This window comes from Scleropages formosus, chromosome 4 (assembly GCF_900964775.1).
Source record: "Scleropages formosus chromosome 4, fSclFor1.1, whole genome shotgun sequence".
Classification (NCBI taxonomy): domain Eukaryota; kingdom Metazoa; phylum Chordata; class Actinopteri; order Osteoglossiformes; family Osteoglossidae; genus Scleropages; species Scleropages formosus.
Window position 1 is genome coordinate 26,045,174 of NC_041809.1, and position 130,164 is coordinate 26,175,337.

The 130,164-nt window shown below is 42.5% G+C and overlaps 9 protein-coding genes and 1 non-coding gene across 28 annotated transcripts in view; 4 read left to right on the top strand and 6 right to left on the bottom strand.

Moving 5' to 3' along the window:
* Positions 1 to 737: 737 nt before the first annotated feature.
* On the bottom strand, positions 738 to 19,156 carry LOC108921166 (calpain-5-like). Of its 6 annotated transcripts, none has more exons than XM_029251215.1 (15): positions 18,983 to 19,156; positions 18,341 to 18,475; positions 17,481 to 17,644; positions 15,585 to 15,761; positions 12,778 to 12,909; positions 12,489 to 12,697; positions 12,061 to 12,253; positions 10,912 to 11,105; positions 8,892 to 8,969; positions 7,911 to 8,106; positions 7,679 to 7,801; positions 7,210 to 7,406; positions 6,418 to 6,539; positions 3,647 to 3,783; positions 738 to 3,216 (listed from the first exon to the last, which is right to left on the bottom strand). In XM_029251215.1, the coding sequence occupies exons 3-15, from the start codon at positions 17,502 to 17,504 to the stop codon at positions 3,034 to 3,036; spliced, it is 1,965 nt and encodes a 654-aa protein (XP_029107048.1). In that variant the 5' UTR covers positions 17,505 to 17,644; positions 18,341 to 18,475; positions 18,983 to 19,156; the 3' UTR covers positions 738 to 3,033. The 6 variants fall into 6 exon arrangements, with proteins under 6 accessions (XP_029107048.1, XP_029107047.1, XP_018586019.1 ...); XM_029251214.1 differs by having other exon boundaries at positions 17,481 to 17,666; XM_018730503.2 differs by lacking the exon at positions 18,341 to 18,475.
* Positions 19,157 to 21,043: 1,887 nt separating this feature from the next.
* On the bottom strand, positions 21,044 to 27,515 carry LOC108921168 (DCN1-like protein 5). 2 transcript variants are annotated; one of them, XM_018730510.1, is made up of 11 exons: positions 27,408 to 27,515; positions 26,251 to 26,304; positions 24,927 to 24,972; positions 24,512 to 24,620; positions 24,167 to 24,258; positions 23,587 to 23,657; positions 23,061 to 23,152; positions 22,726 to 22,834; positions 22,080 to 22,184; positions 21,753 to 21,855; positions 21,044 to 21,568 (listed from the first exon to the last, which is right to left on the bottom strand). In XM_018730510.1, the coding sequence occupies exons 4-11, from the start codon at positions 24,580 to 24,582 to the stop codon at positions 21,513 to 21,515; spliced, it is 699 nt and encodes a 232-aa protein (XP_018586026.1). In that variant the 5' UTR covers positions 24,583 to 24,620; positions 24,927 to 24,972; positions 26,251 to 26,304; positions 27,408 to 27,515; the 3' UTR covers positions 21,044 to 21,512. The 2 variants fall into 2 exon arrangements, with proteins under 2 accessions (XP_018586026.1, XP_018586025.1); XM_018730509.1 differs by having other exon boundaries at positions 24,512 to 24,623.
* A 744-nt stretch (positions 27,516 to 28,259) lies between these two features.
* LOC108921284 (cullin-5-like) lies at positions 28,260 to 45,239 on the bottom strand. Of its 5 annotated transcripts, none has more exons than XR_001965041.2 (20): positions 45,192 to 45,237; positions 43,136 to 43,245; positions 41,729 to 41,828; positions 41,432 to 41,608; positions 39,187 to 39,328; positions 38,884 to 39,029; positions 36,996 to 37,076; positions 35,864 to 35,957; positions 35,476 to 35,606; positions 34,925 to 35,032; positions 32,712 to 32,776; positions 32,344 to 32,476; positions 32,127 to 32,258; positions 31,759 to 31,882; positions 31,427 to 31,602; positions 31,153 to 31,314; positions 30,898 to 31,016; positions 30,638 to 30,761; positions 29,910 to 30,531; positions 28,260 to 29,352 (listed from the first exon to the last, which is right to left on the bottom strand). XR_001965041.2 is itself a non-coding variant. In XM_018730702.2 (20 exons), exons 3-20 carry the CDS (start codon positions 43,204 to 43,206, stop codon positions 30,337 to 30,339), a joined length of 2,280 nt encoding a protein of 759 aa, XP_018586218.1. In that variant the 5' UTR covers positions 43,207 to 43,245; positions 43,350 to 43,497; positions 45,192 to 45,239; the 3' UTR covers positions 28,260 to 30,336. The 5 variants fall into 5 exon arrangements, 4 of the variants coding, with proteins under 4 accessions (XP_018586218.1, XP_018586220.1, XP_018586217.1 ...); XM_018730702.2 differs by adding an exon at positions 43,350 to 43,497 and having other exon boundaries at positions 28,260 to 30,531; positions 45,192 to 45,239; XM_018730704.2 differs by lacking the exon at positions 45,192 to 45,237 and adding exons at positions 43,350 to 43,497; positions 45,047 to 45,083 and having other exon boundaries at positions 28,260 to 30,531.
* A 2,326-nt stretch (positions 45,240 to 47,565) lies between these two features.
* Positions 47,566 to 49,429, bottom strand: LOC108921275 (ras-related protein Rab-39B-like). The gene is made up of 3 exons (XM_018730688.2): positions 49,007 to 49,429; positions 48,661 to 48,893; positions 47,566 to 48,375 (listed from the first exon to the last, which is right to left on the bottom strand). The coding sequence occupies exons 2-3, from the start codon at positions 48,873 to 48,875 to the stop codon at positions 47,949 to 47,951; spliced, it is 642 nt and encodes a 213-aa protein (XP_018586204.1). The 5' UTR covers positions 48,876 to 48,893; positions 49,007 to 49,429; the 3' UTR covers positions 47,566 to 47,948.
* Positions 48,785 to 56,413, top strand: LOC108921273 (solute carrier family 35 member F2-like). 3 transcript variants are annotated; one of them, XM_018730679.2, is made up of 10 exons: positions 48,785 to 48,854; positions 50,345 to 50,431; positions 51,246 to 51,360; positions 51,748 to 51,920; positions 52,454 to 52,581; positions 52,695 to 52,854; positions 53,664 to 53,820; positions 53,931 to 53,983; positions 55,574 to 55,728; positions 55,899 to 56,413. In XM_018730679.2, exons 2-10 carry the CDS (start codon positions 50,353 to 50,355, stop codon positions 56,130 to 56,132), a joined length of 1,254 nt encoding a protein of 417 aa, XP_018586195.1. In that variant the 5' UTR covers positions 48,785 to 48,854; positions 50,345 to 50,352; the 3' UTR covers positions 56,133 to 56,413. The 3 variants fall into 3 exon arrangements, with proteins under 3 accessions (XP_018586195.1, XP_018586193.1, XP_018586194.1); XM_018730677.2 differs by lacking the exon at positions 48,785 to 48,854 and adding an exon at positions 49,604 to 49,744; XM_018730678.2 differs by lacking the exon at positions 48,785 to 48,854 and adding an exon at positions 49,702 to 49,892.
* Positions 56,414 to 58,785: 2,372 nt separating this feature from the next.
* Positions 58,786 to 67,923, top strand: elmod1 (ELMO/CED-12 domain containing 1). 7 transcript variants are annotated; one of them, XM_018730682.2, is made up of 13 exons: positions 59,099 to 59,221; positions 59,370 to 59,582; positions 59,978 to 60,059; positions 62,410 to 62,555; positions 62,916 to 62,944; positions 63,163 to 63,260; positions 63,492 to 63,621; positions 63,758 to 63,891; positions 64,009 to 64,077; positions 64,389 to 64,412; positions 64,681 to 64,731; positions 66,965 to 67,098; positions 67,504 to 67,923. In XM_018730682.2, the coding sequence occupies exons 3-13, from the start codon at positions 60,043 to 60,045 to the stop codon at positions 67,677 to 67,679; spliced, it is 1,008 nt and encodes a 335-aa protein (XP_018586198.2). In that variant the 5' UTR covers positions 59,099 to 59,221; positions 59,370 to 59,582; positions 59,978 to 60,042; the 3' UTR covers positions 67,680 to 67,923. The 7 variants fall into 7 exon arrangements, with proteins under 7 accessions (XP_018586201.2, XP_018586198.2, XP_018586202.2 ...); XM_018730685.2 differs by lacking the exons at positions 59,099 to 59,221; positions 59,370 to 59,582 and adding an exon at positions 58,786 to 58,841; XM_018730686.2 differs by lacking the exon at positions 59,370 to 59,582.
* trnak-uuu (transfer RNA lysine (anticodon UUU)) lies at positions 66,568 to 66,640 on the bottom strand. Its single transcript has one exon. It is a non-coding gene; the product is annotated as a tRNA-Lys (tRNA).
* A 4,336-nt stretch (positions 67,924 to 72,259) lies between the features above and the next one.
* LOC108921210 (interleukin-27 subunit alpha-like) lies at positions 72,260 to 74,105 on the bottom strand. The gene is made up of 4 exons (XM_018730560.1): positions 73,953 to 74,105; positions 73,496 to 73,597; positions 73,038 to 73,247; positions 72,260 to 72,499 (listed from the first exon to the last, which is right to left on the bottom strand). The coding sequence occupies exons 1-4, from the start codon at positions 74,103 to 74,105 to the stop codon at positions 72,260 to 72,262; spliced, it is 705 nt and encodes a 234-aa protein (XP_018586076.1).
* An 18,879-nt stretch (positions 74,106 to 92,984) lies between these two features.
* Positions 92,985 to 107,183, top strand: LOC108921233 (large neutral amino acids transporter small subunit 4-like). The gene is made up of 14 exons (XM_029251363.1): positions 92,985 to 93,056; positions 95,107 to 95,336; positions 98,495 to 98,759; positions 99,400 to 99,455; positions 99,717 to 99,793; positions 102,589 to 102,681; positions 102,773 to 102,906; positions 103,095 to 103,297; positions 103,420 to 103,563; positions 104,695 to 104,824; positions 105,473 to 105,605; positions 105,953 to 106,026; positions 106,331 to 106,454; positions 106,669 to 107,183. Exons 2-14 carry the CDS (start codon positions 95,177 to 95,179, stop codon positions 106,828 to 106,830), a joined length of 1,755 nt encoding a protein of 584 aa, XP_029107196.1. The 5' UTR covers positions 92,985 to 93,056; positions 95,107 to 95,176; the 3' UTR covers positions 106,831 to 107,183.
* A 3,450-nt stretch (positions 107,184 to 110,633) lies between these two features.
* Positions 110,634 to 130,164, top strand: part of pitpnab (phosphatidylinositol transfer protein, alpha b) — a 24,255-nt gene continuing 4,724 nt past the window's right edge. Inside the window, exons 1-4 of the mRNA XM_018730719.2 lie at positions 110,634 to 110,856; positions 122,212 to 122,242; positions 128,339 to 128,484; positions 129,657 to 129,748. Coding sequence (XP_018586235.1) covers positions 110,840 to 110,856; positions 122,212 to 122,242; positions 128,339 to 128,484; positions 129,657 to 129,748 — 286 coding nt within the window. The 5' untranslated portion in view covers positions 110,634 to 110,839. The remainder of the gene's footprint in view (positions 110,857 to 122,211; positions 122,243 to 128,338; positions 128,485 to 129,656; positions 129,749 to 130,164) is intronic.

The following is a 130,164-nucleotide window of genomic DNA, read 5'->3' on the forward strand; positions in this document are numbered from 1 at the left end:
GACCCCTCCTCAAAATAAATCAAAGCTGCTACACATCTACAACTTTTTATTCTCACCAAATAAGGGAGACAGAGTGAGATGCTGGCTCACTCTCCTTCCTCATCTCTATAGAAAGCTGATGCAAAACTTCATTTTACCCTTAGAGCCTTGACAAGAGCTACTTGATATATTACTTCATTTAACTAATGCTTTTTCCAAGGCATCTTATAATATTGTTTGCATGCTATGCTACTTACAATTATTTATCCAGCTGGCTAATTTCTTTTGGATTAATTCAGTGTAAATACCTTAATGATCAAGGGGAACTGCAGTGGGAGTAGGAAGTTGAACCCATTATTTTCCAATTGGAAAGCAACAGTTCTAGTCACTATACCACCTGCTGCATCTTCTTACATAGATCAAATGCATAGTCACCAAAATGTGAGTATGTAATGGACTGCAAAATGATGAATTAAATATTCCTGTTAAAGAGATTAAGTTTATTTCAAATTCATGCCACAAACTGACATAAAATAGAAAATAAACACCTAAATCAATTAGTTATAAAACCACAGTGGCCCAAAGTGCTATTTGTTAATAAGCAAATACACAGAATAAATACAGTATTTAAACACAGAAACAGCCATTAGATATGTTAGTAACACTTAACATAATCAATTTTAACCCAAGATTCAAAGGACAGATATTTCAAAAAAAAAAAAAAAAAAACAACAGAAAAAGTAGAAAATGCTGACAAAAGGTACTTGGCTAAAAAGGCCTTTGTGTCCTCTAAATAGAGTGTTAACATGCATTGCGATTTGCATGTGTTTTACCATGCAACTTGGGTCAGACAGAAGTGCATTCTAACTTTCCAGACATCATCAGCGTTGCTAGCGGAAGCTGAACAACAGAGACGTACAATTAATTTCTGAGAGCTGATTCTACTCTATCCATTGTTTTTCTTACTTCCGTCATGGTGGCAGCATATACAGCTAACTGATTAAAGATACATTTCCTCCACCTCAGTAAACAAAATATAGGCTGCAGATAGTATTTTGCCACTGTAAACTTGCATATAATATCCTAAATTGCTGCAGTCAAATATCTGTTTGTGGTAGTGGAGAAAAGTGTAAAATTTCATTGGCCTGTTTTAAACATTCAGCACAGTCAAGGAATGTGGGGCATACTTCTAATTTAGCTCCATGACTGGATTTCAGTGTGTCAGTACTGTTTTCTGTGCCATGGCACCCTTTGCAATCCTGAAATGACTGGTTTTATTTCTGGAAGTGTTCTGGTTGAAATGAGGCATTCTACCTGAATAGCACCATTTCAGTCCAAACAGAAAGATGGACTGCGATGGACTGTCACTCTCAGCCACACGCAGTGACTGGATGGTCAAAGACAAAACCTTAGTGTTTGGCCCCAGGCAGTGGTGTTCTTACAAATCTTAGTTATATAAAATCTTCAATCTACTCTCTTGAAGGCCAATGAAATCAGAAAGTTCTGGAAATATACTTGTTTCTCCTTTCTAGTGTGGAGTTCAATACGTACTCTGCGGAATCATTTACAAATACTGAAGATTATCATCTCCATACATATTAAAATCACTGAAATCTGATATTTGCAGTATATTTTGATATTTGTTAGAAATACATTCTCCTGGTTTCATATTCCGTACTGCAGAGGTTCATGTTAGCCACACTAATACTTTGTCTATCATTGTACATTCAGTGGTTCCTCTGTAAGACATGAGGCTGCCACTGACCAAACCTTCTGAAGCACCAGAGTAAATGTAGGGAGGGATTTACCAATGAAAAAACATGGTGGCATAAAAACAAATGGCATCAATTTTAACAATGATCCACCCATTAAAGGACTCTAATGGTCAGAAAATAAATGTAAATGAAATTTAAAGGCATTTCTGTACACCAGAAAAAAATGGACCACTCATCACATCAAGTAGATGCCAATCATTCACACCGAACAGTTTCTTACATGTACAACCTATAATTAAGTAAACATGCTAATAATTATGATTGTCTAATAGAAAAGGGTTCAAATCCTTCCTACTGAGCAATCTTGACTTTGTGAACATGTCTATGAAAGCTACCTGGGTAACTCCTGTAACCTCATTTTGTGAATTACCACCTTGAAGAAAAGTTGAAAAAATGCATTTAACATCCTTGAAGGCTATGGGTTTAAAAAAGACACAGATCAGCAATGGTCAAATAGTGACATTATGTGGAAAGTTCAGTGCATTTTGGTATTTTTACACCAGAACCAGTGGAGCGTGGGACCCTGGTCACATTACTCCAGTTATGGCACATTATGTTTCCCTACAGATTGTGATGTTACTAGCTTCTACTAACAGGCATGTGTGTCAAGCATGCCTAAGGCTAAGTCTACTCCTGCCTGCATCAAATCTCTCTCTTCTGTCCCACGATGCACTGAAATGGTGGCACTAGTTCAGCACAATGCAAAAAAGAAAAAAGTAAAAAAGTAACATATAGATATGTACATATGTTGCTAAGCTACAAACTACAGTATCTAAAAAACCTAAGAACAACTTCTAGCACACGGGATCCATGGGCATTCTGAAAAGGTGTCAGAGGGGGGGAACTGAAGAATCTCTCCTCCAAAGGAACAAATACCCCTGGGGCTTCAGAGGCACTCTTCCTTCTAGGGAGAAAAAAAAACACCAAGCCACTTCTGAGGTGCTCCATGGTGTTAATGGGATCCCTTCATACTGACAGCAGGGAATAAACCTGAATTTAGGGAGTCTATGAAAAAGGGGTGGGCTCAGGCCACATGACGGATACACTGCTTGGAGGCTTAGCCACTCTCTTAATTGGTCAGAAACACAGCAGTTGATGCTCTCCTTGAGGTCATGCGTAGCCCTTGTAAACAAACTGGCACACGTGCAGAATACATACAAGTAAGTGTTTAAAGAGAGCTAGAAAGGCTGTTGCAATCTGGTAAATCATGTTCCTGGGCAAGGGGGCGTGGCAAAGGTGTGCCAAAAGGAGGGAGCGGCGGTGGGAAAGGGGGTGTGACTCAGATACTGGTCAGTTCATTGCATGTAATCAGCCTAACAGTGAGCGTTCCAGGCAGGTCGTTGCCCTGGCGACTGCCCCTATCCCGCAAGTGGACTGTATGATGCTCCTGGCGGCCACTGGGGTCACTGGTTAATGTCATCTGACCCAGGAAGGAATCTACAATCACATTCTTGCTGAAGATCTGGGCATGGTTGGTGGAGTAAAAAGAAGACAAAGAGAAAAACAGGAAAGCAAAGAGAAATTGCTTGTCATTCCATTACGTCGAAAGGCTCAGTGTTTTGGATTTTGGCAACAGAAATGGATACTGCACATAACTGAGAAATAAAGCCCACTGACATCTAACCTAATACAGAGAAAGCCTGGAAAAGTGGGACCAGCTTAAAGAGAGAGAAGAAACTGACAGACTGGGGAAAAGAGAAGAAGCACAGCTAGTGAAAGGAGGCAGAGGCAGTAACCTGAACATTCAGAGCCCCTTTTTAGATATAATTAAAATACATGTAAAATTATCATTAGGGATAATTAGGGAACTCAAACAGAAATGCAAAAGGTTTTATAAATGTATGAATGTCTATCAGTAAAGGTGTGACAACCAAGGCTACAAACTCACTCACTTCTATATGGATCCCGTCCTTCGGCTTCTTCCTGTAGAAGAGTCCTTTCACATCGAAGTCAGGACAGCGTGTGTCCTTGTGCACCGGTGAACGCACCTTTTCCCCTTCACACGTGATCACCACATATGGGTTCAGGGCTGGAGAGAGACAGGCGCCCTGTCAATGAATCATAGCTACGGTATCTGCCACACACAACTGTAACACCTGTCAAGAACACTCAAGAGCCATTTACAAGAAAGACACTTCCCAAGGACGAAGCACACGCCACTTAAGAGTACAGACTCTTCTTGTCATTCTCATCAACAATACTGTACTCCCTGGTCCCTAGGACTGGGAAGAAACAAAATGGCACATAGCTACAGCTACTGGCCACTAGACGATGCTAAAGTACCTCTTGTCGGTACGCCGTTTCCCTTCTTGTGTAGAAAGCTGAAGAGCTCTGTCTGTGTCTTTGACCAGCAGAGGTGCCAAAAATAATACTGAAGTAAAATTACTGTTACCTTAAAAAGTAAAGTAAAAGAACTTGTCCAAAAAATTTGCATGACTAAAGGTAAAAAAAAAAAAGTATCTTACCAAACACTACTCAAATAATATGATTAAATTATTTCATTTTTATATTTTGGAAAAAAAAAAATATTATATATATTAATTTTCATAAAGCAAATACTCTTCCCCCGCCTTACGAAGCGAAGGCAATGCGTTCCTGAGAAACTCTCCGTAAGGCGAGCTCTCGTAACTCGAAGACGTACCATTAGTCTTAATGATAAAAGTTCTTGAGCGCCCATAGTGACACCTATTTATGCTAAAATATTCCATTAAAATGTACAGTTATTTAAATGGATGATATTAGTTATCATAAAACTAAATAACATGGTATCTTCCCTTTTCGTTGTTACTCGGTAATACTTCAGGGCTTTTGATACGGTGTTTGTCTACCTGAGATCGTTTAGCTCTTTCCGAGTTAGTACAATAACGAACGCTTAAACGCTCACAGACGTAACATACATACACGCATACGTATGATATCAAATGTTTGTGTATTAATTCAACCTTTAATGCCAACAACAGAAACTAAAGAGAAAAAAAAACAATGCAAACGAATTCGCACTCACTCAGTGAACAAACTGACAGACATGGCGTCTCAGCGCTCGGGCTCTGAGTTCAATCCCCTGTCAGTCTCTGGGCAATTTTCCTCTCTTCCCTGTTTTCACGTAAGTGTGGTTTTAATTTGTATTTACTTCACTTTATTTCTTAACATTTCCGTTTAGTGTGGATTTCAGCACCCATCTGTTTAGCAGTAAAACGCACTAGTAGCAATGCGAGAACAGATGAACTCAAAGGGTTTCCACAGAGCTCACAGCTCGTGTCTGGTGTTTGTCACTGCTGGTGATGAATAACAGCACCATGGATGCAGCATCTTAGTGGAATAAAGAAGCCAAAATCGGCATAACAAATGAATATATGAAGATGCCATAGTTTTATGTAAAGCCAGTCCTTTTGAATTACTTTCAATTTTGCTTGAAGTTAAAATTATAACTCATTGTATTTTTTATTTATTATAGTTATATCTGAGACTTTCACAGATAATACCCAGCAAAAAAAAAAAAAAAAAATCAAGCTATATCTCTACTATGAATAGTTTTATTGATGGTATAGATAATGAAGAAGTTGAATTAATGAATGAGGGAAGTTACTGACTAATGTGGCATATGTTATTTATAAATAAATAATAAATAATAAAATTAACATTCTGACAAGCTGGCATCCCATCCGTAGTATTCCCTGCTGCAAACCAAATGTTTCCAGGACAGATCATGGATCACAGTCACTGTACAAAAGATAAGCAAGCAGTTGATAAAAAAAAAAAAAAAAAAAAAAAACTGAATAAATATATTTCTTACACTGCATTTTTAACTCATTATAGCTTTATCTGAGATTATTAAAGTACATAGTCTGTGAGTAAATGATGACAAATCTGTATTATTAAATTTTTATTTATTGTGACACAGTAGTTAGAGTGTATGATCAGGACCCAAATTATTTGCATAATCTGTTGTAGCAGTTTCGTTTTGTGCCAGACCCTGTTATATGGGGAAAGGATATATTTAGATAATACGAGTGCTATGCCATTTCTGTTCTGCATAAAATAGGGGTAAAATAAAATGATAATAAAAATTAAACTAAGTAAATTCAGATTAAAAATATGGGAAAAAATACACACACACACACACACACACACACACACACACACACACTTTCCGAACCGCTTGTCCCATACGGGGTCGCGGGGAACCGGAGCCTAACCCGGCAACTCAGGGCGCAAGGCTGGAGGGGGAGGGGACACACCCAGGACGGGACGCCAGTCCGTCGCAAGGCACCCCAAGCGGGACTCAAACCCCAGACACACCCAAGAGCAGGACCCGGCCCAACCCACTGCGCCACCGCGCCCTCCTTGGGAAAAAATATTAAAATGAAAAGTACCAATGCCAAAAATGACTCTGAAAAGTGCATTTTCTCCAGAGATTTACTTAAGTACAAGTAACACACTAAATGTAACTCATTACTCTCCTCCTCAGACATGACTTATCTTAAATACCCCCTAAGACCAGTACCCAGGCCTTGAGTAAATGGACCAAATCAGCAAATACAACTCTTTGTAGCTGGAGGCTGTGCTAAGGAAAGGTACTTTTCAAACACAATCATTTGTCAGCTTTGTCTGACGCACTGCTTCCTCCATTTGCTGTACCCTGTATATGGGTGGTTGTGCGCACCTCCATTGGAATCTGGGCCCTGAAGACCCTCGGCCCCTAGCACGTGCACCTGGGTCACAACTTGGGGGTAGCCGCACATGCCAGTCCAGCAGGTCTGTGGTGGTTCATCCAGGGTGAGCTCTCTGAACCCCAGTCAGAAACAGACGAACATAGATAAATACGTGTATAAATAGAAAGAGAAAGTAGAACTTTTAAAACTTGACTTTGTCACAAAAATGCCATCCCTAATAATGCTCTATCAGAAGAAGCTGTGTTCAAAACATGATGTTCTCATATTTTGTTTAGTATGGTAGAGTAAGCTAAGTGCCAGTGAGTCTAAGTTGACTCATGATGACCACTGTTGTGGTTTTCATGGTAAGAGAGGGTTCAGAAATAACTTACCTTGTTTCATTTATGTCTTTGGACTATGGAAGGAAACCCATGGGGAAACGGGGGAGAACAGACTCCACACGGTCTAAGTGGGTATCGATCCCCAAATCCAAAACTACAACCCAGGGTCTCTAAGGCACCAGAATTACCCATTTCACCACCTTGCTGAATGACTTTGTTTTGTTAAGTAATTGGCAATAATTTTATAGACTTTTCCTCCTATCATCCCTACTGTGACTTGCTGTTGTCCCTAGTGAGGAGGACACAGAAAAAAAATACTATATATAAACTCTTATCATTCACTAACCCTGAGTTAGTTAAAACATTCTCATTGCCTTTGGGGCTAGAAATTTAGCTGGTTTAGTAATCCAGCCTGAAACCATGGCACGGAACTTAGCTGGGAATAAGAGACAGCTGGTTTACTTGCAATCTGAAGGCACATCTGTGAAGACCCGGAGAAGGAATTCGCCCTGTTGGCCAGGGTCGAAGGTTGTAGGGATGATAATGTAGCGTCCCTCCTTCAGCTCCTTTCGCAGAAAGACACACCGGGAGTTGATGTAGATTGATCCGCCAACTTTATTCTGGGTCGAATGCATGCGGTATTTCCTATTAAGTTCTACCTGAAGGAGTAGAAAGTGCGTTGTGTCAGCACCACCTCTTCAGACCAGTTTCTGACTGTCAGCATCCAAGGCTCTTCCTCACACACTGTTTGTCCCCACCCATCGCAAACAAATCTATACTTCCCCCACTCACTCTGCTGGGCACCATTCTGTTGAGCTGCTTTCACAATTTTTCACTCCCCAAATCATCCCACACCTACCTCTGACTACAATAACACCCGCCCCCGTGTGCAGCCCAGCCCCTCCCACTGTGGTCCCAAGCCTCTGGTCACCCGGTGGATGTCGAAGCCGATGGCCAGGTTCTCTCCCTTGCCCTCTTTGTTTCGGCCACAACGTTCCTTCTGCTGCAGGCAGATTAGAACTTCATCCTCCACTTTCTTCACATCGAAGACATACTGCGCACACACATATACACACAAACACACGCAAAATGCCATTGCTTCCAACTGTAAAATCCCACAGGATTGCTGCAATCCCACAGGGTTAGCTTGTGCCGGTCTTCACCTGGGGATTCTGCAGGAAGGTGACTTTATGGTTAATGCAGCCTCCGGCACGGTTCCTTAGTGCATCATCCCTTTTCACCCAAGAGCCCCGCATCACCTCCTCCTCCCAAGTCTTGTGGATACTCAAGTAGGACGTGTTGATAAGACGACATAGGACTAGGTCAGTGAAGTACTGACAGAAGTCATCAAAGTTCATCCTGGGTAGACAAAAGAGGAGGGTATGAGTTAGGGGTAAAACAAGAATGTATAACAGATATGTTGAGTTGATCCCCTATATCCACAGAGAGTACGCAGGGAAGTGGGATGTTGGAACTACTGGACAGTTGATTCATTACAGTTACACAGGAAAACTGTGACAGGGAAGAACAGCCAAGGCTTTGTGTATTTTTGTGTGTGTGTGTTCTGACTATGGATGTGATGAAGTTCAAATTCAAATTCAAACATTGTCAAACTTCAGATGTTTTTGGCAGATCTAAGATCCATCAAATTTTATCAACACTTTTTCGGCAGCTACAAATTTGATGTGGGAGAAAAGTAGTCAAAGCAACACAGCTCATAATAAGGTTTATTTTATATGTATATGTATTGCTGTTCAGAAGTCTTGGCACACTTTAGAGAGACTGTGATAATTAATGATTGTACAGTACTACATGCGCACCGGTAAACCCCTTTATATGTGAATCACTACTCAATGATTTGCACGTATTTTGGCATATCGATTACACAACGAAATGCATTGGGCCTACTTTGTTACTCCAGTATGTAAAGTTGAAACCAAATCAATATTTATTTTTATTATTTAATTGATAAGTACCTGCGGATTAGTAAAAACTATACTTTCCATTTTAATTTTCATTAAAAATCGCATTCGCATCCATACGGATTTCTAAGTTTAAATCCACATTCAACGGATACGGAGTTTAATCAGCTCCGTCACATCCCTAGCTTCTGACAGAGGGCAAGGTGGAAGCTACACACTCACCAGAACTCTCCGTCATCTTCGACAGTGACGCCCAGCTTCTCCCGCTCGCTCTTGCTCACCTTGTTCCATTCTTCTGAGCTGTAACAGAAGTGACATGCAATCACAATGCCACTCGGTCCTTTTTACTTCCAGCTCAGGACAAAGCAATTAAGTTTTCACCCAAACAAAAACCTGATCTGTATACATATCCAATTGCATTCCCTAAACCCAGTGAAACAGTGCAGAAATAATTTTCATCAGACCTACTGGGTAAACAAGATATTACCCCCAAGGATTTTGCTGTGGTCAGTTTGTCGAGCTGGTGTATGTATGTGAACTGCCCATGTAAAATTTAATACAGGTTTAGAGTAGGTAGCAGCCTGGCTAAGGAACTAGTCTGTTCCAAACTCTAATTCCAGAAGGGGAAAAAAAGTGCTGCTTCATCCTTGCACAAAATACTGATTATGATAAGGAAAATGGTTTAAATTGAACTTTCAGATATGCACATCACTTTGGATCAAATTTCATAGATTAGTGATGTCGCATGATGGTAGACGTCAAGCAACCAACTGTGAATCTCAATTAAATGTATAATCTGTGTTTAGGTATCTGTGGGATATCAGCACCATACTAATGAAAATTGAATATGTGGACAAAAGAGCAAATTCAAATATCATCTTAATTCTTAATCAGCTCTGGCACTTTGCAACTTGGGAGTTTAAGCTGTAAAGCCTACAGTATAAGAATTATATATATGTCATTGTCATGTAAGTGTCAACTAGCGCTTGTCCCGATGGAGGCTGCGGTGAGCCAGAGCCTACCTGGCAACACAGGACGCAAAGCCAAAGGGGGTGGGGACACACTCAGGATGGGATGCCAGTCTGCTGCAAGTTACCCCAAGCAGGGCTTGAACCCAGACCCACCACACAGCAGGGACTGGCCAAAACTGCCATGCCACCACACCCCCCTGAATTTTATATATATATTCTCATGCCCCCTGAAATATGTTATTGTTTTCTCAACATTTCAGTCAGTCTACATATTTGTAAGTAGTTAACGTAGTCAGCTACTGTTCATGCAACTACTTTCACATTACTTAACGTTATTACTTCACTTCATGTATCGCTTTATATATATATATTGAGTAATCAATTGTTTTGTTAGCTAACACTTTTACCCAAAGTGCCTTACAGAACTGCCTGATTTATACAATTGGACACTTTCACCAGAGCAGTGCAGGGTTAGTATCTTGCTCAAGAATACTAGACCAGCAATGAGGAGCAGGGTTTAAATTGCCAATCTGTACGGTACATGAACATGTCAGCTACACTACCTACTGATGCATATGTTTAATACAAAATTCTCTGAAGCTGTATTTGTTATTATTGATTAATCAATATACTGTATACTTATAATACAGATTCATCTTGTTAAATTATTCAAAGTCAATAAAGGCAACCCAAGAGAGTGATCTGTTTGCACTGAGAGGCACTGTGGGCTGATTGGATTATCTCATTATGGCCTCACACATTTGCCTTCCATGTACGTAGTACATCAGCTGTGCCAGGCCGATTGATCTGAAGACAATAAATGAGAAAAAGTCACTGTTCCTCTACAGTGTGTGTCTTCTGTTCCCATTAAGTTCCTTCAGAAGGCTCCTGACTCTTAACAACAGTCCTATGTGTCCCTAAGTCTTTGCAACGGTATTCTGTCAATATGTCTTATACCTAATGTTTTGCCTTCCAGTCAAAATCTATTATGAAATTTTCATCTGCCCAGCTTTTTCTCATGCCCCCGAAATATGCTATTGTTTTCTCGACATTTGAGTCAGTCTACATATTTGTAACTAGTTAACATAGCCAGCAACTGTTCATGCAACTACTTTCACATCACTTAACGTTATTACTTAACTTCACGTACCGCTTTATAAATTACATGTTTACTGAAGCAATTTGGAAGTAAATTCTGTGGTCGAGTGAATTTGTCTCTACTAAGTTAATGACATGTTGGTTCTCCATGCCTGAAGAGGGCAGCATGTTACCTGTCACTCCAGGGCCCACTCCACTCCTTCTCCCCCCAGGGGTTCCTCATCCGGATCATGTTGAGCTTTTCAGACTTGAAGAAGGCCAGCAGGCCATGTCCCAGACGTGCCTTGCGCACATCTGTCACAGCATAGGCATGGCCCTTTACCAGGCCACAGTCCAGGCGTGCCTCCATGTCCTCCACCGTGGTGGCCTGGGAACCAGCAGAGCAGTCACTTCCTCAGGTAATTTTAAGCATATGCCCCTAGACAGTGTGAAGGCAAAATAAATGGCCTTTGCTACTGAGGAAAACACCTGTAGTTGCTGAGCTCACACACTCCTGGATTTGCTTTTTGTGTCAGAAGAAAACAGTAATTACAGCATGACTCTAGGGAACTGCCTGAGCGCTGGTTCTAAAAAGCTTCATCATTCGCATTTTTTTCAATGAAATCACCTCCATCCAATAGAGAGACCAGCCTGACAGTATCTGTTGATCACAGAGCAGCAGTTTGGCAGGAACTTGTGAGTCCAAGTGGGGCATAATAGTGAAAGATTTTTACGTATACCTTTTTTTGGTTGATTCATTATGTTTGTCACTGTGCTGTTTGCCTGCTTTAATGTATTCCTGAAAAAACCATGAATATGAACAGTTTTTCGATACTCACTATCACTCATTTCACGCACACGCACCAGGGTGTATAAAAAAGGGTCCCTTAAACATTTGCTGAACCATTGTAAGCGATCTGTCTGCATTACCCATTTTTACCAAACTTCAGTGTAATTACCCAACTTCAGCTTCAGCAAGAACCATTCCTAACATCTGAACCTGCAACTTTTTTCTGCCACTGTCTACTCCTTACTGGTGGATTTATGCTGTGAATGTCAATCACCCTTAGTTCATGGTCAATTGACATAGAAACAGTTTGGCTTGTATCAATGTGAAATGCGTTATTACCATAAATGCCACCTGAGAAAAAACAAATTAATTTTCTCTTGCTACCTACCTGCCTACAGACTTTGCAGTCTGTGCTGTGAGCCATGCACTGCAAGTTATAATTTCAAGCTACTTGGGTATGTATAGATTACAAGACCACTGTAAGACATAACAGTGAAGATGAAACTTGTGCTGCGAGTAGAAAACCTGAGGTGCGACTAGCTGTGCCCCTCACCCTGATGGAACAGCTGATGAGTCCATCTCGGTTGTGAACCTTCAGGACCCTCTCAAAGAGCTGGTTGCGGGCCACCTCATCCTGGGCAAACTGACCCTCCACCAAGTCCACGGGCTCTGACACACCTCCCGTGAAGTCCACCAGGGCGTCAGCTGTGTTTCCACCATCCAATGCTTCATAGCAACCGTACACCCTACATGGCATGAAACAGAGACATCTCTAGTGTCAGAGCTTTGAACATTAACAGAAAAAGAATAATCACAACAATAACCAAATTTTTTTAAATAATGTTACTAACATGATTTCCCAGAGACATTCAAATGGGGCTTAATGGGGATTCCAGTACTCTGACTGGTTCACCTACTGACCCTCTAATGTAAATTAGTTGCTTTAAATCTTTAAACAAGATTATTATAGGCTGTACTTGCTTGGCATAAGCCTTCTCCACTAGGGCACTCCAGAACTCATTGCTGTCATTTGAGTGGCAGTAGACAAGCTGGTTGTCCACAGTGGGCAGTCGATCATCAATCACCACATCTACCCATTCTCCAAAACGCCAGAAGCGAAAATGGAAGATCCCAGCGTAAGTCTCAGGCTTCTCAGGGTCCCACTCCTGTTCTTTCCAGTCAGGAATGACCTGTAAATAAGCAAAAAAACTCATATATCTATGATTGTAAACATACTTGCAGGCATACACACAGAAACACACAAACTCACTTTCTGCCATAGTGACTCCCTGGAGGCCAAGCTGGAGCAGGCAGCCACGAACCAGCAGTTTCCTAGCTGTCCCTGGTGCAGGTCATGGGCACTGATGCCATCTACAAATAGGTGGGGGTCATCGCACAGCTCCTGGGTATGTGGTAGAGAGGGGGAGGGTGAATGGGTGGTACAGACAGAGAAGGCATGAGTGAATACAAAGAGGGAATAGAGTTTTTGCACTGCGGACAAAATACTGGCCACATGCCCATGTGGCATTTAGCTTGGATCTTAACAAGAGCAAGAGGCTGAGAGAAACAGAGAGGTGGGATACCACAATGGAGAGGAGAGGCCAGAGTGCTCTGCCACTGAGCCTGCAGTCACCATGAATTTACAGCAGAGGTCACAGTGTGTGGCTGTACAATAAATCACTGCCCACGCAGCCACTGACAGCTCTAGGTACGCCGTCAAGCTGTATACTTTATGGACCTTGCTATCTGAAACTGGCCATCATTCTGTGACAAACGAACAGAGAAGGTGAGGGAAAGACAGAGATACACAAAGGAGCTCAGTGAGAGAAGCGAGAGTGAGACTATCCACATAGCCTTAAAAGGAAGGACACAAGATGAGGTGCTCTGCATGTGCACCCCACTGGATGCTCTCATACTGGCTTCTCTTGGAGACCTCTTGTCACAGATTAGAATGTACCCAAACACCTATGAGACCTGATCACTTCCTACACTCCATCAAAAACAGTACAGTTCACCACTCCTGGCTGCTTGCTGGTCGCACTCATACAACGTCCAATAGGGAAAGCCGACTTTTGACCTATTGTGGTCAGATGAGATCTCCCTCTCCCTCCCTCTCCATAAATTTGCATCACACCAACTACTATTACTCAGTTCTATAGAGAATATTTCCAGGAGAACCCAAGTTTGGCTGTTTTACCTCCAAGTGCCACAGCATTTGGAGCAGAGATTTTATGACCAGATGTCCTTCTTGATATCAACTCTCATTATTTTACCCAGGCTTGGGACCAACACTGACTAACCCTGTGGATGGGACTGCAAGCAATTTAGCATCGCCAATTCACCAGAACTACATGGCTTTTGACTGTGGGAGGAAACCAGAGCGCTCAGAAAAATCTCTCATGGAAACACAGGGTGAACATGCAAACTCCACAGAGACCGAGTAGGGATCAAAAGCACATTCTCATGCACCACCCAGGCACTGTGAGGCAGCTAAGCTACTAGCTGTACTGCTGTGCCACCCATAAATTTGCTTCATACCATCTATTACAATCTACTTTCTATTTAATGTTAAACTCAATTCCGTATGCAATTACTCGCATAATGTGCACCAGTAAAAAGAAACTGTGCTTCAAGAACTGCATGTCTGCACCTAATGCTCTTCACCCGTTGATAAAATGCCCTGTTTACTCTGAGTTGTACGTTACTTTGAAGGAGAGTGTCTGCTAATTGAATAAATGTAATGTACTGTAATTCGGTGTAAGTGCAGTGAAGACATCACTCAGAGTGTGAATGGTCTGTTACATGAGGTCTTAAATTCCTCACACAGATTACAGGAGGAAAACACAAAACAACGAAGTCACTTGAAATACGTGTTTTTACGATAAACACTGCAATTGCCTTGGATTTTTAAAAAAAAAAAAAAAAAAAAAACGTTGCTAGTTTTGTTGATCATTTCATGTTGAAATCACTGGATCGAGGCTGTACTCTATACTGGGGGCAGAGCCAAGATGTTTATTACCGTGACAGCAAGGACATAATGTATTCCCAGTCAGTGTACTCTGACAAGTGTTATTTGACAAACAATGCCAAACTGTGGTCTGACTCAGCAGAAATATTCTATTCCAACCCAAAATGGCAGAAATGCAGTGGTCCCTTTGACTCCCTCTCAGTCAATAATAATGCAAAAACTATTTGCTAACAACGACCCGTGCGTGAGCCGATGTGACCGATATTCTAGCGGCCTTCTCACAAACTGCGGGTATTGCCAAATCAGTCAGCACACTGGCACGGCTGTGTCTGAATCAACAAGGGACTAATATGTTCAAACTCTGTGAAATACACAACCTGTTGAACTGAGAATGCAAACCTGCATTCACACTCTATTCACACCCTGTCAAAGAGAGAGTACAAAGCAGCATGCCAGGGTGCACAAGAGAATTCTTATGCTATCACTCTTTACACATATCCAATATCTTTATACATAATGAAAGTTTTTTACTGAGGGCGGCACAGTGGCGCAGCAGGTGGCCTTGGTGCTTCACAGCTCCTGTGCTGCAGGTTTGAATGTGTGCAATTTTTGGGTTCCTCTGGGTTCTCTGGTTTCCCCTCACAGCCAAAGACAAGTGTTTTAGGTGAGCTGATGACATTAAATTGCCCCTAGTGTGTGGATGGACATGTGTTGTATGTATATGTGTTTGTCCTGCAATGAACTGGCGTCCTATCCAGGGTGTACCCTGTCTTGTGCCATATACTTCAGGGATACATTCCAATGCACTGCATTGGATGACAGGTAATAATGGGGAAAAAGAGTTTTGACTGGACCCGCCAAGGCCACAACATGTTGACAGATAGCCCTAACCAGTCTAGTCTCAAAATTACAGCTATAGCCATCAACACAGTCTCTCTTGGTTTACTTTTTAATAGAAAATCATAGACATGCCTTTGTGTCCTTTAAGCATGAGTGAGGAAGTAATAGAAGCCTTGGTCTTACTGATACCAAGATGAACTGCATGCTTCACTGAATGATTGACTAACACTTTCAGTGAATGACTGACAGATTGATAGCACATAGCTCACCTGAGGCCTCTTCCAGTGCACCCGTCCGATACGGTTGCCGTGGTAGAACAAGGATTCGTCAATAGCAGGGAAGCAGGGGTCTTCAAATAGCATCCCCCTCTGCAGGCATCGCTTCTTCAGCGAGGAGTAGTGCTGGCCCTCAAAGGCCTTCACCGAGGAGAACATGCCGTCTCGTGCCTGCAATAACAGCAATGGCTTCACAGGGGTCACTGTATGGCAGGGAGAAGTATTTGACCGAGAAGAAAGAGGCATTGGGCCTGGGTCAGAGTTTCCTTACTGGCTCATCTCCTTACCTTTCCAAGCCTGTGACCTTTGATTCCAAAGCTTTATGGCCCTATACTGCTCTTCTCCAACAAACCTTGCCATATGCTGTAATCACTGCTTCCTCTAAAAACTAAAGACCAGCTTTACTTTCAGGACACTGAAAAGCATGCATTATTTCATGGCATATTTAATACCATCTAGTTATGACTGATGGTGTTTAGATTTTACTCTTAGCCAGAGCCTCTAATTTAGATAGGGAGAATACACACACACACACACACATTTTCAGAACCGCTTGTCCCATACGGGGTTGCGGGGAACCGGAGCCTACCCGGTAACACAGGGCGTAAGGCCAGAGGAGGAGGAGGGGACACACCCAGGACGGGATAGGGAGAATAGCAAACACTAATGACAAAACAGTGGTGTAACAATAACAGATCCAGGATCCTTTGCTAATCCCTATAAGCACATTACTGCATTATTACATGGGCAAGGAGCCAAGGTCCAGACACATGTACTAACCAGTGGGGTAAATGGTTCCCGATCAGAGAGATTTGAACAATTCTTTACACACAAACACAAAATAACATTTCTATATCATGCAAAATGTAGAGTTAAAAAACAAGCATATAATGAATAGCATGAATATGAAAGTAAATAATTGCTTGCAGTCTTACACTGCGGGCCTGCCAGAACCACACCCACACACACTGGTACTCCACTTCATCACATTGCCATCATCTTGCTGGGTGTGACTGCCAGACCAGCAGTAACCCTGGAAACGGACTCCGGTGAGTAGAAGACAGGAGAGCCCGTGGTGGTGGGGGAGAACAACACCATGCAGAAAAATTTGAGTTTGCCTCTGTATCTGTGTCCTCTGGTGGTCCCATGCTCCACATTAGCCAGGACCAGCTTAGCTGTTCCAGCTCCAGGTAGTTACCCTGACACTGAAAACAACAATGAGTTGTTTGTGCAGAAGATTTTGGGTCCACGGGATGTTGATGGAAAGCCAGCCTTATGTTAATTTTTGCAGTAAGAATTTTTTTCCCTGGGGTTTTTTGTTTTGTGTCCGTATCGATCTGATTGGCAGTACCTGTCGCAAGGAGGACAGGAGAAAGGGTTCTGCTGCCGGTAGCCCGTGGTAACAGATCCCTGTTGCCAGGGTGATTCTTTGGCTGGATAAGGCAAGAGGGCCCACTAATCTTGTTAGTGCTCGGAGCACAGCCACACTGACTGACAGAATGCTGTAGTCTTCCTCCACAGACAAACTCAGTCGGCACCAAGCAGCGTTCCCGAGTGCTGCCATCGCAGGAGCCCATCCATATGGCCCAATGCCGTGCAAATGAGGGGACGGTCACCACACGCCAATATTTGTCAGTGAAGTTGGCTAAGTTCTAAAATTTTTGCAGGACTGGGAAAGGCCTACATAAAACTCCTATTTTAAAATAAAATTTAAGAAGAAACACATTTGCATTAACCCACCCAACACCCCCCTCCCTCCCTCCCTCCCTCCCTCCCATCAGCACACTTCTGAAAAAGCACTGCTTCTGTCACATGGAGAACAGACCACATTTTCTGCTACTATTATTAGCACAACTATTATACATTATTACTATTAAGCAACATACATACCCAGTTTCCATTTCCACTGTTCATTAGGCAGGATACTGAAGTGATGCAGTTAAAGTCTTGCAGTTAGCTTACGGGTTATTTTTCTGTCTTTATTTTGCAACTTTTCAGGTAGACCTGTGCTGTACGCTGCCACGGGATGCCTGGTATCAACAACAGCGGCGGGACTGCGGTGAGAAAAGGGACTCCCTGGAGAAACGGAGCCAATCACAGCCCGGAACATCTTCATCGTTCATACCTACTATTGCCCTCTAACACCACCCATCACAAACACATGTACAGGTGTTTACCACGCTTGGGTATGGCCTGTGCGCCATGGCTGGGCAGGGAGACAGCACACACAGTTCACACCAGAGCTGGCAGACTCCATGCCACGTGTCAACCAGAGTTCTCACTGTGTCTGCCTTATTATAACCCAGTGCCCACCAGTGCCTCCCCCCCCCCTCAAAGAAACCCCAGCGCCATGAATTTGATGAGCTTCTCTTCAGTCTCATGCACTCATCACACATACATGCACTCACCCAGGTACAAAATGCAAACGCACTCAGTTTATCGAGTGTCGAGGACTGAATCTATAACCGCAAACATTTTCATAATTCCATAACTGTGATTGAAAATCTTGAAGTATGAGAAATATAAGTGTGGGAAATGAGTATACCCTAGGCTAAAGTGTTGCTGATAAGAAGATGATGTGGAACCCCTTCTTCCAAACAAAGTGCTGTGCAGTTTTCTCTGGTGGACTCGCGTAGTTCCGTCGGCGCGCGTGTGTGAGAGTGTGTGAGGAAGAGAGACAAATGCTAAAAAAATGTGAATCAGTCACGAAGGCGCACACTGGAGCAGTCTTCATCACTGCTCTCCCTCACCCTCAGTCGTTCTCCTCAAGTCTGAGGTTTCCCAGGACGCACCGGGCAGCGGCTGCAGGGGCACGCGCGCGACAGTCCCGCGCCCACAGGCAACGCGGGCGCGTGCCATAGCCGTTCATTATAGAGATATGATTTCTAAGCATGCAAAATGGAGAAAAAAAAAAAAAAAAAAAACGAATTACTTGCCGTCCAAGAAAAAAAAAAAAAAAGCAATTTAACGCACCTCTCCAGTCGCTTATTACATACACCCTCTGATCCGCTGTGTCAAAATGATTTTTTTAGTCAGATTTTCGGCAATTTACGATCGCAGACACTACATCACTCCGGCGTCGAGTGCGGTGCAGCGCGAGCTGTCATTCGGCAGGGGCTGCTGGTTACAGCGCACCTCTGCAAGGAGGCAGGGAGCTGTAAATCACACAGTAACGGGATGGCGATCCCCACTGGCCGCTACACGCCTGTGCGTTCTCCTACGGGCTCCCGGCAATCTGAGTGCTGTACTTTCTGGAGCCGCGCGCGCATACACACACACTCACACACTCACTCTCTCTCTCTCTCTCTCTCTTTCTTTAACACACACACAGTCCAGGTTTTTCACGCAAGCATCCGTACTACCAGAATAGCTCGTCTTTTCCAATCTATTACCTGGCCAGCGTGACGCGCTCAGGTGTCCCGCGTTCCACTCGCGCGACGCGATGGACGGTCCTCTTCTGCTGTGTGTCTCGCGCAAACCGGGGAGGGGCCAACAAACCGAGCATCTGCCGCCACTGAGCATGTGCGAGCGCGAGCTCGTGAGCTCCGTCCGTCGTGTGGTGTGAATACAGTACAGCGGAGTGAAAACCCAGGGGACGCCGTACAGTACGGCCACAAACACTGAGGCGCGAACCCCTCGCTCGTTTAAGCCCTTTCGTCCACTGCTTTTTTCATCCGCTCCAACGTTACTCACGTTTCTTTTAGAAACGAAGCTGTAAACGTCCCTGTTTGCCCGTTATTTCCACGTTTTCAGCAATAACTGTGCGTTGCATTGTCATTCTGAGCAGCTGTTTTGCAGAGATTCTTCCTCGTCGCACAGTTCCTGTCCATAACACCTCGGGTGTTCCAAATCACTGCCACTAGTCTAGTATCGTATATAGTTTGTGCTATTTTTTTCTACGGAGACTTTTCACTTCAGGATGAAGAAGTAAACTATTTCTCGAGTACGCGACAGTGCCAAAAGACACGGTGATGAGCCCAGGGGCGTAACAACTTGTCACGTATTGGCGGGAAAGAAAAAGGTATTATCAATTGTACTGAAGAGAGTTACACATTTTTTCAGAAAACGTTAGGGTTGCTTGAACAATGGCTCCGCCCCCTTTGTGACGCCTATGGAAAGGGCTCATGTAGTATGTAGTCACTACGGAATGATGCTGGAGGAAGAACCCGCACCCAGGAAGCCCGTTATGAGCTGAACTGTGACGCCCAGTTGGGCTGTCTGGGAAAGTAGCTTTCCATTTCTCATAATCTCATATGTAGCACGAGTGATTAATAACTCAAATGTGCCGCAGTGAAAATGAGAAAAATTTTGTACATTCTAGCATCTTAAATAATTCAAACTGGCAAGGAAACAATGAAATATTTTCAACGGCTTTCAAACTGCTCGATTACCAGCCCAACATCTCCATCTTTTGGTAAAGATGTTCGTGATGAGAAATGCTGTACGTTGTACAGCACTCACCAGCAACATCCGGAAACATGATGCCAGCAACTGGAACATTTAATCAGCTATAACCACCACATCGTAATTACATTAAAGTCATTAGGAGAGATCAGTCTAATAATTGTATCACAAATTCGTAATTAATGCATCGAAAGCCGCCGGCCATGAGCCCTACACACAAAGTACTCAGTGAGTGTACCAATAAATCATTTAATTAATGTTGAGTGTTTACGTAAAAATTGTGAAACCGTGAAAAGGGCTTGCGGATGAGTATCACGGGCGACGAAGCAAGCGAGTCCGGAGCGGCGATCTTCGCGGCAATGCGAAGCTGCTGCGTCCCGCGTCCTCCCGCCACGTGGTGCCGTCAGCCTCGTCCGTCCTCTGCTTCAGTCGATCTCATTAGAGCCCCGCGACAGACAAGGACGAGCGCACATGATGAGAGCCAAATTAGATTCCCTTCCATACGGAATCAAGTTAATGACATAATTAACTTCGAAAATTAATAGGTTAAATATACATGTGTGTAGCTTTTCTAGTTTTTTTTTTTTTTTTTTTTTTAAGGACGGCATGATTTTTAGCTTGATTTTCACCAGTGATTATGAAAAGATCCTAGCAGTGCGGTTTACTCCATGCCCCGCTCCTCTTTTAAGCAGCACTGTACAGGAGAAGGAATGACATGCTCCTAAAGGGTAATGGTGAACAAAGAAGCTTGATCTCAATGGAGTCACACCTTACCTTAAGCAAATTTCTCATTGCGAAATCTAAATTCACATTATCATCAATTGTTTGGATAGTTCAGGCTAAGTACAGCGGTAAAGATGTGTTCAGAGCAGCTGCAGTGGAGATAAGTAAACGAGATCATCTTTTGTGTATTACGGACACCACAGGTAAGATGTGTGTGCATTAAGCACACAAACTCCCCAGCACTGCTAAGATTACCTGCTTGTAGCCTTATAAGCATTGTCTTAAAAACCATTTAATATACTCAACATGGAACAGGTATGCAGCTGGACTGTCTGGATGGCAATTTTCCTTTACAGAAGCAAAATATGACTTTAAAGCTCAGCACCAATCACCCTACTTTTTGATGTGTTTAGATAAATACATTTTCACAACCAACGTACTGTACTTGATCTTTTGATCACACCAACTCACATTTTCAGCTATTGTGTTTGGTACAAGTCCATTCTTTATTCTTCTGAAAACATTCTTTAAACAAATGTAAGACCCCAAAAATAAAAAGAAAACAAAATTCCCAGGGCTGTTCCAACACTGGTTTTGAGACTGTGGCAACAGACACAGACTAAGGGTATCCCCTTTTGAAGGTAAGAGTGCAGTTTAGTCTCTCCAGGGCAACGAGAGCCAATTGTATGAAGGGCCCAAGGGCAATTCTTTCAGACATGCCCATGACTGCTGGGAGGTGAGAGGGGGATGGCTCCCCTCCTGGTGTAATTCTCATCCCTCCTGCATGCATGCCCTCTACAATGCAGAGCGAACCTTATGCCACTCAACAAACTCATCCAGCATTACTGGCCCTGCAAGATGAAAAGAGAAAGGAGGAGGTCAAGAGTTTTCTATGGATTATACAGGGAAATACAGAATACCTGAAAATGATTATCAATTACAACTAGCTAAAATGACCAAGAATAATTTTTGCCTGTCTAGAGTTAAAAATGGTTTTTCTACATTTTTCTGTGGAGGATATACATGAAGACTCACAAGCGCCATCTTCATCATAGTTACTAAGGTCTGCCTGGACAGTCCTGCTGAACTCTAATATGTTGTACCACTGGTCCTTGTTCATCACTTTGTACCTGGATTGCTGGAACACATATCAAACCCGGATAACAAATTAAAATATAACTCTGTAAGTGCCCATTCATATAGTATGTGGAGATAGTCTGTACCACCAGTCTAGCTCATGTTAAAAGTATCTGTGTATTACACACAAGAATGTGAGCAAAAGTACACAGAAAAAGCAAGAAAAAAGATCAGGCTGTCAAACTACCCCAGTCTGGAATGATCATGCGATGATTCATCACAAACCTCCAAAAACTGATGAAACACAGGAAAGAGAGGCCACGTCCGCCCCAGAAGCAAAGCAAGCATGGACTTGGCTGTGTCCATGTCGAGACTACGCTGGTCTTTATCCTACAATGAGAAAGGTGTCACTAAGATAAGGAAAAAAGACCCAAGGCAAAAAAAGCACAAAGAAGGGAGGACACAAGCAAAGCTGAACATTTAGTATTTTTTTTTTTTTTTTTTTTTTTTATTTCCCCCCTCATTTGGTTGTCACTTGACCAAAACAACATACTCTGCCATCATGCATGTGTGGACACTACAGCTGGTCAAATCCAACTCTCAGCAACCACTTGCATGGTTTTCTAGGCAAGACAACAAAAGTGGTTTGCCAGTGCTTTTTCCTGTGCATGTCTGTGTGCAAACACCACACACTCTGAGCTGAGCTGAACTGAACCCATGTCCAATAAGCACATCAAAAGCTGTGAGACAACTACTTTTACACACCATGCCCCCCTGTTGTCATGACAAAAATTCAAAAAACATGTGTTCTTCTAAGCTGGGCAGTTAACATCCACACGTTGTTAAAATGGTCTGAGCATGTAAAGTGTGTGTACATGCTAAGCATGCCAGTTAAACCTGAACTGTTCTTTGAAGATGTGTTCAAACTCACCCTAGCAAAATCGAAGGCATATCTGTATATGTTCTTGAAGACGGCTGCATCATTGAGCTGTGATCGCAGATAGTCCAGCTTCTCCTGTAATCGCTCATTGCAGTCGCATCTGATGGATGCAAGAGGAATATCTTCAAGGGGCTCCTGGGTGAAATTCTACACAGACTTTGACAAATGTTTTGTGGTCCATTTTTTTCTGTTTATACAGCCAAAATCAATAATCTTTTATCATCAGAAAAGTGGCCGGTCAGGTGCAACATCTGCTCTAGACAAAACCCCTACTTCACCCTCTTATTACTCAATGGGAGAAAAACACAAATTATAGAAAGACTTACTGTAATGAGGTCATTCCTTTCAGCCACTCTTCTTTAGTGAAAAATCCCATATTTGGTGCTTCTAATTTCCAAGCTAAAACTAACATCACAATCTTAAAAAAAAAAAAAAAAAAGAAGAAAAAAATACACACAAAGCAATTTTCAAATATAACAAGTAACTGCTGGTGTTAAAAAAAATACATCTATTGGTTTCAACACATTTAATTACTTTAACTGTAGCATTAATAGAAAGACTAATTCCAGATCAGAATGCAGCCATGAACTGTTAAAATTATCTTTACATCTTCACAGGTGGCACAACATCTACTGATCTGAAATTTCTTAATAGGGTCTGTGGAACAGGGAGCCAAAGGATGTGCACATATAATGCACAGCAAAGCCCAATCACTAACTAGTATCACCTTACCTCTGATTTGTTAATGTTTTCAAAAGATCATAGTGTGTGATGACACGTAAAGCTTTAAAAAAAAAAAAAAAAAAAAAAAAAAAAAAATTGAAGATGTAGGCAACATGACATGGGACTCACATTTTCAGGCTCCACACCGATGTCCTCACAAAATTTCTCCATGCCCTCTGGTCCCACCACCTCATCTGGACCTGTCAGAACACACCCATAATCCTTTCCTCAGTGACTTTTAACTGCACCACTTCAGTCTGGCAGTGTAGAAACGCAAGGACTGAACCATCCCTGGATCTACGGTTTATTAAAAAGTTCCCGACACACTAACTGCAACTTGGGCTTACTTATCTGCAGTCATATGCCACTTTAGGTATCTTTTAAATAAATAAGAAAATGCAAAACTAGGTTTAATGAAAAAGGTACTGAGCTGTTTTTATGTACTCATTTAGCTGAGGCTTTTCTCCAAATCTACTTTTGCAAAGCCACTTAAAATTATTTACCACAGCTGAATAATTTTACTATAGCAATTTTAAGTACCTTGCTCAACGGTACTATTTTTCTTAAATATGGACAGTGTTTCACTTTGAAATTTAATAGGCGCAGTAACAGCTGACAGTGCTACTGTGTTATTTTCAAGCTGTGCCAGGCACAGAACAACCAGCACGTCTATATACGCCGTCCCCTCTGCCCCTGTACACAAATGTACCTGCATACTCATAGAACCAAGAGAGGCACTTCTTGCTGGAAAAGTGGTCTTCAGAGTTGATTAGCCTTCCAGGGGTTGCTGGTCTACAAAAACTAGATGAAAACGAGTCCTCATTTGGGAGAATTACACAAATATACAGTTTCATGTCACTAGTAGTATCCCTTGAAGAAAAAAAAAAAAGGAGAATAAATCTATACAAAAGTTTCATCTAAAAGGTCCCAGAAAAAAATATCCTTTTTGGCAAAGGAGACATTCTTTAAAGGGGCAACATTATTCTTCATTATTTCACACTTTCTCATAAAAAAAAGTCAAAACTGTCATGGACGAAAATGCTTTAACAATCACCTTGTTATTTTGCACTTCCTGAGTCCAGCATCATCTGAGCCTGATGACTTCCTTTTCTTCTTGACTGGCATGCTGGGATCACCACAGGGCTTCTGTACGTTGGCTGGGTCTGCTGAGAGCAAGAGGATAGTTGAGGAGACGTGTGTCTGGTCCAATATGGAAACAGCACAACCAGGACTCCTCTGACTCCTGAAGCCAAGGGGTCAGAGTGCAAAAGTCTCCGGCAGCCATATCACCTGGGCCTGTGTCAAAACCTTCAGATCAAATGCACGTACAATCGGCTCTGTGGAAAACTGTGGAGGATCTACATACATTATCATCCCGTTAACTGTGCTGTGTATTGTGTTCCAGCTACATCCTAAAAATGCTTACGCCTGCATATAAACAGACATTATAGTAAACATACTGTACATACCTATGTCTTTCTGCTCCCTTTGTCCATTCAAATCTTCTGCTAGATTCTAGAACAACACACAAAGGTGGTCAAAAGCACGTCCTCAACCGTGACATTAAAAGACATACAGAACCCAAAACCTCCGTGCTTTACCTTTCGCGCGCACACGGAAGGTAAAGCAAGGAGGTTCTCTGTTCTGGCTCTATTGTGGTGCAACGACCTTCTCCTCTCACTCAGAGCTGTGGAAACTCTGCCTACATTCAACAAGGGTCTGAAAACTCACCTTTTCCGGACCCATTTCGCCCAAGATCTCTCCAGCTCATGAACGGTGTAAATGTTCATGCACCGCAACTTCATGAACATCACCAGATAAAGGCTTTTATAACTACTCCGGCATTGTATTTGCTTGCTTGTGCATCTTAATATTTAAAAAAAAAAAAAAAAAAAAAAAATGGTAGGAGGGTATCAGGACTTGCCTATCCTGTGTCTTATGTGCCTACTTGAATGATGAACATCGGTGCAGCACGTGGAAGGTCGCAGACTTGGTTTGCTTGAGACTTTCATGTCTGCAGCTATGTCTCCTCCTCTTAATGTAATGCATAAATTGTACTTTTGCTCAGATGTACGTCGCTTTGGACAAAAGCATCTGCTAGTCATCGAGTCTGTCCTCTGCACCTCTATAACTGTCTGGTTCGGCTCAGCTACGAAGTCAGACATCAGAAGACTAGAGCGGATAGTTCGGACTGCTGGAAGAATCGTAGGCACATCCCCGCCAGCTCTCCGAGAACTGCACTCGTCCAGAGTCAGTAAAAGGGCTAGCAAAATCATTCTAGACCCCTCACATCCAGGCCACTTCCTCTTCGAACCCTTGCCATCTGGCCAGCGCTAGAGAGCACCGAGCACCAGGACAGCCAGGCATAAGAAAAGTTTCTTTCCTCAGGCCATCTACCTCATGAACACCTAAATCTCTCCCCTAGAGAGTAAACCAGTGCAATACACAACGCTATTTATATTTATAGCTTTTTATCACATCATATCTCTTCTCACACTCCCTTGCATTTGTAACTAGTGACTATTTTTGTATATAATATTGGGTACTGTATATTTTTATATATTTTTCATCCCTCATTCACATACTCTATCTTCTCATCTATCTTGCCACTGTCATTCTGTCTGTGCCGTGGAAGTTCCTGCCGCCAAGACAAACTCCTTGTATGTGCGAACATGCTTGGCAATAAAGCTCGTTCTGGTTCCGATTCTGATTCTAAATGAACGAATCATGTAAATGTGAGACAAAGACCTAAGGGTGAAGCCTGCCCGAGGCGGACAGGTACACTTCACTTACCAGCCTGTCCAGCGATTCGGACACTTTCTTGATTTCAGCCAGTCCAGAGAGACGCTTCAACACAGGATTAAGACCAGAGCATTAGAGACAACACAAATGAACACCTTGAAAGTTTCTTTGGACTCTTAATCATGGCAAATAGCAGCAGGACAGCGAGTAGATGTGACACTGACATCTGCAGCACTTTGTTTATACACAGGAACACAAAACAGCCCTACACACGTACGGTCCATGGAAACGTCTGGATAAAGAACGAGGTGCACATTTTAGAACAACGCCAGAAATGACGGCGAGAACCATTTTGAGAGTCGCGCCCGTGTTGGGAACCCAGCAGCAGCAGCAGCAGCAGCAGCAATTCCGGTTACTTCCTTCACAAAATGCGTCGCGGACAACGAGCAGCAACTGGCAAGCCAGGGCCGAAGCTTTTCAGGTTCTGACTCTGCTCTCTGGGACACGAATCGAATGGAAAAGAAAACTGCGCCACCATTCAGTGCACGCAGAGAGAGAGACGGGGGGCGAAGAAGAAGCGGCCGTGTTTGCCCACACACAGGACCGCCGCGGTCCGCGTCAGGGGACCGACTAACCGGCACAGACACCACACACCGCCGCACCGGACCGGACCGGACCACGTCAACCTGGTCGCTCGCTCACTCACTCGGCCATATTACATACATCTTGTATTTACCACTATCGTCCGGCAGAAATCTCAATCTGTGTGTGAGCTTAAGAAATCCTCCATTTATTACAGTAGTATGTGAGGGTTGGCTGGTCGTTTCTCTTCGTCCTTTTTGTTATGTTATAGACCAATAACTCACAAATCTACTGCCTGCCTCGCACTGCTTTACCATTTAGTAATCTCCATAGTACGCAGTACAGTAATGATCTGCTAACATTGTCATTTCCGTCCACAACCAATAGGAAATGGCGTTGACTATTATACTCTCATCACATGTGAATCTACCCGCCGTCCAACACAGTACTGTATTTAAGCAGGTTTTTGTGAGAACATTATTAAAAAGTAAGCCGTTTCGGTGATGGACCTTTGATTTATAACCGATACGATCAGCCTGCTAAAGTGGAGAACATCATCCTGACACGGTTAAATCCAAACCCTCGGCACTCTCACACACTATCCTGTTACTGTGATTCATTCAAACCTTGACGTTTCGGTGCGTTTTCGCTCTTTGCGCCCACAGCGCGCAACTCCCCCGCTCCTCCACAATGTCAACAGCTGTCTCAGCGCGTTCTCACACCGGCACTACAACCCGCCGTCTTCCGGGGCAGCACGAGCCGCTTGGAAGGGCCCATGTCGGTGTCCGGGTGGGGGGGGAGATTGCATAAATTCACACCAATGTGTTAACGTGAACAGACAGCCAGACTTCTACTAATCGTAAACAGTTTTTACAGTTACTTGTATCCGACTAAACTCTTCATTCAACTCCCAGCGAAATGTGGCTCATGGTATTTTATTGGGGTACTTTGTAATGAACCCCTCCTTTCACGTAAAAGTGTTTTGGTCCAACGTGTTGAACTGCAGCGTCGAGCTTTGTTTGACGTCACTTCAAACGCATGGGGTTCTTGGGTTTGTTTTTATGTAACAGTCACATATTTTCAAAAGGTAAGTGTGGTGTAATTAATTGATTATGTTAGGGTTATCAGTGTGCAACACATCAGTACATCTGTATTATAATAAAATGGTTTATGTAAACAATTTTTGCCGGGGTTTTACTAGTAATGTAAAGTTATAATCATATATATAATGTAATGTTTATAATATGTAAAAAAAGTAAATAAATAATGTCAAGTTTAAACAACCCGGGATGCTGTTTTACTTTGTGTTCAGCGACTTGAGATTCAGTACAAAATAGCTTCTTGATACAAAAAAAGGATTAATAAATCATCTTACTTGTGATACAGTTTTTGAACATTGAAAAATGAACCGTAGAATCCCTTGGAGCACAATTCTTAAAAAATATATTATGGACTTGGCACAAAAACAAGAACTGCAATTTTTTTTTTTTGGTACCAGCCTTTAATCAAGTAGGTGTCATTTACACCTGTGCACAATTTATGGGCCACATCTGCACAAAGTGAACTGTTTTTCAGAAAATTGCATGAAAACAGATGCAAACTTGCCCAAAGTGGTTCAGGCCAGTAATTAATGAAAAGGACATTGTGTAACAAACAGTGCTCTGATCTATATAAAAAAAGTTGTATTTTGAGTCTTCCAAATATTGGGATTATTTGGAATGCAACCAGTAGACTCAATCAATATATCCATGATCATTACATTCTCAAAAAAGACAACCATGGATGAACTTTACTTTAGACCACACAGCTATCAGGAGAGCTGTTGGCCCAGTTCTGTGCAGTTGCAATAAAAATGTTACACACATTCATCCTATTCAAACAGCCCTATAATTTGGTATTAATATTTTACCTGATTGAAAATTACAAAATTTGAGATTTTAATTTGAGGTGCTAAACACACATTTCTGTATTTTGAACTGAAACAAGGAGACCTACATCAGTTTTGAAATGTGACACAGGAGCTCTTTTTCAAGAGACAAGTTTGTTGGGAAGTTTGTCTTAAAATAGTAACTATATGTTAGTTTCTAACTTATTAGGGGTATCAGTGTGATGACAAGCAGCATACCAGATATGAGAATTAGTCTTTTAAAAGTGTCTCAGAGAAGAAAAATACAGCATAATTTAGAAACCAAAGTTAGTGAAATAGTTTTGGATGAATCTGTAGCCACAAGTACACACAAAAATATATACAGCACATGCAAAAACATGGACATAAAATCATTGTATTCTCACGAAAAATTTAGACTTGGAACCAAATGTACATTATTCTCCCAAAAATAACTCTTGGTACACCATTAGAAAGTTCTAAACATTTTTCATTTCTGTAATGAGCTAATTAGTGAAAACTGAAAAGTAAAAGGTACAGTGTGAAACCTGATGTTTTCTTCACCTCAGAGCTTTATTTCAAACTAAAAGTCCAACACCTGTAGGTCTACCTTGCTCCAGTGTGGGTCCTGTGCGTCTCAAGATGCTTCAGTAGAAGAACGTGAGAGGAAAACATTCAGATGACACCTTAAAAAAAAAAAAAATGAAACCATCAATGGAGTGGTGTGTCAGCCAATTAGTGACCTGACTCAACTCAATAAGGCCAAAGAGGTCTCAAATATTATGGTTTGCAGCAAGTTCTTTCTTGTATGACCCACCTCTCTGCTAGCAAACAATTTCCATGAATAATTATATTATATATAATATTATAAACATTCCATTCTGAAATAAAGAAAAATACTCTTCTGGAACACTATCTTTCACAAAAGCTGAACCCAAGGCTTATGGGATTCATTACACATTCACTTCCTGCCTTAAAAAAACATTTGCTATTACTGTCTTGATCTTTTACAACAGATGATGATTTGACATCATGCAAGCATGAAAGTAACATCACTGCCGAAAAAGAGCCTCCACCAAAGCAGTGACTCAAAGGATAGGAGCAGAGTCAGAGTCAATAACTATTAAACTGTCAAAGTGGTCAGTAGTGCTGCAGGTTTACAAGGGAAATCAAAAGAACTGGGTTTAGTGCCTGTAAATCCAGTGTGTGATCTGTGGCAATGCTTGTAGACCTGGATTCAGACCTAAAATGAAAGCGTCAATGGTGAGGCTACACAGGCAGCACTGTCAAGGTACATCTTGACCATCAGACTTCATTCCAGACAGGTCTGTAGCAGTCCAGTAGGCCAGTGATGGGAACCATGTACTTAACATGACATCTTAACAGACCTCATGGATCCTGGTCCTGAGGCTTGAAGATTTCAACCCAGGTATGCAGCCAGAAATGAACAGCATGGGGTTATGCATTTTTTTTTTTTTTTTTTTTAACAATCCAGTCCCTAATGCATTTCCGTTTTTCAGGTAAGGCTTGAACTTCAATATTTCTGTAGTCCAAAGTCTGTTGCACAATCCCACTTTATGGTCAAGAAGCCTCCAACCAAAACAGTAATTAGACTTCACTATGATCATCTTCATTGTTGTCGCCACTGTTACTAGTTGCCAGGTTGTCCACTAAGCCACGTAGATGAAAGTGTTAATATCAGTTTCATCCCGCTGTATGTATTTGTGCTCAATCAGCCATTCAATCTGTTCCTTGATCATTTTCTTCTGGGGTAGGAACATGTTCTTCAGAATTTCCACGAGTTCAGTCTGGAGCTGGGCGTTGGTTATTTTCTTCCGCATCTTCATGATCTGAATGATGGCCTCCTGCAACAAGAACAGAATAGTGGATTTAGCAAAAATTATAAAGTAGTAAAGACAGGACCATGCTGACCCCACCAATATGGAGGAGGCAGTGTGCATGAAGGTCTACCTGTGTCCTCAGTATTCTCAGCTGGACGATGCCCTCATTCTCCTCCTCTCGCATTCGCTCAGTGGTGAGCTGCAAGCGACCAATTAAGTTGATCTTCCCCCTCTTCTGAACCTTGCCGTTTTTACTACAGGAGGAAACAAGTTCCGCATAACAAGCTAAGTGGGAAGTCATTTCCAATGGCACTCATAATTTACAATGAACCAGTCATTTGTCAGAAATGAGAACCACATTTTAGGTTATTAATACAAAGCAGTGCTCACATTAATGAAAACTCCTGGTTTACATAGAAGAGGGTGCCTTCTGAAAAATCTTTGGGAGAGGTGACTTGTGGCTCATAGCATAACACCTGACGTTTGAGTTTAGGGAAGGCTACAAGAGACTGGGGGTAGAAAGAAAGAAAACAATTACTCAGTTGTTACTATTAATTTCTACCCCACTGTTATTCTTTCTGGAACAGAATCACTTCAAACTCGTGTCTTCCCCCCACCCCAACCCCTCAGTTTCCATTCTGTTACCCAGAGTGTCCTGCGCAACTCTGCATCAGGCAACTCTGCAGCTAGCTTCAAGTTTTCAAAGCTGATTTTTTCTCTGGGTCTTTGGTTCCAGGCAAACAGCACGGCAAGCTGGAAGGTTGTAACCTCTAGGTCAAACTGTCCCACTTCATTTTTGAATGTGATCTGTGGATAGGTAGAGGATGCAAAGGGTCACTGCTGGTGCAAAGAGCAGTGAATAGGGGGATTTTGTTGAGGCACGTACAGAACACCTGTCTTAACCAGGAGTGCTACTCACAATGCCATTGGACATAAGGTGGTGCCAGTGCAGCTTCCTGCCACTGTGGTTTTTCTTGTAGAACTCCTCAACCTCAGGAATAAGGTCTTCCAGCTCCATGGGCAATGACACAAATACCTTCTCTGAGCTACGTGACCAGGCACCTGCATTCAGAATCTTGATATTCACTGAGTCGGCTGCATGTGGTGCACATAAAAACACAAAAGACATAAATAATGCAACAAAGAAAACTCAAAGGATTGAAACAAGCACAGAAGGTTGACTGAAAATATCTCATCCACATCAGATACACAACTCCACAGTCACCATAACTGCATAATGCAGACAGTCACCTGGTAGAGCCAGCTTGTTGTGTTTATGCATTTCTTTAAAGGACTGGTTCAGGTCCTCAGACACTTTGATGTCCTGGAACATCCTGGCCAGCTTGTTTACATAGTCAGCTGGCATACCCACTTCCTGTGCAGCGAAGAACACCACATAATAATTGTATTGTTCTGCGAGATGTATGTCGCTTTGGAGAAAAGCCTTTGCTAAATCAGAAAATGTGATCAGCGCACCCTCAGGGACAGGTACAAAAACTGCCTATATATGAAACCTATGCATCTTCAGGGTTAGGTCCAAAGACTGCCTATATAACTAATACATACTGTATAAGGAAATGTAAAAGCAATAAAGAAACAAAAGAAAGGAATCTTGTTACCCTGAGCCATTCCACCATGTTCTCTTCAATCTCGCTGTCAGCAGAAATGTCCAGAATCAGTCGTCGTGTCAAATGGGCTTTGTGGTAACGCATAAACACGTCTTTATTCTGAACATATTTGAGCACCAGTAGCTGGGGAAAAAGATGAAACGCTGAATGAAATGCTAAACACAAATGTTTCGATTGGGTTCACTCAGTTTTATTCGGATCTACCTACCACTTCCTTTAGCTTGGCTTCAATCTCCTCAGATGCCAGCTTCTTGCTCAGTGGTGTCTTCCTCAGCAACATGTCACAGTAGTTAGCCAGCAGCTCTGGACACTTGGACTCTGGTTGCGTCTTCAGTCCACCCCTACATTAACGTGGGTGGGAGCGGGGGTCAGTAGATGATAATCAAAACTCTTAAGCATGCATAGGGTACATACATATAGAATTCACATCTATGTAAGAATATAGACATCAACACTGTACAAAAATGTACAAACTTCCAAATGTTTGGTGCTAAGGACTGTGTTAGATGTGTCCCCAAGTACAGTGAAGGAGCTTTACAGGGTGGACTGATATTGATTTAATAAGTTGACCTTTACCCTTTCTGCTTTACGGGCAACTCAAGCTTAAATATGGTAGCATCATTCACCACTGTTTTATATGCCTGCAGACAGAGAAGAGCAAGTACAGCATCAGTTCATTACTTCTGGTAAACAACCAGGTGTTACAGTGTATCAGTTACATTATAGTTACTATATAAATTATTCTTCCTCACCATGGACTTTTTCACATTTTATTGTGTTATAGCATGGAACCACTGTGTATTTAACTGAGAATTTTTGCATTCAAAAATGTCAGAGAAAAAAGAATACTGACATGCTACTAAGTTAATTAAAAATAAAAACAGACTAACTGAATGCATTAGTATTCATCCTCTTGCTATGACATTTAAATTACATTTAAATTTATTTAGCAGATGCTTTTCTCCAAAGCAACTTCCAATGAATTCCATGTAGTGTTATCAACCCACACACCTTATTCACCAAGGTGACTTACACTGCTAGATACACTACTTACAATGTGTCACTCATCCATACATCAGTGGAACACACTCTCTCTGTTACTCACACACTATGGATGAACCTGAACAGCATGTCTCTGGAGTGTGGGAGGAAACCAGAGCACCCGGAGGAAACCCATACGGACACGGGGAGAACATGCAAACTCCACATACACTGAGCAGGGATCAAACCCACATCCTCTCACACCACCCAGGCACTGTAAGACAGCAGCGCTCCTTGCTGTGTCACCGTACTGCCTTCAGAAATTACTTCTGAAGTTATCAAATGATCTTCTCCAAGCCACACAACTACTGAAGTCTCCCTGAGTGCAGCAGAGGTGTTTTATATAATTTCAGAATAAATAGTGAAATATATAATGTCAAGAAATATATAAATATGGGACAGCCGGTAGCATAGTGGTTACAGCTACTGCCTTTGGATTCAAAGGTCGTACGTTCAATCCCCACCTCTGGCTGTAATAACCTTAAGCAGGTACCCTAAATTGCTCCAGTAAAATTACCCAGCTGTATAAATGGGTAAATAATTATAACCTTAACACAGTAAGTCACTTTGGAGAAAAGCATCAGCTAAATGAATAAATGTAAAGTTATTGGGGACAGCTGGACACCTGTGTCTGGGAACTTCCCCACTCAGTGCATTTCCAAGGAAACACTACACCGTTAAGACCAAAGAACATTCCAAGTAGATCTGAGACAAGGTTTTGAAAATATCAGTAAAGGCAAGGACGTAAGAAAAATTCTAGGACACAAAGCCCAGTAAGTCCATTATTAAAAAGGTAATAAAAAATTAAACCATTGTGAATTTGTCCAGAACTGTCCATCCTCCAAAACTGAGTGTCTGGGTAAAAAGAGATAAGTAAGAGAGACCATCAAAAGGCCTATGGAAAGTCCAAAGGAAATATCCTCTATGAAAGAGATAGGAGAAACTGCATATGAGACAATAACATGCACACTTCACATATCTGGCTTGTATGGACTGATGGCAGGAAGAAAAACTTTGTTTTTAAAAATATTTAAAAAAAAAAAAAAAAAATCCTTATTACATTTCAATTGGAGTTTGGACAAAAGTACTTGACAGACTTCATTTTGAGGAAGATTCTTGCACGTTTGGGTCTCAATGCTAAGTAGTATGATTGACTCAAACCTAACTTATTCAACATGTGGAATGACAAAAAAAAAAAAAAAAAAAAAAACTGCTCTTCACAAACGGTCCCAACCAACTTGACAAAGCCTGAAAAATTTTTTTACAAAGAGTAGGCAAAAATTCCAGTTCCAAGATGTGCAACACTTATACAGACTTACCCAAAGAGACTTAAAGCTGTAATTGCTGCCAATGGACGTCCTACCATGTATTAACTCTGTGGGAGGAGTAGTTATGCATTTGATTATTTTCTAATTTTCTGTTTTTAATTTGGTAAAATCTCTGGACTTCTTTCACTTTGACAATATAGAGCACTTTGTGTTGATGACTGGCAAAAATTCTCAGTTATATATATCATGGTTCTGTGATGTAACAAATATGAAAAAGTCCAAGAGGGGACTTTTACAGGCATGTTAAGTTACTAATCCTTAGTCTTCCTTCAAACGTTTGATCATAGCTGGAAGTAAAAATTATACACAAAGCATCTTTATGAACACACAATATTGCCTCGCTGCAGTGATTTCAAACAAACATCACATGTGATGCAGGCATCAAAAGCAACATAAAAACGTTGCAAAGAAATGGCTCACTTTGTCCCTAGCTGTTAGGAAGCGTGGGTCATCCTGGAATGCCTCCTTTACTAGCTTGCTGAAGCATCTGAATAGTGTGAGAAGTTGGTCCACATATTTCTCTGAGTCCTGCAGAGGGAGACAAATAAAGATATGTACACATATAAAAGATAATGCAAACTTACTCTGAGATAAGAACCCAAAAAACGAAAAAAAAGCCAGGAAACAAAGGTGATGTAAGTATAATGGCCAATTTCAAGCTGCTGGTCTTCCATTATTATTATCCAGCTTCCCCTTAGATTCTGTGTATGCAGGTTAGATGACCCAATATTTTCAAGAATTTCCACTCTGTGAGGAGCACAATGAGCTGTGCAGGAGAAACGATCAATACTTGTTTCTCTTTTTGTGTCTTATAAGTATCTAATTGGCTTTTGGAAATGGATGAGCCTTTTTGCCAAAGCCTTGTAAATTATACTGTGACACAACTGAGACTTTTGGTATCACATTTGGTAGAAGGTGCAAAATGATATTAAAAACTGCTTGTGTGGCACTGCCACGTTGCAGTCACTCACAGAGGTAATAGTCTCTGCAGTCGCCACCATATCTGCCAGTCCAGCACTCACAATGTGGTCCTCCAGGTCCTTCAGCATGGGCTCGATGCCGCTGGGCACCTTGTCCATGAGTGAGAACATGAGGTGTAGTTCTATGAAGGAAGAAATGCACATCCACAGAAGCAAACACAAGCCTCACACATCAATCATCAAAAGCAGAGCCACAACTATAACACCCCTCCACCTCAGAGAACAACAAGCTGAGGTCAAAACAGGCCATGTGGTCCATTTCTGTTTTAGTTATGGGAGTCACTGATGAGGATCCAGAATAAGATCCTGAGAAGAAACAAATACCCGTGTCAAACCTGTGCTAACTCAGATAAACCACCCACGCTCTAGCCATACTCACTGTCAGTCTCGTTTCGACGGATCATGCCAGGGCACTCCGCCAGGATCGTCTCTTTGAACAATGTTACCAGTGCATTCACGCAACATTCCATCAGCTGAAAACAAAACATGAAAACAATTATTTCAACACAGCATTTTCCTCCTGTAAGTCCCTAGTCATTAATTTATACACTGTACAGTCAATTCAAGCGATTCCAGGTTATATCAGGTCACAGTATAATGTGCTCAGAAGTTGGATTCCAATTCTGCCTCCATCTTTTTCCATGTGCTTTAAATTTCATTGATTCATGACTACTTCCAGTGCATAGAGTTGTTGATTTTTCACATACCTCATGAAGTAATTAGCACATTTTTTCAGCAGAATTCCTATACGTCATTTAAAAACAGTTATTGAAATTGCAACAAGGAAATGGGATACAGTGAAGGATTCATTTACTAAGAAATCCACAATGTAATCAGGTATGTACTATGTAGGCTATATCAGGCACTCATGACATTTTAATGTAAAAATTTGACGTTTCCACTATCAGTCTTTACATGTGTGAATTTTTATTGTTAGCGATAAAACACCAAAAAATTGAACATCTACTTCCAGCATCGAAAAAAATGTATATGATGACTACTACATGTGCATCTTTAACTATGGCGATTCATTCATCTATAATCATTAATTGTGGTTTTGTCCCTTAGATTGGTGGTTTCAAACTCTCAAACATGTAGCATTGGTAAGTTTACGTTAAAATTCATGTAAATTTGATAAAACGTGGACTCATTTTTAACATGGTCCAAAATTTGACCCCATTGCCTGTGTCCTGTCTATATATTTTATCTGTGTTATTGCTGCCCTCTGAAACATAGATTTACATGACATTTACATTTTTTTATTTATTTAGCAGACACTTTTCTCTAAAGCGACTTTCAATGAGCTGTATGTAGTATTATCAGCCCACACACCTTATTCACCAAGGGGACTTGCACTGCTACATACACTACTTACAAAGGGTCACTCATCCATCATCAACATCGATAACATTCAGCTTCTGGTGGCTCTGTGACAGGTGCTAGTGCATGGTTTCCCAGGGAACAAGGACAAGAGTAGGGAAGGAAATCAATGGCACTTATGGGATACTCACCGCTTGTACGGAGTTACACTCACGTCTTGTCTCAAGGTAGCGCCGAGCACGCTTCTCCTCCTCCCTTAGCTTAATATCTGCCTGAGACACACAAAAACCGAAAAATGTGTACTTCTAATGGGATGAAGCAAAGCACAAAAAAGATAATTCCATTGTTTTCCTAGAACCTGTTCTCATGTGCCATTATTTATTCATTTAGCTGATGCTTTTCGCTAAAGGAATTTACTATGTGATACTGTAGTCACTGGCAGTTAGCATCATATGTAGTCGGAAACACACTTCTACAATTGTGACTTTTCAACCATGTTCACTAATGCTTACTTCAGAGATCACACTCCTAAGTATTTCTTAATATTCACGTATAAGACCAAACCTGCTTGATCTACCCATATTGCATATTTCCGTGCAGGTGGCGCAGCTCATCAGTGTGCATTGCTTACAGGTGTACAATACATTAATATTTATTAATCCTTTGCAAATAAAGATCTAAAACATACTTTAACATGTATATTTTAAACAAAAACATTAGGTTTTCCAGTTGTTTTGGTTGGGGAAATAAAAGCAGAGTAAAATTTATTGGAACTAAATATATGCAAGAAGGTTTTATTATTTATATTTATGCTAAACATACTGTAATGTGTATTGTACACATTTTGCATCATATGACATCGCAGACAAAGGTAAGAAATGATTACGCATCATTTTAAAATACTATGGCATGTTGGGTATGCCAGATTTAGGCACTGAGGTGGTAAAGGGTGGACCTATTGATTTTTCTTTTTTTTTTTTAAAAAACACAAATCAAATGTGCAACAAACACATGAGGAAACACAAAACAGACTAGGATTAACATCAATCCTAGCTCCACAGTGCAATAACTCCTGTCCTTTGTCAGTACACTGAATGCTATGATTAAGAGATAAGTGGTCAGGTATGGCTGATAATCCGGGAGGTGGATGTGGTAGCTTTTTTGCATGCCACAAATATTTTTTGTTTTTGAAGTTCATTTTGTAGCTCTGGCACTCATTTTTAATGCGTTATTTCAACATATTTGTAATAAAATGACCATATACTGCAATTTCTCAGCTGTTTAAAATGGTACTAGTCAAAGAATCTCATAGGATGGGGAATGTCCAATGACTAGTGCAGTTACTGGCAGGGTTCTGGTTCCTAACCCTGGCATAAAACAGGTATTGACCGTACTTACAATCATTTAGCCATTTACACATCTGAGTAGTATTTACTGGAATATATCAGGGTAAAGATCTTGCTCAAGGATTCTACAGCAGGAGGTGGGACTTGAACCTGGGTCTTTCATTTGCAGACTGCACGGGGATAGCATATTCTCCTCTTGTTTGTGTGGGCTTCCTCCCATAATCCAAACATATGCATTTCATATGCATTAGTGGCTCTATATTGTCCGTGATGTGTAAATATTTAAGTGAATGAGTGTATGTCTGGTTTCGATGGACTGGAATCTCATCTGCGCCATACCCAGTTTAGCCTCAAACCTTGCTGCTTTTCGTTTTTTTTTTTTTTTTAAAAAAAAACTCCAAACCCCTGTGATAATGACTTGGATAAGATGTTCCTGATAGTGAGTAAATTAATATATTCATTCATTATTAAGGCTAGGTATGATACCAGCTCATTACACAATAACTACACACAGTTACTCAATACTTTTACACACTACAGGCAATTTTGAATCATCAGTTTAACTGAAACACGTTTCTATGGGCTGCAGGAGGAAGCCAGTCCACCCACGCACATCTCCACCCAGAGATGATGCAAACTCCAAACAAACTGAAGCAGGTAGTCTTAAGGGACTTGTGTACCCGCTGCACCACTATGCCATCCCGTGAGAGGAAACTTAACTAAAATAACTTACATATTTCATGTAGTTCTGCACCCCATTCTGTTGTAGGTAGGAGGGAGCCTGGGTCTTGTAGAACCTCTCAGTAGAATCCAGGTATGCTTTCTCAAAGTTGTCCCTGTAAATCTGTAGTTTGTCTTCAGAATTAGAGCACAGGTTCACTGTAAAAGTGGGAGGTTAGAGAGAATTTCCTGAAGAATGAGATCTCCATATGCTGAGCTTAGTGCACCTTTCTAAAAGCTCTATCTGTGGGAATTCTTTGAAACCCTGCTCATAATGCTTAATATGGAAGGTGTTTTAAAAAAATAAATTTTTTACCATAGGACTCACGAACCCCGATGACCAGCTGTGAGTCAAAGGCCTCCCCTAATCGTTCAGCATGAACCAGTTTCATTGCGCTGTCTTGCAGCCGGTTCTTGATATTGGAGAAGATGGACTCATTCCACGTGTCCAGCATGAGCTAAACCAGTTAACCCACAGAAAATGATTTAGATAGAAGCCAGGACTTATTGGTACCTTAAATGAAGGTAAGAGTCAAATGCAGTAGCTCTGATAGGTCAGGGTCCATACTGCACACTTAGATGGATGCAGCATGGAAATTAAATCAATTAAAGAAAGATTAATAAAAGAGGATACAAACACACAAAAGGCCAGACAAGACTCAGACTTAAAAGCTGGCACCTATTCTATCGGGTACCTTTGAGTCCACTAAATAGTATTTGGAAAAAACACACAGTGGGCAGCTGCTCTGGTCAAAGGAGTCAACTGTTGACTACCTCCAAGCAGTAAAGAGTAACTCTACCCAAGATCAGGAGCTGGGGCAGTGTAGGATCTTAATACAACCGTGCAGTCTACTGGTTACTTCGGAAAGGGTTAATCTATGTGGGAGAAGGTACGAGAGACTGTGATGGTGGAGTTCCTGGGGTGCTAGGGTGCTTATAATAGACTGGTGTGATGACAGTTGATTAGAGTGGCTTGTGAAAGCAAGTGAGATTTGGTTGTGTGTGAGGAGATGTTACAAATGCTGGTGGAGATGGCATTACAGCAGTACCATGTCTCAAGTAAGATCAAGCAGCTCATTCTGAACTACTACAGTGGTTTCTGTTTAAGAATAAAATTGAGAACAGTAACATCTGAGGCACAGGCTGAATAATGGGACAATTAGGAGAAAAATAAGCTGTTACCTCCACAGGTAGTTTGGTGTATTTTGTATAGGCACAGTAACAATTCACCGTTTCAAAGCATTTAGGGGCAGTTTAGGGTAATGGAAATGCTGCAACACATGAACACAAGTGACCCTAGGGTTGCAGGAGAAGGCATCTAAGGAAGGACTGGACAGAAGTGGAGCGTGCTGGCTACAGTGGGGCAAAACCTTGCTTCTGAAAAAGCAGGTTTGGGCCATGTTTCATAACGATGATATGACACTGGGCTGCTAAGACAGCACGATTGGCAATTGATGGTTAACTTTGGAAGGCAGCTAAAGTTTCCAGCCACATATCTGAGGGCAGACATTGTCTTGTTCTCAGAAACCTCTGAGCAAGTCATCTTGGTAGAGCCTGGAGTTCCCCGAGAAGAATGGACTGAAGATGTTTAAAAAAAGAACAATGGCAAAGTAAAAGAAACTGGTATGGCACTGCTGCTTAAAAGGCTGGAGAGCAAGGTGTGTGCCTAATATAGTGAACTGGGGTTTGCAGGAAAGTCTCCCATGATCCAAGGTTACATCACTGATGATGTGTCTAAATGCATCACAATAAGTGTGACATAAACAAAACCTTACAAATACTAATTATAATGGGTTTGTCTTGTCTCCTACACTTGGGAATCAATCCTTTTCATTTGGCAAAAAAAGAATTAATTGAAACTTTTGTTAAAGGGGGCAGTTGGTGACGTCATGGTTGGAGTGCTGCCTTTGGCTCCGAGGGTTGCCGGTTTGATCCCTGACTCTGGCTGTAGTGCCCTTGAGCAAGGTGCTTACCCTACAATTGCTCCAGTACCTTTGCCTGGCTGTGTGCCTGGTTAATTAACTGTGGCCCTGCAATGGACTGGTATCCCGTCCAGGGTGTGCCGCTCCTACCCCCTCATCCTTGCACCCAATGTTTCCAGGATAGGCTCCAACCCTCCGCGACCCCGCTCGGGACAAGCGGTTATTGAGATTAGTTATTTTGCTGAAGCTCCTTAAAAAAAAGACTTGGTCAAAATAAAAAATTCAAACATCTATTTTTACTTGTAATCACATTTTTTCAACCACTGTATTCTGCAGCTACCAGCTTTAATCTCACAGTGCCCAAGCTTTCAATTAGAACAGGAAATATGCTGTTATTTTTTTTCATTTCTTATCTTTTCTCTCTGCAGTTAAAGATTACATCATGTCTGGTACAGCTTGATCTGAGACCTTGAACAATTGTAACTATAATGTTTGTGTGTACTACTTGTAATGTAGCTGTCTTAGACTAAGAGAAACAATCATAAATGGGACATCATATGTTCAACCTGGAAGACAAAGTAACAAACGTTAGATACAACATCCAGGATGAGTCCATCAGTTCATTCTATTCCTCCTCACCTTTCTTACAATGCTGTCCTCCACATTGGACTTTTTATTGCTACCTTGCTTGCCCATTAGGGTGATCTCCAGCTGACAGAAGGGCTTAGGCAGGATGTCACACTGGATGAAAAACTTTCGCCATTCCACAATGTAGGCCTTCAGCAAGGCTGGGTCATCCTGCTGGCTCAACACTCGCTGTGACGAGGGGAGTGGGATGAGTGAACATAGAAGATCAATTTTATATCTCACATCGCTTTAAAATGCTGTCTAACATTTATCCTCAATCACAGAGAAAAGGAGGGCAGGTTTACATACCACCTGGGCCTGTTTGATAAAATCTAAGATATCTTCTTTTAGGGCTTGATGGATCTTTGCTGGGCCTTTGTCATCCCACAGACAAACAGCATGAACGTCTCTGTTGGTTTTTTTTTTAAAAAAAAAAAAAAAAGTCCAAGCAGAAGAGAAAATATCACACGTTATTAAAAATTCCTCTGGCAAATGAAAAATACCCAGAATATCCTGTATGATTAAGATATCACAGTATATTTAATGTATCATGTATGTGGCTAATATGAAACCAATAGGCTTAGGCTTGAAATTATCTGGATGTCTGTGTGAATGGCTCCTAAAATGTACTCTGATCTTCATCTAAGTCATAATAATAATACATAGACAGTATGATTAAATACATAAAAGCACACACAAAATTGTACACTGTCATGTCTTTATTGAGGGGGGGCACGGTGGCACAGTGGGTTGGACTGGGTCCTGCTCTCTGGTGGGTCTGGGGTTCGAGTCCTGCTTGGGGTGCCTTGCGACAGGCTAGCGTCTCGTCCTGGGTGAGCCCCCTCCCCCTCGAGCCCTGCCCCCTGTGTTACCAGGCTAGGCTCCGGCTTGCCGTGACCCCACTTGGGACAAGTGCTTTCAGACCGTGTTTGGGTGCATGTGCGCATGTCTTTATTGAACATTTTTCATAAATATACATGATCAAGAATGGTAACTGTGAACCATGGTGGAGGGAACATCATTTTGTGGCATTGTTTTGCTGCCTCGGTGCCTGAAAGACTTGCAATCTTTGGGGTACAATGAATTCCGTATTGTTTCAGGAACTTCTACAGAAGAATGTTTAAGTATCTCTCTAGGATCTGAAGCTTGAAAGAATCTGGATCATGCAGCATGACAATGACCCTAAAAAAAGAAGTAAATCAACAAATGTGTGGTTTAAAAAGATGAAATTCTGCATTTTAAAATGAAGTGAGAGTCCTGACTGTTGAAATGCTGTTACACAATCTTAAGCAAGTTGTTCATGCCAAACTTCCCAAAAATATAAAAGAACTGAAAGAATTCTATAAAAAGTCATGGGTCAAAATACCTCCTAATCTCAGTGCAAGCCTGTTCAGCGCTACATAAAAAATTTGGTTGTGGTTATTGCTACTAAGGAAGGTTTTACCTGTTACTAAACCTAGCATATCAAATACCTTTTCCATCATTGACCTAGAATATTAAAAAAAAAAAAAAAAAAAACATTCAATAAAGATATGACAATATAAAACTGTGTGTGAACTACTAGTTCAATCTCTTTATACCTTAAATGCAGATCAGATCACATTTTATAATCCACACTTACAGAAATCTAGATAATTCCAAAAGCATCGCTGATCATTTTTCACAGTAAATGACAATGCACCTATGCTTCATGGTTGAGACAGTTGTAGTACTCACGAAAACAAATCAAACCACTGCTGTTTGGTGACAGACTCTTGACGAAGCAGCTTCAAGACGATGGGCCGCATCAAATCCCACTTGTCTTCAAATTGGAGGGAACCCTTGTTCTAGCAGAAGGTAGGAGAGAATACTGAACAAAGCTACTAAATATAAATAATTCTCTCTCTTAAAAGAGCAGTACAGCGGAGTAACCAGTTGCCTCAATGCCCACCTGGACTGTGGTTTAAGCTCTGGGATTCAATCCCTGCTCATTCTCTGGGGATGTTGCTCGTTGTCCCCGTGTTGGCATTGGGTTTCCTCCCACAGTCCAAAGATATGCACAGAAGAAAGCAAGTGACCCACTTCTGTACCCTCCTTTACTGTGAAAACCACGAGTGGTGACCATCAGTTCACTTGAACTTGCTGTACGTATCATTACCTAACCCTATAATATTAAGAGCAGCCTTTGAAAATCATGCAAATATGTTACTAGTACCACACCTGCTGAGAGCAAAGAACTAACCAGATGTCCTTCAGCTTTACAGAAAAAAACTCAAAGGCAAGGCTAACACATGGATTCCTGTTTAAAACTAAGTGATAAACTAGTGCAAAAAGTGATAAACTTCATGGGTTATGCTGCTGGAAATTCAAATTTCCCTGAAGGGACTAATATTGCCATTAAAAGTGCCATTATATTCCATCCTCTCTTATCCTTGGGGTGAATTTGTGTACAAAAGGGTGCTGTTTCAAACACCATCCTGCCCCCTGTCCTAAATTATTCAGCTTAGGAGAACTTAAAATGTTTACGGATGCAAAATGGAAACGAGAAACTAAAAGCGACGAAAGAATATCTTTTATACGCGTTACTTAGCACAACCTGTTAATACCTTTTAATTATTTGACGAAGCATCTTCAAACACCTCAAGTCAATAGTTACTTATAAAATAGGTATATCATGGGCGTTTAAATCCTGTACTCTCCAGTGTGAAGCACGAATCGTCGAATGTTCAGCATAATTCCTCACATCACTTACATGGTTCCTCATCACCTCAATCACAGTAACTGATGACTAACAGTAAACTGGGACTGACACCACAATTTATTAGAGTCAAACAAATCAAATGCATTACCTGCTCAAAAACTAAGCCTTATCCGTCTCTGACACAAATATTTGCAGTAGAAAGTATTCGGACGGCGAGAACGGGGAAGAAGTCAAGAGATGATTGAGGCCGAAATTAAACAAACCAACAGACCACAAAGAACTATCACAGCTCATTGCGACAATTATAGCACTGAAGCGCATGTCTTAAAAATTAAAGTTTAAACTTCGCACTGCCTAAGGCTAAGGGCATGAGCTCTTGTACACTTGAAGTGCCTCGCCCTCGACGAAAATTTCTTTCATTTTAAGGCAGTTCTTCTGTTCACACTCTTCTTAGGAGATGAGATGCAATAAAAGTTTTGTGTGTGTTGCTGCAGTACGTACGGTACCAGTCTCCCGCTGTGTCACTGCAATGTTCCAAATGATCGCGGGTCACCAGAAATCTTCTACATGATGATGAATTGACATGATCATAACTACCGGTTATCGATGTTCTCATTCTAATACCCAAACGCACAATCTTGTTCCCGAGACATGATTAATTCTTCTAAACACACGACGTCTGAAAACTCACTCGATTTTCGCAGCGTGCTGTTTCTACGACGTACGCAGCGCCGTCGGCACGGCAGGAGGAGGAACTTCACCGGAGGAACACGAGACTGCCACGAACCTACCCATTTCCACACAACTTATGCTAATATCTCTTCATATTTTATTAGAAAATTGAACATTAAACCTGACCCGCTACTGCTGACCTAGGCTAGCCAGAAGATTACCAAAGCACAGCAGCAGGTTTTGCAGTGTGAATACAAAAAAAAAAAAATTTTTACCGTGTTCATAATCAGAAGCTTTACAGGTCATATCTTGAGCTGATATGCTACAAAAATGTGACGCCCACGGTCCTTAACGCAGTCAGCCAGTCGCTGACAAATTCTTTAAAATACAACACACTGCATGTAAACGATGCGCTCTTACCTTTAACAAATTACACGTCGCCATGATCCTTCAACTTATTCCCTCGCGAGATCTCGCGAGAACTTGCAGACCTTGGTGACTGAATGGCTCGTGACCGGAGTTTTGTCTTAGAGACGCGATCTCTTCAGAGTTAGTATTTGTGTAGAATGTGCCACAAAACGCCTATTTTAAATCATATATGACGGCACCGTCAAAATACATACTTTTTGATATGTCACACGTATTAATTGCTGAAAATAGTTTGAGGATGTATTAACTTAGTCCCCATTTGACATTTTAGTAAACAGTTTGTGCTGTACGTTCATGATTTTTCCAAATTGCCAAAGTAAGGAAGAAAGCGTGATCTAAAGTATCCGTATTTGGAAAGTTTTTAAGTATTATGAGCAAACTTTGCAAGTAAAGTTAGATGTCACTTCAGACAGCCCAAAACAAAGCAAGGTCATAACAAAGTTTTATTTCCAAAGCAGATGTTGCAAAACATTGGTTTAAAATGTTCATAACAAGTACCCTAATTCAAAGATTAAAAAATGTGCAGAGTTAAAGGATCATTTCTAGTAGGTGCATAACAATAGTCTGGTATGGGGGGATTAGCAATAATAGAGGACAATTTTTGGGATTTGTGTCCTGTCCCTGTCCTTCCTCTTCACACCTATGTTACTTGTAGAATGTGTTATGACACACACACGCACATGCACACATTGACTGAAAACGCTTGTCTGCGGCAAGCTGGAGCCTAACCCAGAAACACAGGGTGCAAGGCTGGAGGTGGAGGGGACACACCCAGGACGGGACGCCAGTCCATCGCAAGGCACCCCAAGCGGGACTCGAGCCCCAGATCCACCAAAGAGCAGGCCCTGGCCAAACCTGCTGCACCACTGCGCCCCCCCATGTGTAATGACCTTCTTTTATTTTTGTTTTGTCTTTGTACTCGTGGTGATCATTTTCCCCGTTTGTTTTTCATACTTTAGCCGAAACAATAAAAGAAACATTATTTCCATATAGGGGGCGTGGTGGCGCAGTGGGTTAGACTGCAGTCCTGCTCTCCGGTGGGTCTGGGGTTCGAGTCCTGCTGGGGGTGCCTTGCGACGGACTGGCGTCCCGTTCTGGGTGTGTCCCCTCCCCCTCCAGCCTTCTGCCCTGTGTTGCCGGGTTAGGCTCCGGTTCCCCGTGACCCCGTATGGGACAAGTGGCTCTGAAAATGTGTGTGTGTGTATTTCCATATAATGTATGCTGACACAATGTAAGGATTAACTGCAGTATTACTATTTTGATATTGATATTCAAGTAGGGGGGGCGTGGTGGTGCAGTGGGTTGGACCGGGTCCTGCTCTCTAGTGGGTCTGGGGTTCGAGTCCCGCTTGGGGTGCCTTGCGACAGACTGGCGTCCTGTCCTGGGTGTGTCTCCTCCCCCTCCGGCCTTCCACCCTGTGTTGCCAGGTAGGCTCCGGCTCCCCACAACCCCGTATGAGACAAACGGTTCAGAAAATGTGTGTGTGTATTCAAGTATAGGCTATTACATTGATCGAGTGTAAGTTAAACTTAGAAGATGCAGTTTAATTACATTTACAGTACATTTATTCATTTAGCAGACGCTTTTGTCCAAAGCGACGTAAATCTCAGCAAAAGTACAATTTATGCATTACATTAAGAGAAAGAGACATAGCTGCAGACATGTGACTCAAGTAAACTTAGTTTGTCACCTACCACTTGCTGCACCGAGGTTCATCGTTCAAGTAGGCGCACAAAATACAGGATAGACAAATCCTGATACCCTCCTACCAATGTTTTTTTTTTAATAATATAAGATGCACAAGCAAATAAAAATAATGCCAGATTAGTGGCTGAATAAAGGCTTTATATGGTGAAATTCAAATAAAATCGGTATTTTTAATATTTATCTGTCATTTGAGTGAAATTTGACACCCAAAAAATGACACAACAAACTTGCAAGCAAGCAATGTAATGTTTATTTTAAATTTGTGACAATGAATAATAATTGGTATTAAAGTGTATGCATTAGTATCTTGACAAAAGCATGTCTCCATATTAGACAAATATACATGGCCTACCAGATTTATCAATGAAACTGCAATATTTGTTGTATTGCAGTTGTATTACAATGACAATTACAGTACATTTATTTTACAATGGAAAAAACACATTTTACTGAGTTCTGTGATTGATTCTCTCTACTCCTACATGTAGAGTACTGAAATCTTGATTTACCTGTATCTTAAATCCAAATACCAACCAACCAATGTCAACAACCACTTTATTAAAATAAAATGTTTATATATTCTTACACTGCAAAATTAAAAAGCAATGGAATATTACCTGTAAGTATAAATTGTTCCTGTTACAGTCAAAAAGCACAGATATTATCAAAAAATCCTTTGGCCCATTTAAATCACCTTGGCTCCAGGTTGTTTTTGCTTTCAATAATTACTTGAGGCACAATGCATTCAATCTAAGGTAATTTAAATATACAGGATTTTTTTACAGTATTTACACTACATATTTACACGCAGGTTACATTATCCTTTTTATTGTATTAACAGTACTGTTTTACAGCAAATAATTGCTAGAAATAAGTGCGTATACTTGGCAGTGACCAGGCTGGTCCCAAGATTATGCTACTTTGTCTCGGAGAACAGCTCGGCCTATTCTGTCTGTGCAAATGAAATGAAAACAAAATTGCACTATTAGGCATCTCTGATCTTTGGCTGCAGATCGTGAAGCCTGTCCATCTTTGCGTCGCTCAGCAGTGACACATTCGTCTGGGTTTCACCGCCTCCTCTGAGGAGTGTACAACATTGGGCACAAAACCACTTTTGACCCCCTCCCAGTCCTCCTTAATAGATATTTCGCCCTTCTTCAAGAGCTCATAGATGTCCCTGGTGAGGATGGTGAAAGACTCCTCCACGTTGAGCCCGTCTTTCGCAGACGTCTCTATGTATTTCATCCCAAACACTAAGGCCATTTTCTCCGCTTCCTCTCGGGTCACCTGCCGCAAGTGCCCGAGGTCACATTTGTGGCCCACAAGCATAAATACCGTCTGAAAAGGCTGCATGTGCATTCTGGCTTCATCCAGCCAGTTTTTAAGGTGCTGAAAAGATCGCCGGTTGGTCAAGTCAAAGACGAGCAGACCTCCCACTGAATTGCGGTAATAGGAGCGAGTTATGGACCTGCAATGAATGAAAGGATCAGGAAGAAACAAGCCTATTATTACAAACAATTAACTGCTTTGTATTCGGATCCAAACGATTACGTTTGTTTTCTTCGTGTTTTAAAAACGCTAATGTGCTTTACATGTAACGTTTTAAAGTAGATAATTGAGCAAACACACACACACACAGTAAATCTCAGCAGGTGAAAAAAGTTTGTTTTTGAAAAACTCAGTATTTTTCGCGCACGACATTAATTAAACTGTCATGGAACTAGGGGAAAAAAAGAAAACTTTGATGGAATACCTGAATCTCTCCTGGCCTGCAGTATCCCACAGCTGGAGTTTGATGCGCTTGCCTGGTTCGATCTCAACCAAGCGGGCAAAGAAGTCAACCCCCACCGTCGGGTCGGACACATCGGTGAACCTCCCCTCGGTGAATCGACGCAGCAAGCAAGATTTCCCAACTGTCGAATCTCCGATCACAATTAATCTAAACTGGTAAATCCAAATTGCTTCCATCGCAACATCCCAGTTAATCTGAAAATTAATGACACTGCTGGGCACGGCACATGACTAGGCAATCAAACAACAGATTTAGTAAATGCGTACGTACGTCACTGACGAAGCAAAACACAGTAACAAAGCGATACCTGCGACGTTTACGACTTTCTGCTCACACGCGTTCTTTTTGCGTTTCTAACACAGCATCTAAAAAGGTTAAGCACTAAGATTTAAAAGAATGTTGCGCCACTGTGACGATTTACTTCCAGCGTGTTCGTCCAAATGTGGCATTACTGCAGATATCACATCATCCTTTCCTTTTTCTTGCCACGTCTTGTGTATTTAAGTGCTTTGTAATTTAACATGTCAGTCCCTCCTGTGATCCGTGAGGATAGTGATACGCGAATGACGAATAAACGGGTAGAAGTTTAGTTTAAACGCACAACTATTGTCGACAATCTTTTTCTCCTTTTCTTTTGGCAATGACGTAGTTTCACCCGAGGACTTTTACAGACACCAGCAGTGAACAACGTAGTAGTAGTCAACTCCACCTACGTGATCACCAGACACTACTTGCTATGGGGAAGGAGTTGTCACTTCAGCACCACGGTAGAGTTTGGTTGAGATGCAGCACTACTAAATAGTGCGGAACTGCTTTTTTGACTGATTGATTGAATATCCAATCACAAGGCACGATAGCGCCCGGATTTTCTTATTTCGTCCAATAAAATGAAAGAACAGTTTCCAAAGCGGAGAGTCGGTTTTATGCGGTTGGATGGATTTTTTGATGTATACACATGATTAAGCTATAAAATGATTTATATTTTTCTTCAAGGTTAGCAATAGCGAACTTAAAATGGATGGAAGGCAACAATTGAGCTATACAGGTACAATACATATTACTATTTAATCGTATTTTTAGTTGACGGCATCATCATGCTACTGTCTCTGCGGCTATTAGCATGATTAGCTCTTTTGTTGAGATCTGATACTACTGTCTTACTGAGACAAACGATATTGTTCTCGGTACAGGAGGTAATCTCTGAGACTCTTGTAAAAAAAAATAACTTGACTTCTAATTGCTTGAATTGTCGTTCCTTAGTTTATGGGCAGTTTTATTCGTTGGTGTGACTACGATACCAGGTACTAGTTTAACGCGCCAGACGACCCGGTCTCATCGTGGCCGGCACGTGCGCGAAGCCACGCGCGTCGATTGGACGGATGTTCTGTCCTCGCGCTCGCATCTTTTCCATTAAGTTCGGTGTTTTGATATTTTAATTCTACAGCGGTGGAAGATTCAATCATGAGCCATGTAATGAAAAATAATTACAGTAAATATAGTTTTATCCCTTCATGTAATTTACAGATTTGTTGAGTACAGCACAGAGACATCGTGTATCATATCATGATCATCATGTATATATGTACCTGAGATTTTCCACTTTTAAGTTGTAACAAAACGTTGTGTCGATTTTGACGTGGAGCAGCGGTGCGGATGATGCTGGCCGAACACGAAGTTCGTCCAAAGGGAAGTTTAAATGACAGTGAAAAGGGAGACTGTCATTCCCGGTCACGTGAGTACATGATCAGTTCTTACTGTTTATTTTGCGGGTTCGCGGCGATACGACCGTAAATTAACGTCTCCGTCGCGTTATGGATGTGGAATCCGTACGACGTTCTGAACGTGTTGAGCTAAACTGTCACTAGAACGTCTCATATATACATCACATTCCAGCAACACGATACATCAAGCATGTTTTCACACACTGTCACTGTTTTCCCAAAGTTTCTATGTCTAGCAAACCCTTTTAGAAAGCATAGAATTCATGTAAAACATCCCTTGCCCGCTAGTAGACGTCTAACATCTACTTTTCTGGGTGAAAGTGCCTATTTTAAACTTGTTGCTTTCCAGAACACCAGTCCTCATACACATCAGTCAGTTATATATATTATATGTGTGTTTTTCTTAAATGTCTTACATGGCTATGAATATAAACGCTTTAGCAAACGTCGGCGAAACGTTGATTTAAAATGTAAGGTTTTTGGATTTGGTGACGGTGTATCAGTCTGTGTTCCTGTTGTTACAGAGGAGCGCTTACCTGTTAAGGTGCTTGGGGGTAGTCGTCTGGTAGAAAGACTTATCTGAAGTTCAGAGGCCAGAGATGTAAGAGCCAAAGCACTGTGGGAAAGTGCCCCTCCTCTGTGGCGCTTGCACTCAGCTGCTGGTTCTGACAAGGCTCAAATTCCAAGGAAGATTACAGCCCCTGCTCTCCCTGCACTTCAGCTTGGACGCTGCCGGTTAATTATTCAGCCTGGTTGCTCTAAAGTTTAGTCCACTGGACGACACTCCTTTTTCACTGTCCTTTTTCTTACTGTAACTGTTTCTAGCTCTGCTACGGAAGAAGATGAGTGTCAAGGAGCTGGCCCTGCCATCTGCCAGCAGTGGAAGAGGCACATTCATATGCAGACTGAATACTTTCAAACTAAAAGAAATCTTCACATGGTGAGCAAACACTTCACTTACCCTGTCCATACAGTATGTGTGAAGGGATATAGTCCAGACAAACTGGCATGTTAAATTTTCACTGGGAGAACATTTGGGCTTTAAAGTATTCTGTATGTATTCATTTTTATGTCACATGAAGACTAGCATTTTGTCCAGTGTCTGAAAGTATTCCATGTTGCCTTGACCTAGTGAAGTCTCAACACAGAAATGTCCTTCAACTCTGTACTGTGTGTGAGTTTTTCTTTTTTTTTTCCCCCCTGGGTGCATGTCTTTGTAACTGGACGTCCAGTGAGAAGCCAAACTCGCCTCTCTGCACGTGTTTGATGACTATGAGCGTAGGCATGCTAATGTGATCTCACATGAGGACTGTCTGTCTTTCCCCAGGCAGCTTCTGAAGACATTAGCTATGGGCCAGGGACTGTCACTCTTGATCTGTGGGACAGCAATCACCTGTCAGTATCTTGCTGAAAGAAAGGTGGAGACCCCCATGCTGCAGAGTTTCATGAATTATGCTCTCCTCCTCCTCACCTACACAACCACTTTATCCTTCAGAAAGGGTAAGGGAGGCCATTGATGTTTTACGCTGAGCAGTTTTTTAAAAACTGAGCTTAAAGATGATCTTTGGAAGCACAGATTCGGTGTTTAATACAGATTAATACCTTAGTGGAGCAGGATCTTTTTCTGTGTGACCCAGCAGTAGTCATAGATTTAACCTTCCTTGACCACTCAAATTTGCATTCCTGAAAGCAGGTGTAGATGTTTTTGCTCACCCTCCAAAATTCAAAGAGCCATAAATCTTGTGTATGAAATTGAAGTTCTAGGCATGGTAGACAAATGTCCGGGTAAACTCTAAATCAGACTGCATTAAGAGATTTCCGGATGAAGGGTATTTGTGGCTTACATTTATTAGGTTCTGTTTTGGATGTGAGAGTTATCTGACCACCCCCCTTTATCCTGTGTAATAGTCCAATTACTTGTGTAGTTTATATAAGCTTCCTGCTGCAAAGGTGTTGGTAGTTATTTGTCTCTCAACGGTCTTCTGAGTAATAATTGCCATGAGCCTTTGTTTTTGCTTTTTCTTTTAACACAGGGGATGGAAATATTTTGCACATACTAAAGACAAAGTGGTGGAAATACCTACTGGTGGGCATTTCTGATGTTGAAGCAAACTATGCGGTAGTGAAGGCATACCAGTTCACCACTTTAACAAGTATACAGGTTAGAACTCTGTGTTTTGTCAAACAGTATATCCTTTATCCTCTTCTTGAATGCTTCTGTAAAGTTGTGGTTCCATTAGAATAATCAGTCTGGTCTTGGTGTCCTGCATCTAGCTGCTGGACTGCTTTGTGATCCCTGTGCTGATGGTGCTCTCCTGGATCTTTCTGAAGACCCGCTTCAAGCTTGTACACTATGTGGGTGTGGCTGTGTGTTTGCTGGGGGTGGGTGCCATGGTTGGAGCTGACTTGATAGCTGGACGGGACCAGGGGTCAAGTAAGTGATTGTAACCCATGGTTTGTTTAGAAATGATTCTAAGGACCTTTGTTATTACATAACATAGTTTCTTTCTTGCTCAGCTGGCAGCTTTATCGAAGATGACATGGTACTGAGCCCCCTTTTCAAAACAAAAAGACTGTATTTTCTCTTTTCTCATCCTTTTCATCCAATTTCCCTTTATGTTTCATGTTTTGAGTGTCTCTTTTGATAAATGCTGCCAGCTCCTTTGCTTCTTCAGTGTCGGTAGTTAAAGAGTACAGTGTGTGTGTGTGTGTGTGTGTGTGTGTGTGCGTGCGCGCGTCTGTGTGTGAATCAAGCTGCTTTTCAGGACTGCTATGCAGGCCTTATTAGGCACCTGGCTTTAGGACATCCAAAGTTCAAAAGAACAATCCCAAGATTATTGCTAAACCCAAAGGTTTAGTGAATGTAACATAGGAATCTGACAGCTCACCATCTCAGAGCAGATAATTTCTTCCCTTTTATACTTAATTATCCGGTGAATAGAAGACTACAGTGTTTAATGAACCAGAGAGAAAATTCCATTGTTAGAGTCCATTATTATACTGTTTTATTGAAGAGATTATGTAGAACAACACAACTTTTTACCTTGTAGAAATCATTGCTCTGCATTCAAAATGAGCATGATTTCTCAGCAGTATTATACCTGAAGTTTAAAATGGCAGCCTCCTTCATACACGTCAACTGTAAGACAGAAATGCTTTCTGGACATATCTTTTTGTAGAACACATATCAGTTAGTTTAGTGTTTCAGTCCAGTTCTTTACTGTGTGTTTCCTCCCTCCATAGGCAGCGATATCTTGCTGGGAGATGGCCTGGTGCTCATTAGTGCTACCTTGTATGCGGTCTCTAACGTGTGCCAAGAGTACACCGTGAAGAACCTGGGAAGGGTGGAGTTCCTTGGCATGATTGGACTCTTTGGGACCATTATCAGTGGAATTCAGCTGTAAGTTTTGTCCATTTTACGGTTATAATAAGAATAGGATATTACCAGGCTGGTCATTGTACTAAGCAAACATAAATAAACCATTTTTGGTGTTGCATTTGATGTTGCAGGAGCATTCTTGAGTACAGTGCACTGACACAGATCTCTTGGAACTGGGAAATTAGTAAGTAAAGCTGTTATTGTTATTCTTCCTCTTCTTCTTCTTCTTCTTATTATTATTATTATTATTATTATTATTGTTATTGACAATTGGCATTTAACTGTAGTCTTTGGTACAAGGCTCCTTACAGTGTTAAATATGTGTTCTTAACTGTTCAATTATTTACTCATCTAAAGTGCCGTGCCACATTGTTACATTATATTACAAGTTGTGTAGAATATCCATGCAGCCATCCAGTCATTCATACCGTTATACTCACGCGAATGACAGATAGATATTTCAGTTCACCCAAAACATGGACTTCAAATACAAAAAACATGACATACAGAGCAATAACATCCTCAAAATGAAGGACATGGAAGACTACAGAAAAAGCGTAAACCACATCACAGCCACCATACAAGCCTCTGTCTCAGGTCTCGTATACCCACATAACTATGCAGAAGCCTCACATAAGTGTCATATTTTTGTCTTGAATATTTTTATTTTGTGGGTTTGGTTCTTATTGTAGTGATTACAATTATTTTCCACTAAATTTTGCTTTATATCTCAATAAAAGCAGGATACAGCCCTTCCAGTGTAGTTCTACCGATAGAATTGTCTTGCTGGGTTTTGTACGGGGCTTGACATTAACACCCGCCAAATGCACGTAGAAAACAGCAATGGTGGGTAACTCCATCACCTCTACTAGCCACTTTGGCGGGTGACATTTTGATGACATGAAAAAAACATGTAGTTCACAAAACTCTGCTTAGACAATTCAAATCAACTTAATGGCATCCTAAATAATACTACAACACCCATGAGCACTTGCTGCACAATGTGCGCACACATACTATTGGGTGCTTTGGCATTAGACTCCAGCAAGAGAAGGAGGGAAGAAAAGTTGAAAATGTGGCAGCATATTAAGGGCATGAAAAGACCAGATAACTTAGTTTACATATAATACTATTGTCAGTGTGTACAGCTAAACTCATTTTTGTTCAAATAAATGATCAAAAAACGCAGTTACAGTCTCCAGTTACCAGTCTCCATTTTGGCTAGTAAAAATGCTGACTGGCTAGTGACTTTGGAAAATCACTAGCCACAGTGGCCGGTGAGCCAAAAAGTTAATGTCAGGCCCTGGTTGTGTAATTATAGCCAGTGTTAAGTAGTGAAATAAGTTTATGCTTTTTATATATTCTGGTAATAGTTTAACATTCTTGAGTGAAATTCGTTGGCTCTGGGCCTTATTTTTCCAATTTATATGGCAATTTTTGTCTCTTACAAACAGTTCTCAGGAATACATTTTTTCTGTAAATAAAGGTGCTAGTGAACATGGAATTTATTTGCATGGTTATTTGTCAGCTGCATAAAAATAGAAAATATTGTATTTTAATGGTTAAAGTAAGTCCTGTTTCACTATGTGAGGAGAGTGCTCTTTAAACTTATTTAGAATGTATTTAGATTGAACTAAATAAAAATATACATTACAGAAAGGATAGATAAAGTACAACTTTTGTGTTCAGGTACCCTGCTCAGTTTTAATTGTCTAACGAGCCACTCTGACCATTCAGAAAGAGAGATACTAATCTTGATCTGGTATTTCCACAGTCCTGCTGTTTGGAGCCTACACAGTCTGCATGTTCCTGCTTTACAGCTGCATGCCCGTGGTAGTCAGGTTGACCAGTGCTACAGCTGTCAACCTTTCCTTGTTGACCGCTGATCTCTTCAGCCTCTTCTGTGGCCTCTTCCTCTTTCACTACACTGTGAGTAAAGATACCCATAGCAGGACAAAGTTCTATAACAAGGCAAATGGTCCTGCTTTTGTTCACTGATGTAGAATGTCATTTTTTATATGCTGGTGCAGTTATAATGTTGCCTGTAATAAATTATGTCCTTCCAGTTTGACTCCCCCAAAACTCTCACCTTCCCACAGTTCTCAGGCCTGTACATTGTGTCCTTTGTGGTGATCACCGTGGGGTTCATCACCTTCAACACAGTGCCCACGGTCTTGCCGGCTGCCCGGCCAGAACATGAAGATGAAGGGTCTCCAAATTCTTCAGCCAGTAGGGATGCTGCTGTCACACAGGAAGGTGAAGGGATCGAAAGTTCGCTTGAAGTGGAACCATGTGAACACACCTGGGTGACAGAAAAAAACACTAAACTTTAGCTTTCCTTAAGTCTTCCTGGAATATTCTAGGAAGTACTGTATGTGCACTAGGAAAAAGTGCTTTTCAGCAAAAAGAAGGCATGTAGTAAACAACATCCTCTATCATTTCCAAGAATGCCAAGAAACTTTGTATTTCGCAGTATGACTTCGTTAAAGAAGTGAAACAGAACAGAATTTTATAATCTGACTGAAATTGTAGGGCAATGTGGATAAAGAGTATATTCTGAGATTTTTTTTTTTAAGTGAAGTAAGGATTAAATAGCACTTAAATACATCTCAAGTGAAGGTAAATAACTACATTTATTCATTTAGCTGATGTTTAGTTAAATCTTTCAGTTGAACCTTTCTTTAAAATCAGTATTTTTACAGACTAAAATGTTCTGCTATATGATTTTAAAAAAAAAAGAAAAAACATTTTTATTATGTATAATGCCAAAGGTGAACAAATATGAAGTACAGTCCAGTTTTTGTCTGTCTTGTAATCAATGCCTGAAATGACAGGCTGTTGAAAGTATATGAGGCATTAATGTTTAATGCGGTTATTTTTCATTCATGTCTTTGTGGTTTTAGGTCTATGATGCCTAGTTATCTCATGTTGTCTGATCTACAAAGAATTTCTAATGTAATTACATAAATGTGAGACTGATTATTGTCAAATATTGTTGATTATTTAGTGAACCAAACTAATTGCTGATGAGTATTAAATTTCAAAGTAACTTAACATGTTTTGTGGAAGGACTAAAAAAAATGAATTAACTGGGGGAATGGAGCAAGATTATTCCTTCATCAAAGGATACTGGATTCCTTGTTATCAAGGCTTTGTCAAACATTTATTGAAAAGTTCATTAGCTTGCTGTCTCAAATACAGAACTTCAGATTTAACATCCAAGAAGGGAGAATCTACTATTGGAAGTATGGGACACAAAGTTTTATATTTTTGTATGCTTTGTTACTGTAAACCAAATATATCCACATTCACTGTAAAGGACTTTTTTTTAAGTTTTTATATTTATGGTATATTGGCATTATCACAGGACTTGTAAAACACTATAGTAAATAGTTCATACAAACCAGTTTGTTTTAATGACTCATCCCAGTGCATTGTGTGTGTGTCTTTACAAGTGTAAATTTAAGCATACATGCATGTGTTTTCAAAGTTTCTTGCATAAATATCATATGCTTCAGATAAAAGTGTAACATGGGGAGGGATGAGGAGGATGAGTGCCCCTACTGACATTTACATTTATTCATTTAGCAGATGCTTTTCTCCAAAGCGGTGTACATGTCATAGAATATACAATGTGTGCATTACATTAGCAGGAAGAAAGACATAGATGCAGATGCGTGATACAGGTGGTCCCCGATTTACGATAGTGCAGCTTTTGATTTTTTCAATTTTATGAGGGTGAGATGGCAATAGACATTCAGTAGAAACTGTACTTCGAATTTTGAATTTTTCCCCGGCAAGCAATATGTGGTGCGATACTCTCGCGCGATGCTCGGCAGCGACAGTGATCCGCATCCTCCAATCTGTCACATGGTTGTGTTTTATGTATCTATAACGTCACAGAAATGCCCTTCTGTGTCTCCTGCTAATGGTGGGAAGAAGAAGAGGGGACCAATTACTCTTGAGGAGAAACTCAGATTGCCCAGTATAAAGGCAGCAAGCCTGTAATGGCCATTGCATATATGCTAGGCTATGATGTTCAGTAGGTTAGGTGTATTAAATGCATTTTTGACTTACGATGGATTTCGCGGAACGTAACCCCATCGTAAATTGGGGACCACCTGTACTTAAGTGCAGTTAGTTTCTTTCCACCATATGAACCAATGTTCACCACGTGAGTAGCTGGCATCAGACTTTAGCAGAATATCCACAATTCCTGATCTCCTTCCGGGTGTTTTTTTTTTGGAGATACATATAAACACTTGTTAAAGCAAAGCTGATTTGTCCCTCTCGCTATATGCATGTAACATTATTGAGTACTGTGGCTAATGTGTTTTGCTCCCACTACCTGACACGTTGTTATGCCACTGCCTTTAAATAGACTGAATCATTTCAGGTTCTGGTGAGAAGACTTTGGTCTTGACACACCACAGACTGAGAAGGCTGATCTCAAAGGAGACAAAAGACCTGAACAATCTTTCCAGGTCGAGTTCCCTTTTTACCCCCTGTCGGATGGAAAGGACCATGACCCTTTAATAAACTTGCTTCCTGCAGGCTGAAGCCCTATATAACTGTACAGCTAATGCATTAGATAAATTAGTCCTAAATTACCTTAATGGGACAGTGTTCATGGGAATTACAAAATGAGAATGGATATATTTTCATTGCACTGCTGATAGTAATAAACATCATTATCATCAAATAAAGCGAGTTTAATTTGTACCTGGGCACGTTAGAAACCAAGTAGACCAATCTAGTAACTGTTTAATACCAGTTAATAGCTTAGTTTCGGTTTATTCGATAATTCTTGTCTGCTGGTGTGAATAAATAAAATATGTCTCGCAATGGCATCACATTCAATTGCGTTCTGCTGGGTGCAAAAGCGCCGGAGATTCAATGGTCGCTTAGCGACAGCAGCTCAATAACGGAGACCGGGTACCAGAGACAGGGAGTGGTGTGAATGTAAAACATCTCACATTGCCGTGGAGAAGCTGGAATGCAGAACCAAGAAATCGGCAATGACCTGGTCGATCTAACGGATTGTACGTGTCACTCGGTTCATATTGGGGCGCTTTCGTGAAAAATAATAAATATATAAGATCTATGAAAAGATTAAATAATCAGACGCGATGTCGAACGAATTACAATTCTGACTTCGCGGCATACACCCGAGTTTTATTGTCCGCATCGAGATGAAAAATCGCCGATACTACTCTGACTCTTTGTTGCTGTGAACGTAGGAAAAGACGTGTGCAGGGAAGGTTGTCCTTGGACACCATTCATTCATAAGCTCCTTACAGCCATTGTCGTAGCAGGGCGCGCCACGCAGAGCTCGCAGGGTAAAAGGGCGATGAACCCACAAGCGAGCCGCCGGTAACCTAAATAAGGTCTCATGAGGAAGGAGTCGGTCGTGGTGCAGACAGTGAGTGGACTATTACTACTAGTTAGAAGCTTGTGTTTTTCTGGCGTTTCTTCTAGCCCATCGCAGCTCCGCGGCATAGCAATGGAATGGTGAGTGCGGCTGAGCCCGGCTCAGGCTCTGCTCTCCTCTCTCTGTCTGTCTCGGTGAGAACTGTGCATCATGGAGGAGAGCCGGGCAGCACTACCTGCGACACACTGAACGAACGCACGGAACACACCGATCACTCAGAACACATCCACCACCAGCACACTGACTGGAGACACCGAACACACCGATCACACGAGGGCTCTCGGCATCGCGTCCGCGGTACCGTGCGTGCGTCCTTCCCGTTTTCTGCGACCGCACTTATTAATGAGCACATGTAAGTCGTACGTTGTGTTGCAGTTGTTTGTGCAGCGCGTGTTAAGATGCTTTAGCTGATGCCTGTTGTGTCTGGTTTGCAACCGAAAACGCATCATCAGGTCATCGGAAAATCCACCCGTAAACCAAACTAAACGATTACGTCTGGCGTTTTGCTGTGACATCTAGTTTTAAATGACTGGTGGCAGAGTAAAAATAATCTAATGAAATTTTAAAAGCAGTCGTTTAAAAAGCGGAATTTTCTTTTTCTTGGTAATCCACGAGCTGTGAGGATATAGGGAAGCTTCATCACTGAGATTTGACGGTGACATGCACGATCTCTGTTATGAAAGAATCTTCGTCTATTACTATTTACAGTAATTGGCGGAATTTTGTCACACTTGTATTTTAACACAGAGCTAAAAGCTCACCATTGAGAATATTTCGACTAAGCCTAAGGCATCGAGGAGAAACAAGCGAAAATGAAGCACTTTCTACGGTAGGTAAAATCTTTTTTGTTGTTCTGTGTATATTATAGATCTATTAGATGTGTGACCCAAAGCGGAATGCGCACCTTTGTCATGCTTTTTATCCACAACCGGAATACATGTGCAATTTGAAGCAGTATTTAAGTCACATCAGCGTAATAAATGCCTTTCATTGCATTATTTTACCCTTCGTTTTATTTCAGGTGCAACAATCAGAATGCTTAAGTGAGCACAATTTGCCAAATGTTATCTCACGTTTATGTTAGGTGAGATAAAATTAAATATATGAGCGTAATTTCAAGGGAAAGGGACTCTGTTAACTCGACGGGACGGTAAATAGGAAAACATTGATATTGAAACAGATAAACCTCATTTTATATATATGGCCATTCTTGATTGTAACGTTACCATTTTTTATAATCGACAGTCATCCAGTGAAATACCTAACCAGTCATTTTAGCCTTTTTCCCTGCAACCAGTCGTTTGTAAAGTATATCTTAAAGGCTATGTTAATTTCTGGGATGCTGGCTTCAAAGAAAGCAAATGTTGCGCATATGTGATATCATATATGGGCAGCGGGTAGCTTAGCCTAAGCGGCCTGGTAAATTGTCTGACGAAGTCCTAAGAGCAGCTTTGCTGTTGCAGCCCGGAGAAAGTACTTGAAATATTTATGTAGAAAGCAGTGCCTGCATACGTAGGTAAAGCGTAAAACTGACGAACTAAAAACGGTGTGGTAAGAAGCGCGAGCCGGTGATTAGTACGAGACGAGTGACACTTGTTACGCTTGTGCGTTCGTCTATTGACCGCTTTGTTAGGTTAGCTGGTCGTATTGTGGCTGTCCGAACAGCTGTCCTGTTTCGTTTAAGTGAATTTTTTCTGTCGTTCACAATTATGGTGTCAGGCTGCGGTTGCTTCGCCTCCACCTCCCTGGCCGTGTATCTCCTCGTTCCATCAGGGTTTTCTTTTACGTGCGCGCTCTCGACACCTGTCTAACGAGGCCAGCGTGCGCGCTCCCCACATCTGCTTCGGGAGGATCTCGTGAGGGTCTAGCGTTGTTCCTCTGTTTTTGGCCAAGCCCAGCGTCCATCTTCGCTGTTTTCCTATTACAAAAACAGCTGTGAAGTGGCTGACTGTTTCTGGCCAAAACCGTCAGGGTTAGGTTGGTTTCTGTGTCTAAAGTTGGCTTGATGCAGAAAAGCCCGGAAAACCTTAACGCAACAGTCAGCTCTTCCTGCACCCTGGCTCTGCAGCAACAGTGTGGTCACTTCTGCAGAGGAGAGGCCTGTTTCAGCTGCTGCTGTCCACTGTTCTCTGCATTTCCAGGCTGAGATTACTAGAGCCAGCACTTCATGGCTGACTGAAGTGTTGGGTGGGATGATATTTCAGAAGAAAGCACATGTAAGCTTTCTCATACTTACAAGCAGCTGATAGTGTAGTGGTTAGTGCTCCTGCCTTTTGACCCAAAGGTTATAGGTTCAAATCCACTCTCTTTCCAGTTGTAGAACCCTTGAGTGAGATACTTGCTCCAGCTGAGTGGCTAAGTAGTTCTAGGTGTCTTGCCTTAGCGAGAAGTGTCTGCTGAGTGAATAAGTTTCTTTGTGATCAAAAGGTCTATGAGTCGCAGAGAACATATGCTGTTTTACCCTTCAGCTGGGCAAAGTATAGTAAATGCATCAGTAAAGATGCCCGGTTTTGTAAATGGTGAAAACAGTAATACATGCAGGACTTTGGAAGTTTATTTTTTAATGATTATGATTTAATTCTTAAATGCTGCTTATACACAGGGGGTGCGGTGGCGCAGTGGGTTGGACCGCAGTCCTGCTCTCCGGTGGGTCTGGGGTTCGAGTCCCGCTTGGGGTGCCTTGTGACGGACTGGCGTCCCGTCCTGGGTGTGTCCCCTTCCCCCTCCGGCCTTACGCCCTGTGTTGCCGGGTTAGGCTCCGGTTCCCCGTGACCCCGTATGGGACATGCGGTTCTGAAAATGTGTGTGTGTGTGTGTGTGTGTGTGTGTGTGTGTGTGTGTGTGTGTGTGTGCTTATACACATGTGGTTGGAGCCAACAATTTCAGGTTCTCAGGTGTGTGAGTAAGCGTTATAACAACAAAGTCCATGAAATCTTCAGCAATCAGAAATTTCCTGTGTTAGGAATAAATATGCATTGGTTTATTCCCTCAAAGCTCCATTTACTGTCACTTGTATTCTCTGGTAAGTAAACACAAGTTGCACTAGTTCTTACTGCTGTCCCATTTACACCAAGATCTTGCCCTTGACATGGGTGACATGGCACGGACTTTTTTTTTTGGTAGTTGGCGTTTTTCTTCTGTAACGCACTGTGCTTCCGCATTTCCTTTATCCACCCTAGGGTCCTTGCACAGTTCTGTGTTTTCCTGTACTGCAAATTCTTGTGGAGAACCTTCAAGTTTGTGGTCCGAAAGGTCACAGGCCGATGTGAGCTGCAGCGCATTTGTTACAACAACAAACCGGGTGCCCGCAGGACACTCAAGATTGGTAATTAGCTATACTACCTTGCATCTAAAATATGTAAATCAGTCTTGAAATTGCTGACCAATGTCCATATGTTGCATCTGTTGTGTCAGGGTGCATTTGACATCATTTTCTTTTTCATTGGTAGTGGAAATTAATTTCAAACTTGTTGATATAGAGCTCCTACAAGCTGCTTACTCTCTGACTTGCATTTTGTATTATATGTGTGTTATAGTTTTCTCCTGCTTTGATCACAGTGGAACAGAAATACTCTTGTTGTTCACAGTCTGTACTTCAGATGGTTTGTAATTCAAACAGAAATACTCAGATCTTTTCTAAATTTGTAAGCAGATTCATCAGCTAGGTCTTCTTTTGTTTTCACAGAGTCTTCTCTCAAGTTCTCTAAGAGTGAGGTGAGTGGGAGTCCTGGGTGCAGTCTTGTTTTACATTTCATAGCAGAACTTAAAAGGCTGAATCTTTTGAGCAGCTCTGTATGTGATGGATCTCATCCGTGTTTACAAATTTATGCCTGCAGGGCATTAGTGTGGCAAAGTGATTTCTCTCTTTTGCCCTTGAGTGAGTTTGTACTGCAGTGCGTTCATTTTCGGTGCTTCCTCCCTTTCTGCCCAAGCTCCTGCAGTCTGCTGTCAATGTCCATCCAGACTTGGTTGAGAAGACCATTGACAGCATCATGGCTTTAAAGAAGATTAACCCTGACACAAACCCACAGTAAGTTATGGTGACACCGAGTCAACAATAAAAAAAATATGGTGTATGGTGGTTGGAGAATTGTGGTTTACACCATGTTCATTACTGTAGTTTTTATCCAGGGTGAAAACTGAAATGTCTCTTTTCACACCTGAGGTGCACTTGTTTCCATTTATGTAACCAAGGTCTCTCTTTTTTTCCTGTCCTGAAGCTATGGGCTCCGATTCAGTGAAATGCTCTGTCTCCACTCAGGTTGGGGATCTCCCTCCAGGCCAGCCTCTTGCAAATCGTTGGATATCGGAATCTTGTGGTAGAGGTGGAGAAGTTGCGTCGAGAGCCATATGACTGCGAGAACCTAGAGCATGAGGAGATGTTACTGAAGGTAGAGTTCACTCATGGGCCCTAACACCTGCCATTGCAAGCACAGGCACACCACCCGCTGTCACAGGCATCTGGTGTTAATAGTCTGTGTTTACTTTTCTCCTATGGCTTACAATATTTTATGTGATTTGTTATAGCTCTGGAAGACTCTGCGCCCTGAATCCCCCCTCAGCGGCCGCATTTCCAAGCAGTGGTGCGAAATCGGTTTCCAAGGCAATGACCCCAAGACTGATTTTAGGGGCATGGGACTCCTGGGCTTATACAATCTCTTGTGAGTGATTTGTGCACTAATATGAAACAAAGTAAATGTGAGTTGTTTACTGAAACCCAATCTACTGTACTGGTTTAAACAATGACAATACCTCTGTTTCTATTCCTATAACCACAGATATTTTGCAGAGCATGACAAGGCCACTGCTCTGCAGGTGCTGCATGATTCCCTGCAACCCAAGCACAGGTGAGTCCTTCTGCTGCTGCATGGCAAAGTGTATAGATGTCAAATTTTGATAAGTGGTCTTCTCCATGCATTTCCATTGATGTTTTATTCATCCCTGTGCTGTAGAAAAGTGAATTGCTTTTATGTTTTACATTTTATTAATACAAGAATGATTAAAAATGTATTTTTTCATGCAGTTTCATAAAGGCAATTGCCTCCAAAAGTTTGAGGTCTACATTATTATGTAACTTTTTCTCATTAGTGTCCCAGTCTGAGCAGTCCCAGCATTAAATCACAGTCTTTTGGTCCTTTCATTTTGCTTGCATGCCTAGGACCATATCCAGAGGAGAAACCAGGTACCAGGTCCTCTCTCTCTCAATCATTCCACTTTTAAGCTCTCTTTTATTCACATTTTCTCATTGCATTGATTTTTCTTATGTTTTTCCATAGTTCTTCTTTCAACAACACATGCTAAGTTCATGCTCTTACCTTTTTCTGAGTAAAATTTTAGAATCAAGATTTCAGGTATGGGATTGTATCTGTGTAGAGAAGGCTGTTTGTATCTGACAGGCAAAGGCTGGTTGATGATTCTCTCACACACCATTATTTCCATTACTTTCACAGTAACATAAGCAAAATTGAGTGGGAGAAGAAGAAGTTCGATAAAGCAATTGGGTAAGTATCTCCTGCCCTTAGCATTACACAGGAAAAGATACATGCATACATATTGTCTGAAGACGCTTGTCCCAAGTGGAGTCGCACTGAACCAGACACAATGTTTTAATTTCCTCAAGCAAAATCTAACTGTTATTATTCGGAGCATGAATGAAGAAGTAAGAAGTTATTTCACTTAAAAAATTAACAAAGTTATTCAACACCATCTGGCGCTGTATGAAAAAGTAACTGCCCGTCAACACTTCATAACCTGCTGCACCCACCTTTAGCTAAAATAACTGCAACCAAGCACTTGCTATTATTCAATATCATTCATTTGCATCGCAGTGCAGGAATTAAGGCCCATGCTTCATTGCAGAACTACTTAAATTAAAAAGTATTGGTGGGTTTTCCAGTGTAAACTGCTCGTTTCGGCTCCAAATGGTTTTTCACAGAACTGTACACACAAACCAGGCCATAGTAGCAATATGATTAGTGCACTGTTTCTCAGACTTTCTTAGAAGGCCAAAGCATTTTAGTGTTCATCCAGGCAGTAGTTAATGAGTGTAAGGGCTTGAGGGAAAAAAGATCACTTGTCTCAAGATGGGTATGTACTATGTAACCAAAGAAAACATTTTGATGCAATAATCTGCCACTCTTCCATCTGGGTTGGGAAGGGAGCCCTTGCAGCAATATTTTTCCCCAGTGCTGTAAGTAGAGTGTATAAGAAATTTTAAGCAGGTTGGACTATTGTTAAGGCTTCTTTGTTGTCAGTACGACTATAGGATTAGTTGCTGCATGGATTTGACAGACTGCTATAGGTGTAACTATGACCTATGGCAACTGCAATTACCAAGTATATGTTAGAACAGTTCCATTAGTGACAGATTTGGATTTTTGCTTCATGATCCTAGAAGTGCAAGCACAAAAAGCTGATACACAAAGTGATTTCAGTTCATTCAGAATGGCTTTTTACCATAAGAAGAGACCCAGAATATGTCATGCTCTTTAATATAGTGAGGAGGTGCCTGTGAGTATCAAAGTGTTATCTCATAAAAGAGATATCCTGGAGGAATCAACAACTTGTTCTTGAAATGGTGTACGGATTACCAGGAAAAGCAGCTGGATTAACAGCGTAGACAGGAGCTGAGGATTTGAAGAGACATTGATATAGTTACAGAATCACTGTCACACCAGGTGCACATGTCACTTTTACACAGCCACCAGGAAAGGCAAAAGAAGTGTTTGTGTGTCCTTTCCCAATGGAAAATAAGATATATAGTTTGACCCAGTAATGAGCTGATCTATTCCATATATTTATATTGGCTTAAATTGGGGAAGAATTGTTTGGGTTCATGTTTTTATGAATTTGCTGTTTTTTTTTTTTTTTTTTCTGGGAAACAAGATGTTCATTTGTATCATGTTTCTGCAGTCTTGTGAAGAGAATACATTTCACTGTCATTTGCTTTTCCAGCACTGTCCACCATGTTACCCCCATTTTGAATCTGGTTTAACTGTGCTGTACCCACCTGCCAGGTGGACAACAACTTACCTGTGTTCCTGTTTCACCAGTGCGCTTACATTTACATTTATTCACTTAGCAGACACTTTTCTCCAAGTGACTTACAATGGATACTGTGTAGTGTTACTAGCACACACACCTTATTCACCGAGGTGACTTAGACTGCTAGAAAGAACACATACTGTGTTATTAGTGACTCAAAAGGATTAATTAACATTTTCCCAATTCAGGTGAGTCAGAGAAAGGATGGCTCCTTCTTACATATGTACTGAAAGGTGACACTATTACAAACAGGCTTGAAACCTTATGGAGCCTCAGGTTAATATTGAAAGTTGTGCCTGAACAGGGACTTGAACCCTGGACCCTCAGATTAAAAGTCTGATGCTCTACCAACTGAGCTATCCAGGCTCTTCTCTTTGTACTTATTGTAACAATGATATAAAGATCTGTACCCCTTTTGCAAAGCAACTCAAAAACTACCATGCTGTAGAGTCAAGCACTGACTGGAGGAGATATGCAACTTTGGCTGCAATGAGCAGCACCTAAGCATCTGCTGAGTCAAAGAAATTGCTTTGTAGCAGTTAGCCAGGATTCTTGAATATTAGTTTTTTCCTCCTCTGGTGCAATGTTGCCAGTGGGCTTCTGGGTTGAGTGATAGTCCAAAGGGCTCTTATTCTCAGCAATTAATGGCTCTGCCATATGGAAGTAAGATAATCTCTTGTTCTTGGACAGGTACTCATTTGCAATTGTGGGCATCAACATCACAGACCTGGCATACTCTCTTCTGGTGAGCGGTGCCCTGAAGACTCACTTATACAATGTGGCCCCAGAGATGCCCAGTCTGGTCCACTTCCAGCAGACCTTCTGTAAGTCCACCTTTCAACACATTTTCATCTGCAGCACCTGGCTTTGATGTCCCACTGCAGCAGTCTTTATAAATTTATACAATACATGAAGACTTGTTTAATTCATAAATGTGAGGGAATTACAGCCAGACTAGCACTAGACATACAAATCCTGCATTTAAAGAAATTAATTTGAAGGGACTTTTTTATGCTCTCCTTTCAGTGATATTTCCTCCTGCAGATACAGTGTGCCACTTTCTCTTTAGTCTGAAAATCAGGTCATCTAAATTGTTCATGGGTAACTGGAATAGCAGGGGGAAGAGGGGGAGGGAATTCAAGATTACGTGACCCTGTTTTTGTAGTCTGTCTCTTCCTCCATTTACCAGTGTTTTAGGGTTCTGCTTTATATCATTTGCTGTTCCCCAGGTTACCTCATGCAGGAGTTCCACAGGTTCTGGATTGAAGAAGACCCTTGTGATATCATGGAATTCAATCGTGTGCGCAACAGGTTCCACAAGAAAGTGCTTAAGCAGCTGAAGAATCCTGACATGGCCCTGTGCCCTCACTTTGCTGCCTCTGACCTGCACCTTGTCAACCTGTAGTTGCCCCCAAACACTGAACCTTCTGTAAACCTCCATGTCTCAGCTGTGTCATGCCACTGCCAACAGCTCACCTATTCCCACTCCCAGTATGACTACATCATTTCACATTCTGCCACCGTGCTGCCCTTGGAACACCAGCATCACTGTTGACCATGGTGATTGTAGACATGCAGGAAAATGCTGTGCAATGTGATCTATTTATTATCATTTTTATGGTTATTATTTATTGTTATTCAGTGATTTTGCAAACCTGACTAGAGATAATTGGTTTTTCTTTAACCAATACAATAATAACCTAATCTGGAAAATTTCATTTTATAAAATATAAAGAGTTTAATATTACATATATGAAAATACATATCTCAGTCACAGTTTAAACATTTAAGCAAAAAGAACAGATAATATTTTGGTCCTTGGGTGGTTCATGATATTGAAATTTAAGCAAATATGGGAGGAATGTAAACTAAAAACTCCAGGTGAGCTGTGGAGACACATTACTAATGGGAGTGAAAAAATAATTTTGATCTCAGTTGTCAATGTATTAAATTTATAGGGAAGAAAAAGAATGTAAAGGATGAAGGGGGAAAAAAAGGTGAAAAAACTGTTTCCTGTGAGCCAACCCTCAGCACAGTTATCATCTGAGCCAGTCATATCTCATAATCATCAGAGCCTGTTACACAGTTTGAAGTCATCATGTAGGTAAATAACATGTTTTAATTTATTTCACTAAGCCAGTAACATCATCAAAAGCCTCCTTCTTGTTCAGACTAAAAACACAATTTTACCTTTTGAAGAAAGACTGTAGTCAATAATTGCCAAAAACCTGCAAATATGAAATTTCTGAAATAAGAACTTCAGAAATATATAGTGAATGTGATTTTAACAGATTAATGATTGTTTTATGCAACAAGAAGATTTATATATTGTGTTAATGATACATGATGGAATGTGGCATCCACAATGTGTGTCCTAATAGCCAAAGCAATAAGTCAAAGTTAGTCTGACAGACAATAAATTCTGACATTTGCAGCTTTAATTATTCACGTTCATCTTCCTCAGGACTGACACACACATTCATTTGTATCCACGACATTACAGTCTGAGTTCCTATTTTAGCACTTACAGTACTTTATTAATGCATAACACTGCAAACTTTCTCTGCTTGAACATCATGCAATTTAAAATTCTAGAATTACATTTTTATCAGTTGTTTTTCACATTAACATTTTAAACAGTATGTAATATAAGGCAAGCATGTTTTGTATGTTTTACTCTAAGCTGTCAATGTGTGGCCTGGTAAAGATCACCTGCTAAGAGCTATCACAGTAATAGCCAGGTGTTCACGGACAGATTGCATGCCAAGTACTTTTCTATGCTTTATCATAACTGGTTCTACTTAATGCAGAACACAACACTGATTAAAAAAAAAAAAAGTTATTTCTCTGCTTTTAGCAACACATTTTCTGTTGTAAGACTTTTAGGCAGGTAACGTGCATTTGCTTCTTAGAGGCAATATGCCGCAGTATTACAATGTACAAAATGTTAAGTCATTTGTGGAAATATGATTTGATTGTGTTTAAATTGTGGCAGAATTTTGTAGTATTCATGTTTTTGCTGTAAATACAGTGTAGTCAATGACATGCAAAAAGGAATCTGTGCGCATATATCTCGTTTAAATGGTTTTACTGTAATGTGCAATTGGCTACTCAAGTAGATGACCTTAGAATACCAGCTCTAGGCTGTGCAAAGGAACGTAAAACACAACTGACATGTATTCAAGACTTCTGCCTGACAAGCTGACTGTGTCTCTTGGAGGTGTCATTCTGCTGGGTGAGCCCAGAAGCCCTGGACAAGATTGAACTGTACACTTTCTTTCAGGCACTTTCTTTCATTTAAATTTCAAGCTTAATGTAATAAAAGTTGACATATGAACCATGGTTTCCATTTACAGTTTTTCCCCACTGCTCACAGTGTGTAATGCATATCTGTCAGTACCACCACGCTTTGACTGGTTACATCTTCAGGTAACTGAGCAGTCAAAAAATAATAGCGCTTGACCACAAGTTTACACTTACATTTATTTATTTACCAGACACTTTTTTCCAAAGCAACTTCCAACGAAATCTATGTAGCGTTATCAGCCCACACACCTTACTCACTGATTTACACTGCTAGATACACAACCTGCAGTGGGTCACTCGTCCATACGTCAGTGCAACACACTCTCTCTGTGTCACTCACACACTATGGGGAACCTGAACAGGATGGCTTTGGACTGTGGGAGGAAACCAGAGCACCCAGAGAAAACCCATGCAGACACAGGGAGAACATGCAAACTCCACATATACTGAACAGGGATCAAACCCACCTTCTCACACACCACCCATGCATTGTGAGACAGTAGCGCTACTCACTGTGCCACCGTGCTGCCCTAGTAGTATTTAAAACACATTGTGGCAGCAAGTGGCAGTGTTTACGCCTAGGTCTCCACCTCACACACAGTCCTGCTCCTGCTACCTTGATTAGGTGCTTACCTGATCGGACAATCCCCATGCTGTGTAAATAATTAGAGCACTGTAATATGCAATAACAGTAATTATACGGTCATTCATGTCTTACTGCCGTAAAATACCTCAGCTGAGCAAAGTTGACTGATCACGAAACACCTGTGACGTCAAGCAAAACCTGACTCCAGAAAGCGCGAGAAAATGACCTAAACAGCTGTCTGATCGCTGTTGTCTCGAACGTTCAAGTCTCGCGTTAATCCAGTCAGGGTCTGCCACGCCCACACGTAAAAGGACCAATGGGAGTCTTGGGTTTTTGGCCATAGCGCTTATGGCTCCATGCTAAATGGACGCACGTCGTTTTTGCGTACGTGGTGTGGTAATTGCCGGCGGTACGTGTGAACAGAGATGTGTGCATGTTCAAGGCTGGAGGGTTTTTGGCCATGTGGACCAAGCCATTACCCGTTCCAACAGTCCGGTGATGCTCTCTGGAGTCTTTGTGAAAATATTTGGGGAAATTGCCCGGGCTGTGGTGAGATGTACAACATAACAGAATCACCCAGAAATGGCAGAGAAGAAGCAGTACGATTCCTTAGAAAAAAATGCATGGAAAAGCTCTTGGCAATGAATTTTTATTTCATGAGTTTTAATGAATACTTTTTAAAAATATATTTTAAAGATTTGAATGAAGGTAAAAAAATAAAGACGTATATCATGAGTTCAGCAACTTTCAGATCCGCAGCACGTCATAAGTGATCATTTTGTTGATTATCAGCTTAGACTCTGAAAAGTGCAACTCCATGATGAAGAAAAAAAAAAAAAAAAACTCTGCAAGGAAACCCGGACACTGACCATCTGTAAACATCTTTATCTATATCTCTAACAGTTTATAAAATGTGGTGTTTTGAACAGTGGCGTCACTAGGGTTGGTGTCACTCCCCCTCGGTGGACCTCCTCCCGTACCAGACCATATAGAAACATGTATTTCGTAATAACATTACTCGTAAATCGGAGTTCCCGTATATCACTCAATTACAATGTAATGGCCTTAGTAGTGACGTAAACTAGCAAAATTAAAATTACACTTTTAAATTAAAATATCGTACGCACAGTCTACAATTAATTTTCACGTGGTAAAAGTGAAATTCAGTGAGAAAATGATAGAATTCGAAGTAAAAACGTTTAAGAACTACAAATCAAAATTATGTTTATTTTGACGTTATTGATAGCTTCAGAAATAATAATTACCACAATATTGAAGCTAAAACGCCAGAAAAACTTTCAAAATCAGCGACAATAAAATGAATAAACACCAGAGGCATCGAAAGCAACGCGTGCTCGTAGCGCGTGCAGACGAAACCACGTGATTCGAAGCGTCATTGCAATTGGGTAATAATGAGTGCTATGAGCGGAGAACGTTAGAAGGTTCAAAAAGTAAATGAGCAGAGTTTTGGCCTTGTCGGTATATTGATAAATGTTAACTGGGTTTACGAAAAAATGTTTTTGTTGTTATAACTAACTACAGAGGTTTTTTTTAATAAAAAATAATAAATTTCTGCTAAAAGAGTATACAAAAAATTTTCTAGTCATTTTGGTGTCACCGGGTGGTCCGCACTCTCCTAGTGACGCCACTGGTTTTGACCTTTTAAATATATCTTCTTTGAGGCATAAAATATTCTTCAGTGACAAAATATAAAAATACCAGACCATCTATGTAATTAGATTTAAAAAAATAACTATAGTGACATAAGTAGTATATGGGAGTATTAAAATGTTGTCAATATAAAACAGGAAACAATTCAAATAAAGTTTTAACTTGTTAATTTAAAATTTTATGGATGCACAATATGACATAGTCTAGGCGTGATCTGCAGCTTGAAAAATATGAAAATTTTATTTTAACTGAAATAAATATGTTGTAAAATTAAATAAGTCACATAAATAAATAAATAAATAAATAAATAGATAAATAGATAACTCTTAAAAGGCACAAAAACAACATTCAAGACATGTGTTAGTGAATGAATGAATAAATGGATGGAAGAAATAAAAAAAAAAAATTTAACACACATGTGCCTAGCTGCGCTGGGTAGATGCCAGTAGGGTGAAGTCCCGGGCCAGCTTGCCCAGGTAGCGGCTTAAGTCGCGCAGAATCACGTAGCCCTGCAGCCTGCTGGACCAGAGCTGCAGTGAATGGAGCAGAGGAGTGGAGTGTGTCGAGTCCCAGGGGGCTTGGCTGGAAGCAGGATCAAGGTTAATTTCAAGGTTGGGGTCTGGGATAGAGCTGGTGTCAGATGTGCTGTTCAGCCACAGAAGCTGAGGAGAAGAGGAGACAGATCAGATGTATTTCAAAAAACAGCAGACAAATTAGTACTATAAATTAATATTGGCTAATCAACAGAGATCAAGATGAAAGTTTAAGTTCAGAGAGGGTTTTTTGTTCGTTTTTTCAGTTTATATTAAAATAACAACTTTAATTCAATTAGTTTGCGGTGGGGGGTCATGGTGGCGCAGCAGCATGGTGGGTTCCTCTCACTGGCGGTCTGGGGTTTGAGTCCTGCTTGGGGTGCTTTGCGAGAGACTGGCATCCCGTCCTGGGTGTGTCCCCTCCCCCCACAGCTCTGCGCCCTGTGTTGTCAGGTAAGGCACCGGTTTGCCACAACCCCGCTTGGAACAAGTGGTTTCAGTCAGTGTGTGTGCGTGTGTGTGTGTGAAAATGGGAAATTAGAGCTTACTTTTGTAGAACCCCTTTCTCATTAAATGTCAGCTAATAGACCACATTCTTAGCACAGTACCATCTGTGCAGAAAGACAGGCATTTTTACCAGTGAATACACCTGTATCACTGCATGTACCTGGGTGTCAACCTGTTGAATGAGGTCCCGCAAGTCCATCTGGACCCTGAGCATGGATTGGGCCAAGGTGGGAGCTGGCTGGCCTTGCAATCCCACCCCCGGTGCTCCCCCCTGGTTCTGCCTCTCTGCCTCTAGCTGTTGACATTTGATGTCCAGGTGAGCCCAAAAGGTCTGCAGGTCCCGGCTCGCCTGGCTGAGACGCTCCCAGTCCTGTCAAGGTCAGGCACACACACACACACACACACGCACACGCACGCACGCACAGCCTCAGTGAGCTGAACTAAGAATCATAACAAGAAACAGCATATATATTTTTACTTTAGTGGAATAATTTGCACCGTTCACAAACATGCACAAAATGTACTAAATCTTCATCCAATAAACATGCACATATAAACTCAATTTCAAATAATTGTTATTGAAAGCAAGTGGATACAAACAAATTTTTGGTTACACACCTGCATTTGTAGCCAGTGGGTGTAGTTCATAGAGATGGAAGGCAGGGTGTGCAGTGCCAGGTCTCGGTCCTCAAACTGCTCATCTCCCAGTTGCTGCCCATTCTGTGACCACATACAGGAGTCAAGCTTTTACATGCATGAATACGGCAGTTCGTTTTTGGTAACCAGCCCTTCTTAGTGTGTCCATTTGCAGTAAAGGCATTTGTAGTAAATATAAATGTAAAGAGAAATGACTTATTTTCACCTTGAGTGATTAGGTGCAGTCTCATACGACATTGAATATATATAGCAGTTTTTTCTGGTCTTAACAAGAATGATACGCTTTTAATGATGGACTGTGTGTGAGACAGAATGAAAGAAAGGGAGAGAGAGAGAGAGACAGAGAAGAGAGAAAAGGAGAAACAAAGAGCTGTAGATGGAGGAGAAACAATCAGTGTAGGGGTGGGATGAGCCTTACATATTGCAGCAGCAGGTTCTGGACACGTGTTCGGATCTTCCGGGTGAAACTTAAAGAGTTAGAGAATGATGGTGGCCTCTGCTGATGGGAGGGGAAAGGGCTGCACAGGGGCAGCAATAAAATGGCAAACAGGACCCGATATGTGGAAGTCATTCTGGAGAGGAAAGATAGTGAAGATCTCCTCTGAGCTGTATAATAACAACGCTGTTATTTAACCATATTCATGCAACTCAAAATATTGATAAATCATTAAAAAATAATTGTTTTTAATTGTTGTCAGAATATCATTTCAGATCCACATTGTGTTTCTACAGCATCACACAAAGAACACCAGGCAAACTGAATAAGCAGTAGGCACCCTTGATGCAACCATACAACACCACCCAGAAGGTCCTCAAGCCATTGAAGCCCAAATTAAGACAAAAAAAATATTTAGATCAGGCCAAGTCTGGAACTAGTAAAGCCTTCTTCTATTTATTAATTATTTTAATTCCTTTGTGCTGATGCTGATATAACACTTAACCTTTACCTTCCTAAATGTTTATCCTTGTGAGCCAATGTTTTGTGGTTCTGCTCAGCTATAGTGATCCACTATATGAAATGAAGACTCTTAAATGACAGGCTTTAAACGGAGAGGGAGTTGGTTTTCTCCAAGTTCACTTGTGTTGTTATTAAAACTTTACTTAATTATTATTTACGCAAGCATGGTGTAAATTGCAATAAACAAGTCAACAATACTAATTCCGTATAAACTAAAACTAATTTTGCGCTGAATATGTGAAAACTAGTTGCAGCATTTCTGTCATTTTTACTGCTCTTTATAGTTTTTTAAAACACACTTTTCTCAATTTATTGTTATTTTGATGTTGCTATAATTTAAGCAGTAAAATTGGTTAGGAGTATGAATCATACTAGTAAATATTGTCATTATTGCTATCCTACTTTTGTGTAATTTATTACTGCTATGTAATTACTTTTTATTGTGTGCCTTAATAAATACGTAGTAAAGGTTGTAAGAAGAAACATGAAGGAAAGAAACAGTACAACATACCTTTTGGTCTGTTTATGCTGCAGGACTCCTCTGCCAGTTGTGTGACCTCTGATGTGACCATACAATGTGCTGTACACACTCTGCTATATAACCCATATATATATTGACCAACGGTTAGTTTCAGTTGTTTAATGGATTTTTCTTTCAATAAATGAACAAAGGAATTTCCCTCTCCCATTTAATTTTGTAGTGCTACATTGTGTGCTCTAAGTAACTTCACCCACTCCCACTGAAAGTCCATATGCTAATGCCTAAGCCTAACGGGCCTTTTTCAAATAGATGAATGCTATAAAATGAATGTTTATATTTTGTAAAAGAAAACTAATCCCTTGCAAGACATGAAATAAAAATTCTGAATTTCATAATGGTGCATTCATCATAATGAACAAGTGTGTGATCAGTAAATAGCACTGATTTAGGCAATGCTCTCAGAAAGATTTTTGCTTTTTGATAAGCTTTATCATAAATTTCAGAACTAACTATTGCACTGTAAATTATTAAAAACAAAATAATATGTATTATTGCCTAAACTCAAATATATAAATTGAAACAACTGAGTTATGAACTATAAACAGAAGTGAAACTCTTATTGTGGTCTGGCACACTCTGCTAGTAGAAAGTAGAGAGTTTCAAAATTATAGGTTTTTCTTCCAGGGCAGGCTTGTAGGGTGACAAAGATGAGGTTGGGGTTCACAGGGGGAACTCTTCTGAGAAACACCAGCTCTCACAGCAATTTTGATAAACACTGCAGCTGATATGATGTAGGAGTTCAGGTGGAAGTGATGCCTCTCAGAGAAATTCATTTACTTCAACTTTTCTATTTATCGGAGAGGTTGATATTATATATATATATATATATATATATATATATATATATATATATATATATATATACACCACAGTTCTACTCATATGCGAGAAGACAATAAAAATGCCCTGCTTCATTAAACTCCCTTTACATCACACTTCTATGAATGCAATTCCTAAATTTGAATCATTGCAAGGTGAAGCGCTTTATTCATTAGTCAAGTTGAAAATTAAGCGGCAAACAAACCGTATGACACAAGCTGCACAGACAAGCAGTTGTCACATTCGTCACTGTTATTATTAAAGTGATGAAGCAGTCAGTGCAGCTGAGCTGTGCACTTAAGCCTCCATAATTTGCCCTTCTTGGAATATGACATTGGGAAATAAAATTAGCAAAGGGGCTTCTCCTTATATTTCCGGTTTATTGTCAGTGGTGTTGGTTCTCTCACTTACTTATCTTGCTTCCTGTCAGAAACTCCCTCCAACACTCACGCCCACTCAATACACCCACACATGGACACTCGCACACTGTCACGCGCACAAGTGGAGTGTGCAGAGGGGAAGCCAAGAAAGACATTGGCTGACAGGAAATGAAAACCTTTTCAGTCCTCAGGCGGCCCAGTGTTGGTCTCATACCTGCATTGCCATTGTAATATTGTTGAAAAGTCTGTTCTACATGGAAAGCTTATGCTGTTTAACTCCTGGTGCTTTTATTTGCATGTGTTCCAAATCACTGCTCAAATAAACACTAACATAAAGCATCCTGTGTGTGTTAGGCGCCATAAGACACCAGAACAACATCAACAGATTATGTCATAGATTCTACATGCATCTGGGCCTGTTTTTGGAGGGATGCAACACCATTATTCTATGAAAAATCAGTTGGCTTTTGATGTTGGCAAATAAGCTATTTCAGGCACCACTCCACAGTCTTCCGGATGTGGTTAGCTAGTCTGAGATTTAGCAACTGTTGATGGTTTACATTACTGTCATGATCTTTCAGTAAGTCATTGACCTCTCATACCCTGTGATGGAATATATTGGTATTGTCTGATATTAGTTATTCTCTTTTTTCAGAAATTTTGCTTTCTTTTTTACTTGGGTGTCTTCTTCTAATCGTTTCTTTGCCACATTCCATACAGACCAGATTTGTGGATCACTTGTGATATTGTTATCATATACACACAATGACCAGTCTTTGCTATAAAGACCTGTAGCTCCTTCAAAGTTGCCATTGGCCTCTTGGTAGCCTTTCTGATCAATCTCTTTCTTGCTTGGTCACCCAGTTTGGATGGACAACTTCATCTAGGCAAGGTCTGGGTGGTGCTGAATGCCATCCACTTTTTTATAATGGTCTTGATTGTGCTCCAGGGGACACTTAAAGCCTTTGGTATCTTTTATATCCATCTCCTCATTTGTGCCTTTCAGTATCTTCATTTCAAAGTTCTTCTGAAAGAACTATTCTGCCCATAATTGATTCTTTACATTGAAATACTTCTCCAAGTAGGGGAATCATCTAGAATGCTCGTTCTGAACCAGGGCCCTATAAGAGCTATCGGTTTTTAGACATCAAGCTTCACATCATATTTATCACTCTGATGAAAATCTAGGAACATTGCATGGCTCACAGAGATTTTTCACTGCAGTGTATAATATTAGTAACATTTCTGTCAAACAACAATGGACATATATTTCATTTAAGCCAATCTATAGCTACTTAAGGCTATCATTAATGTTTCAGTTGCTGACAGAAACACTTCAGTGCTGTTTCCAGAAGATGACAAAGAGCTTCCAAGTTGACTTTTACAGATAAAACATGACAAGGGCAAGGACAAGCCTAGGACATTTTTTGAGTGAAAGGCAAAGGAACTGACTAGCGTGCAAGCTGAGATGTACGTCAATTTGGAAAAAAAAGTATCTGTTAAATTAATAAATGTAAATGTAAATGTAAGCTGAAATGAAGGAGACTACTTATGTGGATAAGAGACTCCTTAAATTGGATATGTTGTGGCCCAGAAAATAGCTCCACAGATAGATCCTCATTGATTTTTCCTTGTGCAATTCAAATCATAAGAGAATTATTTGATGGAGAAGAAGTGCAAGGAATTAGCCAAAACATCACAACCATATGGCACTGTCAAATGTTGCATCTCAGCTATGTTAGAAGATGTTAAGGTACAGTGTGCTACAAGACTCTGCAGTAATAACTTCACTATCCAAGTAGATTAGCAGACCGACTAATAGAAAGTGTCTCATCTGCTTACATATGTTCGCTATGAATGGGAAAAGGACACACAAAAATTACTTTTTTACTGTTGTGATGTAAAATCTGTATAGTTACATTCGAGGGTGTTAATGGTATTTTAATGTTGTTTTTTGTTTCAGTTTTTTTAAAGAGTTACACAATACTACAACGGCAACAGATATTTTTGACGTACTGAATGATTTTATGAAGTCAGGTGAAATAAGATGGACCAGTTGCACTGGCGTGTGTACTGAATACGCTGTGGTAATCATTGGAAGATATTTTGGGGATAGTCCAACACTCCCCGTGCTGTTTCAACACACTGTTTTCTGCACAAATCTACAAAAGACATGGAACCCAGCCATCATCATATTTTGGACATATCTATAACCATTGCTGAATCTGTGAAAACCATAGGCCAAAACTCCAGGTTATTCAGTGTCCTCTGTGAGGAGGTAGGTGTTAACAATCACTCCCTGCTCATGCACATAGAGAGGTGTGACACGGTTAACCTGTGGATGGATGCTGACTTGTCTGTTTAGCCTCATGGAGGTGCTGTATGACTTCCTTGCAGACAAGAGCCGTGATTTTGCTCTGTTGTTCTGAGAGAAATGGCTTGCTCTATTCAGTGACCTTGCAGACATATTCAGTGAGGCAAACAAGTTTAACAGTGCAATGCAGGGTCTAAACACAAATAGCATTATGCAACATGAGCAAGTCAAGGCTTTCAAAAGAAAATTAAAACAACGAAAAAAACTGTGCCTCTTCAGGAATCACCTGCGTTGGATGTTGGATTTCAGCACAGTGCATCTCTCAAAGATGTGAAATAAGTTCTACAGTTATTTCCCTGCACTGACAGAGCAGCAGGCAGCTTCTTAGCTTTGTATTAAAAACCCTATTTCTAACCCATTTCCCAATCAAAACACTTGGAAGAGCGCACAGACTTTTCATCTGATGGCTTCCAGAGAACTTGTTGCAGTGATGTCCAATTGGAAAAAGTCTGGTGTGTGAGTATATAGGATGTCGTGATGGAGCAATCAAGGTGTTTATGCCGTTCGGCACCATCTATCTATGTGAAGCTGGGTTGTCAGCCATCATACCCCTTAAAATTAAACATAGGGCCACACTGATACCTGAGGATTGCATCCTCCACACATTAACCACATTATTCACAAGCAACAGTAGCAGTAGCAATCTCCCATTTCCACAAGTGTTTATTTTATTTTGGCAGCTACCAGTATTTTATTAAAGTCATACATAGTGATTTGAGTAAAACCCTGTAATCACTTTCCTTTCTACTGGAACTTGACTGAGAAAAATTGCTGCAGAAGCTGTGGAAACAGTGACCTACAGCACCAAGAGACACCGTGCGGAAAGCCACAGGTGGTATCTTGGTTACTACAGTTTCAGTTCTCATTGAAACAATTAGCTCTATATGCATATAGGCCATATTCTGAGCTACTTTAGTCAACAATCAATATCAAGAGTGTTTACAGACACCTTGGATAATATGTCGGTGTGCTACCAAGTCTTCACCCCATTTCTTGCAGTCACACCTTTAGTTGTTTGTATATGCAAAACCACAATGTTGCTGAAAGCAGGTCTTGCAGCTGTGAAGATGCATATACAATTTTACTCATCCAAGCACAAAACATACTGATGGTCTTTCTCTGAGTTATGTTGCTGGTCACTGGGGACACCCAGTTGTGGTCTGGTGGTTTCAGGATGGTGAACATGATGTCAGGGTTACACAGACCAGGGGAGGGGGTTTTACTTGCATTCTTCAACCACTGAAAACAGAAATTCCGCTCTTTTACAAATATAGTGATATCATAAGACATAACATTCATTTACTTTACTTGTTAGTTTACTAATTCCTTTACTTATTACTTTAGTTAATTGTCTTTTTTTTCAGATGAAAGTGCTTAATTAACTTGCCACTTAATTTTATGAAAACTGGTTCCATTCATACAACTCTTCACACAAGAATCCCATACAAGGTCCTATGCTGGTTATTAACCAGTAATATAAACATGTAATAGAGAGTAATTTTAACTAATTTACCTTTACGGAAAAACACCCAAAACTACACGTTAGAGGGCCTGAGTCATGAATCTAAATCATAAACAGGTCTCAGAGGCTTGGATAGAAAATTAATTCTACAGAGTATTTTTTCATGACCCCTGACAGTAATGGAAAGCAGGTAGAGGACTGGTTAAAGGCATGGAATTAAAACCGTCAGTAAAATTGCTTCAGTAAAATGGTTTACAACATTGGCAGCATGCTCTTAAAAAGGGATAAAGAACAAAAACAGCTCTCAGAGAAAAGATCAATACAGAGCATGCAATCAAAGTTTCTGGCTAATTTGTAAGACCGAAACTGGTTTATATGAGTATTTGAAAGAATTCGGTCTTTTTGTCCAAGCTTCCAGTTTCTCTTTCTTTTCTGGTTTCTTGTTTTATACTGTACTTTTCACTGTTTGGGGAGTTTAGTCTTTATATTTTGTGTATAGTAGGATTTGGGGGGAAATGGAATCAGGGATGTTTAACTAGAAGTTAAGGACCCATAAACAAAGTATTGGTCAACAGGGGACTGAAACACTTTGTGCTCTCTGTTTGAAGTGTGCTTTTGGTCTCTCTCTTATTTGCATTTCCTTTCAAAAATTTATACCTGGGAAGTTACCTCAGTTAAAAGTAAAAGAGAGCCAACATGCTGAAATTCTCTTAAATGAAAGAAGTCTTCTCAATGACATATCTGAAGCTTATTGGGAATTGTCATCCTTATTTCCTTTAACTTTATTATCAAAAATATTTTGCCATCGTGGCCTATATCTCAATATTGTTTTGTAAAACAGAATACGTATGGCCCAAGGGATGGGTTTTCTTTCACTAGGATAATTAACAATTAATATGTATTGTAATTTTCACGAATGCTGGACTCTGTAATCCTTGTCCTTGTGTCCACATTATGGTGTTGTGACCCACTATTAATATTGAAAATAAAGCTTCAGTTATAAAAGGTAGTGCCCCTGACCTGCTACAACTTCTTTCGGGTGAATTAGAAAACAGAATAAAGAGAAGCTATGATTCTTCCTGATGCTTCAACAGAGGAGTGGAATACTATACTTTTCTACCATCATATACTGGAGCAGTTCTTAAAACCCCAAGTGAATTAATATGAAATTAATTCCTTGGAAAATTCATGTTTAGCACATGATGCGGTTTAAGACGCTTTGTTGTGATGCTAAGATTTATGGATCCTCTCAAAATCTGCAGACTCCACTGTAGGATTGCTATATCTAGAGCAATTTAAAGAATTTGAAAAAGCCCAAATTAATGGAATTTTACTAAATGTTTTGCCAAAATATTACTGAAATCATTAAGACGCACCATGTTTCAATTCACTTGTCTGATTGCGAAACACAGGTTTACCCTGATTAGACACTTCCCAAGGAGTTCCCTTCATGGGCCAGTGATATGTGTACCCACAATGCCCAGCTTCCTCTGTGGTTCCACCCTCTGCAGTGCTGAGTCTGACACGAGTCAGAGTATTTTACTTCAATTGGAGGGGATGTTCACCTTTCGTCCAAAGGATAACCCGAAGGTTTTCTTAAGCTCATCTTTGCTATTAACCTTTGTTTAACTAATAACTTTGTCCAAAGAAAGTTACAATGTCACAGAAGCAACTTTTACAATGATTTACACATTCATGGACCAGAGTATTCTTACTGGAGCATTTCTGGGAAAGTGCTACCTGAGTGGGATTTTGAACTAAGGACTAAAAGGCAACAGCCCTAACAACTCTTCTACCAGCTGCCTTCCATCTTTGGTAAATAAATGGTATAAATATATAAATGGTAAATATATAAATACAAAAGATACAAAGTACTATTAAGAGATAAGCCCTTTTCCCAAAATCCACTTGATTGCAGTATTGTCAATTAAAGATTATATAATACACAATAGACTATATGTCACGACCACACCCGCACCTCAACCAGCAGCACCTGGCTCCGATTAAGCACCAGGCTTTAATCAGAGCACTCAGCCATAAAAGACACCTCTCGACCTCTTCCCAGTTGTGGCATCTCACTCAAGACAACCGGCCCCTCTCTATTCACAAACCTCCCTCGCTTTGTTTCCCCCCTAAATCCTGGCCGTCATCGGTCCCTAGTCCCGTTCCACGTCTCTTTGATAATAACTCTTTGATAATAACTGCCCGTCTTGTCCTTCAACAATGATTTCGGATCCTCGCCTCTGTTCAGTTCACCGATCGACCGACAATTTGCCTGTTCCCAACCACGAGAACACGTCTAGTCCTTTGATTCTGAATAAACGATCCTGCGCTTGGGTCCAGCTTCCTCTGTGTCCTCTGTTCATCATGACATTATACATAATATCAGGTCTGCCTGAATACTAACACTTTTAGATGTAAGCTACAGTCAGTTGGTCACTATGACATCTTTTTCCATCTTAAAGACTTAATACACCTATTGTAAGAGAAGCCTGAGAAGAAAAAAACTATTTGGTTTTGAATCTCCAAATGTGTATTTCTTCCCCAAGATGTCTGATACTAGCAATGATGCCACTGTACAAAATAAAACACTGCTGTAAAAATAAAATTACCATACGATGGGCAAAATTTTGCTGTGCTGACTAACAAGCCCACTGTATAGAAAGGAGTATATAGAGGCTTCTCAATTTATGCAACAACTGCACTCTGGAAACATACGTATATTTCAAATTTGGCGTATTTTTAAACATTTTACCCTTTGAAAATAATGGTAAATGCTACAGCTGAGTTCTGCTCCTGTAATTTTGACTTTGCTTACACTTTATAGATGCAAATGATCGGATCTGCCTTGTGCTAAATATCCTCAGTACATCAGCTATCACACAGCTACATGAATAGGAGGATTTCACAGCAGTTAGTGGTGAACCCGCTTCAGCACAGCTGTTTATTTTCTCAGTGCTGTCACAGATCGTCTATCACTCAGATTCAACACTTTTTTCTGCGTACTATGCTCGTACTGCGTTGTCATACGGATTAATTTCTGAAGAAACTGACTTTCTTGCATAGTTTGGATCATACTACCACTTCCACTCTTAGCAGACATCTTGCTAGCCATGTTCATACACAAAATTGGACACAAAAATAATGTATAAAATTCCTGTGTTGAAGCAGCACAAATAACAGGGCTCCACAGGAGATAATCTGAATAGCACAGCAGATTTAGGATGAGACAATGCATCACAGTGTACTAGAGTATCAGCATCCCCACCAAATGTACCCCAGTTTACCAGCATCCCTAGTGCATGTACTACAGTGTAAAAGGGTAACCCACTGTATATTTTTAGAAGCTTTTGCAGCAGTTTATTGGTGTATGGGACCCTATTATCTAAAGGATGGGTGTATTTTACTTTAGCAATTTAGCTTAACTGCAAAAATTTACATGAATGACAAGTTCTCCACCCTGCATTCAAACTTATAACTAAAATACCTCTATTCTTTGGGAAGTACTTGAATGCTGGTTATTTGTGATTAAACATCCAACCAGAGCTGAATCACTCTGGGTGTTTCTGGACTAGAAATGATCAAATACTGGATGGGTTGGGCCCCTCGTCTCTCTACCTGTCCGAAGTTATTTCCTCAGTAGTGATTCAAAGCATGAAAGGATGTGCAACAGGACTAAAACATACCATAGACAACAATTCTTTCCGGTGTTTTTCCAGCCAAAAACAGAACTCGTCACACCCAGAACTGCATCAGACTGAAAATGATACAGACACAGATACTGAAACTCTCACTTGTCCAGAAAAGAAAGAGAACTATGTGGTAAGTTGTGATTAAACAGCAAAAAAAAATTTACAGTATAAGCATTACTATCCTGAAACTAGAGATGTTGGAGTTAAGGAACTTCTAAGTCACTAGGTGTATCCAGCTAGTGTACCCCTGGTGAAGCAAAATTTATTGGTGTATTTCAAGTTTTTTTTCTGGATTTTCTCATAAAAAAATAACCACATCAACGAGACTAAGTCTCCTAACCCAACCAAAACTCACAGACTCTAGGAGAAACCTTAAAAAAAAACAAAATAGGGGGAAGACAGGGCTAAAAATGACTAAATAATTAGATAATTGTACAAATGAACAAAATTATCAAAACAAATGTACGTAAATAAATGAATTAATAATAAATAGGAGTGTAGATTGGATCACCAATTATCTGGCGTACAAGGTCACTGCAAAACAGAATAAGGCTTCAGTGGAGTTTAGTCAAGTCCAAGGCTTCACACACGTTCCAGAGGCAGATCCTCCAAGTCATTGAAGAATGCTATAAAGGAACTGCAGCTAGCATAAAAACGATTTACAGATCCTCTTGAAGTGACCTTCATTTTTTCTAGTCTGAGAAAGAACAACATGTCTGTGAGCCACAGGGAGACAAAGGGAGGAGTGGGACATTTCTGTGCTGTTTAAAACCGGCCACTGTTGTGTATAAGCATGGATAAGTGCTGACACCCCTGCAAAGACATAAGTCCAGAAGCTCCCAAGTTTGTGGTAAGACCAAATGTATAAATTGAGCTGGGGAATGAGTACCCAGGACACTAAACTACAGTCAGTTTACGGTTAAACATCATCTTATTTGCCTTTACTGAGTCTTACAGTCTCTGTTTTAAAGAGGATCAGTCCCAAGTGAGCAAGGTTCATGAATCACTGCTTTCAGTGGCAGCATTCCATCCAACCATTTGTGAGTAAATTCAGTTCCAGGGTGTGTCTCCCATCGATTTTTAAAAACGTTTTGTCATCACCCCTTTTGATAAAATGGTTTTATAAAGATATAATAGTTATGCTCCCTGATTTGGCGAAGATTCAAGCAAAGCATCCCGCACAGTCTTAGGGGGCATCTGTCCCTGATGAAAACATCAGGTGTGTAAAGCCCCTGTCTTGAAAAAATTTAAAGAGTTCAGATGAAAGAGAGCAGACTTGGAATATAACTCACTAAAACTGTAAAGAAAATTCCAGATTCTTTATCAAAAATATCCTCAGAAGAGAATATTCCCCTATTCCCCCAGGAGAAGAAGGGCTTCTCAGAGATACACTACTAAATTGAAAATCTCCAGAAGTCAAGTAGCACGTACTTCAAAAGCACAGAGAAGCTCATTCTGTGCATTTGGGAGAAGGTGTAAGTAATTACTCAAAATTTCTGTTTAAACCCCAGAAGTATTAATTACCTGAAATGTAACCAATAGAAGTTGCATAATCATCTCCTTATCACAACCACGCCTGCACCTCAACCAGAACCACCTGGCCTTAATTTGAGCACCTGGCTATAAAAAGCACCACATTACTACTTCACACATGTGGAATCTCACTTGAGACAACTGATACCGCTGTGTGCGCAAACATACCTTACTTTGCTTGTCCCATATTGTTCTTGCCTTGTACCTCAACCATGACACTGGATCCTTGTCTCTGTCCAGTTTGCCCATCCCTGACCAGGAATACAAGCCTAATACCTTCATTTCTGAATAAATGATCCTACACTTGGGCTCAGCCTCTGCTGTGTCCTCTGCTTGCCCTAACAGAAGATTCCACCTTTAACATGGACCCAGCAGAGATTGAACAGAAGGCTGTCTCTGCTCAAGGAGTGTTCCTCGGGTCTCACGAGCAAAAGCTGTAACAGCTGCTGGACTCCATGTGGGAAGTCTTAAGCATGTGCCGTCAGAAGAGGGCTCTGGAGACTGAGATGGAACCCACATTATTGTCAGGCGCCATCCCAGCAACAGACCCCTATGACGATTTGGAGACATTGTAGACCCACCTCTTATGGATAATGCAAGAAGCAATTTGAGGCAGTCTTCAATCACCCTGCTGCTGGTAAGAGTTGTCTGCTGATGCTGCAACAGGGCAACGAGTCTGCCTCTGAATATGCCCTGCAGTTCCACACCCTCACCACAGAGATGCGATGGAACACAGGAGCGCAGCTGGCATGCTTCCAGGAGGGTCTGAATCCAAGCTGAGCTAGCCTTCCAGGGTGAAGACTGGACCCTGCACCAGTACATAGAGAACACCATTACCCTAGACAACCTGGCCATTGAACCCCTGTGATGCCCCCGCCCAGTCTCAGGGGAGCACGTGACCCTTAGCGAGAGATAGTGGTGACTTTGAGAGGACCTTTGTTTCTACTGCAGCGATTCTGGCAACTTGCCCTGAATGGCCATCCACAGGAACTTCCCAAACATGTCACTCCCAATGAGTGACCCTTTCCATCTGGCCATATGTAATATCCTACTGAATAGACTTGAAAACCTGGTTGGACTAAGGGGTACTGTCCTTAAGTGGTTTGACTCATATTTGGATAACGAACAATTTGTACTGAAATCTGACTGCACTCCCTTCATTGCAACTACAGTTTGATATGATGTGCCATAGGGCTCTGTGTTGGGTCTATGCTGTTCTCACTGTATATGTTACCATTGGGTGACATTCCGTCACAATGTGAGCTTCCATTCATATGCTGATGACACGCAGCTGTATTTCATTTAAGGCTGATGACCAATCACATGTGATGTCTTTAGCTAATTTTTTTAGCAATATAAAACTATAGATGAGTAAAATTCTCTTAATGCCAGTGAAAGATACTTGTGGTGGGTGGTGCTGCCAAAACTCTTGACACAATTACTCCAGTCTTCACCACAAATGGTATTAGTTTCAAGCATACAGATTATGTCAAGGATTTGGGTGTCCTGTTGGATGGGAAGCTGTCCTGTGTATCTCATGTAAATACTTTGACTAAGTCGTCCTTCCTTCAGTTAAGAAACATGGCTAAATTACGGCGATACCTCTCTCAGCAGGATGCTGAGAAATTGGTTCATACTTTTGTTTCAAGCAGGCTAGGCTATTGTAATGCTTATTGGGTTGTCCATACTGTATCCAGCCTGCAGCTGGTATAGAATATAGCTGCGAGAATTGTTACTAGAACTAGGAAATTTGACCATATAACACCGGTACTTAAATTTTTGCATTGGCTCCCAGTTTGGTTTTTTTGTTTTTTGGCGAAGCCTGGGGAAATCAATCATGGAGACCTGTCACAAAGTTACAGGCGGGTACTGTCGGACTCCTACCGACTAAAACCCCAGCCTGATTGCACAATATTTCGACTGTTTGGTAGTGCAGTCGGCACGCAAAAGTAGGCTAAGCCCCTCCTCATTCCGGCGATGACCTCCCCAAGGGTTTAGGTAATCCCCATCATGAATTCAGCACTCTTTCATCCAGTTCCTGGTGGTCTGTCAATTGGAAGTATCCACCATTATAACACTCCCCTCCAGGGCTTTAACGCCAAGGAAATAAACATTCTCCTTTGTTAACCTGGCTAGTCCATGTAGAAGGTCAAGGCTCTTCTTACTGAGTGTGCCTCTCCAGTCAGACAAGGGCTCCTACATTGACTTCAAATTCAACATTCTTGTCCCCAGTGATCTCTCTTGCCTTTTTTTAATAACCTGTGATCTATTGTACTTCATCTTCTTCTCATTATAAGCCTTACTCAAGGTGTCATGTAAATTGGCATCAGCTGTGATAGTGGTGTCAATGAAAAACAATCGCTTCTTATTGTGACATATTAACTCCTGAAACCATCACTGGTTTTCAGACAAGATTCTAGAATGAGCCAGTATCCCTTGGAGTGTTCATGTCCATGAGAGCCTTATTGATGCTGTGTGTAAAGACACATTTTTCATGCACTCTGTTACATGATTGTGTGATGTGACTCAGGCTCTCCATGGAGTTACACTCTTCATTACATTTTGGCACTTGTCCTCGCCAAGTTGACTATAAAATCCTACTTTTGACCTATAAGGCAGTACATGGCATTGCTCCGGTTTACCTTGGTGAGATTGATTCTTATATTCCAGGGCGATATCTTTGTTCATTGGATACAGGTTACCTTAAAGTACCTGTGATCAAAAAGACCTCAGTAGGAGGTCATACCTTTAGTTATAGTGCACTTAAACTGTGGAATAGCCTACCAGTTACTGTAAGAAATGCCCCGTCTGTATCAGTCTTCAAATCCAGACGAAAGACTTACATGTTTACTCAGGTATTCCACCTCAAAATGTAATTCCACCTGGCTGTGTTTGTTTTCCCACCTCCATACCAAAGCATATTAAATTTACTTGTTTAAGTTACCAATTACTATTTTTAGTTTTTTGAGCATTGTCTTCCTATAATAAGACCTGAGGAGGCTGGCTGGCAGTCAGATGCACCCCATGCCAACTGAAGATGACCAGCTGTCATGATGGATGAGATGTACTTTGCTGAACTGGGAAATCGAGCTACCATACAGCAACAATCCCATTATTACTTACTTATTCAATTGGCTTAGAAGTCTTAATCTAGAATGCCCAGGAGGGGTGGGAAGCCTCTGGCCCTTGGATCCCCAGAGGTTTTTTTCACTCAGTTTTCAACGGACTCTTTCCCTGCTAGAAAAGAGGTACCAGTGGCCCTCTCTTTGTGAGGATGTACAAGAATTTGTGGAGGTGTGAGGTTTGTGCCCAGGCCAAAAGCCCGCTGAGTTGCTGGAACTGCTCCCAGTTCTATCCTGGCCCTGGTCCCACATAGCAGTAGGTTTCCTTACAAACTTACCTCATTCCACCGGTAACACCGTGATCCTGGCAGTCACAGACAAATTCTCCAAGGCCTGCCATCTAATCCCCTTCCCCCAGCTCCCCACTGCTTTAGTCATGCCAAAACAGGTGTTTCAGCGTGTGTTTTGCATCTTTGGGTTGCCAGAAGACATTGTGTCCGGCTGGGGGCCGCAATTTGTGTCCAGGGTGTGAAGGGCATTTTGGCAGAAACTCGGTGTCTCCGTAAGCCTCACCTCAGGGTACCGCCCCCAGGCCAACAGACAAGTGGAGCAACTGAATCAGGACCTCAGGCACTTCCTCTAGAGCTACTGCGGCCAGAACCAGGAGCAGTGGGCACGGTTCCTGCCATGACCTGAGTATGCCCATAACTCTTTACTACTCCACAGGGCTCTCCCTGTTCCAGTGTCTCCTCAGGTACAAACCTCCCCTGTTCCTGAGGCACCGTGGCCCCTCAGATGTCCCTGCCATTGATTCCTGATTCCAAAACCATGAGGAGGTCTGGCGTGCAGTTCAGGAGCACCTGCACCAGAGCGTCCACCTCTACAAACAGACCCACAAACGTTTTGCTCCCTGACTTTCCAACCAGGACAAAGGGTGTGGCTTTCTACCTGGGACATCCGCCTCAAGCTCCCCTCCAGAAAACTCCCGCGTGTTATCAGACCCTACAAGTTCATTAGATGCATCTCTCCTGTTACTCACCGGTTGCAGTTGCCCCCACACTTACGTAAATGTCCCACTTTCTATGTCTCCCTGCTCCTGCTTGAGCAGGGAGATGCACATCGTGTTGAAGAAAAGCGTCTGCAAAATGAATAAATGTAAATGTACAATGTAAGCCATACAAGACCTCACTGCATCCCGAGGAGACCCACCACCCCCTCCTGTGGACATGGATGGGGCACCAGCCAACACTAGCCACGCCCTTATGGATTCCAAGCGTCGATGCAACAGCATGTACTACCTGGTGGAGCGGGAAGGGTATGAGCCAGAGGAACACAGCTGGGTTCCAGCGAGCAACATCCTCGATCTCTCCTTGATCACTGACTTCCACCGGGACCATGCAGACAAGCTGGTGCCCCATCCCAGAGGTCGCCCTTCTTCCAGGGGTCACAGGGTAGTGAGAGCACCCTATGAGGGGGGGTACTGTACTGACTACGCATGTACCTCATCCAGAAGCACCTGGCTCTAATTAAACACCTAGCCTTAATTTGAGCACCTGGCTATAAAAAAGCACTACATTACCACTTCCCAGTTATGGAATCTCACTTGAGACAACCATCCTCTCTGCACTCTCAGACATACCTTGCTTTGCTTATCCTAAGTCCTGTTCCCCACCATCCTGTAGTCCTGCTCTTCATCTCCTTGGTTACAACTGTTTGCCTTGTCCCTCAACCATAACTTCAGATTCTCGCCTCTGTCCGGTTCACGGATTGACTGACCATTCACCCACCCTCAACCACGAGTACAAGCCTAATTCTTTGGTTCTGAATAAACGATCCTGCACTTGGGTCCAGCCTCCACCATGTCCTCTGTTTGCCTTGACACTCCTAGGAAACCCAACATTTTCTCTTTTTAAAAGACCAGCAGGTGACACTGTTGGCTAAGGGTTTGACAAAACCAACAACGTCAGTGAGACTAAACCAAGAGAAAGGTTCATAAACACTAAAATAAAAAAATACTTTGGAGCGAAGACTGACATCCAATAGTGGGTATAGTGGCTAGGGAGCTGACATGTACCTAAAAGCACAGGCACAGACACAGGGGCTCTGTAGCATATGTGCTGGTGTAGGAATATTAACTTTTGAAAAATTTTCTAAAGCTTTATTATTTATAAAGGTTTCAAAGTTACTTTCAACAGACACATTGGAATTGTTTTGGTTTCTGTTGTACAAGTGACATCTGTTGCTTCATAACATAGGCCATTTCACCTTCATCCTTCAGGCTTTAACAGTAGCTGATTTACTCCTTACTAAAACATAAGTATGGCTGCAAAAGACGTTTAAAGAAATGTTCTGAAAGGCAACAAACCATCTGGTTTTCTTGTATATGCAGCATCTTAGGGCTAATTCACTGGAAGACATGTCTTTGCTTTAACACCAGTATGTCTAATGAGAGACAGAAAAGGACCACATAGGATAATTTCTGAATCGGTTTGCTAAAGCCCTGTAATAAAATAAACATATAAGGAGGTATACCTATGAAGTAGGCGTATATTAACAGTGCAGTTTTATTAATATCACTTTGTGCCAACTTCCTGTGATACACTTGGTATAAACCACTGCAGCTGTGTCATTTTTCATCTTGTGCCTGAGAATAGGCTTTTCTTTCTTCACCTGTTATTATTAATAATCTTTATTTAGCTGAGCCTTTTGTTCAAGGTGACTTACAACGTTAGATAATTTTACAATCATTTACCCATTTACACAGCAAGGTGTTCTGACTGCATCACTTCAGAGTGATCAAGGGTGCTAGAGCAGGAGTGAGATGTGAACCAGAATCATTCAGTCTGTAATAGAACAGATGTAACCAGTAACCTTTCTACAGGTGGATATTTTTGCGGAACTAACTGGGTGACGTGCACGATATTGCCTGGTCAACATAACCAAGGACTTTAACCACTATATTATCTACCTCCAGCCCTTAATCCATAAAAACCTATTCACTAGGGCCTGTATAAATATGTATGTGGTATTTTTTTGAAAAAAATGACTAGTTTCAATAACACAGAAGTGACATTAAAATTCCATATATATAAAGCCAAAAATTTAAAAGTTACAGTTTTAACAGTTTTATGTTTTGTGCATAGATATGTGCATAAAACTCAATTAAGTGCTATTTTAATATGCGTTATAAATGTTTTATATCTGTCTTTTCCCCCAACACCTGAAAGCTGTCACGCTGATGTTTTTGAGGAAAGATATTAATTAAATGTTAAGTAACACATATGAAGCAGTGCGCTAATCTGACGTGTGTTTGACCTTTGACAATGAAGACGGGCACCGGCGTAAACACGTGAAGCACACACGCGCCCGAGGAACGCAGGCACGCGGTGCAGTATCAGTCATTTTTATTTATGACACGTTGCAGAAACCCTCAGAAAGTGCAGACACAGGCGTTCCGGCAGCCGCTTCTTGCAGCAATACCCCGTCGCGGCTCTGCGCTCTGTTGCGCAACAGCGGCCCGGGCAGCAGTTCGCTGGAATTCGCTGCTTCGCACAGCGCTGCTGCGCCGCATCCTGGGCAGGACCGTCCGCTCTCGCTCTGCTTTCAATTATAAGCCGTTGCTACGTGCAGTTCCACTGCGGGACTTGCAGGCACTAGTTCTCGTACATCGATTCCGTTTCACTGAAAAAAATTAAGTTGAAGTTCAAAACGTTATACATTCGTGCTTTATGTATTTCTTATACAACTGTATCTACGCGTTCATCTATTTTATTTACGCGCATGTATTTCAAATGACACTATTTTATTTACGCGCATGTATTTCAAATGACACAACCGGGATGTGTAAATTAATAATTTTTACGAACCACTGCACTGTGAGTTACTTTGTTTTGTTTTTATGCATAGTGGGTCTCTAGATCCCCCCCCCTCCACCGTAACGTCCAGCGAAGACTAGCACATCTTTAGTCAGATCTGAAGGTACCCGGTTCGAATCCCACTTATAACTGTTTCAGTCAGGCAGGGTACTCCCAATACTCGGAATTACTCCAGCAGGAATACCTTGCTGTATAAATTGTACATCCGATTTACAAATTACTTACAAGAGTTTGCAATGTTGATTTAACTCTACAAGTTACATTGGACCAAGGAGTCAGGTGAAAAAAAAGGTTAAAAAACACACATATATACACACTCCTTTCAGGGTATTCGCTCCCAGGTCTTCAAAGGAACAGCCATGGAACAGCCCTGCGTGATTTATCGCCACGATTACTGCGAGGCGTCTGTCATCACCAAGGAAACAAGGTGGCACCGGAGAGCGCTTCTTCTCAGCGTTTCTGTGACCGGACGCTGAATACTACGGGGAAAAAAATAAACCGTTGATACAGTTCGTTATGGCAAAATCAGCTTTAAGTCTATTTATTTTTTATTTGCTCTCTATCCTGGTTTCAATTAGACGCCGCGTCATTTTGTGTCTCATGTTCGGGTATATTTCGTGGTTTTGGATTAAAGTTATATTTGATGTGTGATTAAAAGTGCGACAGCGGCGTTTCTGATTGGATGGAGTGGCACTCTAGGTCCCGGCTGGCCAATGGGGGCGTCCTGCTGTTTGTGCGCGTTCTGAGAGTGAAGATAAAAGCAGCAAAGGGGAACCCAGCTCCTACTGAGCACCTGAGGTCAGCGCTTCATATTTGCACCCGGCAGGTAGGACTTGTAACAGCCATCACCCCGGAGGCTGTGCTGTATCGTGTAGTGTGCGGGCGTGATTTATGAATTCTCAGGTTGTCAGACCACAAAGGGAACAGAGATTATGTCATATGTAGGGAATTACTGTTTGGGCAACTATTGATTTCGAACAATTAAAGTGCTGTATTTTGCGAAAGGGTATGAATAACATAGAAAAAATTAATTATATAAATGCTGGTACTGGCAACAACAGAACACCAATTCAGATTAAGATGTTAGATGTAGGGAAGGATTATAAATTATTAGTTATTACAATGCATGCTTTGATTCACATAAGTATAGTCTTTGACATGGTGTTAGCATTAAGTGCAAGCTGCTTGTGAATGCAAGAATGGAATGCAATATTAGGCCTGCTGATAGTAAAGTTATACTGATATTAATTACAAATATTGTATTTATCAAACTGAACAACACTACTAATGAAAATATTGTCTATGATTGTCAGGAAAAAAATCTGAATATATGTAAATTTAGTTACCTTAACTCCCATTTTTCTGTAAAAATTGTTGTATTTCTGTGAATTCACAGCAAATGTTAACAGTATACACACACACACATTTTCAGAACCGCTTGTCCCATACGGGGTCACGGGGAACCGGAGCCAACCCGGTAACACAGGGCGTAAGGCCGGAGGGGGAGGGGACACACCCAGGATAGACGCCAGTCCGTCGCAGGGCACCCCAAGCGGGACTCGAACCCCAGACCCACCGGAGAGCAGGACTGTGGTCCAACCCACTGCGCCACCGCACCCCTGTTAATGGTATAATAATAGGTAAATAACATTATGGGTGATAATTTGTGTAATGTAAATTTAACAACAAAAAACAGTTAAGATACAAATATAGCAACACTTTTTGCCAAATCAACTTAGTGTCAAGTTATGTACAATTATTTGCCCATTGGGGGTGCGGTGGCGCGGTGGGTTGGACCACAGTCCTGTTCTCTGGTGGGTCTGGGGTTCGAGTCCTGCTGGGGGTACCTTGTGACGGACTGGCGTCCCGTCCTGGGTGTGTCCCCTCCCCCTCCGGCCTTACGCCCTGTGTTGCCGGGTAGGCTCCGGTTCCCCATAACCCCGTATGGGACAAGTGGTTCAGAAAGTGTGTGTGTATTTGCCCATTCATACAGTAGGGTAATTTTTACTGGTGCAATTGAAGGTAAGTACCCTGCTCAAGGGAACTACAGCTGAACACAGGATTTAAACTTGTGACATTTGGGTCCAAAGGCAGCAGCTCCAACCACTACGCTGTCCGTGATAGTTGAATTCACATGTCTACTGGTGACCGGCCTCAGGGTGCTAAAAGGTGGCCGGTGAGCAGGGCATATAGAGTTAAGTGCCAGTCAGTGGTTTACGGGGTCAGAATGTGGTCATGTACAGTGTGCGGTGTTAGAGGGGTCATGGTCAAACTGACACTGTACAAATGATGGCAATTATTGTGTTAATTCTTGGAGAAGCCCATTAAAATTACAAAAGCGCCACCAGTAAATCAACAGTGCTCACTGATTGCTGACTCAGCTGAGCGGTACCTAATGAGTAAATGTTAACAGTATTAGGATAGACCTTAAGCCCATGCGACTCTTGTTATGATTACATTCTTATAATAGTATTAACTTAATCCTACAATAATCCATTCCATTCATACTAAAACAAATCTCTCTTGAACGTTGTCCTGACTGTTGTAGAAATACTATGTGGTGTGAAGAGTACTTCTGACACTTCAGGTATTCCGTCCTATTCACTGTGGGGTAATCTCCTTTCCGAGGGGGGCGCGGTGGTGCAGTGGGTTGGACCGGGTCCTGCTCTCCGGTGGGTCTGGGGTTCGAGTCCTGCTCGGGGTGCCTTGCGACGGACTGGCGTCCCGTCCTGGGTGTGTCCCCTCCCCCTCTGGCCTTACGCCCTGTGTTGCCGGGTAGGCTCCGGTTCCCCGTGACCCCATGTGGGACAAGCGGTTCTGAAAGTGTGTGTGTGTGTGTGTGTGTGTGTGTAATCTCCTTTCCATTTATTTTGCAGCTCTGAAGCTCCTCCTCCAGCTCCTGCTCCAGCTTTGTCTCTCATCTCCAAGTATCTTGGCAAAGCAGCCATGGCTCCCTCGCTGGCTACTGCCTTCTCCCGCCGCTGGTGGATGGCAATTACAGCAGTGGTAGAGAACTTGCTCTTCTCTGCTGTGTTACTAGGCTGGGGCTCCCTGCTTATAATGCTCAAGTCAGAAGGCTTCTATTCCTACCTGTGTCAGGAGACTGGTAAGGGGGGGTGTTATGTGGTCTGGGGGACAAGGCTGGTAATGAGTGGGTTTTCAGCAAGACCTACAATGATTCACAACTAGCAAGAGATGAAGAGGCTAATGTGGCAGAGCTGACATAGGGTAACTGCTTCATTTATTCATCAGCAGGAATCCATACTGCTCTGAAGCAAAAAGCTCAGCATGAAGTTTGCGAAGGTACCCAAGTTTACACCATGGGATTTATCTAGAGAAGGAAACCTGTTGATGCATGTTGTCATGTTTTGAGAACATTAATTCACTGCCTTTGTCTAGTTAGCTGTAGTGCATCATGAGACATTGAGACCCCTGGCTAAGTTTTGCTTGAGCCTCTCTGTCAGTTGTGCCACCTCAGTGCTGTTTAGTTTCCCCATTTCGTTACTATGTTGGACAGTGTCTGCCATGAATGTTTCCATGTGTGAGCCATATCTTCCAGTTATGTTGGCAACAGCAGTGCAGTTTGAGTCGACGTGTGGTATGGGATGGCTCCTTGCTTCTCCTTGAGGTTTTTGGTCGCCTGTTGCGCAAGAAAAGGAGGCCCATAATTTATAAGGCAGGCCAGCAGGTCTTTTGTTTGTGGGAGTTTAGTGAGACAGTAGATTAATGGTGGTTTGTGTAGAGCATCAACCAAGGCTTTAGATTCTGAGCCAAATAGTTGAGTTCAGAGCTTAGACCTCAGCATCTCATTTCTGTACAAATCTTGTTCATTAAAATCAGCCACCATGCAGAAATCACAAAGATTAAGCATGTAGTGTATGAATAAGTGTCCAGACCTACATTCTGGAGAAGCCTACTGCAAGTAGAATGCTCTGATATGTCACCTAAGTGATTAGTGATGGAGTTTGGACAGCTTCCTAGAAATCCTAGAAATGTATGCAAAAACCTTTTTGCTGGGTCTCAGGGACAAGAGAAGAAAAATGAAACTGCTCCAAACCGAAGTCTTGGCCAGGGCTATTCACTTTGAGAGGGTGGAGTGAAAGATGCCTCGCACTGGGCACAAAACAAAGCCCTTTGCACCCGCAGTTTTCCCTTCACAATCACCTTTTGCTCTGAGTTTATCTGATCTGGCCCACAGGCTAGAGTCCAGGACACTGGGCAATCAAAGGCCTTGATTATTGTCATTTTGCTCTTTGCCCTTTGCGCTCTTCCCGTAACACAGTAACTGATAATCACACCCTGACATGCCTGCAACTGAATCATCATCACTTTTTTCTGCTTTCTCTTTATGAAAGCCTATAAACTCCTCATGCCCTGTGTTCTGTGTATAGATGCAATGATCAGCATAAAATCTTAGCACTTCTTGCCTTCTCTGTAAGCTGCCTTGGGTAATGGTGTCAGATATAAAGAATAATAATATTAATGGGGTGAGAATATCCCCTGGTAGTGTCAAGTGATTCCTGTGCCTTTTTTTGACCAGCTATTGTCAATTTATATCTGTGTGAGGTCTTAGTAACAGCCTGCTCCCTTTTTATTAAGGGGTAACAAAAATGTACTGGTGGGGGGGAGTGTGGATAAAAATGAGGAGGGCTGATATCACACCACCCCCACCCAAGAATGGCACCCTCAGTGCCACATGCACTCTGCCCCTCCTAATGGACCCCCACTGGCAGTCAACTGCGAAGAACGTCACAGAATTCCACAGTAAAGCATGATACACAGTCTGACACGTTTCTGGCTGCATAAGGGAACCGAGCGAGGGGGCAGGTGGTGACTATCATCACCTGCGTGTGGTTGGCATAGCAAGCTTTGTCGGACGGACAGCATGGTTTCATGGTTCTTTAAAGTGCCTGCCTCGGCACCAAAACACTTGGCTATCCACGGAACTGGCTTTCTTAGGTCTTTGCACAAGTGGGTTCTTGTTTTATAGAATGCTGACCCAAAACAAGTAAATGAACCTATGCAATATGTAAACACTATGTGACTTCTGCAACTGAAATGAATATGGATTTCTCGTTTCAGGAGGCAGTGAAAAGAAATAAAGCAAAACAGTTTCCTCTAAACGATAGTCATTTCTCTTATTGGTGATGTGGACCATTTACCAGAAGTTGTCTCATTTCACTCACATGCTCTTTAAGTGTTTATTCAGTTTGACAGCTTATCCTGTTCTTAAAGATGTGGTCTTGTAGCCAGAATTGCCCTGGTTCAGTTCCTCATTTCTGTCACTGTTTTCTTTGACAAAGTGATTGTGATTTGAATTGTTGTTTATCGTGTTTCTGAAAACTCCGCGACGCTCATAAATAAGGGGTTAGTTGCTTGTAGGTGGTTAAGGGTTTGATACGGAACAGAGCATAAAGAGACAAGTGATGACTCCCTTATGCATCTCTTGATGGGTGAGCTTCTCAGGTGAGCTCTCTGGCACCAATGCCCTTTGCAACAGTACATTTACTCTCCCCGTGCAGCCATTGTTACATAAGACCTCATAAACGCGACAACGTCAGGTGTCCCACGCGGATAATCCAGCAAGATAAGCAACGTTTCGGTCCGGTTCCTTATTGCTTCAGCGCTCACCCCAACGAATGGTCTGGCTCGCTTTTTCCTGCTGAAGTCAGGAATTTGGAGGAACAAACAGCTCGGTTTTCTTCTATAGCAGCAGACGAAGGACAGTAGCTGTCTTCTTGTGCCTGTAAATGCAAAGAAGTCAAGATGGTGGTAGTGGTTATTCTGTATCCCTCTTCTGCTGTCACTTTCTCTCACCACCACATGTCCGTGTCAGAGCTGGACTTCCAGGAATGGCCCAGCCAAGAGGTTCAGGCACGTGTGCAAGGGTTGGTGGGAAGCCATGAATATCGATTCTACTCCTGTTACCTATAATAGTATTAAGCCTAGGACTCAGGAAAGGGAAATATAGGCAGGAAAAAAAAAATGTTTCACATAATCAGCAAGTTGAGTAATAACAATATATTAACTAAAAAACATAATGTAAAACTGAGCAATAGCCTTGGAGGTCAATAAATTTACTTCTCCACGGAATTAGTCCCTGTAGGTGTGTTCTTCAGTCAAACATTTAGGATGGTTCTTGGTAAGTGAGTCTCAGTACTGCAGCTATAGATGGTTCAGTGACTCGTGGAGTATTTCAGCAGGTCAGCGATCGATTGGCTAATATAGTCTGTTGCTCCCTCTCTCTTTGTGACATTCTTGCAGGGAACAGCTCAGAGCTGAACCTCACAGCACTGTCTCCGAGCCCGACGCCGGCCGACGAGGAGTACGTGGACTATGAGCGGGAGGCAGATGCCCCAAATGGCATGGAGGAGGCACTGCACATGAATGGCTGGCTCATCTGCAAGGAGCAGGATGAGATGTTGAACCTGGCCTTCACCATGGGTTCTTTCCTCCTGAGCGCCATCACACTGCCCCTGGGAATCGTCATGGATAAGTACGGCCCTCGAAAGTTGCGACTGCTTGGGAGGTAAGAATTAGAGAAGAGTATGGGGGGTTGAACATGGAGGGCATCCTCTTGGCTAATGGGGGGGTTTAGTCAGATGTGTACCATAGTGGTCTCTGAGAGAATTCAACAGTGTTTGGGGTTAATATCAAATAGTGGAAAAAGATTAATTTAATTCAGCTGATGCCTTTCTCCAAAGCAACAATTTTAAGCTACCTACAATTATTTACCCATTAATGCAGCTGGGTAATTTTACTCAAGCAACTTTTTTTAATGGTATGTACATTGCTCAAGGGTACTATAGCGGGAGGTGGGATTCAAACCTGCAATCTTTACATCCCAAGGCAGCAGCTCTAACCACACTACCAGCGCTAAACTACACAAGCAGTTGCCTAAGTGCTTTGAGTCGTAGACATCCCGTTGCCAGGTTACAAGAACAAGAGGCCATGTAGCTTGCCTGGTTTGACTGTGCTGTTTTGCTGTGCTGTTGCTACACCAGTGGCAGCTGCTGTGTCTGACTTGCAGTGCCCTGAAACAGAAGGCACAACATTCAGAGTGATTGTGTGCGTTGTGGTTTGAGAGGCCAGTAAAGCTTGTTGCATTGAATCAGTGAGATGGCTGACACGCTCGAGAGTCTTACCACATTGCTGCATGTTCTTCACAGTGCCTGTTTCGGCCTCTCCTGCGTCTTCATCGCGTATGGAGCCAGCAAGCCGGAAGGTACACGCACCACCGTCTTTCACACAGACCCCTTCACTTTCACCTCTTACTGAGGGGAGCCCCATTCCATCACTCAGGCTACATCCTTGTCTTCACCCACTTCCCTTACTACTTCACTAATGCATTCAGCTTCCTTCCAAAACAGCATGCAGTTTTCTACTTTTCCTTCAGTATGTGGCTAATGCCTGATGAAGTGAGTAATATTTTTTTAACTTATAAATTTGATTTGTGACTCATAACTTGTGTGTCTGTCCTCTGCAGATTTGTCTGTCTTGATCTTCGTTGCCCTTGCACTGAATGGATTTGGGGGAATGTGTCTGACATTCACATCTCTGACGGTGAGGGGGGTTCATTTGTCTACCGCAAGATGGGTCGCAGGGGTGTTAGAAAGTAGAGGAGAGAAGGGCACTTTTTGTGATGCAGTCTCAGATTTCTCTGAGTCCTTGTGTTTGTCAGTGGTGTTTTTAATAAATTATTTAGGTAGGCCATAACATGGAAAGTAAGAGAGGACATGGGGATAATCTATCGTTCTAATGTAGGAGAGTGAATTGTATTTTCTGTCTGGTTGCTTGAATAATTACTCCCATACAGAGAGGGGGAAAGGGTGGGCAAATGAGGGTGAATCAAAGGGTTTTGTTTGAGGACAGCGGACCGTAATAAGTGCACACCAACAGAGTGCACACACAGTACATTGTCACCAAGGCTGAGAATGCCAAGTTGAAATTCAGTCTTTTCTGATTTCATTGCTGATTTTTGGATATCCTGCACACCTGATGACACCCTGGGGATCACACTAGAAGAGAGTGTTTAGGTTCTGGTTGGAACAGGTTTGGTTTAGCACAATCGATCGGACTGCCGAACACAATGTAGTGAGTTTGACGTCGAAGCTAAAACCAGCTAAGACCAGTGCCCTCTCTGAAGATACAGGCCAGTAACTGTGTGTATTTTTTCATGATTCGATCATGTTGGCAGAGCCTAGCAAGCTAGATACAGATGTGCTCCCAACCCAACACAATACAGCCTCCAACCACCATGTCCTCTTTCTTCCTCAAAATGCATGACTTCACTTCTCTCCTGCTCCTAATCTCAGGCCACTTTGGGGCTATTCACTATTGGATGCTCTGCTGAAGCTTCACAGTGGGAGGCGCAGTAGTTAAAGAATTGGACTTTCATTTTATTGTGTGCAGAAGTGGACATGGAGTCATGGAAGCTCTTGTTCTGTGTCCCCTTTCACCAACTGGGCCCCATCGTGGAGGTTCTCTTACATAACACAGCTGAATGTACTTTCTGCAGAGTAATGGGGTCCACCGGGCTATGGGACTGGGGGAAGATGGGAGGGTAGAACTGAGTGTGGAATGGTGGAGCCAGTGACCAAAAGTGTGTTTTTGGGGGTTGAGTATGTCAGAAGGTGCTGGTGACTATGGTGAATTTGATGGGTGGCTCATTATAGTGAGGGATTGTTGGGTTGATGTTGAAGGGGGAATGGACAGGGGGATGATGCAGGCAGGGCCAAAGTGAAGGGGAAGGGCCAGTGGGAGGTGATCATCACTATAATTGCCATGTTGGATATTTCAGGGTGACCCTTAACCCAATTGGATAACTAATGAGTGTTGACAGAGTTCATAGAGTTCGTTCCCAACTCTGTAAAGCTCTGTGTCCCTGGTGGAGTGGGGAAGGGGTCTGAATGAAAAGGGTAAGACTGAGAGAATAGCAGAGTAGCATGTAAATATATAAAGCAAGAACCAAGTAATTATGCATGAATAGTTGTACCAGTACAAAAAGACATAATTGCAAACTTGCTGTGCTCTGTTCCTGAGCACACCCTGCAATGGTGGTATCCACCTCTCTTTCATGTGGTCATACCATTGGCATCAGGAGTGGTGATGGGATCCTGCCCAGAGACATAAGTGTTTGTCCTCAGTGTCAGTAAATTTGAGCTCAGCTCTCCTGTCACTGTTTTCCTTGGACTATTTGTAATCAGGACACAAGTGCAGTGTTTTCGGTGGGGCAGGGTACAAGAACAGCAGGGAGCTGAAGCCGTATAGGAGGACATGGAGGAACAGTGTTTCCTGATCCAAGGGGCTAGTTGAGGTCTGAGTTGCGGGTCGAAGTTTGGAGGCGTGATCCAAAGAGCCATGGTCATGGTCTGAAGGTAGAAAGATCATCAAAAGGTTCTGGTCCAAAAGGCAAGAGTGGAGATCCAAAAAGCTGTGGTCAAGGTTTAAAGAGTGGAAGGTCATCATTCAAGAAGCAAAGAACACAGAGCAAGGGGCTAGTAAGATCGTGAGGAAAGGCATGTTGTCTCAAAGGAGATCCCACAACTATTTCAGTGGAACGTTGCTCATTAAAAGAGTGTTTGAGGTACAAGTGTGTTGAATGTAATTGAAGCTTGCCTAGTGTGGCGTCTCCTGTGGTCACCTGGAGTATTGTTCCCCAGAGGTCATGACACCTCCCAAACAGCAGCTTTTGATTGGCTCACCCAGCAAAGAAATATGTCCTGATGGTTGTTCCACATGGCTGGATTACGTGAAAACTATTGACACTGGTATGACCAAGGCTGTGGTTCTAGGCTGTCACAGATTAAATGACTAAGGATGTTCAAATTTTAGCTGTCAACAGTGGTGGCACTGTTCTGCACAAGGATTTTGCTCGGTTACTGCATAAGAAGACCTGCCAGGTGTCTGCAAGTTATATTCACCACTGGCTGAATCCACAAGAAGTCGGGGGTGTGGTGGTGCGGTGGGTTTGGGGTTCGAGCGCTGCTTGGGGTGCCTTGCAATCGATTGGCATCCCGTTCTGGGTGCGTCTCCTCCCCCTTCAGGCCTTGCCCGCTGTGTTGTCGGGTGACGCTCCGGCTCGCCGCACCCCGCTTGGGACAAGTGGTTGTTGCTGTTGACTGGTTGGTTGAATCCACAAAAATTGCATCTTAGACACTGCAGAAAGGACAAAGACAAGCACTGCCCCTGAAGGTGTCACACACAGTGCAGTAAGAGTTTATTGTACCCATAGGGAAGGTTGCAAGAAAGGGGGGATGAGTCAGGCATCCATTGTACCTGGAAGGAAGGCCATGAAATAAAGTGTGAATAGGGCTTTTTTTTTTTTTTTTAGAGTTTTTCTATTTCTTTTCCATTAGCTGCCTAACATGTTTGGTGACCTCCGGTCCACCTTCATTGCCCTCATGATTGGGTCCTATGCCTCCTCAGCTGTCACGTTTCCTGGGATTAAGGTATGTCTGCGAGGAAAGCCGGCACTATTTTTACATCTGACTTTTAAAAAGTGGCCTGTTTCACGTTGTCCACTGACCTTCCTAACCTCAGGTGATCTATGATCTGGGTGTGACCTTCATTACCATTCTGTTGGTGTGGGCTGGCTGCGCTGGCCTTGTCTTCATCAACTGCTTTTTCAACTGGCCACTGGAACCTTTCCCTGGGCCCGAGGACATGGATTACACGTGAGAGACATGATTGCGAACACTTACGCATAACACATGCATTCATACAAATGGACAAATATCTACACATGTCCTTAATGAACTATGTCTGTTTTACTGCTAGTGCATGACTGTGTTTCATAATACCACAGCTGTCCCCTCTACTATGTAACTTTCCATCTCACTTCTTTCTCGCACTGCGTCTGCAGTGTGAAGATCAAGTTCAGCTGGCTTGGCTTCGACCACAAGATCACGGGGAAGCAGTTCTACCGGCAGGTGACCACCGTGGGACGCCGTCTGAGCTCGGCCAATTCGCTGAAGCACGGCCCCCGGGACCTGGCTGCACTGGAAGGCCACAAACTCTGCCTCTCCACCATGGACCTGGAGGTTCAATGCAAGCCACAAGAGGAGTGTAAGAGCCTGAACTCACACCCTTGTCATTCTACACCAGACAAGCTGTGAGGGTATTTTCTTGAAATGGTTCGTAAATGTTAAAATTTATTTATAATTTCTCTCTCCATGCCCCCCTCCCAGCCCAGTCTTTCATGCGAAGCGTCTTCAGCCCCATCTTCCTGCTCAGCCTGGTCACTATGTGTGTCACCCAGCTACGTCTCATCTTCTACATGGGTGCCATGAACAACATCTTGGAGTCGCTCAGTGACGGAGACCTGAACACAGGTATGGGTGTAAGAGCAAGAGAGACGGATAGTGTTTAAAAGGGCTAAAAAATGTATGTGAGCCAGTATGGCCAAGTACCTGTCCTAGTTCCTGAGAACCCTTCATTGGAAGGTAAACTAAGCATGTGCGTTTGTACACTTCAGTGTTGCCTTATGAGTTTGAGCGTGTTCAACTCCCTTTAATGAGCTCTGATGACTTGGGCGTGTGTGAGATGGGTGGCAGAGTGGTCATTGTGTCGCTGCTGATATGTCACTGTGTGAAGGGACCAGTGTCAGTTGGACATAACCTTTCCAGCAAAGCGTCTGATGTGGTTTCTGTACAAGGCTTCTTCTGCCTGCTGTGTGGCTTCCCTTCCTTCTACTCATCTTCCTTGCTTCTCAATAGCAACAAAAATCACTGTTATCAGAAGAACCACATCACAAAGGTCTTAAGCTGCTTTTATGGGGGGGGGGGTGCGGTGGCGCAGCGGGTTTGCCCTACGCCTGCTCTCTGGTGGGTCTGGGGTTTGAGTCCTGCCTGGGGCGCCCTGCAATGGATTGGCGTCCCGTCCTGGGTTTGTCCCCTCCCCCTCCAGCCTTGCGCCCTCTGTTGCTGGGTGAGGCTCTGGCTTGTCGGGACAAGGTGTGTGTGTGTGTGTGTGTGTGTGTGTGTGTGTGTGTGTATGCTTAGACCTGTCATTATTGAAGGGTGGGACTGAAATATTCCTTGCGCTGGCAGATGCTCATGGCTGATTTCTTTCTCTCTTCGGCCCTGTTCTCTCTCCTGCTCTCCTATGGTAACTTCCTGCTAATTTCAGTCGAGAGGATGGAAACAGGTACAGTTACAAGGACAGTAGACCGGTTTCAGCCAGAATAACTAGTCTCCCATATAAAAGCTCTCTGGGAAGTTATGTCACCATCTCACTGACAGCTATACTGTATAGTCACCTGCTAATTTTTAACTAGTAATCTAACCTTGGGTCATATTACTCACATAGCCTGCACTCTCACCTCATCAAGAACCAACTCTCATGTCAACCCTCATATGAGTAAAGTAGAACCTGAGTAGTCAGCACAGAGCCTATTGCTTATTAACCCAATACCCTCATTAACTGCACTTTATTAGTGACACCCCTCTCTCTGTCTCCCCCAGTGAGCTTGTACTCCTCCATCTTTGGCGTCCTGCAGCTGCTATGTCTGATGACCGCTCCAGTCATCGGCTACATTATGGACTGGAAACTCAAGGATTGTGAGGATGGGGATTCCAAAGAGGAGGCTAGCAAGTCAGTGTCCTTCATCTCTGTTTCCTCCCACCAGCGGGCACTGTTTTATTTTATGTTTACATTTAAATTACATCTGTATTTATTTATTCATCTAACAGACGAAAAGTAAAACTCAGTGCATTTCATCAGCAGATAGACACAAATACAGATTTTCAAAGTACAGTCAGTTTTTCTGATGTGACCATTTAATTCACACCTGCATTCATTACACAGGTAGCTGCGTATGGAATTAAGAGAGAACAAAATTTCAAACTGATAATATTAGTAATAACATTACTTGAGTAGCTGCATTTAGAATTTATAGGAAATGCAAAGGTATTTGTGACAAATGATATCATGTAAATTTATGGACAAGATGGAATGTCTGGAGAGAAGTGAGTCTAAAAGATGTTTTGGATTCAAGTTTTGAGTGGCACAGGGAGGTCATCCCACCCCAATGGAGCCATATTTGCTTAGTAGGCCCCCCTAGCATTTATAATTATTTTGTCTTCTGTAAATTGAATCTGGAGTTTGTTACTCAGAACATTTCCAGTTCCTTGTCCCATACTGAAATTTGTCTCCTCCAGCTGAAACACACACCAGTTGTTTGGGGAAAATAGAGCACAAATTAATCTAAACTGCATGTACACTCCCTCTCAAAAATAACAGGGATCTGATCCAACCCAAGAAGCGTGACCGGCAGATCCAGAAGGTCACCAATGCCATGCGTGCCTTTGTCATCACCAACATGCTTCTATTTGGATTTGGAATTACCTGCCTGATTCCCAACCTGCCCCTGCAGGTGAGTATAGCCTTGGCCCCCAAGCCCAGTTAGCCACGCTCTGGCCTTGTGCTTGGCAGCAGAGAACAACTGATGGTACTAATGGCCACATCACACTGCTGCTCCTGAAAGCCCATTCGACCTACAGAGACTGACTCAAGTAACCAGCAGAGACCATGCATGGCTTAGTACCACCTCTGGTGGCCAAAGTATTTCATTGCCATGTACAAACACATTGCTTCGGCTCATGTACAGTACTATAGTACTCTTTGTACCAGTAAAATCCCTGGGGAGATGAATGAAATGTAAGACAGAAAAGGGAATACAGGACAGTGACCACTGGATTTTCGTTTTTTATTTTCCCACAGATTCTGTCATTCATCCTTCATACCATCGTGAGGGGCTTCATCCACTCAGCCGCAGGGGGACTTTACGCTGCTGTGTGAGTGTCTCATTCATACACACCTAAGTATACAATTCCTGACGCATACAGAAGTGTGCAGTCGGTGTTTCTTCTGCTTCGCTTTACTTTTTAAACTCTCCTGTAAGAAACACTTTCGCCCATATCATCTTTTTGTATCGCACACCAATACGTGGCAAACCCTTCCTGTTGTGAGAAAGTGTATCCTTCTAGGATGTCAGGTCTGAATACACATCAGTGTGTATATGACATGATATGTGGCAGAGCAGTGAACATGCTGAGCTGTAAGAAGTTTTAATGAAGGAGCCCTTGACCCTGTGTTCAGGTACCCGTCCTCTCAGTTCGGCAGCCTGACAGGAATGCACTCGCTCATCAGTGCCGTGTTTGCCCTGCTGCAGCAGCCCCTCTTCATGGCCATGATGGGCCCCTTGGAAGGGGACCCACTCTGGGTATGATGACTTGTCCTACACATGAACACACACACACACACACAGACCCACATTCACACATGCAAATACACATAATGTATGTATGCAGATCATATATATACACAAAAAATAAATGCACTGTCACAATATCAGTATCACGTGTAAACACAGAAACACCCACTGTTTGTTTTATGCCAAAGACTCCAGTTCCTGTGAGCTTTACATCTGCTTGCAGGTGAACGTGGGCCTGTTGGCACTCAGCCTGCTGGGATTCGGCCTGCCCCTGTACCTAGTTTGCTTCCGAAAGGAACTCATCCAGAGGAAGCAAGAGCGCGACGATGATGCCAAGATGTATGTGAAAATCAACGGCAGCAGCAGTCCTGAGGTCTTCGTGTAGCAGGCAGGTGGAGCCAGATGGGGGAACTGGGGTGACATGTCTGCGTACTTTTCCAGCTCCATCCAGGAGTGTGTGGCAATCCATCACCTCTTTGGCCAAGAGCCCTCTTGAACTAAGGTGCTAATGTTCCTGACATATACGTCTTGTCAGTCACACACCCACACATGGCCACTCACTTGTGCGCTATTTGGTGTAGAATGTAATTCTCATTCTCACACAGACATGCCCCCTCAACACCCCGATGCACATTATGTGTGCACACTCAATACACAAAACCTGTGTGTTTACTGGGTTTCACTCTGAAGACAACCTAGAATGTACACACAAAAAGATACGCAACACACACACACACACACACACAGCACATTTAATTACGAATGCCTCCCTGTTCAGAGCCCAGCGGAAAGGATATTGTTGTCATGGAAACTGACAAAACTCATGGACTGGCAGCAAAGACTGAAGAGATGATTGTAGAAACTGAGAGATGAGATGGAAACTGAGTTAAGATGAGGAGAAAGTCCCTGCTATGTCCCCCATCACAGATTTCTGCCCCTGGTGGAAAAACTTTAATTATGGGAAGAAGCTTCATTTTGTGAAATTGAAGAAGATGACCCAGTAGAGTACTGTTCTTAAACAACTCTTGATTAATTCCATCATAACAACTGTAATTAGTACTGACCCCATGACTCAGTCAGTCAGGGTGTTCCCCATGCAGACTTCCAACCAATCGGGTCTCACTTGGTACAGAAGTGAGAAGGACAAAACTGTTTTCAAGTTATGTCGTCTTTAAATAATCTGTGTGCCGTAATCTGTGTTTCACCGAGCTGTCACAAATGAGCAAATCAGTATAAAAAAAGGACATCGACTCTATGAGAATTTCAGGTTTAAAAATTAAAGATTTCTATTTTTTAAACAACTGGTGCTAAAAGTATTGGTAGTGCCATCCTCTTCACACGCTCACACGCACTGGTTTTCTCTCTCTGACACACATGCACTCTTTGTGCATCACTCAGAATCATGGCTCCAGCCACAGGCTGCACTTAGTGTTGCCACAGAGAGGGATCATCTAAGAGAAAGACAGGAAGAGAAGTAAAAGCTGAGGTGTGGGAGAGAGAGCCACAGAAGTAGAGAGCAAGAGTAACTTGGTTTGAGGTCTAATAGCTGTGCTTCCTCTATCTGACATGTTGGACTTTTTCCCAGTGAGTTTGAGATTTATCACTATGGCATATTATTATTATCTTAGCAGGACATTAGTGATTAACGAAGCTACTTGCATAATGGTGCATAATTTTACCTAGAATATATGCAGTTGGCCAAGTAAGGAATTAGACGTCTGACCAAATTGCTACAGTTAAGGAATATGTTTAACCTGAAATGTTTTACATAAATAAGTCTAGATGTGCCAATGTAGAAAACTTGTAGATATGTCACTATGACATAAAGGCAATGAAATTATGGCAGCAGTGTACAGATGGGTGAGAAAGGCCAGATGGGCTGTAGAGCAGGAACACAGCTGTGTCGAGTGTGAACGTGGCTACAACTTGCACGAACGTTTCTTTAAACTTGAAGTGTGAGGTTTTTTTTTTTTTTTTTTTTTTTTTTTTTTTTTTTTTTTTTTTAAATCATCTGTTTTGTCGTGTTGCAATTTTTGCTTGTAATACTATTTGTTAGAATGTTTCTTACAATGCTGGGGTCCTAGAGAAAGTTATTTGTATGAAGGTGCCAGCCTGCACTACGTTTATATATTTTGAATGCATGGTGAAAACCGTATGTGGCAGGTATCAAAAATAAATCAGTTACTGATACATTGTCACATATACATATAACAGTTTTGTACTGAAAATGTTGCATTTTATTATTACAGTTTTGTGTATGGCTGTTGCAATGCACAATATATTTGTAATATCACACAGTTTTTACATACAAAGCATTGCTTGTATATTTATTTTTGAGAGAGCATTGTGTGATTACATCTGAAGGGGTGATTGTGTATATTTGGCTGGTACTTCTGGTGAAGGCACATGTGTAAGGATTCACTAAAACACCAACAAATTCTCCAGAAACTTTAAGTGATAGTGAAAATTTTATTTTCTTCTGTTGTACTGACTTTTTGAATTGCTAATTTATTTTTCTTGAAATGTGTCTATATACTTTATGTTTTGACCATTGTCAGCAAATTCAAAACAAAGTTCATTTGAGAAATGTTAGCAGTGGGTGAAATAAAACATTTTATATATATATATATATATATATATATATATGATGGTTTGTCTGCTTAAATGTGTTTATTTCTTATTTACTTAAAAAAAATGAAAGCTTCCTCTGTCTGGAAGATTCATTTGTGAATCTGCAATGTCCTAATGTTGCTGGTAATACATATTAAATACACACACAGTTTCAGAACTGCTTGTCCCATACAGGGTCGCGGGGAACCGGAGCCAAGCCGGTAACACAGGGCGTAAGGCCGGAGGGGGAGGGGACACACCCAGGACGGGATGCCAGTCCGTCGCAAGGCACCCCAAGCGGGACTCGAACCCCAGACCCACCGGAAAGCAGAACTGTGGTCCAACCCACTGCACCACCGCACCCCCACATATTAAATATGTTTCATGAAAGTTTCCAAAAATGTCAACAGTACTGGGTTTTGACTTGGTAAAGATCATAAGCAGAAATTATCTGCTGGAAATAATAGCTGAACCCAGATAACTAACACTGAAGCAGAGGTGAAGCAGGAAAACCATTTTTGAGAAATACAAAGGTTCCAAATCCACTTTCCTGGCAGGGCTTTGCATCTGTCCATAGTCACACTAACTAATTTCCCCACAGGGGGGTGCAGTGGCACAGTGGTGCGGTGGTGCAGTGGGTTGGACTGGGTCCTGCTCTCTGGTGGGTCCAGGGTTCAAGTCCTGCTTGGGATGCCTTGCAATGGACTAGTATCCCATTCTGGGTGTGACCCTTCGCCCTGTGTTGTTGGGTTAGGCTCCAGCTCCCACGACCCCATATGAGACAAGCAATTCAGGCATTGTGTGTAATTTCCCCACTTAACTAATCCTTTGTGTTACCTGCACTGTTGACACCCCCATATTTACCTCAGATCTCTATTGACAGATCCTTTTTCATGAATACAGTGCAAAAAATATCACTGTAAAGTTAGACCTCTCTTCTGCACACTAAATCACTGCAAGGACTCGCTGTGGTTACCTGCCATCCATGGACACACTGGTTGCTGGAGCAAATCCTTCATCTTGCGCAGGTTTATGACTAAATGAGTGCAAAATCATTCTCCTCTTTGACAGCTGAGGTCTAGAGGTTTAATTTATTGTGAGGGGGGTGTGTCAAAATCAAGAAAACCCTTCATATGTCATCATAAGATGACACGATGACTATCAGTTGTTCTTAAAAACCTTTTGGCTTTGAAGAGAGCTAATGACTTTGTGGTGGAAGAGCTGAAGAGTAAAATCTGTTTTGACATTAGCGAAAATCTGAAAGGCTTTTACATTCCTGCTTGTGAGAGTGGGACATACAGTAGATGAGTCAGCAGACTATAAGGGATCATTCATCTGAAAGAAGCCAAGCCTTGGGTGTAGAGATTTAGGTTACATTTATACAGACTTGGCTGTTGTTGCATAAAAGTAAAAGCACCAAAGTTACACTGGACCTTCAACCATCGCGACTTGGGCTGCTGAAAGCGATGCTCGAGTCTTCTTCGGTGACATCGCGTGGAGCGTGGATGACACCAACCCGAGCGCTCCCCACGAACGACCCCCGTTGCTGACGTCACAGCGACTGTGTCATGACACAGAGGTCGTGGTTGCCGGGACGACGCCGCGCCCCCTTTGGGCTCCGATCAGGAAGTGAACGTAAGTAAAGAGAAGAGAGGAGCGGGAATGAGACAGAGGAGAGAGAGAGAGGCGGGAGCGAGAGGCAGCCTGACGGACAGGGAGCGCAGCCGCTTCGGATTCCCCTTCACATTCATCTGCACCCCGAGCGCACAGACGCACTGACCAGGATGCTCATCAAGGAGTTGTGAGTAGCAAGTCCGCTCCGTTCTGCCTTAACTTGCATGTGATCATGTGTCGGGCTGTGACTGTGAGTGTGTGGCTGGAAGCGGGAACGCGCGCTGCTGGGGACGCGGAACTAGACCGCCGGCTGACCAACACACCATGCCATGGGCATGGCGACACTGGAAACTTGACTTTGACGTTGTCCGTTTGTGTTTCTGGGGAATGTCTTTTAAATTACTGCAGTGATTATGACGTTTATTTTATATATGTATATCCGAGACTGGCGCCTTTTCGCGGAGGTTCTTGGTCATCGTGTCACCTTCTTCCTGGCGTGCCCCTAGCTGTGTTTGCATCAGGGGAAAATAAAAGACTTCGCTGTACGAAATCAGTCAAGAGTCCGACTCAGTTTCTCGGATATATTCGGTTTGCGACTGGGTTGTCATCCGTGAGGCAGTGTGACGCGTGCCGGGGATGTGAATCCTCGCATCAGCACCAGTGATGCTGAGGCTCCGAGGTGAAGGTGAACCCGAAGGGAACGAAGCGCGACGGAACGCAGTGCTTCCAGCTGCGGCCGGCCGCGCGCACGCCTCCGCTTCCAGCTGTTCAGGGCCCGTCTTTCATTGAAACGGCGGCTCGCGGGTACGCGGAGGACCGCGCAGAGCAGCGGGCGGACATGTCTGTGTCAAGCGGGTGGTTGGCGAAGGGGCTGCTGTTTCGTGTTTCATTTCATTTCATGTCATGTGCGATGTCCACTGTTTAATTTTTCACATAGCCAGGTTGAAAAAAAAACTACAATTTTAGCTGCTGCATCAAAAACATATTACATAATAGGGTGATACAGTTTTTTAAATGACAGAGGTGTGCGAGAACATGATGTTCCTTTTCCGCCAGGGTTCTAGCAGAGGCCCCGTGCGTGGAGGTGGGTGGAAGCGGGTCGCACCAGCGGTCGAACATGTCGATCCGACCTAAGCGCGTCCGCTGAGACGCACCGGTCACCGCCGCTCTTATGTAACAGCGAGCGGGGAAAGAACCGCACGGCGGCCCCCCAAGGCGGATTTCGGTGACCGGCATGTCCGACGTCGGCGCTCACGATGGATGCTGGCGGGTCCGTCCTGGATGCGGACTCACCTGACGCTCCAGGTGCTGCTCCTCCATGACTCAGACTCGGGGCAGGGAAGCCTCACCACGGACGCGGAGCTCACCAACGGCAGCGTGGTGTGCGTGTGATCGTTGGGCTTTAGTGAGCATAATTATAATCGTCACCGCTGCCCTTTTCATCCATTTTTATCCGGATCACACACATATGTATCAATGAGTTAATCTGATGTCGCAAACGAGGCGTTGCATTTGCTTGCGAACAGCAATGCGAACCATGATGAATTATGATATAACAGTGTAGTCAGGGGCCCATGATTGTGCCCAGTCCACTTAAAACCGGATGCCTCGTGTCTCAGCGTTCACCACGGTAAAACGGCAAATCATGTGTCGTCATCGTCGGTTCGAAAGCAAACGAAGCGCACGATCATGTGTTGTGGAGGAATGGACTCGGTCGTGCAGCGAGCGCTCTGTGACTCTGTCACTGTCGGTGTGCGCGGCGTGCACTCGCAGTGCGGCGCCTCGAACGCGTCGCTCGCGACGGGAGACGTGTGCGCGTGACGCGCCGCGTGAAGAAATGGCGAAGAACGAGCTGCCGGGCTTTGAGGATCGCGGCGTACTGTCAGCACGCGGTCCTCATCGTTTGTCAGGAGCTGTGCTTTAATTTCCTGCCATAATTCACTTTAGCTAGTGTTTCTTCTTTCATGCGTGTCTAGCCTAAGCAGTACATGAAGCCGGATTGTAGGCCATTAAATGAACCTCCTGCTGTCTTATAAGTATAGGCCTACATTAAGTGTTATGAAACTTTTTGGTACCGTGCGTTGTGAGAAAGAAAAAATCATTATAAACTTTTGGAATTAAATGCATGAATGACTCCTAAAATCCAATCTTCATCTAAGTCATAATAAGAAATACAGTATTATTTCGTCCGCAGTGCACAAATTTTACATTTCTTTATAAATAAAGATATTTTGTTATTTTAACTGAACTATTGTTTTAAACAGTTAAGGTCATTGATAGAAAAAGTATGTAAATCTGTATATTTAATAACTAGTGAAACCTCTTTATTGGCATATAGCCTTAACCAAACACTTTCTGTAGTAGCTGCTGATTAGACCTGTGCAGCAGTTAGCAGGTATTTTGGCCATTCCTCTATGCAAAACTGTTTCGGTTCATGTATATTTCTGGGAAGTCTTGCTTGAACTGCTTGCTTCACATCACACCACAGTATTTTGACAGGACTGAGGTTAGGCCTCTCACTTTGCTATTCTAAAATACAGAACTTGCTGTGCTTGAGCTGATCTATTGTTGATTTTGTCCACTTTTTTGGATCATTGTCACATGCATGACCCAACATCTTTTGAGTGTTTGATCATGAACAGACACCCTGATCTTCCACTGTAAAATTTCCTGATACAACTTGGAATTCACTGGTCCCTCAATGATTGCAAGTCATCCTGGCCCTGAAGCAGTAAAGCAGCCCCACAGCATTATACTGTCCCCACCATGGTTCACACCTGGGATGAGGTTTTGGTGTTGGTATACTGTCTTATGCTGTTTCCAATCACAACAATGCATACATTTACCAAAATGTTCACCTTTGTCTCATCTGTCTATAGAAAATCCAGGTTGCCTTCAGAAAACTTGAGATGTGCAACAATGATTTTTTGTAGAGCAGTGGTAACCTCCCATTAATCTTCCAGCACTCTTGTGTTTTTCTTATGGTAGACTGATGAACATAGACTTTATCAAGTGCAAGAGATGCCTGCAGATCCTTAGCTGTTAATCTAGGGTTCTTTGTCACGTGTTTAAGAATTTTACAGTGTGACTTTGCACTGATCTTTGCAGGATTTCCATTCCAAGGAAGGGTAGCACCCATGCTGAATTTCTACCATTTGTAAACTATCCACCTGACAGTGGACTGATAAATTGGAATACCAGATTCCAGTTATCGTGTTTTCAAGATGTCCTTATGCTAGGGTTCATGTGCTTTATCCGTTAATGACCTTGATTGTTTAAACCATTTGTTCAATTAAGATATAGATATTTAAAATGATCTGTTTGTTCTTTGTTAAATAAAACTGTTTATTATTATGAGTTAGATTAATATCGGATCACATTTTAGCAGTGTTTATGGAGACATCCAGACAATTCCAAAATCAGTTTTCTCACAACTCTAAATATGGTTGCTGAAAGATGGCGGCAGCGGATGTGTAAACCCAGTGTTCAAGCAAGCCCAATATTCTTGTATAACTCCATTGGCTAGAATTAACCATATTTGTAGTTCCATCAAGACTGGACAAGTTGTGACAATACTGGGTTGGGAAATTAGCATATAGGCTTATTTAACACAGTCAGAACTCGTGTTATTTGGTTTCATCACAGTTAAAAGGATTTACAAATAGGTCAGTATGAAGTTTACTTTGTGTAAACTTGGAGCAAGTTCTGAATTCTACTGTGAGATCGTGATTGCGGTGCGTACCAGACCAGACCTACCAATATAGTCCATTTAGCAGTGAATGCATGTGACTTGTAGTATTAAGCTTGTAAAATCATGCAAGCCGTGGGTGCGACTGCATTGTTTTTAGTCATATAAAACATTAGTTCATAATGCTCCGCAGGTCACAACTGGTACAAAGTGTGAGAAGTTAATAAGTGTGATGTGAGATCATTTGGAAAGACTCAGTACGTATGTGTCATGCTGAGTGTGCAACCGCGGTGGCCTCGTGTTCCTGAGAAAGGCACATAGAGTTCAATGTTAACACTGAGTATTTTAAAAAGGGACTTGGTTTGGTGGCCCATTCCACCCCCACAGCGCTTTCCCTGAGTTCATATAATACCCACCGGGCAAGTTTCCAGTACTTATTTGTTTTAGCCTGCGCAAACAAGCTTTTAAACTAATTATCTCACCTGTTACACAGATAATGCTTTACATGGCTGAAACATAAGCGCTAGACACGTGCCCATAAGTATGGCATCAGAAGAGCACAGCAATTTGAATCAGGTAACTGTTAGAAATCATAGGTACAATAAGCAGTTTTCAAACAAGGCTTTAAATTGACCTCTGTGTGCACTCCATTTGTGTATAACTGCTTTGAGTAATATTAATAATGTTTTCAATAGTTTTCTTTCGTTGTATAATACTTCGTTTTCAATGCTGTTAATTCAGACAAAGGCGATATAAAAATTCAATGTATAATTTACAAATCAGTAAAAACTACTTAAGATTTGAATATCTCAACACAGAGAAGTATTGTGATCTGTTGGGCTTTACCAGCAGAGCTTTCTATGTAACTGATCTCTGATGGACGGAAACTCATGACTCAGCAGATTTTGAATAAGCCGCATTTTACTGGTTATAATGGGCATGATCCCAACCCTGTTACAAAGGCACAAGAGAAGGTGGTTACATTGCATTTGGGATTTTATTAATCCAGCTTTGTATTTAGAGATTCAAATGAGATATATTTCGAAATTTGAAGTTCACAGTTTTTTGTAATCTGCAGATACAAGTACTTTGGACTCATTTCTGACAGTGTAGTTACATGTTATCATCACACACACACACACACACATATACACACACAGGGTAATTTAGAATCACTTTGGCTATTCATGACAGACCACTGGTAAAAAATTGGACTAAATAAAGTGACATGAATATGGATAGAATATGGAATAGACGACAGCAATTAACTCTACTGCACTGGGGCCATTGTGTTGCCCACTAAGCCAACATGATGCTGCTCATCATGTATCGTATCTCTTACAGGTAACACTAATGACCTTGACTCTGTAAAACTATCATAAAAAACATGGTTAAATATTAGTGACACACAGGTCACCGCTTTCTATGCTGCTAGAATCGCAGCAAATTTTCCCAAAGGGAATAATTATATTTGATACTGGGGCATGCATGCTAAATTTATTCTCAACCATGATGGACTCCTGAGCCTTACAAGAATTCTGATGCTTTAATAATTGCTCTGGTTATTCTCTAGCTGGTATATCGTTTCTCACGGAGTTATTCAGAGTCAACTTCCAAGGTAAGACTGGAGACACCCTCCACAGAATGCCAGTCTGCTGCAGGGCTGTCTGGCAAACACACACACTTACATGCCGACAGAGTCACATTCTGTGGCCAGTTGTGAGTCAGCATTTGTCAAGGGAGGGGTCAACCTGGTTTAATGTAGGGCAGCACTGTCCCTCTTTGGCAAAGACACCCAAGAAGAAACTTCAGTGATTCAGTTGGTCGTCAAAGAGCACAGCAGCTGTTAGTGCCAGACTAGTGACTTCGTTAGACATGTTGGTCTGCAGCAGAAATAGACTGTATTGCCTTCAACAAAACTCACCAAATCCATTCAAGTCTCAGTCTTATATATCATCATAATTCATATGCTTTATTCAGATAAAACACTCTTAACTTGTTTTCTTCCCTTGAAATGCAACATTCGTTCAAAGCAACAGATCAGACTTGGTTGTGATTTATTTACTCCAGCAAGAGAAAGCTTGAATTTAAGTTGTACGAGACCAAAAGTGCGCCGATATAGTACACCAATATAGTTAGAATGTCCAGATAAAAAAATATACATAAAATAGTATATGAATATATATGATACACTGTGTATTGCACCCAGTCAAAAACCAAAGTACATGAGGACTGATTATTATTTTTATGCATGATTATGATTAAACCAATATATTTTATAATATCTGCAATGCAAAATAGTATGTCAAGCTTGTTTTTAATGTTATATTTTCATTCATCGCTTATCAGTAACTGTCCAGTACAGGGTTGGAGAAATCCAGAGCCTGTCTTGGAAGCATAGGCAATGAGACAGGGCATATAATTGATACATACCAACCAATTTCAATAACCGCTTGTCCTGAGCAGGGTCGCGGCAAGCCAGAGCCTATCCTGGAGACAGTGGGCGCAAGGCTGAAGCGGTTGGGGGCACACCCTGGGCAGACGCCAGTCCATCGCAGGGCCACAACTAGTTACCTAGGTACACAGCCGGGCAAAGGTACCGGAGCAATTGCAGGGCAGACACCTTGCTCAAGGGCGCTACAGCCGGAGGCAGGGATCAAACCGCAACTGCTCCAACCACGACACCACGAGCCGCCCCTATTGATACAATCACACAGACACTATGTCACCAGAGGCACTGTTTAGGGCTACTAAAAAATGTCTAGTTCCCTCTCCTGCTGTAGTACTTACTCTTAATTTTTCCAACAAAAATTCCCCTACTGAATGAATGGATAAGTTTTTGTAACTAACTTAACATCATTAGTTGCCTCAGAGAACAGCTAAATTATTATTATTATTATTATTATTATTATTATTATTATTATTATAACTAATTGATAAATTAATCACTAATTCATTAAAACTATTACTTATTTCTTTTTCAGTTATGGTATTGTATTTGCGGGGGTGCGGTGGTGCAGTGGGTTGGACCGCAGTCCTGCTCTCCGGTGGGTCTGGGGTTCAAGTCCCGCTTGGGGTGCCTTGTGGCGGACTGGCGTCCCGTCCTGGGTGTGTCCCCTTCCCCTCCGGCCTTACGCCCTGTGTTGCCGGGTAGGCTCCGGTTCCCCGTGACCCCGTATGGGACAAGCGGTTCTGAAAATGTGTGTGTGTGTGTGTGTGTGTGTGTGTATTGTATTTGCCATAATATAGGGTTATGAGACTGTGCATAGGAAGGAGGAAGTGTGTAGTTCATTTTTTATGGAACAAACATGGTGTCTATGTGCTTTATAGAGTGAAACTTATAGTGGTGGATAAAATACCTTTTACTGAAATGAAATGAATGCAAACCGGGAAATAATATAGATGTACTGAATAATAAGCTTGTTATATGAAAACGCATATATATTTCCAGAAGCTGTTGTAGCTGTCTTTTGTTGTATGGCACACCGTTAAATGAAGACTTGGCATGTAATGTTTGCACCCACTGTACTAATGTCTGTCTGTCTGAACCACTTGTCCCATTCGGGGTCGCGGGGAGCCGGAGCCTAGCCCAGCAACACAGGGCATAAGGCTGGAGGAGGAGGGGACACGCCCAGGACAGGACGGCAGTCCATCGCAAGGCAACCCAAGCAGGACTCGAACCCAAGACCCACCGGAGAGCAGGACCCGATCCAACCCACTGCGCCACCGCACCCCCACCGTACTAATGTGTGCATATTAAACTGAATGATATACGTAATGCATAGCATGCAGCTTTGTGCAAAGCCCACATTTTACCAGCCTACTGTTCTTAGTGTCTAACTACAGAAAGTTCATTCCGCACTCTTCTACAATACATATCCCAGCTCTGCTCACTAGCTGAGTGCACAGGGTGTGACTGTCTACAGTGCTTGACAGCACATATCCAGACTGTGTGTGCTGTTTGACTGCGGTCAGCCCATGTGGTGCAGTGTCACATTGACCTACATTGTGGTCATTCCACATTGAAACCTCAGAACAGATGTCACCCAATCTTAGTGCTGGTGTGCAGAGGATACGCTGTCACCTGGTTCACAGTGAAGCTCAGGACAATTGCTGAGACAAAGGTGCTGTCACCCCCGGTTTATGTGGATGGATGTGTGCGGGAGGTGGTATGGTGGGTAAAGAACTGGGATCTTTATCAAACTATTGAGCCTATGGAGGGGAAATGCTGTTCTGTCTTAAATTTTTGCATAAATGTATCGAGCTGAAATGTTGTTTAGCAAATACTGATTCTGTCAGTTTTAGTAAACGAACAAAGTCTCTGTTATGAACAACATCTGCTGGCTACGTGAGTTTTGGCCGTGATCAGGAACAGGCCCAGGCCTGTCGAGAAGGCCCACGAGACACACGAGATTCACGTTTCAGATAGAATCGTGTCCTTCTCCATACAGTTAAGGTCACTTGTGATGTTGGCTAGGGGTATAGGGCTCAGAATTTACCCCCACGTCGCAAAGTCAGTGAGATGTCAAGTACAGTCTCTGACAACACTCTTCCAGAAACCTCCTGGTTGGAAAAGGAGAAGGTCTACCAGGTGGTCTTCTTTGTCTCTTTGACAATTTCGTAATTCTCTCCATAAAGCGTAGCAGTTTCCAAAGCTGATGTTGCATTCACTGATCTTTGTGCTGTATGACAGTAAACATATGTTTATCCGCAAATGATTTGCCCAGGGTAGAACTGTGCCTATGCACAAATCTGGATTTTTAGGACTATTCAAGTTAAGTAGCTTTTGTTAGGAAACAACAGTTCTTTCCTTTTTGGGATTTGAAATCCAGTAGGCGGTGGATGGTGACGGGAGGTCGTTTGCACTTCGGACGGACGTAGGAGGTCACTGCTGGGTTCTTAGGTCAAAATTACCAGCATGGTCATGTCTGTTTGCGTGTCAGGTTGTCCCTGTGTTTTGATCACAGGTACGTGTGTGTTTTTGTGTGCGTATGCATGTGTGCTTGAATGTCCCTTTGGTGGCCTTGTGGAACTCTGCTAATCTCAGTAACCGCCCTGTTCTTGTCAGGGCAGGTTAATGGTGGGGGGGTGGGGGGGGGATCAATGGACCATCAGAGACCCATTCAGTTAACATTAAGCTGGAGAATGAGCTCCAACAGTGTCACGCACCGCAGCCTTATACACGGGTGACCAGAAATGTTTCGATTCACATGTGGGGCAAACAATTAAACCACTTTTTTTTTTTTTTTTTCTTACGGATCAGAATGGATTAATATGTTGCCCCGGAAAGCGCTGCTGTTTAGTAGTAATAAAAACAACTGCAGTAATCACGGATTCATGTCATACCACGCGGTCACGTCGCAATCATGGTTGCGTCACATCGCCGCGGCAGCAATTGCGTACATTACCCTTCCTAACTATCGCCAGAATTTTCAAAGCGAACATTATTAAAAACAAGGAGTTAATTAAAAATACATAACTTACAATAAATTAATTATCAGGCTGATGATGATAGCATCAGAGGTAATGTAATACAGTATCTGTGGAAGCAGGGGATGTTGAAACTGTATGTGGCATGGGGACAGGGTGCTTGTGGCTTTCTACTGAATTATTCTACTTGTGCTCCCATGTACCGTTTCCACTTCTTAGTCTTTTGTCCAGCTTCTTTACCGTTTGCCTACCTGTTGGTTTATTTCCTTTCGCTGCCTAAAGTATCTGTTACTCCCCCTTTATGGCATCTCTTCTCCCACTTTTCCTCTTCTCTCCTCCTTTCAATATCAGTTTTTCATTCCTCCTCAGACATTAAATCCAAACTCTGTTAAAAACGGAAAATGTTCCGTTCGCATCCCTCTGCCCCTCTCTCGCTCTCCGTCTCTGCCATCTTTCTCTGTCTCGTTTGCCGTTAGCCCGTGACCCCGAGCGAGAGCTCCCCGTTCCTCCCTGACAGGGCGGGTGCGCCATCTCACCTTACGCCCATAACCTTGCTGATAAAATATTCAGGGCTGCAGGAACGGGAGCGGGGGGGAGATTAATTCCCCTGTGTGCGGTGCCTCAAAGAAGGGGGAGCTACAGTCCTAATTGGTTTCTGGAGAGTGAGCCATGCTTTTTGGTCACCGCTCCCTTTTCATGCGCCGCGCAGTTGCGCTTTGTGCTTCTTTCTATGTTTTTTGTGTCTTCATGTGTGGTTTTGTCCTTAACGGAAGGACGGGAAATGCACCGACAGGGCAAACGTGAAGTTTCGTCTAAGGATACTAGTCCTGCGGCCAGAGGGATTCTGGTGCAAGTCCCGAGACACCATGCATTGTACTCCTGAGATAGGTTCTTGGCATAAATCGCTGAAGGGCACGTTCAGTTTTGTTTGTAGGGACGTGTAGATGCCCTGTTAAGACACATTGGGTAAGGATGCCAGCCAGGTAAGTAAAATAACATCCAGGTATTAAGTATGAATTAGTAAGGGTAACACAAGAGCACGTGAGACGAGCATTGATGTGAGGTCTGTGTCCAGCTACAAAGAGAAACGACTGGGGAAGGTTGGTGTGCCGTCGCCTCTGCCCCTTGGCTGTGCATTCTAGCGTATCAGCAGTGCGTATCAAGTGTGCGGCTGCCGGTCGTGCCGACCCGCTTCTGGCACAGCTTGTATGCATGCGTGTGTCTTCCCGCTAATTTCACCCTCCGTGCGCAGCGACGGAACTCAGCGTGCGCTCAGTATGGATTCTTATCCCACCCGCCTGGTTCTAAGTGCATCTGCTCTGGTTTGTGATAACGGCAAATCGCTCAGGATTAGAGCGTCTGTCAAAAATAAAAAATGGTAGTAACACTGCAGTTTAACAAGAAAAGGGAGGCACACATTAAACGGGAAGAATTGCTGAAAACTAACAGTAAACAACCAGGTGTCCGGTGGTGCAGTACTTCCAGTCCATATGCTGTGTCTAAAGGAAGAAGCGCCGCTGTATGCCCACCAGCAGGAGCTGAACACCAAAGGAAACATTCAGAAGGGCTGTACTTGGAAGCTCTGGGGTGATTTACATTTATTCACCTCGCAGATGCTTTTCTCCAAAGCAACTTACAGTGGATGCTCTGTGTAGTGTTACCAGCCCACATACCTTATTCACCAAGGTGACTTACACTGCTAGATACACCACTTACAATGGGTCACTCATCCATACATCTGTGGAACACACTCTCTGTCACTCACACACTATGGGGAACCCAAACAGCATGTCTTTGGAGTGTGGGAGGAAACCAGAGCACCCGGAGGAAACCCATACGGACACGAGGAGAACATACAAACTCTACACAGACTGTGCAAGGATTGAACCCATGGCCTCTCGTACCACCCAGGCACTGTGAGACTGCAGCACTACTCGCTGTGCCGCCGTCCCCCTGGGTGAGGGCAAGAAGATTCCGATCATGGCTAAGCGAGGCTGTCCGTGGTGCTGAACACCATCATGGCAGGGAGAGCGCAGAACAAACAGCAGCCCACTTTGCATCGCCCTGCCGCTTCGCCTAAAGACACCCCATGAGGCCACTCTGGAGGAGGTGTCAGAAGACACCGTGTCAGGGAACTGTCCGCGATGTCCCGACAGGTCGTTTGATGCGACACGAAACCCAGCAATCGTCTGACTCCGTTTATCACGTCTCCAACCTAAAGACGTACTCGTGTGATTTATGCACGTATCCGTGCCTTTTATTGCATGTTATTATTGAAAATCCAATTACCGTTGTATTTCAGACCTGCGAGCAGATGATAATAAAAACAGCAGTAATGATAAGTGGTGGTCTGGGCTGTCCAGCTCCCTGTTTTTGTTGCTCATGGCGCTGGTTTAACAGGCTGCTCTCTCTCTTCTTTTCCAGTCGGGTGATCCTGCCCGTGTCTGTGGAGGAGGTAGGTGCTGTGATGTGTGTGTGCGCGCGTGTCTGAGCTTGTACTTCACGTAGATTAAAGCTCCTTTACATCCTGCTAGCCGAAGGGCTGTCAGCGCATTGCTTATTTCATGACTGTTGCGGAAATCACATTCTGCGTCCTTCCTGAGTCTTTGCGTGCTTTTTTGAGCATGTGTGCTTTTGTGTGCGTGTGCCAAAACATATTAGACATGTGTCTGTCTGTACGCGTGTGTGTTTGCTTATGTTTGCAGCTTTTTTGCATCCATGTAATATGACTCTAGCATTTGCACGTCTGTGTGTGTGTGGGTCTCACCAGGCTTGCGGGCAAAGCTGAGCTGTAGGCATTCGCCGCCTACTGAACGCTGGCTGCCTTGGAAATTTTTTCAGTGGAAACATGACCATCGTGTGACCCATCTCCGTGGTCCAGAAGAGAAGGAACGCTAGTACCTCCAGCGCAATTTTGGGCTGCTCTGTACATCTTTTTCGACACATGCCCTCCAGACAGCATTTGTTGTTCTTTCCACTACCCCCTCCCTGATTTGTTTGTCTGGTGATCAGTACGTAAAGCCTAAAGGGGATATTTTTTGCGAGTCCACTTTCTTCCTGTCCCGTTTTCCCCTTTGTTGAAGTTCAAGGCGTACGTGATTTGCTTAATGCTTTACATCTAGGAGGGCTCGTTCTGCTTGGGCTCTTCTTTGCATTCACGTGGACTGGACTCGGGAGTAACCCATGCAGCCTATCCCGACCCTCTTTGACTCATTTGTTTCCCCTCAGCGCTGACCGGCTGAGCTGGACAAAAGATTTTCTTAAATCGTGCGAGCATAGTGTCGTGGTTTCCCCACGGGGCAAGCCGACGGACCCAATTGCAGGTGCTCAAGTGTTTATTGAAAGGGGCAGGCTAAATCTCGTGGTCCAAAAAAACAGGCAAAGGGTCACCGAGGAGCAAACGTGGTTACAGGGAAGATCCAAGAGACGTAGTCCGGAAACGAGCCGCGAGTCGGAAAACCGGGGACACGATGACACGGAGGCAGACGAACAAGGGAACGCGGAGGGAGTCGAGGAGAACGGGTTTGAACGCGGCGGCCGTAGTAGGCTGAGCGGAAGTTCCGCGATCCGTTGCGTCCGGAGCGGTCCTTTATACTCCCGTTCCTTGATCGGCCGCAGGCGTCTCCGGTTGCGTGGGAGCCAGGGGCGTAACACATAGTATAATGTGAAGGGGTTTTTACCAGTGCCGTAGTCTGCTCAGCGCATCGTATGAGACCAGCATGGGCGGCCTTTGGAAAAGCGTATCTATAGCTATCACTGGAACTGACCACGGTCGGTGAGTGGTAGGAGACAGCTGTGGTCAGTCTTCATGACTGGAGTCAGCAATGGTGAGTTGTTAGTTACGCTTGACCGCTGCGAGGGACATCGGGGTACTGCCTATTAGCGCTGACCCATGCATAGTGGGTGTGAGGGAATGAGTGGCAGGGCAAGGTGACGCGGAGAGATAAGCCAGGCGGTAATCCATCTCACGGGACTCCCGAAGACAGCCTGCATTGCGGTTAATCGCTGCCTTCCTGCTTCGTCCGCTCGCGGTGCGACCGCGCAACTTGCCTTGAGACGTGACGAGCGTGGGTCTGTGGGCGGAGCCATGGCCGCAGTTGGTCGTGGGAGTCGGGGGGCAGAAAGTGTGTTTCCGAACAGGATCCGTTATCGTCTTCCGCTGTGCGTGACCCAGGGCTGTGGCTGGGTGGGGCTCAGACAGGTGTGGAAATGGTTTCAATGATGTTATCCTGGCTGTTTGAACCACTCACCGCAAAACTTCCTTCTTCTCCTCCCCCCTTGCATCCTCGGTCTCTCCTCGTTCCTCATTGGTTGTTCCACAGTGTTGCCTCATCGTATTTTCCTCTAGGTCTCTCTCTCTTTCCATTTTTTTCTGCTTTTAGACCTGTGACGTTGCCAACAGCTGCGCTATAAATAAAGTGAATGCTTCCTGCTCTGGCTCCACCCCCCCCACCCCCCCCCCCCACCCCAGAGTACGGATGAGAGTCACAGACAGCTAAAAATACTGCACCCTGCATCACGCTCTCACATGCCTGCCCAAACCGCAGACGCACACTCACACACAAGTGCATATGCTAGCACACTGACACACACGAACACACGGTACATCGCAAGCATACCGTGACGCTGCTCTGCAAAGCGCGTGAAAGGGAAAGACACAAAAGCGGATGCAGAGCGGTAGTGGTGCGTGTTTGTGTGTGATGGCTTCTGTATGTATGTTTGCATATACAGTATATGTGGTGGAGATTACAGAGGCTGAAGATTAACTCACCCTTCTGCGGAACAACCGGCGTGGAAACGTACTGGTGGATGGGACAGTCCATGGGCGGAGTCCACTGGGGATTACTGAGCTCAAAGCTCTGCCTCTCCTGCGTGTGTTTGTGTGTCTTTCATATGTCCGGTGCCAGATAAATCAGTGCAGTCCAGTGGGGAGCATCCTGACATGGATACATTATTCATACATACATTTCCTCTGTATTCCTACGCCCCTGAGTGTACCATACTGAATACTCTGAAATACCGATCGTAGCCCATTGCTTTGGGGTGTATAGGTTTGTGCGGTTCTTTTCTCGCTGCGTTTGTTTTATTTTGTTGTTTTTCACATTCGTTTATCCTTTTATGCTGTTCTAAGCATTTGTTGCATCAATTTGTGATAAGCAGTGAAACACTATGACAGCTTGACTGATCTGGCCAAGATATACGTGCATTTATGCAAAATCCATAATATCAAGAGATAAATATACATATCTTTAGCCTAATTTATGAGTGTAATGCTTTCCTGGGAACTGCATAAATAGGGTTCTTCTAAAATGGTGTTATTCAGTTAAATTATAACATGTTTCTGAGGCAAAGAAAATTCTAATATTTTTCAATCAAAAATTCAAAAAATAAGTGGAACTTTACTGAGTACTGGTTGCGTAACACAACGTAATAATGCAGTTCCCTGTTTTTAAGTACTTTTAAAAGACTCATAACCTGTCATTGTTTTTTGCTCTTTACTACAGTATTGAATTAGGTGACCTTGGGCACAGGTTTAATTTTAAAATGGAAAACAGACTTTCAGTTTCTTGGAGCCATAGGTAGATGTTCTGGAACATTTGTTACAGCAAAAAGACAAAAAAACAAAAACTGGAGTAGAAATGTAATCAGACTAAACACAAGCTTGTGATTATAATTTTTTTAAAAAAGTGTCAACATGATTACTGTCATGGATGCTTTTCAGTTCTTCTCAAATATATTTAGCCCTCACTTTTACTCATATATTTTATATTATATATTCATATATACTTATATTTTGATTGAAAACCACTATCTGAAGTCATTTGACGGATTCATACCTGGTGTGATTTGTGTGAAAAAAAATTACCGCAACAATGAATAAACTGTACAAGGAATACGGTCTTGAATGTTTCCAAAAAAATGAAATTCATAAAATGAAGAAAGCAAATAAGATCTTATTTTTTGTCAGTCAGTGTAGATGGAATGACTGTTCTTTCAATGTCCTCAGTCTCCTCCTCAACCTCCTCCTTGTCTCTCCCGGCCCTCGTGACTCACTGCTCTGTCAGGCATGCTGTGTACACTAGGATGGTGTGTGGTACAAAAGTCACACTACTCTGATTCTCGCTAATAGTCAACCACCACCACTATTATAATACCGGTAGTCCTACCTATCTGTCTGCATGTCTGTCTACCCATGTGTGTGTTGGTCTGCAACACTGATCTGCTGTTCTGGTGAGACAAGGAAGAAAAAAGTGCCATCCTTGCTATCATCTGTGGTGGCTTCGGCAAAAAAAACTGATGTCAGATGTGTTCCTAATGGACATAATGACCATTTACCACTTTATTAGGCTGCCGCAGTGATGCAGCAGGTAGAGCTGCTGTGTCGAAGCTCCTGAGCTGTTTGTGTGGACATTGGTTCAGATGCAGCTCTGTGTGGCGATTGCATGAACTCTCCATGTTTGTATGGGTTTCCTCCCGCAGTCCAGTCGCACGTGTTTCAGGTGAACCCCTGACTCTAAATAAATAATAGGTGTGTGAATGTATGTCACTGAGTGTATATGATTACCCTGCAATGAACTAGTGTCCTGTCTAGGGTGCATCCTGCTTAGTTGGCAGCAACACTTCTGTCATTTATACAACCTTATGTCACAGGTGTGAGTTGTAAAAGCCAAATTGTCCAACTGAAGAGCTGATATTTTTACCAGTTTACACACACACACACATATATAATTATATATATATATATATATATATATATATATATGGGGGGAGCATGGTGGCGCAGCAGGTTTGGTCAAGTCCTGCTGTCTGGCGGGTCTGGGGTTCGAGTCCTGCTTGGGGTGCCTTGTGTCGGACTGGCGTCCCGTCCTGGGTGTGTCCCCTCCCCCTCCAGCCTTGCACCCTGTGTTGCCGGGTTGGGCTCCAGTTCACCGCGACCCTGTTTGGGACAAGCGGCTTCAGCCAATGTGTGTGTGTGTGTGTGTGTGTACATATATATAATATTATATACACACACAACATTTTCTGTAATTGCATTGTACAAGATAACATGATGTGTGAACTACAGCCGGACAGGAAGGACTTGATGGCCAGTTAGATGTTGCAGTTTGTCTGTGTTATTTATTGTCTTACTGGACTTATACGCTACACTCTGTCACTGTTTGTTAACACTTCTTAATACTTGATTGTTAACGCTCAATATGAAAATTGCAGAGAACCTTAGTTTGTTTTTGGCATGGCAGGTGTCTCACAGGGCCTGAGCTGCTGTTTGGTTGAAGGTTTGAATCTGGCTCAGGGTGTGTAGATTTTGTGTGTTCGCTCTTGAGTTCACAACACAGGCGTGAGCAGAGGAAGGCAATGGTGAATCACATGCGTACCCTGCCTTACCATGACAACCACTTGAGTGTTTGCCATGAGTCCAGTCAAGCCCCTTAATCTATAGCAGCACACTCATTTACATTCATTCACTTAGCAGACACTTTTCTCCAAAGCGGATGGCGCTGCTGTCTCACAGCGCCTGGGTGGTGTGAGAGGATGTGGGTTCATGATGTAGTGTTACCAGCCCACACACCTTATTCACCAAAGTGATTTACACTGCTAGATACACTACTTACACTGGGCCACTCATCCATACATCAGTGGAACATACACACTCTCTCTGTGTCACTCACACACTATGGGGAACCTGAAAAACATGCCTTTGGACTGTGGGAGGAAACCCACACAAATTCCACACACACTGAGCAGTGATTGAACCCACATCCTCTCACACCACCCAGGTGCTGTGAGACAGCAGCGCCATCCACTGTGCCCCATGCCGCCACTCATACATGCCAACAGTCATGCGGGATTGTTACATTCAGTTAGACTATGTGGTGGAGGAACCTACAGTCAGTGTTAACTCTGATGTTTTTGTTTAATTGCTTAAAAACAGGCCCTTCCATTATAAAACATTATTGTATTGTTTGATGTACTTATTTTATTTTGAAAAAATCTTAGTTATTTGTCTGTTTTAGAGTAATTGAAAACTGTATTTTTCATTTTTAAAACATTTTTCTTCATCAACCGCTTGTCCTGTGCAGGTTTGCAGAGTCCATCATAGGGTGTAAAACTGGGTTCACCCTGGACAGGACGCCACTCCATTGCAGTACAGTCTCAAGCACAGTCACACACTGGCCTGAAATGTGTGTGTTTGGACTGTGAAAAGAGACTTCTGGTAGCACCCGGAAATGTACACAGGCACGGGGAGAGCATTCAAACTCCACAGAGACTGAGCGGGATTCAAACTCAAAGCCCAGAAGCTGTGTGGCATCAGTGCTGTCTTCTGCACCACCATCCCACTCCACATATGTGCACACTGTTTCAAAATTTGCATTTAACCAGTTGAGAAAAACTAATCTGGAGGCATCACTCACTGGAGCAAGTTAACGCTGGTGGTGTTACTTACAGTTAGTTACGTGTGCCGTTACTAAAGGTCCGGACCGAAGTCCATCTGGATAAGTGGATAAGGTCTCGATTTATGCCCTATCTTTCTCCATCCCTTTACTCCCAGTACCAAGTGGGGCAGCTGTACTCGGTGGCAGAGGCCAGTAAGAACGAGACGGGAGGTGGCGAGGGGGTGGAGGTGCTGAAGAATGAACCGTATGAGAAGGACGGAGAAAAAGGCCAATACACACACAAGATCTACCACCTGCAGAGGTGAGACCCCCACGCCCTCACACGCAAGCACAGACAAACATGCGCACATGCACACTTACACGCTTGCTGGATAAAATAACTCACTCATCCGGTCTGTCAGACTTGCTCGGTTACGAGGGGTTAAATTATTTGCCCTAAATAAATTAGGGCAGAGTAAAAATAGGTCCAAAGGTTGGAACAATCTATTCCTGGTAGTCTTCTTCTTCTTCTAATGTGCTCCACCCCTCCTGGGGCATAGGCCGCCAACGAGGGCTCTCCTGGTGTCCCTAAGAGTTGAGATGCCATGAAGTTTCCTTGTTGGGGTTTCTGTAGCTGGCAAGGTTTTTACGGCGTGGAGTAGCTCGCCCCACGCCCAACCCTCCTCCTTTCTCGGCCGGGCTTGGGACCGTCCGTGGTGGAGTTATTCCCAGTAGTGGGGCACTTGAATTGATTTTGCCTAAACGAATTGGACGCACAGAAAATAATTTTAACGAAACTCTGGTTTCACTTCATAAACAATAAATCCCTTCTCCCGTCCTGCAGTGTCCAGTTGCACTGTGCATGGGGAGTGGCGTTGAATGAATTTACGCTGTTTCTTAGACAGTCCAAGAATCCGAATGGTCCGGGTACTAAATGATTCAAACTAAATTGTAGTAACGACTGATTAAGCTGTGGCCCGTGGCAGACGTGGTGAGCAGAGGAGCTAACTGTCCTAAATTGTATTTTCTATAGATTGTCCTTTTTTCCCGAAAGGCACAAATCACTTAGTCTCCTTGAGTTGCTACGCTTCCCTAACTGAACTGCTCACATGCATCCATTATTACCTCTGCACGCTGTTTTTTGGTTTTGCTGAGACAGGCGATTTACGGCCTGGTGCTCCGTCTGCTCGGTTTGTCGTGGGCTCCCGCCCCCTCTTCGGCTCAGCACAGAAGAGCGTTCTGGTCCAGCAGGGCTTCCGTCCACATCTTAGTGCTTTTCTCCTCTTTCCTGGCCTTCTCCTCTAAAGATTCTTTTGACAGGATCCTTAGCTTGAAGTTGCCATCAGCCCACCCCCACTATGCTGTCTTCATCTGCCTGATGCGCTCTCATTCTCTCTGTCTCTTATGTCTGAAGAGTCATCGCCCCCCCCCGGCAGTTTGAATCGCTGTCTTCACCTCTCATGACCTTACTCTGGTGCTCTCTCTTTCTCCCAGCAAAGTTCCATCATTTGTGCGCATGTTGGCTCCGTCGTCTGCCCTCAACATTCACGAGAAGGCCTGGAACGCCTACCCCTACTGTCGCACGGGTGAGTACGGACACGCAGACACACACCTGCAAATACAGAGGAGCGTCGTGCCCCCTATCCCACCTACGTGAGCCCAAGCATCAGTCCCAACCCAGAGGGACTTGGCTGTGTGGAGAAGAGCAGTGAGATGGGTGGGAGATGGAGAAGCTAGACAGGAAGCTCGGCAGATAGAAGCGTGGGAGAGGCAGGACGGTGGAGAAAAAGTCAGAAACGTGTAGGAGAGGAAAGAGGTAGGAGGCAGAGCGTGAGCACACTCAGAGTCCTCACTCTCTGTCCTGCCTTTCTTTGTATTCCTCTCTCTGCTATGAGGAACAGTTAAATAATTTAGTGACCAACCACTGAGACAGGTGGTGTTTAGTTACATCACACACACTGACCCTGTGTTCGTACACTGGGGTAGAGAAACTACACACGCA

What these genes read in the sequence shown, in the direction of transcription:
- LOC108921166 (XM_018730503.2), bottom strand. Translation starts at nt 17,504, where the DNA reads ATGAACAGTGGAAATGGAAACTGG. An exon ending in ACAGTGGAAATGGAAACTGG is followed by an intron (nt 15,762 to 17,480) that starts GTATGTATGTTG and finishes CTGTTATTGCAG; the next exon opens with GCACGAGACGGCATGTTCTC. An exon ending in TGCACTGGAAGAGGCCTCAG is followed by an intron (nt 12,910 to 15,584) that starts GTGAGCTATGTG and finishes CCACATACCCAG; the next exon opens with GAGCTGTGCGATGACCCCCA.
- LOC108921168 (XM_018730510.1), bottom strand. Translation starts at nt 24,582, where the DNA reads ATGCCAGTCAAGAAGAAAAGGAAGTCATCAGGCTCAGATGATGCTGGA. An exon ending in TCGGTGTGGAGCCTGAAAAT is followed by an intron (nt 23,153 to 23,586) that starts GTGAGTCCCATG and finishes TTTTTTTTTAAG; the next exon opens with ATTGTGATGTTAGTTTTAGC. An exon ending in ATGCCTTCGATTTTGCTAGG is followed by an intron (nt 22,185 to 22,725) that starts GTGAGTTTGAAC and finishes TTCTCATTGTAG; the next exon opens with GATAAAGACCAGCGTAGTCT.
- LOC108921284 (XM_018730701.2), bottom strand. Translation starts at nt 45,215, where the DNA reads ATGGCGACGTGTAATTTGTTAAAG. An exon ending in TTATCAAACAGGCCCAGGTG is followed by an intron (nt 41,609 to 41,728) that starts GTATGTAAACCT and finishes CCCTCGTCACAG; the next exon opens with CGAGTGTTGAGCCAGCAGGA. An exon ending in CGGGGTTCGTGAGTCCTATG is followed by an intron (nt 39,030 to 39,186) that starts GTAAAAAATTTA and finishes CCACTTTTACAG; the next exon opens with TGAACCTGTGCTCTAATTCT.
- LOC108921275 (XM_018730688.2), bottom strand. Translation starts at nt 48,875, where the DNA reads ATGGAAGCAATTTGGATTTACCAGTTTAGATTAATTGTGATCGGAGAT. An exon ending in GCAGGCCAGGAGAGATTCAG is followed by an intron (nt 48,376 to 48,660) that starts GTATTCCATCAA and finishes CATTCATTGCAG; the next exon opens with GTCCATAACTCGCTCCTATT.
- LOC108921273 (XM_018730677.2), top strand. Translation starts at nt 49,714, where the DNA reads ATGGATGGAAGGCAACAATTGAGCTATACAG. An exon ending in TGGACGGGACCAGGGGTCAA is followed by an intron (nt 52,855 to 53,663) that starts GTAAGTGATTGT and finishes CTCCCTCCATAG; the next exon opens with GCAGCGATATCTTGCTGGGA. An exon ending in TCTTCCTCTTTCACTACACT is followed by an intron (nt 55,729 to 55,898) that starts GTGAGTAAAGAT and finishes ACCTTCCCACAG; the next exon opens with TTCTCAGGCCTGTACATTGT.
- elmod1 (XM_018730685.2), top strand. An exon ending in CCGCAGGACACTCAAGATTG is followed by an intron (nt 62,556 to 62,915) that starts GTAATTAGCTAT and finishes TTGTTTTCACAG; the next exon opens with AGTCTTCTCTCAAGTTCTCT. An exon ending in ATGAGGAGATGTTACTGAAG is followed by an intron (nt 63,622 to 63,757) that starts GTAGAGTTCACT and finishes GATTTGTTATAG; the next exon opens with CTCTGGAAGACTCTGCGCCC.
- LOC108921210 (XM_018730560.1), bottom strand. Translation starts at nt 74,105, where the DNA reads ATGACTTCCACATATCGGGTCCTGTTTGCCATTTTATTGCTGCCCCTG. An exon ending in AGAACCTGCTGCTGCAATAT is followed by an intron (nt 73,598 to 73,952) that starts GTAAGGCTCATC and finishes ATGTGGTCACAG; the next exon opens with AATGGGCAGCAACTGGGAGA. An exon ending in CCCACTGGCTACAAATGCAG is followed by an intron (nt 73,248 to 73,495) that starts GTGTGTAACCAA and finishes TGACCTTGACAG; the next exon opens with GACTGGGAGCGTCTCAGCCA.
- LOC108921233 (XM_029251363.1), top strand. Translation starts at nt 95,177, where the DNA reads ATGGCTCCCTCGCTGGCTACTGCCTTCTCCCGCCGCTGGTGGATGGCA. An exon ending in CTACCTGTGTCAGGAGACTG is followed by an intron (nt 95,337 to 98,494) that starts GTAAGGGGGGGT and finishes ACATTCTTGCAG; the next exon opens with GGAACAGCTCAGAGCTGAAC. An exon ending in TGGAAGGGGACCCACTCTGG is followed by an intron (nt 106,455 to 106,668) that starts GTATGATGACTT and finishes ATCTGCTTGCAG; the next exon opens with GTGAACGTGGGCCTGTTGGC.